The sequence below is a fragment of the Trichosurus vulpecula genome, chromosome 3, assembly GCF_011100635.1.
Source record: "Trichosurus vulpecula isolate mTriVul1 chromosome 3, mTriVul1.pri, whole genome shotgun sequence".
In the NCBI taxonomy this organism is placed as follows: Eukaryota; Metazoa; Chordata; class Mammalia; order Diprotodontia; family Phalangeridae; genus Trichosurus; species Trichosurus vulpecula.
In genome coordinates this window covers 343,682,676-343,826,854 of record NC_050575.1, presented here as the reverse complement: position 1 = coordinate 343,826,854, position 144,179 = coordinate 343,682,676, and the positions used below count along the sequence as shown (strand labels likewise).

General features: G+C 37.6%; 1 protein-coding gene across 2 annotated transcripts; it reads left to right on the top strand.

Moving 5' to 3' along the window:
• The first annotated feature begins 72,083 nt into the window (after window positions 1-72,083).
• Window positions 72,084-140,886, top strand: FOXN2 (forkhead box N2). 2 transcript variants are annotated; one of them, XM_036750682.1, is made up of 6 exons: window positions 72,084-72,313; window positions 100,427-100,974; window positions 114,905-115,029; window positions 118,339-118,403; window positions 136,185-136,253; window positions 136,807-140,886. In XM_036750682.1, the coding sequence occupies exons 2-6, from the start codon at window positions 100,441-100,443 to the stop codon at window positions 137,322-137,324; spliced, it is 1,311 nt and encodes a 436-aa protein (XP_036606577.1). In that variant the 5' UTR covers window positions 72,084-72,313; window positions 100,427-100,440; the 3' UTR covers window positions 137,325-140,886. The 2 variants fall into 2 exon arrangements, with proteins under 2 accessions (XP_036606577.1, XP_036606578.1); XM_036750683.1 differs by lacking the exon at window positions 72,084-72,313 and adding an exon at window positions 87,528-87,553.
• The last annotated feature ends 3,293 nt before the right edge of the window (window positions 140,887-144,179 follow it).

Genomic DNA, 144,179 nt, shown 5'->3' with positions numbered 1-144,179 from the left:
CAGGTCCACTAAATCTCTCTACTCTCTCACCCTTGTGATCACATCCCCAAATCTATTATCCAGTAGGTAAAGCTATCTTTCCTATCTTTCTATTATCTATAAATCTGATGAGCATGTAAGATGACTCCCAAACCCACATTGTATCTCTCTTCTGAGCCCCCACATCACTAACTGCCTGACAGATATCTCCACTTATGTATTCCTGTCATCACAATTTCAACATGTTCAAAACAAGAACTCATTGTTTCTATAACCCTTCCCCTCCTCCTAACTTCCTTAATTTTTTCAGCCACAAATTTTCTAGTTACTTGAGTTTGCTGACCTTGGAGTCATTCTCCATGTTTGACTTTCACTCACTTCTCCACATCCTGTCTTGTTTGGTTCTCCTTTCATGACATCTTTCTCTTAAGTCTTCTTCTTACTACTCAAACCATGGCAACCATAGTTCAGACCCAGTGCAGCCTTCAGCACCTCCTATTGCAATTCCCCCCCTTAGTTTCTCTGACTCCAGTCTTTCCCCTCTCCAATCCATCTTCTATATAACTGCCAAACTACTATTCTTTTTTGGGGGGGGGGAGGGGATAAAGTTAAGTGACTTTCCCAGGGTCATACAGCAAGCGTCTAAAGTAGCATTTGAACTCAGGTCCTCCTGACTTCAGGACCAGTACTTTATCCACTGCATCACCTATCTGCCCCCCAAACTGCTATTCCTAAAGCACATACATGACCACGTCACTTTCCTCCTGTTGTAAAGAAAAATACAAACATCTTTCTTTGATATTTGAAGACCTTTACAGTATGGTTCCAACTTATCTTTGCAGGCTGGTTGTACATTGCTCTCCCTCATGCCCTCTGCTTTCCCAACTGACCCTACTTGCTCTCCCCCATAGAGAACATTCCCTTACCCACCTCTGCCATAACACAGTCTGTCCTCCATGCCTCTCTTTTCACTCAAAAATCCTAGCTCTCTTCATCTTGAGCGGCATCTCCTACAAAGTAATTCATCCAATGTGCCAACTCCTACAACTAAGAGTCCTACAAAAACCTCTCCAGATTCCCTTACTAACTGTTAGTATCACCTCCCAGCCCCTTGATGACTTGGTGTTTTGTAAGATTTCTACTTATGTACATAATATTTTCTCCCAGTAGAATGTAATCCCTTTAAAGGCTGGAACTGTCTCTTTTTTGTCTTTGAATCTCCAGTGCCCAGCATGGTACCTTTCACTTAGTAGTGATGGATGCTTAATAAATGCTTATTAAATTGAACTAAATTTAGAACCAGTGGAGTCATCCCTTGCTTTTGTCTTCTTTAGGGGCATTCACAGGTTGAGCTACCAAAATGAGTTGCCTTCATACAATTGCAGAAACTGATGAGAAATGAGTCTACAACTTTGCACTCTGGCATATTAATTAATAACACTTGGTACTGGAAATATGACTTAACCTAAGTTTCGATATTCATGTGAAACATGGAAGAGGTGCCTTCACAGGGGTGTCATAAAAATTGATTTGTTTTGCTTTTCAAGAAAATTTGGTGAAAAATGAGCTTGGGCTAGCAGGCATCAAGATAAAAGTAACTTGCTTTGTCTTCTGAAAGACTTGATGGTATCATTTAAAATGTGTCAAAAGCATGAGTTATTTCATGTTTAGCTCTCCTTGACATAATATCCTTAAATGGCTTTCAACCTGCTGGGAAAGCCATTAAACCTAGCCAGGGTCTGCAGGAATAGCTACTTCATCAGTTTTTAACCACAGAGATGTTGTCAGAGATGGTGACAGCTTTGTGTTTGGCTCTTCTTATATTATTTGCATTGTGGATCTGACAGTGAAGGAGAAACAATGCTACATGGGAAATGAGAGCTTTTGTCTACAACCAGGCACATGCTGGACATGCTGTGTTAGATCTGGAGATGGCTTTTATTCAACATGTTCCTATAATTTGAGGACATTTGCTATGGGTGCTTTTCAAAGAGAGAAGCTGATAAACTGCTAGGTTGCATTGCACCCTGGAAATTTAAAATCACAAGATTTTAACATTTTCTAAGCACCTTGAAAAACAAAACAAAACAGCCCACTCTAAAACAGGCAGAAGAGCATCTTAATAACAGTCTTTAAGGACGTACTGTATGAAAAGTGGTGACTAGGTGTTCTCTGCCTCCACTGAGGAAAGAATAAGACAGAATGGCTTTAAATTGTAGGATTATCCACTTAGTAGATTATATATTGTGACTGTCTAACATTGTACCAACCTCCCCAACCTAGCCAGACCATCACACAAACTCCTTTTCATGTTGGTCTCTCCAGGGAGTATGTTCAGAGGAAATTAACTCACATGAACATCAACACAATTAAAACATAATTTTTCATGTTTTATGTCCCAAATGTGTCTGTGAAAGAGGGTAGGGGAACAAAAATAGATATGCAATTTTAAAAACTAAGACAAATGTGAACTGTTTTTGTTGTTGTTGTTATCTGTTATTTTATAGGTTTTCCAGTGTTTGGTGATTATTTGCACCATGTAGAACTGTGACTAGAAATTTTGGTGCCTAGAAAAAACTTTGAGAAACATTTTATTTAGACTTTTATTAAGGCTATTTATTATTATTAAGGCTTTTTAAAAACAAAAGTCACTGTTTAGACAAATTGTGGTATAGAAATGTAATGGAGTTTATTGAACCGTAATAAATGACTAACATGAAGAATTCAGAGAAACTTTGGAAGAGCTGGACGAACAGATGTGAAATAATCAGAATGATGAGAATGGCATATACAATGACCAAAATAACGTAAAGAACAGAATTAAAAGCCATCAGAACTCAGAACACTCAATGACTTATGTTGGCTCCGGAGGCCTGATGATGGAATACATATCCTTTCTCTTGGTAGAAAGGTAATGGAATACGGGTACTGGATTCAACTCAATTCCACAAATGCTTAGTTGTGCCTACCCTTTGTAAGGTACCCATGCAAGGGTAGGAGATAAAAAGGTGGTGGTTGTTGTTCATCTTTTGTTCTCAAAGAGGACCATTGGTCCTGGGAAATAGGATAAAGGAACAGTATATGGGAGGAGGAAGAGACTGTGTGGATGTGGGGGCTAGGGGGATAGTGTTGTGAGGCAAGATAAGGTATCTTCAGAATTTTGCTGAGAGCTGACCTAAGAAACATTAAGTGGCAGAGCTGAAAGAGAATTCAAGGATAATATCAACCAGCTCCTTCATTTTACAGATAAGGAAATTGAAGATCAGAGAAGTTAAGGGACTTATCCAAGGTCAGACACCAAGTTAATGGTGCAGCCACCGCTAGAAACAAAATCTTTTGAATTCTAGCTGAGTTCTTTTTTCAGCGCACCTGTACTTAAATAGGACACTAATGTTAATGACTTAGCCTTTCTGAGTCTTCCCTCCATTGTCTTATAGGAGATAGGGCATTTTAGAGGGAAGATGGATGTATCAAGAGACCTGGAGAAGAGTCCGTGTGGCAGGGTCAGCAGGAAAATGGGTTGTTCCCCAAAGAAATAAGGGAGTCACTTTCACAGTGTGCAATCAATGTGGCAAAGGAGCTGGACACCATGAGTTGGGTGAATTTCAACAATGGATTGATCATTGATGGTTTTGCAAAGGCAAGGGCTATAAGAAGGGACTTAAGAGAAAATATATTAATTCTTTAGTGTAGAAGCACACCAAACATGTGCATCCTAGTATTTTTTGTTATTTGGCCAAACTGTATACTAATTTACCTTGATTTTTCACACACACACACACACACACACACACACTGTGTGTTCTTAAAATGTATGCAAATTGAATCATTTCAAAGTATTAGGAGAGTTTGTTAACTATCAAAAGGAACCCTATGAAACAGGACTTTTTAACCTGTATGGGACCATGAACTCCTTTGGCAGTCTCGTGAAACCTAGGGACCCCTTCTCAGAATACAATGTTTTTAAATGCAAGATTAGAAAGGAAACCAATTACTGTATATCATGATACAATGATCAAAATATCATGAAAAGTGAATTCATAGGCCCCAGCTTACAAATCCCTGCTATAGAAAGTTCTTTTGTAAAATAAAAGAAAATTATTTGATTGATCTTTTGGGCAAATCTGAATTGTCATAATCGTACTTTACACCCATATATTCTTTTTAGCATCTTTTTTTTTTTGGAGGGGGAAGATAGAGCAATTGGGGTTAAGCGACTTGCCCAAGGCCACACAGCTAGTAAGTGTGTCAAGTGTCTGAGGCCACATTTGAACTCAGGTCCTCCTGACTCCAGGTCCGGTGCGCTACTCACTGCACCACCTAGCTGCCTTAAAAACTACAAATATGTATATCATAGAAATATGGTTTAAAAGAAGCACTTTATAAAGTACATTGTCTCATCTGATCCTCAAAACAATTCTGTGGGGGGCAGCTAGATGGCGCAGTGAGTAGAACACCGGCCCTGAAGTCAAGAGGACCTGAGTTCAAATGTGGTCTCAGACACTTGACACACTTACTAGCTATGTGACCTTGGGCAAGTCGCTTAACCCCAATTGCCCTGCCCTCCCCCCTACAAAAAAAAAAGAAAAAACCAATTCTGTGGGGTAGGTACACAGTGATAGATTATAGATTTAGAGTAATGTAGTCCGACACATTCATTTGACAAATGAATGAACAGAGGCAGCAGGAATTTAGAATTAGAGGTTTAACAACTTGCCGTAGTCGCACAAGTGGAAAGTGGCAGAATCAGAATTTGGATTCAGGTTCTCCTATTGCAAATCCAGATTTCCATTGCACCTCCTAGCTTCCATTATTGTCTTCCTGTGGCAGATGAGCTCCAGAGAGGTTAAAGAACTTGTTCAACCTCACATTGATAGTACACGGCAGATCTGGGATTTAAACTAAAGTCTCTTGACTACTAATCCGTGTTCTAGAATTAAAAGATAATATTTCTGTGATTAAAGCCCAATCATAAAATTAAAATTGCATTTTGTATAACAGAAACCTATTTTATAAGGTCCAATAAAATCATCCTCCTAATATTATATAATATTCCTATACGTTGTTAGCTCTCTGCCCCTTGACAACAACAAAATTCCCTCTTTCCCTTCATGAAATTAGCTTTAAATCTTAGGTAGTAGACCTGTATCCAAGGACATACTTCTTTTTCCTATGGGTAACTTTTCCAAGAAGGCTTTGGGGTTAACAAGTAAGTGAATTCTGAAAGTGATTTCCCAGGGACCCATGCAGGAGGAGCCATGCACATTGTTAGATGCAGACTTTTCAGGGCAAAGGTCAGATATATGGAGACAGAAGTATGACGGCAGCAGGAAGAGTCTTTCTCAATACCCTAGATTGCCCTTCTATTAAGCTAGGCAGCTTCTTGCTTTCCTAGAACTAGCAAAGGTGAGCAATGTTGGCCACTGGGTGAGTTACTATCCAACTAAGACTATATGTGGACTGTGGGAAAAACAAGGAGGGGTGGGACTGAATTTCCTGTAGTCATTCATGCTATGAACATAAAGTCCAGCTTCTAAGGATGAATTATTATGAGTGGCTAAAAGAACTCCCTTCCCTTTGCCCAGCAAGGGTTAAACTAAGCACAAACTTTTATATTCTCTTACTTTACAGAAAAGCTAGTGAGAGCAAGGTACCATCCTGAGGGAATGGGGGAAGGGGGAATTAAAATGATTGCCATTTGTAAGATAAACAAATCTGTTGCTTGTATTTCATTACCATTTTATTTTCCAACTAAAATGCTTACTAAGATAATTATATTTGCTTAGATACTTGGTTGACAGAGCAAGCTGGAAAAGGAAAGAAAGGCACAATACTATGTATGTGGGGGAAGTGTCAGTTTAACATAATAAAGGTCCTGGGGAAGGGGTCACAAAGCAGCAGTGGGCACAGTACTGGGTTAACTGGCAGCCCCAACCACCTATGGTCTCACTGCTCGTACAGTCCCCTAGAAATATTACCACACTCCCCTTCTCATAGTTGAATCTTCAATGGATCAACTAGCATTATTAAGCCAGGGATTTTCACAGAATTACAGGACATAATGGGACCCTCAGAGATCATCTAGTCCAACCTATGCCTGAACAGATGGGCCTGATTAGAACAAACAATGAATCCTGGGATGTAATCACATTACTCAAATTTGCACTGCATATTTCTATTGGGCTGGAACCACTTACCATATTTTACTTAATTATATATTCAAATAGTACAGATTCAAATACATGTGACCATTTCACCAGATTCGTTATTCACACTAATAAGGACCTCAGTGCAAGAAAACTTAAAAGTGCTCATCAGCCTATGCTAGAAGACCTCCACTGAAGAGGAACTCACTAGCTTCAGAGACAGCCCTTTAGCTCTAATTGTTAGGAAGTTTTTTCCTGATATTAAGCCAAAATTTGTCTCTTTCATACTTCCACCCATTGCTCCTTTCCCTTCCTCATTCCTTCCTTCCTTCCTTCTTTCCTTCATCTCTCTCTCTCTCTCTCTCTCTCTCTCTCTCTCTCTCTCTCTCTCTCTCCCCCGCCTCTTTCTCTCTCTCTTTCTTCTCTCTCTTCTCTCTCTCTCTTCTCTCTTTCTTCTCTCTCTCTCTCTTTCTTCTCTCTCTCTCTCTTTCTTCTCTCTCTCTCTCTCTCTCTCTCTCCCTCTCTCCCTCTCTTCCTCTCCTCCCTCTCTTCCTCTCCTCCCTCTCCTCCCTCTCCTCCCTCTCCTCCCTCTCCTCCCTCTCTCTCCTCTCTCTTCCTTCTCTCTTCCTTCTCTCTTCCTTGTTCTCTTCCTTGTTCTCTTCCTTGTTCTCTTCCTTCTCTCTTCCTTCTCTCCCTCTCTCTCTCTTTCTCTCCTCTCTCTCTTCTCTCTCTTCCCTCTCTCTCTTCCAATTCACTTGCATGTCATGGCATCATCTTCTTGATGTCATGGTCCTCTTCAAGAACGAAGGAAAAACAATAACAAACATTGCTCCTAGTTTGGGTCTCTGGCAGCAAGCAGGACAAGCCTAGCTCTTTGTCCTTGGGACAGCCCTTCAAATACTTGAACTACTTCAAGTATCTGCTCTTTCTTCTCTTTTGCTATTAGCATTTTTATTACTAAAAACTTGCCATAGAGCTATTTTAAAAGTCCAAGAATTGCCAATATGATTTTGTTAACTGTCTCCCTTTGTTAAAGGAGAAGGAAAAATACTCTGATTTAATTTGACCATGCATTCAACATATCACTTTGTTTTCTCGAAGACTATTCATTAGTGAGATAGCTTAGAAACACGCTGGAAAGGTTTACTGTATTGTCCCAGGGACAAACTCTTTTCCATGGGCCAGCCTAGCTTGCTAGAGAGAGGATCATCATCAGTAGGCTGACCGCCAGCTGATGAGTTCTTTGGCTAAGATAACAAAGGAAGCAAATACAAATGCAAAATGTCCTTGAGTCTCTATTCTTCAATACAGTGACAGGCTGCTATCAGAAAAGAGGGAAAAGAGCGCTAAAAAAATAAACTCTAACTATTGGTATACTAAATGTAAGATCCTTGTCCAGTGATGAAGGGGGCATTACAATGGAAGAAATGAAATATATCAATACTAACATTCTTTTTAAAAATAAATTTGTTTATACCTTTTGTTTTTAAATCAGTCATTTCTGGATAGAATCTTATAGGCCAAAATTGAATCTCCTCTTGTAATAAAGAAAAACAACTAATAACATCACTGTATCTAATTTATATATAAAAACACATTCTATCCTCATAGTCCTCTATTGATATTCTTGTTATAAAATCAATGATGTTGATATTCTTGCTCTGAAATCAAAAGATTTTGTCAGAAGTTACAGCTAAATTAAAGAACATTTGACAGGTCCTCATTAGAGTGGTAAATGAAGAGGTTGGTGGAGTTTTGTTTTTATTGTGCATAGGTGTAATATTAATTAAGTTGGAACTTTTTTTTTACTGTTTTAGAATGCTAAATTAATTAAGTGTCTGTGACTGAGTCTTACTAGGTTCTAAACCCCAGGCCCACACCTTTTTACTACTAGGCCCAAAGCGCCAGGCTGGTTAGCAAACTAGTTCTCTAGTTTGAGAGAGGCAGGAAGCCCTCAGGGCCCTGAGGGGAGTTGCTAAAACCAGAGCCAATAGAAGGCTCTGGTAGCTCAGATGATGGTTTGATGACGTCCAAAAACTGTATAAAAAAGAGAGAACAGAACTGTTTTATTGAGGCTCTCACTCCTGGAGGAGTGTTGGCATGAGACTCTGGGCAGCCCCTCTAAGAGCCTCCCAGCTTGTCAACCCAGATGTTGATGGTTTCTTGGTAACTATGAATTGTGATCTGGTCTGTTTATATTGTGTATGTTTGTAACTTGTTTATATTTGCTCTGAAGTTCAGGTTGCTGGCTTTTCCTCCTGAACTAAGTGAGTTAATATATATATATATATATATATATATTGGATTAAAGTACAATTGTTAACCCCTTAATGTTGCTTTCCTTAGTAAAGCAGATCAAAAGGACTTGTGCTAGCAGCATTCCTGTTGTTGGGCTTGTGTTGGTCTTTAACCCCCACAGTAGCTGCTAGCCTAATTGTTGCAACAATAGGACATCATATTATGGGACTTTCAGTCATCTAGCAGGCCATGAGCAAAAAAGACCACTTTGAGGATGATTGCAGTTTGTGTACCAATACCCATTGCAGAGGATAAGAAAGTACAGTACTTCTCTGAAGAATTTGATAAGATATTCCAAATTAAGTGGACATATATTTTGTTCTTTTTTCTAGCTTATGTTCTTAAATTAGTCACATTTACTTTAAATATTTGGTGATTTCAATGACAAAGATAGTTATAGGAAAGAATGTGCCATGAGGGTCTGGATAGCATGATAGATATAGATCGAATAAGGAGAGAATCAGAAATTGGTGGTTAGAACCATGAAGTATCCTTTTCCTTATCCAATGTGGATGTGTGGGATTGATGTATAAGTGAATCTGATGGTCCTGGCTAAGGTGGCCAGGGATACAGTCTTTTCTGCTAGAGGCCAGGTTGCTAGAATTAAAAGAAGATAGAAAAAGTTCCAATATGAAAACCAGTTTGTTAACAATAGAATGAGAATTCCAGAGGGTATAATAGATGGGAAGGAAGAGCACTATAGGTATCATACATGGAGAAGTAGGGCTGAGGTGATTGGGAAATAAGAGTACAAGAAGTGGTAGCAGGGGAAGTGAATTTTCGTTTAGGAATCTTCTGAATTTAAACCCTTTTGAATCACAGGAATTCAGAGGAGGGGAGAGTTTACTATAGAACGACTACAGACTATTACCAGTAGCGACGGAAATTTTAAAGTATGAGCATTGTATTATGCAATAAACACTCAACTGAACAGCCATCTAGGTAGCATTGGGGATGGATTATCAAGCCTGGAGTCAAGAAGAATTGAGTTTAAATCTGGTCTCAGACATTTACTAGCTCTGTGACCCTGGGCAAGTCACTTAACCCTATTTGCCTTTTTCCTCATCTGTAATATGTGCTGATGAAGGAGATGGCAAATCTCTCTAATATCTTTACCAAGAAAACTCCAAACGGAGTCATGAAGAATCAGACACTACTGAAATGACTGAACAACTCAATACTCAGCTGTATAGTATAGATATTGTAAGAATGTATTTTTAAAAAGCCTATATTTGTACACAGCATGTGTCACTGCCACTTAAACTCCACATAACCACTGATTCTCTCCTACCCCTCTATTACTATAGAAAATTCTTTGAACTATATAAGATGTATGCCCAATGCAGCATAATGTCTATAATCTTTGTTGCAGGTACTATAGTGAAAGCCCATAGCTTTACTTTTTAATATAATTGTATAATCCTCCCTTTTAATACAACGCATCTTTTAAAATACGGGTCAGTTCATCATTAAGAAAAGGAGCAAACAATTATAATGAATGTGTTGATGGTAGTTTGAATACTTTGAACTCAATTAAGATCTTATATTAAGATAATTGTACCACCATTTCCAGGGGATGCAATAAACCGGGTAATGACCAACAGAAACAAACTTTGTCTTCTAACTCTCTTTAGTTAGCTCCTTTTCAAAGATATCAAAGGTCCACCTAAGGCACCAAGCTTTGATATTCCCAATGATAGATTAGAACACTGTTATCTATTATCTAGAATTCCTTATCAGCCTAGACTGCACATGTTTCCTAGAAGCAAAACACAGAGAATAAACAAAGATTTTTATTACAATTGGTATGAAAAATAAAGGTGGCTAGAATATAGCCCATCAAAGGATGTAATATTCTCCTTTAAATGCTACGTCTTTAATGATGTGTCCGGGGTCATGCTAATACAGAATTTATTAATAAGGGATGCAGAAACTGGGATAGAGCAAACAAATGTTTTTTAAACCACCAACTATCAAAATCTCACGTGTTGAGCTGATCTTTATGGTTAAATTTTGATGAAAGAAACCCTATTTATGTATTGTTGAATGAGGGTGAGCTGGCTTATCGGTCAAAACAAGAAAAAGAGAATCATAACTGAAAGTGCCATAGAGCAAATGATTGATACTGTTTTGTGTTCTGCAAAAGGTGTGATATCACACTGGAGAAGCTGACAGCTTTGAAAAAAGTTTATTTCTAAATCTAATCAATATACTCAAAAATAATACAGTCCTGTCATACCAATTCCAACGGGCCTGGACAGTTGAGGGACCCTCCCCCACTATACAGCCTCATATAAGACTTACAAAGACCACATTTAGTCTTAGAGGGAGATTGGTCTATAAAGAGAACATCAGGCTTTTTTCTTCCTATTTCTAGCTTATTATGCCCACCATCTTTTAGCATAAGCACTTCTCTTAATGTTATCTGAACACTCACATTCTGAAATCAAACTATATGTTGATATAAAAATTATAAGAATTGAAATCCACAATATTGATACACCTGATCACTGGTTACCATTGGAAATATCTGACAAATCTTTTAAACCAAACTTAGGGGGACAACCTTTTAAACCAAACTTAGGTTTGGCTTATGTCTAGGTTCTCCTTAAAAAGGGTTAATATGATCCTTCTAGAAAGGCACTGAATGTAACAAAATAGATTGGGTATAGGGCAATTATTTATTTCCTCTACCATAAAAGAAATGCTTACAATGATAAAGATTCATAAGTATATACTGACAAATACTTAAAACATAAAAGAGTAAAGTATGTAGCACTTCCTCTGTTCTATCCCTCCCTCCCTACCCCCACTACTTCCACGTTCTGGCTATGCAACCTAAGGGATTTGTTTCTTATTCTAAAATATATATTAAATAAGTCTATATTATTGAGGAAGAAAGAAGGGCTATTCAGTTTATTGGTATCATATTTAGTAATGTCTATACTTTTCTCAGGATAACTTCAGCCCTTCTCCTTCCTCTCTCTTTGACTAAGGTCATTACGGACCCATAAATCACCCAGAAAAGTGACTTGCATATAGTAAACATTCAATAAACATTTGCTAAATTGAATTGTAGGTGTTGCAGAAACATTGGTTGATTGATTGTACTACACACCTCAGCAGCTTGCTGTAAGGAAAGCCCTTTCTAAACTGTAAAGCACAGTATGAATGTGAGTTATTGTGGTTTTTAAGGTGACTACAATGCCAGCACCTTTAAAAAAAAACACCTAATATATAAGACACTGCATCTCCAGACTCCGAGTATTATTTTTTCTGTTGTCCCTCATGCCTGGAACACTGTCCTTCCTCCTCATCTCCACCTTCTGCCTTCCCTGGCTTCTTTCAAGTTCCAGCTAAAAGACTTTCCTGAACCTGCCCTCTGTGCCTGCCCTCTGTCAATTACTTCCTGTTTATCCTGTAAATATCTTGTTTGTACATAGTTGTTTGCACAATGTCTCCCCTTTTGACTGTGAGCTCCTTAAAAGCAGGGACTGTCTTTTGCCTTTTTTTGTATCCCCAGCACCGAGCGCAGTGCCTGGCACATAGTAGGTGCTTAATAAATACTTATTAACTGATTGACTATACATGTGAGGAAAACAAAGGAGAGTCATGTAACAAGAAAGCATTCATGGATGGGTTGCAACCTTTGCAGTTGAAGGGAATATCCACATAGCTGCAACCACATATCCATCCAAATGCTGAAGAAATATATCTGGAAAGCATTTCATAAACCTGAAAGTGCAATATGAATGTAAGTTATTACTGGCATCAAAAATAGTAGTACTAACAAAAAACAAGGTTGAAATGTATATCTGGATCATGGTAAGGCAGCTGAAGTGATTGGGAAACCATTGGCAACTCCCTCCACTAGAGATGGAAAGTCATTCTGCTAGATCTGCATACAGATGGGTACTTGGTGTCATTTTAGTTGAAACCTGTTCAATGGCATAAGGAACTATACACAAAATGGCCATGTGTTTCCCTAGAAAATGTTAGTGAAGTAAATATCTGTCAACTCATAACTAGGGCTATTGCTTTGTCTTTATAACAAGTACATTTTGAATGATTTGGGTTTTAGTTTGTATCTGCAGAATGTGCCATGGAATAAGTCATATGCTCTCCTGTACCTCAACAAATTGCCCTCCATCTCTTTTGGTCCATGTAGAATTTCATTTCACTTTTCAAAGATGGTTCTATTTCTCAGTGTTTTAAGTCGGAACATGTTTGTCCTCACTGAAGCTTTAAACTGTTTCCCCCCAGAATAAAAATCGCTTACCTTTCACTTTGGATTTAAAGTGGGTCACCGGCAATTCTGTCTTGGATGTACCACCTCTAAACACACACACACACACACACACACACACACAAACACATATATATGTATACAGATATACATAAATACATACATATGTGTTTATATACACATAGATGTAAAATATATTTTATGTGTAGTGCATATATGTATAAGAATGTGTGTATGTATATGCATGTATGTATGTATACACATATGTAGAACCTTGAATAGAATCTGAGGATCTCCTTTCCCAACTCTACTGTTCTAGGAAGCATACAGCAAAATATTTTAACAACATGGGCGCAACTTATGTGACTGCTTATGTGACACCAAGAAAGACTTGGTGATAAACTGATCTGGTGTGCAACTTGAACCCCAGGTGGCCTCATTCAGGTGGAAGTCAAAAGATCAAAGGAGTGAATGGGTCAGATTGCTGTTCCATTTGCTTGATCATTGTGTGGTAAGCCTATGGGCTTGAAGACACAAAGAAAGATTTGCAAGCTTCACAGAAAACAAGGCTTCTTACCTTTTTGTGTTTTATGGACCTCTTTGTCAATCTGGTGAAGCCTATGGAATCCATCTCAGAATAATGGTTTTTAAATATATAAAGTGATAGATAGACAGACAGATAGATGGATATAAAAGATCACAAAGGAAACCAATTATATTGAAATGCAGTTATCAAAATAATTTTTAAAACAAATTCATAGAATAGATTAAGACCTACTGACATAGTTTAAGGGTTTATGAGGCCTTTGGCCACTTTACTCTCTTTTACTGGTTCTCTCTTTCTCTCGCTGGATAGTAACTTGTTTGCAATTTAGCTAGAATCTGTTTGAGAGGTAAGATATGTTTTCTTCTGTTTCTGTCTACCTCTGTGTCTCTGTCTCTTTGTCTCTATCTCTGTCTCTATGTCTCTGTCTGCTCTCTGTCTCAGTCTCTGTCTCTGTTTCTATCTCCTATTCTTTCTCTCTCCCCTCCCCAGAAGCAGATGGAAAGAGGTTTTTGTCTGCTCAAATTGCTCTGCCAAGGACTGCCTCTGCCATACTGAGTGGTAAAGCAGGGTCACATGAGGACTTCCCAAAGAACACAAGCATTCAGAAATTATAGCTGCATATAAAAATATTTAAAATGATAATACCTGCCATTTACATGGTACCTACTATGTGTCAGCCACTGTACTAAGTACATTAAACATGTTTTCTCATTTGATCCTCACAACACTCTGGAACATAGGAGTTATTATTTAGATAATGGAACTGAGGCAGACAGAAGTTAAGTTACTTGCCCAGCATCACACAATTAGTATTTGAGGTTAGATTTGAACTCCGGACCCAGCACTGTATTGGCTTCACCACCTAGCTGCCTCCAATAGAGCCAACACTTTCTCTAGTCTCTTATTAATGTCTTTTTAAAAATTGCTGATGTTGTCCTAATTGTGGCTCCCAAGAATAAAGTCAGGAAGTTCTTTCTCCCTACTGAAGCTCCTAATACTTTGGACCTCCTTTAACAGTAACGCTAGGGGGTGGAGCCAAAATGGCAGCTGGAAATCAGGGACTTGCCTAGGGCTTTCCCCCAGGACCCTCCAAACACCCATAAAAATGGCTCTGAACAAATTCTAGAACTGCAAAACGGAATAGCAGAGGGACGCAGGGCTCCAGCCCAGGTTTATCACACAGAGCTTGGAGTGGAGCAGGGAAGAGCCCAGGGTAGGCTGCGCCCAGACAAACCAGACTGGGAGCCAGGTGTAACAGGCCCTAGCACCCTGAATCAGTGAGCTGTGGCAGTTACCAGACTTCTTAACCCACAAACACCAAAGACAACAGAGAAGGTTAGTGGGAAAAACTGCAGGAACAGAGTGAAAGGAGTTCATGGTTTGGCCACCGCCCCAGGGCCACCTGGTAGGAGGAAATAAGTGGTGGATCAGAGCAGAAGTGCAGAGTCTGCTCAGATCTGAGTTGCAGTCTGGTTTGGTGGTTCTTGGGGGAGGAGTAGCACTGGTGTGGCAGAGCTTGCTGTGAGAAATAGCTCTGAAAACAACAGCCCAGCCCCTCAACCTTGGGACAAAGTACTCTATACTCTTCAAGCAGTCATACCCCTACGAAAAACTCAAGGGTCAAATATTTGGCTGGGAACATGGCCAGGCAGCAAAAACGTACTCAGATTCAGACTTAGACTTTGGAATCTTTCTTTGGTAACAAAGAAGACCAAAACATACAGCCAGAAGAAGTCAACAAAGTCAAAGAGCCTACATCAAAAGCCTCCAAGAAAAACATGAACTGGTCTCAGGCCATGGAAGAGCTCAAAAAGGATTTGGAAAAGCAAGTTAGAGAAGTAGAGGAAAAATTGGGAAGAGAAATGAGAGAGATGTGGGAAAACCACAAAAAACAAGTCAATGACTTGCTAAAGGAGACCCAAAAGAATACTGAAGAAAGTAACACCTTAAAAAATAGACTAACTCAAATGGCAAAGGAGCTCCAAAAAGCCAATGAGGAGAAGAATGTCTTGAAAGGCAGAAGTAGCCAAATGGAAAGGAAAGTCCAAAAGACCACTGAAGAAAATACTACCTTAAAAATTAGATTGGAGCAAGTGGAAGCTAGTGACTTTATGAGAAATCAAGATATTATAAAACAAAACCAAAGGAATGAAAAAATGAAAGACAATGTGAAATATCTCATTGGAAAAACCACCGACCTGGAAAATAGATCCAGGAGAGATAATTTAAAAATTATTGGGCTACCTGAAAGCCATGATCAAAAAAAGAGCCTAGACATCATCTTTCAAGAAATTATTAACTGCCCTGATAGTCTAGAGCCAGAGGGTAAAATAGAAATTAAAAGAATCCACCGATCATCTCCTGAAAAAGATCCCAAAAAGAAAACTCCTAGGAATATTGTTGCCAAATTCCAGAGCTCCCAGATCAAGGATAAAATACTGCAAGCAGCCAGAAAGAGACAATTTGAGTATCATGGAAACACAATCAGTATAATACAAGATCTAGCAGCTTCTACATTAAGGAATCAAAGGGCTTGGAATATGATATTCCGGAGTTCAACGGAGCTAGGATTAAAACCAAGAATCACCTACCCGGCAAAACTGAGTGTAATGCTCCAAGGCAAAATATGGATTTTCAATAAAATAGAGGACTTTCAAGCTTTCTCAGTGAAAAGACCAGAGCTGAATAGAAAATTTGACTTTCAGACACAAGAATCAAGAGAAGCATGAAAAGGTAAACAAGAAAGAGAAATCACAAGGGACTTACTAAAGTTGAACTGTTTTGTTTACATTCCTATGTGGAAAGATGATGTGCATAATTCATGTTACCTCAGTATCAGGGTAGCTGAAGGAAATACACATACATACATACATACATACATACATACATACATAGATGGCACAAGGTGAGTTGAATATGAAGGGATGATACCTAAAAAAACAAAATTAAATTAAGGGATGAGAGAGGAATATATTGAGAGAGGGAGAAAGGGAGAGATAGAATGGGGTCAATTACCTTGCATAAAAGTGGCAAGAAAAAGCAGTTCTGTTAGGAGGGAAGAGGGGGCAGGTGAGGGGGAATGAGTGAGTCTTGCTTTCATCAGATTTGACCTGAGGAGGGAATAGCATACACACTCAATTGGGTATTTTACCCCACAGAAAAGGAGGAAGGAGATAAAAAGGGGGGGGGGATAATAGAAGGGAGGGAAAATAGGGGGAGGAGGTAATCAAAAGCAAACACTTTTGAAAAGGGACAGGGTCAAGCGAGAAAACTGAATAAAGGGGGATAGGATAGGAAGGAGCAAAATATAGCTAGTCTTTCACAACATGAGTATTGTGGAAGGGTTTTACATAATGATACACATGTGGCCTACATTGAATTGCTTGCCTTTTTAGGGAGGGTGGGTGGGGAGGGATGAGAGGAAGGAATTTGGAACTCAAAGTTCTAAAAGCAGATGTTAAAAAAAAGTTTTTGAATGCAACAGGGAAATAAGATATACAGGCAATGGGGCATAGAAATCTATCTTGCCCTACAAGAAAGGAAGGGAAAGGGAGATGGAGGGGTATTGGGTGACAGAAGGGAGGGCAGAATGGGGAACGGGGCAATCAGAATATATGCCATCTTGGAGTGGAGGGGAGGGTAGAAATGGGGAGATAATTTGTAATTCAAACTCTTGTGAAAATCAATGCTGAAAACTAAAAATATTAAATAAAGTGCTTTTAGAACTTTAAAAAGTAAAAATAAAAAATGAGTCAATGTAATAAAAAAAGAGTAAGGCTACCACTTCTCTTAAGGCAGAGCTTAACTGATTTGTTGTTTGTCATTTGTTATCTCCTGTTGCAACAGCCTCAGGAGGGAAGAGGAAAGGCAACCACAGATGTCATTTCCAACCTCCTACTATACCTCACTCCTGGACTATTGCAATAGCCTGATGGTGGGTTCACCTGCCATAAGTCTCTCCCCACTTCAGTACATCTTCCCTTCAAATGCCAAAGTGATTTTGTCTAGAGTGCCAATCTGATCATGTTGTTCCCTTACTCAGTAAACTCTATGGGCTCCCTATCACCTCCATGATTAAACATAAAATCCCATTTGGCATTTGAAGTCCTTCATAACCTGCTCCTCCAACCTTTCCAGTCTTTCTATACCCTACACCCCACCCCCACGTACTCTTTAATCCAATTACATTGGCCTCCTGGTAGTTCCCAGAACAACATACTCCATCTTCACTGACTATTTCTCATTCCTGGGATTCTCTCCCTCCTTATCTCCACCTCTTGGCTTCTCTGAATTCTTTCAAGTCCAAGCTAAAATTTCACCTTCTGCAAGAAGTCTTTCCTAATCCCTCTTAATTCTAGTGCCTTCCCTCTATTGATTATTTCCTATTTATCTGGTATATAGTTTGTTTATACATTGTTGTTTGCATGTTGTTTTTCCCTTTAGGTTATGAGCTCCTTAAGGTAGGAACTGATTTTTGCTTTCTTTGTATCTCTGGGTGCTTAGTACAATGCCTGTCATATATTAGTCACTTAATAAATGCTTGATGACTGATTTGTATACCTGTCTTTTATCCCTGTTATATTGTAAGTGCCTTGAGTGAACAGGAACTATGTCTTTCTCATCTTTATATTCTCAGTAATATCAAACATATCTCCCTTCTCAAGGCAGAGAGATGGTAAACAACCAGGACAAAATGTTGTGTTCATTACCAGACCAAGTCACTAAATCAGTTGTTTTTGCTTAATTGCTTTTCTTAGTGGAATGAAGATCCAGTGCATCAGATGTGGAGTATTCTAGGGAAAAGATGGAATCTCTGCATGTGGAAGATTCTAGGAAGCTGCTTCCAAGAGTATCATGTAAGGAAGTGCCTTGGAGAACCAGACTGTGGATCATGTATATAGTCTATAAGTGGTTCTGCTTCAGCTAACCATGGGTTGAAGGGGAGACTGTTCAATTGACTACAAAGCCATTCAAAAAGTCCTTTCAGCTTCAACTATGGTCTCTTGGCCTCATTTGCTTCTGGGGGAGCAAGGTTTGATGACTAGCTCATGGCATCTGTTGAAGGGAGTGGATTCTCCAGTCTAGGAGAGGAAGCCCCAGAAATCAGAGTCAGATTTCAACTAGAGTGACATTGATGGGGGGGGGGGAGCAGGGAGGGACAGGGAGAAGGAAGGGATTGAGGAAGAAGAGCAAGGAAGGAACAGTCTTTGGGAATGACCTGAAAGTCTCCAGCCCAGCAGAAGGCTTTATCTGGCAGTCATGACAAATAAGATGTGAACTTGGTGGGACCAAGGCTAGGAACTGAGCTAAGTTACGATCCTAATTTCCTCCCCTCACCCTCAAGATAGAAGTGGTATAGGGGAAATTATGTCCCTAACGTGTTTGGGAAATGTGTGCGTGTTCTTCCTATATCCGTGAATTAAATATAAGATAATTGATGTTAAGTAAATGGAACTGGGGTGCTAGTCATTGGCCCCATAACAAACGAAGGAACATAGCCAGAGTCAACCATGTTACATTAGTAACAGAGGAGGGTACAATCAAAGGGGGGTAGGAGTATATTTCCAGAATGACTGTAAAAACAAAAATTAAAGACACTGATGAAAGCTTATTTAGGTAACTAGGCGGCACAGTAGAGAGCTGGTCTTAGAATCAGGAAGACCAGAGTTTGAATCCAGGCTCAGATATTTACTAGCTGTGCGACCCTGGGCAAGTCACTTAACTTGTGTTAAGTGCCTCAGTGTTCTCATGCCTCAGTTTCTCCTGTGTAAATTGGGAGTAATAATAGCAATTACCTTAGAGGGTTGTTGAAAGGATGAAACGAGATAACAGGTATAGAACCCTTTGCAAACCTTTAAGCACCATATAAATACTAGCTAGTTATTATTATTATAATAAAACTAATATTTATTAAAAACTAATTTAACTTTTAATGAATGATAGAATTTTAAAGCTGTTGAGGACTTTAGAAAACTTCTAATTCAGGGATTCTTATCCTTTTCATGTCTTGGATCTCTTTGGCAGTCGAAATAAAATATGTAGTATTACCAAGGAAACCAATTACATTCAAATATGGTAATCCCAATGTTATAGTAATTTATTATTTATTTACTTTTGAAAAATTAAATTTTGAGTTCCTAATTATGTCCTTCCCTTCCATCCCTCCCCTGTCCATTGAAAAGGCAAAAAATATATCAATTTTGCATGCAAATCATGCAAAACATATTTTCATATTAACCATGTTGTAAAAAAAAGAAAAGCAAGAAAAATAAAGTGAAGAAAGTATGCTTTAATCTGCATTCAAATTCCATCAGTTCTTTCTCTGGATGCGGATAGCATTTTACATGATAAGTCCTTTGGAATTGTCTTAGATCACTGTATGGCTGAGAATAGCTAAGTCATTCACAGTTGATTATTCAATATTGTTGTTACTGTGTACAGTGTTCTGGTTCTGCTCACTTTGCTTTGCATCAATTCATATAAGTCTTCCCAGGTTTTTCTGAAATCATCACATTCATCATTTCTTAGAGCACTTTAGCATTCCATCATAATTATATATCACAACTTATTTAGTCACTCCCCAATTGATGGGTATCCCCTCAATTTCTGATTCTTTGCCACCACACAAAAAAAGCTGTTATAAATATTTTTGTGTATATAGGTTTTTCCTTTTTTTAAAAATTTTTTGTCTCTTCAGGATACAGACCTAGTAGTGGTATTGCTGGGTCAAAGGGTATACCTGGTTTTATAGCCCTTTGGGCACAATTCCAAATTGCTCTCCACAATGGTTGGATCAGTTCATAACTCTACCAACACTACATTAGTATCCCAGTTTTCCCACATCCCCTCAAACATGTGTCTCCCTGTTTCGATTGTGTTTCTTGTAAACACAATGGATTCTGGTTTCTAATCCATTCTGCTAACTGCTTATGTTTTATGGAGTTCATCTCATTTACATTCAGTTATGATTAGTAATCGTGTATTTCCTTCCATCTTATTTTTACCATGTTTATCCTTCTCTCTCTTTTTACCCTGCCTGTCCTCAAAAATCTGTCTTGCTTCAGACCACTGCTCCACTTAATCTGTCCTTTCTTCTATCAGCCCCCCACCCCCTCTCTTATTCACTTTCCCTCCTACTTCCCTGTTGGGTAAGATGGATTTCCATATCCAAATAAGCATGTATGTTGTTCCCTCTTTGAACCAATTCTGATGAGAATGAGGCTCAAACATTGCCCATTACCCTTGCCATTTTTGTCTCCTCTATAAAAGCTCTTCCTTGCATACCTCTTTTGTGTGAGATCATTTTCCCCATTCTTCCTCTACCTTCCCCTTTCCCCCAGTGCATCTCTTTTTCTTACCCCTTCATTTTTTTGATCATCCCATCATAGTCACATAGTCACATCATAGTCACACCTGTAGCCTCTGATGTATAAATGCTCCTTCTAACTGCCCTAAGAATGATAAAATTCTTAAGTTATAAGTATAAGCTTCTCATATAAGACTGTTAACAGTTTAACCTTATTGAGTCCCTTATGATTTCTCTTTCATGTTACCTCTTTATACTTCTCTTGAATATTGTATTTGAGAGCCAATTTGAAAGTCAATTCAGCTCTGGTCTTCTCATCAAGATTGCTTGAAAGTCTTCTATTTCACTAAATATCAATTTTCCCGCTAAAAGATTATTCCCAGTTTTGCTGGGTAGGTTAATCTTTGTTGTAATCCTGGTTCTTTCGCCTTCTGGAATATCATATTCTAAGACCTCCATTCCTTTAATAAGGAAGCTTCTAAATCTTTTGTGAGCCTGATTGTAGCTCCATGATTTCTGGCTGTTTGCAATATTATCTCTTTGAACCAGTACCTCTGGAATTTGGCTATAATATTCCTGGGAGTTTTTATCTTGCAATCTCTTTCAGGAGATGATTGGCGGATTCTTTAAATTTATATTTTACTCTCTGGTTCTAGGATATTAGGGCAGTTTTCCTTGATAATTTCTTAAAATATGATGGTTAAGCTCTTTCTTTGATCATGGCTTTCAGATAGTCCAATAATTTTTAAATTATCTCTTCTTTATCTATTTTCCAGGTCAGTTGTTTTTCCAATGAGATATTTCACATTTTCTTCTATTTTTTCATTCTTTTGACTTTGTTTTATTGTTTCTTGATTCTCATGGAGTCATAGCTTCCACTTGCCCAATTCCAATTTTTGAGGAATTATTTTCTTCAGTGAGCTTTTGTACTTCTATTTAGTCAATTCTGCTTCTTACAGAGTTCTTCAGAAATAAAAAATAAAAAAAAGTTCTTCTCTTTAGTGAATTTTTCTTCCTTTTTTTTTTTAACCATTTGGCCAATTCTGTTTTTTAAAGTGTTATTTTCTTCAGTATTTTTTGTGCCTCCTCTACCAAGCTATTGATTCTTTTCATAATTTCCTTGCATCACTCTCATTTTTTTTCCTAATTTTTCCTCTGCCTCGCTTATTTGATTTTTAAAATCCTTTTAGAGTTCTTCCAGGAATTCTTGTTGGACTTGTGCTTAACTTACATTTTTTTTTTTAGGCTTTGCTTATAGCTGTTTTGATATTGTTGATTTCTTCTGAGTTTGTGTCTTTGTCTTCCTTGTCACCATAGTAGCTTTTTATGGTCATGGGTTTGTTGTTGTTGTTGTTGTTGTTGTTGTTAAGAGAGCATGGAATGGTTTATCTGTCAGATCCATGGATAAAGGGAGAATTTTGGAACAAAGAAAATATAGAGAGCATTATAAAATGTAAAATAGATAATTTTGATTATATAAAATTAAAAAGTTTTTACACAAACAAAACCAATACAACCAAAATCAGGAAACTGAGGAAAAAAAATTTGCAACACGCATCTCTATAAAGGTCTCATTTCTCCATTGTGTAGAGAAGTGAATCAAATTTATAAAAATACAAGTCATTCCCCAATTGATAAATTATCAAAGGATATGAACAGACAGTTTTTAGACAAAGAAATTAAAGTTGTCTATAGTCATATGAAAAAAATACTCTAAATCACTATTGATTAGAGAAATACAAATTAAAATAAGCAAATTAAATTAAAATTAAAACAATACCACCTAACACCTATCAGATTGGCTAATACGACAAAAAAGGAAAATGGTGGATGTTGGAGGGGATATGGGAAAACTGGGATTCTAATACACTGTTGGTGGAGTTATGAACTGATCCAACCATTCTGGAGAGCAATTTGGAACTGTGCCTAAAGGGCTATAAAACTGTACATATCAATCGATCCAGCAATACCACTGATAGGTCTATATCCCAAAGACATCAAAAACAAGGAGGGGTAAAGGACTTACATGTACAAAAATATTTAAAGTAGCTTTTTTTGTGGTGGCAAAGAATTGGAAATTAAGGGGATGCCCTTCAATTGGGGAATGGCTGAAAAAGTTGTGGTATATGAATGTAAAGTAATACTATTTTGCTATAACAAATGATGACCAGGTAGATTTCAGAAAAACCTGGAAAACTTACATGAACTGATGCAAAGTGAAGTGAGCAGTACCAGAACACTGTACACAGTAACAGCAACATTGTGTGATGATCAACTATGACTTCTCAGCAATACAACGTTCCAAGACAATTCCAAAAAACTCGTGATGGAGAATGCTATCCACATCCAAAGAAAGAACAACAGAGTCTGAATGCACATGGAAGCATGCTATTTTCACTTTTTTTTGTTTTTCTTCTTTCTCATGGTTTTTCTCTTTTGTTCTGATTCTTCTTTCACAACATGACTAATGAGGAAATATGTTTAACATGATTGCACATACACAACCTATATCAGATTGCTTGCCATCTTGGGAAAGGGGAAGGGAGGGAGGGAGAAAAATTTGGAACTCAAAATCTTATAAAATATGAATGTTGAAAACTATCTTTATATGTAATTGAAAAGAAATAAAATGCTATTTACAAGAAAAAAAATGACAAGCAGACTTACATGAACTGATGCAAAGTGAAGTGAGCAGAACCAGGAGAACACTGTTCACAGTAACAGCAATACTGTTAGATGAACTGGGAACAACTTGGCTATTCTCAGCAATACAATGATCCAAGATAATCCCAAAGGATTAATGATGAAGCATATTACCCACCTCCAGAGAAAGAACTGATATTGTTTAAATACAGACTGAAGCATGCTTTCACTTTCTTTCTTTCTTTTTCTTTTTAGTCTTCTTATATAAAATGACTAATGTAGAAATGTTTTACATGATTGCACATGTATAACCTGTATCTGATTGCTTACTGTCTCAGGGAGTGGTAACAGGAGGGAGAGACAGAATTTAGAACTCAAAACATTTAAAAAAATTTTTTAAATTGTTTTAACACATAATTGGGGGGAAACAAAATATATTTTAAAAAATGACAGTTTTAAGACAAATTCAGTTGCAGGATGGGAGGGTGTAATGGTAACGTAAATTTGAAGATCTTCCCATCCATGAATAGGTCCATGTGACCTGCTTAAGTCACATGGAAGCCTAAGTCACATGAAGCATGTGGTGGGAGGAGCTTGCTGAACAGGTGGAACAGGAAAGGGTATAGCAGGAAAGGTGGAGCACAACAGAGCAAGTTGGTCAGAGCAGTTAGAGGGGAGGGAGAGAGGAAGCAGGCAGGCAGCTGTGCTGTGAGTGTTTGTGGGAAGGCCCTAGCAGGGGGAAGGCTTGGGAATGGCGGTGCCCCCTGCATTGTTATTGTGTATAAATTTCTTTGTTACTGTGATGGATTTGGTTTTCTGGTGTTGGGATGTGGCTTTCTGGTATTTGAATAAATGTTTTGGTTCTGTCTTCCATATAGAGAGTCTGTTATATTTTGTGAGTCAGAACTATACCAGCATATTCATAGCCACAGCAGGCACTGTGAATATTGCATTGGCAATACAGAGGGTGGAGCAAGATGCTGGGACACAAGGAAGAGGTTACTATAGAGAGAGCACTGCTTGGGGAGAAAGGGGTTTGGAGAGCAGAAGAAAGTCTACCATCTGGTAACTTCCCATTTTTAACTAATTATTCTTGCTGACTCCATGCTAAACTCAGCTGTGTTTTTCTTCTATGTGCTGGGCTTCTAATGTCAGTACACTTTAAATGGTGGTAACCTGGGCCAAAGCCCTTTTACTCCCCCCTCAGTTACAGCTTTGCTTAAATTTCCCAACAAATAAAAACCTAGTATAAAAAAAAATAAGAATCCATTGTCATTTTGAAACAAATCATTTAAAGGAATAACATTTTAAAGATATGCTTGTGTATTTATATAAATACATGATTATTTATATGCATTCTCTTTTATTTTACTATGATATAAATTTTCCAATGTGTCCTTCTACCACCCTTTCCAGGGAAACTCCCCTAATATATTAAAAAAGGATAGGGAAAAACAGGCGAGTAAAACTAAGCAACACATCAAAAAATGACTGACATTACATGCAGAGTTCCATACCCATAGCCCTTCCACTTCTGCAAAGATGAAGGGTGTGGGGAGGGGTAGATTGTGGAGGTGAGATGTAAATATGTAATAAGTACAATGTACAAATTGAACATTTGTGCAAATGTACAACATTTGAAAGGCACCCCACCATGGATAAGTATCAAATAGCTTATTAGTCATAGAAACGAACTTGAAATATGAATTAAAAGCAGACAATATTTTTAACAAATCATAAATACAACAATAAGCAACATCCAAAGCTTTCAAATAGCTTTTTGAGAGCAATGGAGATTATCTTAAATACAAATTTATGAGAATTAACTGGGAAATGAGATCTCAAGTGCTGGCGAAATACTGAACTAACCAATGCTAAGAGGATTGCTTTTAAAAAAAAAAAAGTACTCTCTCTCCACAGCAACAAAAAGAAATCGCTATAATAGGAAGGGAAAATAACCCCAAAGCAAACAGAACATGTCATTAATAGAGTCCTTCATTATCTCGTATGGCCTCTAATGGGGGGAACTGCATGGGTTATGGCTGTTATCTTACCATAGACAGTATGAACACACTGTAAACTCAGTCTCTTCATTTTCTGGTTGAAAAGATCATTGTAAAAAAGGCCTGCCAGGGAGTGGAGGTCATGCTGATTTATTGGCAATTAAACCTGCAGGATTTCTGCACCCCCTTCAAAACAAAGTATCTCTGGCTATTCAGCCAGGATGATTACATAGCAGGCCATGTACTGCAACCCAGGAGCCTTTCTGTTTGTGCACAACAGATATGATTGACTTGGCTGTATTTAGGAAATTACTGCTATTTTCTGTTCAGATTCATGGTGGATCTTCCACAAATGGGCTAGGCCCAGAAAATTACCTCGTTAGTCAATTTAATAAAGCAAAATCTTACCAAGCAGTATATAAAAATGCTATTTTTACTTGTTGCATCCTTCTGGTTAGGAGAGAATTGTGCATGTGCTTTGTTAGTGCCCTCTAGGCCCAAATGCCGATGTCCTTGCTGATTTATGATTTATGGACTGTTTTTCTATGTAATCCCAGAATTTTGCATGTCAGCATGACTGTGGCTACTCAAAGCAAACAGTATGTGTTACCATAAGGCATGCTGACTCAGCGGTGCCATGTAATGTTGACATCCTCTGATTTTCCCTCCCCTTCATGCTTCTCTCATATGTGACCCTAACTCTCCCCCTATATGGTACCACCCAAGTCAAGACAGATCATTGCAATAGCCTCCTACCTGGATTCTTAGGTCCTGGTACCTGTGCTTCACAATCCATCCTCCACACAGCTACTGAAATGACTTTCCTAAAGCACATTTGACCATGTCACAGGCCTGTTCAAATGCTAAAGAATCCCTATTGCCTCTAGGATAAACTACAAACTCCTCAGCTTGACATTTAAAGCCTCTCATGGTCTAGTTCTAGGCTACTTCTACAGGGTCACTGCTCATTACCGCCATTTGCTCAATCTATATTATAGTCAAATGGACCTGCTTGCTATTTCTTGGGCTCTGCATTCCATTCCCCACTTCCATGTGCTTGTATAGGCTGTACTGATTGGGCCTGGAATGAACATCGATTCCCTCCTTACCTCCACCTTGGGCTCCTGGCCTCCTTCGGGCTCAGTTCCTGTGCCACCTCTTACAAAAGGTTTTCCTGATTCCCCTACTTGTTGGTGCTCTCTCAGTTCTCATCAAATTACCATGTATAAAATTACTTGGGTATCCATTATATCCCCCTGCTAGGATTAAGGCAGGGACCATTTTTCTCCTTCAATTTTGTCTTTAATACTGAGCACGGTGCCTTGCTTGTTGGGTGAGCTTAATAAATGCTGGTTAGACTGAATTGGTTTAGACTAGATGTCTTTTCTAGCTAATTGGAGTTTTTTGTTTGTTTGTTTTGTTTCTGCCAGACCTGTAGTTCCATATGTCTATGGAACTCCGGATAAGTGAACACATTCTACCAAAGCATATAGGCAATTGCTATGTGTCAAAGGTGGGGCCTAAACTCAGATCATCCTGACTCAGTCCACTATGCCACACCAGCTCTCAGTTGGAGAACAGGTCGGGTTAAAGTAGGTATTATAGAGGGCAGCATGTTGTCACAGAAGGAACACTGAGCTAGAAGTAAAGGGACATTTAGTGGCAATTTCCTCTCTGGATCTTGCTTTATTGAGCCACAAAATAAGGAGACTGGACCAGGTGGCCCTATGGCTCTTTCTAGCCCCATTATTATAGAATTCTAAGCTGAGATTTTAGATTTGCTTTTGGTGTTAATCAGTTTACTGTGATCTGTTCCATGACTCTTGCCTAGAAAAGCTCTCTTAAAATAATAATAACTAGGCTGTATAAAGGTTTTCAAAGAATTTTACACATATTATCTTATTTGATCTTCACAACAACCCTTTGAGGTAAGTGCTATTAATATCCCTATTTTACAGTAATCGAGACTGAGGTTAAGTGACTTGCCCAGGTTCACATAATTAATAAGTGTCTGAAGCAGCATTTGAACTCAGGTCTTCCTGACTCCCAAGTCCAACATTCTATACTATTTGACTCAGAAGCAGAATTTACTTCTAGGCGTATTCCCCAAGAAGGTCAAAAAGAGAAAAAAAAGCTATAACATATAACAAAGGATTTTAGCAGCACCTTTTGTAGAATCAAAGGACTTTAAATAAAAGACACTCATCAGCTGGGAGATGGCTAAACAAAATGTGACACATGAATATAATGGAATATTACTGTACTGGAAAAAACAGTAACTATGAAGAATACAAAGAAGCATGGGAAGCCATGTGCACTGAAACAAAGTGAAGCAAGCAGAACCAGGGAAACAACATGCAAGCACTACAATGGGAATAGGAAGAACACCAACAAAGCAATTATAATTGTGTAGATGGGGAAGGGAGGAGGAGGTGATTTACACAAATACATTCAATTGAGATAATCACAGAAAGTCACACACAATGAGTATGGGTGGGGGAGGGAAGAGAAGGTGATCTACACAAATACATTCAATTGATATAGTCATTGAAAGTCACACACGATGAAGTTTTAACATAATAAGTGCTTGATAAATGTTTATTGACTATTAACTAGATACAACATTCTGTGAGGCAGTGGATAGAGTACCTACTGAGTCCAGAGTCTTTCTCAGTTTCCTCAACTATAAAATGAGGATAGTAATCCCACCTACAGCCAAGGTTGTTGAAAGATTCCAATGAGGTAATATTTGCAAAGCACAGAGCCCAGCATACAGTAGGTACTTAATAAATAATTGCTTCCTTCTTTTCTTCTTTCCTTTTTCTTTTCCTTTCGGGAAGTACAAACCCTTCTCTGAGTCAAGAAGGGAATAACTCAATTGGGTAAGCAAACTAACCACACTCCTGAGAGCTTTAAATAATTAAGCTCTGGCGGAATTTCAGTCCTTAGAGAGCGGGAAAGATTGTAAGCCAGGAGCTTCCTATGGAAGAGATCCCTGCGTGGGAGAAGAGGGAATTTCTCTTTCTTCCCCATCAATCATATAGCTTTTAAGAGGAACTATTCAATCGGTAGGAGACACTGTATCCAGCAGGGAGCACAGATATTGATTCCAGAAAGGCATGGATACAGAAATGTAGTCACTTAAAGAAAGAAGTTTCAAGGAATGCGACCCTTGGCTACAGAAAAGAGAGTCAGACTATAGAGAGAAATAAACCATGGGAACCCAGCTGAGGAATCCAACCAGCAAAGATACTATATCCACATTTATCCTACATGTGTGCCTCACTACCATTGTACTCAGAATCTGAGCCCACGAAACCTGTATGTATTTGTAGGAAAATGAGTCCCATGTTTATGGGAGTAATATTTTGTAACTACTATCCTTGCCATGTCATTTGAGTGCATGTCTTTGCTGAGAGCTAATTAACTTTGCTGACTGACTACTGGTGGAACGCACTCCAGTAGGGGCTCACAAACTGTAGGAGTGCTGATTGCTGTGGCTAGTCAGAGAATCCAAGGTAGCATGTGCCCTTTGGCGGACCCAATCCATGAGTGTGAGTACAAGTATGGAGACTAGCACTCCCCAAGGACTGCCACCCATGCAATTAAATAACTAACCTTGGCTTAAAAAAAAAAAAAGAAATATATTAATGCACCTCCCTTCCTTCTTCACAGAGGTGGGGGACTATGGGCATGCAACACCACATATAACGTCAGAGTTAGTTGATGCAATGGTTAATTTTGCTGAACTGTTTTTTTCCTTCTTTTTATGCTATATTTTAAGGTAGAGAACTACATTCTCCAATAAAACAAAGCTTAGGGATGGTTCGTGTCTAGGTTCTCCCCTAAAAGCATGCTTCCTTTCTAGAAAATGTATGGGGGGTGGAGGAGAGAAGAAAAGAAAAAAAAGAGAAATTTACATTATAATTTTTGTTGCATATTTGAAAAGAATAACAGGTTGTGCATAGTAGATTTGCCGTTTCATATACAATCATCTTTTTTATTATACTATGTTATGGAAATGCTTGTTTTATTCCATAAATTTAAAATAACATAAAATTTTTGAAAAGAAAATGTGTAAAAATACCATCAATTCCACTGTCTATAAGATGGAGATATTGATGACACCTACTTCACAATGCTGTGAGAATCAAATAAGATAGTATGTGCAAAGTATTTTGCAAATCTTTAAAGTGCTATTCAAATGTTTATTACTATAGTTGTCACTGTTTACAATACGGACATTAGGTGTAGGACTCTAGGTTCTGGACCTCTGGGAGCTCTTCTGACCTTTTGAAGATCACAAACTCATAACGGTCTCCACTACCTCCAACACTCATTCACCTAAGAGCCGGAAAGAATAAAATACAAGAAGAGCTAGATAGCTGTGACGTGTACTCATGGCTTGGTGTCAGCCCAGGTAGAGGAAGGACGCTACCTGCATACTCTCTCTCTCTCCCTATACTTGAAGGTTTAGGATAGTCCTTGCCTAGATTGCCACCTGAAAAAGAGAGATTAAATTTGGCCAATTAGGGCCTTTTGAATGCTCACTCCATTCTTCCTTAGCATCCAATTAAAAAGCTTTCCATCATCACAGTAAGAGAATGATGGCGATGATGATAAAGGCATACAGAGGTTAAATGAATTGTCCAGAGACACATAGCTGGTTAAGTGTCTGAGGCAGGATTCAAACTCAGGTATTTTAGACTCCAAGTGCCCACTCTATCCAGTATGTCAATTAGCTGCTACCAGGTGACAGGAAACAGTCACAGAACACTTGTATATCCTCTCAAGTAGGGGCAAGGTTCTTCTATTCCATGTACTTTCAGAAACACATTCCTGAAGCATAGTGGTAGGTTAGTGTGAGGCAGGGTTACTTACACATTCTCCAAGGACTGGTTCCTCATTGGCCAATTCCCTTTACGTTCTTACTTCAGCTATGCCTCTATGCCTTCCTTCTTTAAAGGAAATATTATTTTGGGGATAAAGCCTATATTCGAACCAGTAGGATATGTATGTTAGGGATCAGTAATAATGCTTACTTACTTTTCTATAGAGTCCTAAGGTTTACAAAGCACTTGCTTCATAATAGCTCTGTGAGGTTCAGAGGTGTAAAACCCTGAATCCCCTGGCCTCCTCCCAGTGCAGGAGGAAGTAGATTAAAATGTAATTGGGAAACATTTAACATAATAAATAAAAATACAATACAACAGAGACAATGTTAATTTGTGGTTTCCTACATCAATAGCTACAGATAGGGATTGGTTTCTACTTGATTTTGACACCACCAAGGAGGTCACTCAAGTAACCTCATTTTACAAATAACGAAATTCAGAGAAGTTTTCTCAGTCAGTGTCCAAGCTGGGTTTTGTTTAGTTTTGGTTTTGGTTTTTTTGGTCTCCAACACGACTGCTCTTACAACTGCATCATGTTTTATGTCCCCAAACTTGAACTTGCTCACAACACTCCCTTAGTCTGAAATTTTCCCCCTTCCCTCCTGTTTTCTATCCAAATCCTCTCCACTCTTTAAGGCCCTGTTTCAGTTCTACCTAGACTTCTCTGACCATCCAATAATTTCCAGTGCCAATAACATTCTTCCTCCTCACTTGCAATCTCCTATAGAATTTATTGTCTTTTCCCCCTTAAATTGCTCTGTCCACTTAGTTACCTTTTGATATGCATGTGTGTGATTTCTCTTCAACTAAATGCTAGAACACAGGCAACTAGGTGGTATAGTGGACAGTGATAGGCCTGGAGTCAGGGAAACCTGAATTAAAATCTGTCCTCAGACACTTGTTAGCTATGTGACCCTGGGCAAATCACTTAACCCTGTTTACCTCAGTTTCCTCATCTGTAAAATGAGCTGGTCAAGGAAATGGCAAATGGCACTCCAGTATCTTTGCCAAGAAAACCCCAAATGGAGTCATGAAGAGTCAGGCACAACTGAAATGACTGAACAACAACAACAAAAAATGCTAGAACACTGTGCTGAATCTGACAAGATGTAGGGATAAATGTAAACTCTTGCTCTTGAGTACAAAAAAATCAATTGCACAAGGATGCAATGTAGGAAGAATGGATGAATGGTAACTTCTGAAAAAGATCTGGTGATTATAAAGCACCACAAGCTCAATTTGAACTGGTAGTGTAATGTGGCCATCAAAGTAGCTAATGAGATATTGGGTTCCAATATGAGGGACAGTTCCCAGAAATAGGAAGATGATAGTCCCACTGTGCTCTTCCTTCATCAGAGTGTACCAGGAGTACTATATTCAGTTCTGGACTGTATAATCCATTTTGATGGACTATACAGGCTGAAAAGTGTCCAGAAGAAGGTAACCAGGATATTAAAGGGCTTGAATCTATAGCCTAGTGAAGATTCCCTTGGTATATGGGCTGAGCTATGCCCACTGAAGTCCCTTCAAAAGCTGTGATAGATTGTAAGTTCCTCAAGATCAGAGATGGGGCCTTACACTTAGCTTCCAGCATGGTCTTGCCCAGGGCCTTGTAGATTAAGTAGATAGATTTGGGTTCTACTCTGTGACTGGCTACCTTTTAAGGAAAATATTCTTCCTCTAGTTTTAACCAAGGATCAAGGGAATATGCTTTTTCTTTACCTAAGAACCTGGGTTTAAATGAGACACTATTTGTAAAGTGCTTTTCAAACCGAAAGTGCTATAAAAATGCTAGCTATCATCATTGTTGTCCTCCTCTTCTTTGTCGTTGTCCTCATTCTCTTAGCCACAATTGGATTGTGACCTTAGGTATAACTAGATTAAGCAAATCCTTTATGTGGTATAATATGAAGGCCAGCAGGAAGGTTCTGTGATTCCTCCCACATTTTCCCAAGTGTAAAATTCCACCATTTGTAATTCAATGTCCTCTTTCTAGCAATCATTTTTTGAAAATTAAATGTTCTTGATAGTGGGGGAGGAAGTAGATTATATTAAGTTTTTAACACCACACTGTGAATTAATTTATAATGTCAGATATTGTGATATCTGAAGAAATGAAACTACTTGTGTCTGAAACCTGGTGATAAGAAAGAAAAATGTGAGAAGGTACTATTTCAACTCAAATCAAACCTTTAATATTGATTAAAAGTCTATGGACAAGACAACAGAAGTACAAAGATGGGACACATTTTCTGCCCTATAAGAATTTACAATTTAATGGGGGAGTGGAGGAAGCAACATAGTTTAAAGGAAAGAACACTGATTTGGAATCACAGGATAAGTGTTCAGATCTCTGCAATGCTACTTATTAGCTATCTGACCTTGAACAAGCAATTCTGAGCCTTGGTTTCCTCATCTATATATAGGAAAGAATTTTTATGTATATGAGCATTGTTGAAGGACTTTGAAAGGTTTGGGCGATGATCTCTATAGTGCCTTCCAACTCTGAATCCTATAATCCTCTTTTCAACATATTCACAAGTAATTATATCACGTATGCTCTAGCTCACTCTCCAAGAGCCATGCCATCTACAACTCCCTGTCAGAGTTCTAAGGTACCCTGAGTGGTTGGGGTAGACTTTTCTCTAATGCCATTGGCCAGAGCTACAACCTTAGTGTTCCTCTCCCATTTTAGACAACAGAGACTAGTGCCCCAGTCCCACTGAACCTTTTAACATCAATTAGCTTTTTGAAAGAGATATTTACTTCAAAGATATAGCAAGAATAAAAGAACAAATATTTTCCTCAGTACCTCTCTCCTCTATACCACCTCAGTCTCTGAGGGGAAAGCTCAAAACTTAGCTCAGTTCCTACATAGCCTTGGTCCCATCAAATTCATTTCCAGATGCAGCCTGATTCTCAAATCAGTCCTCGTCTTATTTACTACTGAGCTGGGGGTCCCACAGCTCACTCCTTGCTCCTCAAGACACTGATGCTGTACTGGTTCTGGAACCTGAGATGATGAATCAGCCTTCTAACCTTTTAAACTCACAAGGTTGGAATCTCCAATGTCCCCCACCTAAAGGGAAAAGAACAAATGTAGAGGTCAAGGACCAAGATCTGTTTCTTGGCACCACAAGGCCTCTCTCCTTCTGGCATGGTCTGTTACCATTACCTGTGAACTGAGTCACCAAATGAAGTGAAGAGAGGCAGCCAAAACTTATTCAGGTCTTTCTGAAAATGCTGTCAATTCTGACTGTGCAGCTAATTGAAAAAGGCTCCTCCCAACCAGACTGAAACCAGTTACAGAAAATCTACACGTATTCTACAAACTCTCCAAAGCCCTTCCCTAAAGTATTTCCACATCATCATCATAACTCCCTTGGGAAACTTTGTTTCAAGCTTCTCCATGTGGGCTAGTTCCATCAACAAAGTAAGCCAATGATTTCTGAACATGCTACACAACCCGATCACACAAAGAAGTGTCTGATAAATATAAAAATGAAGTTAGGTATAGCAGGGGTGTTTTGTAGGAAAAGATGGAACCTTAGTTGGAATTTAAAAGAAGAGAATACAACAGAAGTAGAAAGGAGGATTTTACTCAAGGAATAGGGCATGAGTGAAAGCATATGCCCTTTGGCACTAATGAAAAGAGAGAGTACAGCATGGGAATAGTCCAATTAGGCTGGAACTAATAGTATGAGATAAAACTTGAGATACAGTTTGGAAGCCACTGATTTTTTTTTTTTAAGAATCACATGATCAGAGTGGCATTAGGAAGCTTACTTAGGCAATAATGTTGAGAGGTAGATTGGAAAGGGAGAAAACTGGGTACATAAAAACAGGGGTGTGCTAGTGAATGTTTTATTGGCTATCCAGCAAATAAAATAATAATATGTGCTCAGGACACATTTTCAAGTTTAATTTGCATTATTAACATTCTTTCACTATTTTCTTTAGTCTAGACAATCAACAAAATAATAAATCAAGTCCACTAAACTAGGCTGCCTTTTTAAATGCAGAGTATTTTACTTGCCAAGGAGATAAGAAAGCTTCTACCTACTTTGCATGTCAAAGGAAGACTGCTCCACTTCTGAGGTTTCACCCAAACCATGCAAATTGGCAAGGAAGGCAAAAAAAAAAAGAAAAAAGAAAAAAGAGAGATTGAGAATAGTTAACGTTGGAAGAACTGTGAGAAGAGAGACTTGTTAATGTACTGTGGAACTGTGTATTGATCCAACTGTTCTGAATATCAAGTTGGAATTATGCAAGAAAAGTAACTAAATTCTCCATATCCTTTGACCAATCTATTTCACTATTGGGTGTTTTCCTCAAGGAAGTGAAAGACGGGCAAAAATCCAATACATATCAAAATATTCACAGTAGCACTCTTTGGGGGTGTCAAAGAACTAGAAACAAATGTGAGTGTCCCTTAATTTGAAACATGGATGAAAAAAATTGTGATGTAAATATAATAGAATATTATTATATAATAAGAAATGATTACTATGAAGAATTCAAAGAATCATGGAAAGATTTTTTTTTATCAACTCCAATTAAAGGGAAATCTGAAAGGCTAGATTTTAAAAAAAAAAAATTTTTTTTCCAATTACATATTAAAACAATTTTTAACCTTTTTTAAAAATTTGAATTCCAATTTCCCTCCCTTCCTTCCTACCTTCCTCCATCCTGAGACTGTAAGCAATTTGGTATAGGCTATATATATGCGATCATGCAACATATATTTCCATTTTAGTCATGTCATGAAAGAAAACACAGACCAAAAAAGACAGACAAATGGAAAAAAAAAGTTTTTTTTTAAAGAGTATGCTTCTAAATGTATTCAGACTCCATCAGTTCTTTCTCTGCAGGTGGGTAGCATTTTTCATCTTAAGTCCTTCAGAGTTGTCTTAGATCATTGTATGCTCAGAATAGCAAAGTCATTCACGGTGGATTATCATACAATATTGCTGTTATTGTATACAGTCTTTTCCTGGTTCTGCTCACTTCACTTTACATCAAATCATGTAAGTCTTTACAGGTTTTTCTGAAAGCTTCTTGCTTGTCATTTCTTATAGCACAACAGTATTCCATCATAATCATAAACCACAATTTGTTCAACCATTCCCTAATTGATGGGCATCCCCTCAATTTACAATTCTTTACTACCACAAAAAGAGCTGCTATAAATATTTAAATATTTTTGTACATATAGGTATTTTTCCTTTTTTTAAATCCCTTGGGGATAGAGACTTAGTAGTAGTATTGCTGGGTCAAGGGAAATGTACAGTTTTATAGCTCTTTGGGCAGAGTTCAAAATTTCTCTAAATCATAGTTGACTCAGTTCACAGCTCTATCAATTAGTGTCCCAATTTTCCCACATCCCCTCCAGTATTTGTCATTTTAACATGGGAAGATTTGTACTAATGATACAGAACAAAATTAGCTAAACCAAGAGAACAATATGCACAATGACTGCAATGTAAAAAAAAAAAATCACTAAAAGGAAGTTGAACTCTGAGTAATTAAAAACCAGTGTAGATTCTGGGAAAACATTGTCTATATAGGGAGATGCAGTCACTATATGGATGTCTTTGCTAAATACTTCTTCTTTTTCACAGGGCTCAACCTGGAGGTAGGGTTAAAATGATTATAATGTAAAGACAAGTCATCAAATAAAATGGTTTTTTTTTAATAGGAAGAAAAGATTATAACAGGAGATGCCCTAACTCACATTAGGACTTGAAGGCATTGCTCCATTTTGAAATACTGGGAAACCAGGTCCCAAATGAGGATATGTGCTAAAAATCTCCTGCCTTACCTGGAAAGACATATGATGCTGAGTAAAGTGAACAGAACCAGGAGAACGTCGTACACAGTAACAGCCACAGTGTTCGATGACTGACTTTGATAGACTTAGTTCTTCTCAGCAATGCAAGGACCGAAAACAACTCCGAAAGACTCATGATGGAAAATACCATCTACATCCAGAAAAAGAAATATGGAGTCTGAATGCAGATCGAAGCAGACGATTTTGTTTTTTTCTTTTGGTTTGGTTTATGTTTTTCTTTCTCATGGCTACTCCCATTTGTTCTAATTCTTCTATACAATATGACTAATGTGAAAATTTGTTTACTAGGAATGTATATGTAGAGCCTACATCAGATTACATGCTGTCTTAGGGAGGGGGAGGGGGAGGAGGGGGAGAAAATTTAAAACTTATGGAAGTGAATGTTGAAAACGAAAAATAAATAAACTTATTTTAAAAAATCTCCTGCCTTTTCCCTTCCCACACACATTCCCTCTGTCTCTCTATGCACTTATGAGGTGGTAGTACTATTTTTAAAAGTTCCATCCTACTTACTCTCCAGACATCTTACCACTCTGGAGAAACTTCTGCCCTTGGATCCCTCTTGGTAATAATCGATGATTGCTGCTTCGAGGACAAATATTTCAGTAAAGTCCCTGCTACCATGCCAGACTTTACTCTTAATCCACTCAAACCATCTTCTCACTAACAGCCTTGCTTGAATCCTTTCCTCCAACCTCCCTCTTCCTAACCAAAGTGCTATTTCTAGGCACTATCCCCTCCCCTTTCTGTGTTGTTGCAGTTATTAGAATATAAACTCCTTGAGGGCAGGAACTCTGCTTTTGGCTCAGTATGGTGCTTGGCAAATAGTACATGCTTAATAAATGCTTTTTTCATTCATTCATTCCCAAGTCAATCAATTTATTAAGTGTCTAATACATGCTAGGCATTATAGATACAAAGAAAAAAATGAAACATTCCCTGCCTTTACGGAGCTTACAATCTAGTTGGGGGAGACAACATTTACGTATATAATTATATTAATCAATCAAAAGCATTTATTAAGCACTTAATATGTGCCAGATTCTGGGGGCAGCTAGGTGCTCAGTGGATAGAGCCCTGGACTGGGAACCAGGAAGACTCATTTTCCTGAGTTTAAATCTTGCCTCAGGCACTTACCAGCTGTGTGACCCTAGGGAAGTCACTCAATCTGCTTGCCTCAGTTCATCATATGTAAAATGAGCTGGAGAAGAAAATAGCAAACAATTCTAATATCTTTACTAAGAAAACTCCAAATAGAGCCAGAAGAGTTGGACTAAACAACAACCACAGTCTGACTGTGGGAAAGGAATAATCAGTAATTGAGTACTGGAGTTGAGAGTGGTTGGGGTCTGGAAGCTTCTGTTTTGGATTCACTAGGACAATTCTTTAAATTTAATGCATTATTCCTATGTACATGCAGGTAATGTACTTCTAGGCAAAAGAAATCAGTCAATAGTCTTTTTAAGGAATTTCTAAAGGTAATATGTTTAACCGCCAAAATAAATTGGTCATTAGCATTTGAGAGACACGTGTAAATAGCAATACCTAAGGGACTAAACCAATAAGGATTGTTTGGAAGCAATTAATTCACTGCAAGCTACTAATATTAGCATTACTTTCATTTTCCCTAATGTAAGTAGACCACAATTTGTCTCACCTTTTCCTGAAAAATGAAGAGAAAACAGTGATTTTCAGACCAGCTGGATTACAGGAGTGGCAGAACAACTCCCTAGTCAAATGCAAATCTTGGTGACATTAGTATGCTAATAAGGTAAGTGATAAACTGTAGGTCAAATTTCCACTCTTTCAACCTGAATAGCCCTTGAAAAGAGGGCATGTGTCTGCCACTCTGAGTGCTTTCTGCCAAATATCTGGCAGTTGGGGAAATTTAGCTGTAGCAACAACAATTAAGATTTATTCCGGGTATATTATGTGCTTGACTACATGAAAATGGAATAGACAGAAGTAAATTAAAATGAGGCATCTACGTGCCTGGGAATTTACAGTTTATGATGAAAGATGACACAGATGGAACCAGCATGTTAGTTAGGTTCTTACGAAGTCAAACTGTGAGCTTTCAATTGTTTTTTTTTTTTTTCCTGAGTTCTCCTGTTTTGTCTTGTTTAATCAAAGGAAATTTGGGGAAGAAAAATGGCCCCAAGGAAGGATGGTAGAGGACACAAAGTTGATAGTTGATGTTTTGCCACTAGAAGCTCAAAAAATACTTAAGAGAAGTTCAAAATGTGGACAAGATGAGGATAGAGAAACCTCAAGTGATTTCCTTTTTTACTTCGTATCTCCTCTTGGTGTTTCTTGTTATGTTCACTATTAGCTGAAAGCTGAGGCATGGATTTTTTTTCCTTTTAAAGATTTGTTTTGTGTCGCTGTTACAGGCCCAATGACTTTATGAAAATGAAGTCCCTGCATTTAACTATTAATTGCCTTCTTTTTCTCCTTTAAAATGACATATGATAATGACATACCCACTTTCCATGCTCTACAATGACTTAAAGTCAGAGCTGAGCTAAACTGTCTCAAATTTAAGAGCCATTAGAGCCAGATTGTCATCATACACTTTTTCTTGAGAGTAAATTAAACTCTTTGCAAGCTACATTTATGTTTTAGGATGTTATAGTATCATTTTAAGCCCTAAAGTAGCTACTTAACTAAATACCAAGAAATTGCTTGTGCCCTGAGCGAAATAGGTTCAAATTATGTTTTTTATGCTCTGGTTTAGGTTCCAGGACTCACTCTCCTTTTGTCTTTGGAACTTTTTTCTCTCTGTTGATTTTTTCCAATTTATCCTGAGTATAGTTTGTTTGTATATAGTTGTTTACATATTGTCTTCCCCCATTAGACTGTGAACTCCTTGAAAGCTGGAACTGTCTTTTGCTTTCTTTGTATCCCCAGGATTTAGCACATTGCCTGTAGGTGCTTAATGAATTCTTATTGACTGACTTCTCCATTAAATGGATACACTCACCACTAGCTGGGGGACTAACCAGTGGAGCAGTGACCCTGAATCCTGGAAAGTTAAGCCAGAGAAGTTCACAACTGTAACAGTTTCTAAGGAGCTGAAAAGGCCCAGAAATGTATGAACTTCGGGTCTACGGCCAAAGAATTCTTTTTTTAGCCACAGCCGCTCAATGAAACTGTCTACAAACATGTGTTAACAGTTTCTGCATAAGGAGAAGTATATGCAGCAATACATTCTTGTGTCCTTGAAATATTTAAGTATTGATGCACACCAAGGGTGCTATGGTAGAATTAATTTTTTATTGTTTTGCATTCTTGTTAAATTTCTTGGCAGTCTGTGGAACCCAAATTATAAGACATAGTTAGTCCTTGGCTGATTCTATGCTTGCAGAATATTGCATATACTGTCAGACGTGATTTATATGTTAGTTGTTTTTTTTCTAAACTGATTTCTTTTCTCTCTTAAATTAAAAATAAAAATTCTGTTGTAAGAGATAGCTCACTGGGTGGGGAGGGGGGGAATATATTCACAAATGAAGATGATACAAAATCAAAAGATATTTATAAAAATAAGAGGGGTAGTTAATTTCACGCCAGTACCCAGCATCATCATTATTATAAAAATTTTACATTTATGCTGAATATTGTGGTTACAAAGTATCTTACATATATTCATCTTGACAGAAATCTATTAAGCATCTCATTTTTGGAGTTAGGAGATAGGACTGACACGTTTTATTTTATTTTTTGTCTTCTAATAATATTTTATTTTTTCCTAATTGAAAGTAAAAACAATTTTTAACATTTGTTTTTTTTTTAATTTTGAATTCCAAATTCTCTCCCTCCCTCCCTTCCTACCTTCCCTTTCTGAGACTGTAAGCAAGTTGATATAGATTATTCATGTGCAATCATGCAAAACATACTTCCATATTAGTCATGTTGTGAAAGAAAACAGAAAAAAATAAAGTGAAAAATATTGTGTTTGAAATGCATTCAGACTCCATTGGTTCTTTTTCTAGAGACAGACAGCATTTTTCACCATGAGTCCTTTTGCATTGTCTTAGCATCGTATGGCTAAGAATATCTGTCATTCACAGCTGATCTTTGTAAAATATTGCCGTTATTTTGTAAAATGTTTTCCTGTTCACTTCATTCTTCATCAGATCATGTAAGTCTTTACAGGTTTTTCTGAAATCCTCCTCATCATCATTTCTTATAACATAATAGTATTCCACTACAATCACATACCACAACTTGTTCTGGCACTCCCCAATTGATGAGTAACACCTCAATTTCCAATTTTTTGCCACAACAAAAAGAGCTGTTTTAAATATTTTTGTACAAATAGGTCTGCCTCCCCCTTTTTAAAATCTCTTTCAGATACAGACCTAGTAGTGGTTGCTGAATCAAGTGGTATGCACAGTTCTATAGCCCTGAGCAAAATTCCAAATTGCTCTCAAGAATAGTTGGATCAGTTCACAACTCTACCAATAGTGTGTGTGTGTGTGTGGTATGTGTGTGTGTGTGTGTTCCAGTTTTCCCACATCCCCTCCATTTATCATTTTCCTTTTCTGTCACATTAGTCAATCTGAAATGTATGAGATAATACCTCAGAGCTGTTTTAATTTGAATTTCTCTAATCAACAATAATTTATAGCATTTTTATATATGACTATAGATAGCTTTGATTTCTTTGTCTGAAAACAATCTGTTCATATCATCTGACAATTATCAATTGGGGAGTGACTTGTATTATTATAAATTTGACTACATATTTAAGAAATGACACTTGCTGTAAAGTTTTTCCCCTAGCTTTATGCTTTCCTTCTAATCTCAGCTGCATTGGTTTTGTTTGTGCAAAAACGTTTTAATTCTATATAATCAAAGTGATCCATATTACATTTCATATTGTTCTCTGTATCTTGTTTAGCCATAAATTCTTCCCTTTTCCATAGATCTGACAGGTAAATTATTCTATGTTCCCCCAACTTGCCCATAGTGTCACCTTTTATGTCTAAATCAAGTACCCATTTTGACTTTATCTTGGTATATAGTGTACTGACACATTTTCTGAAGCTGAAGCTTAAATACTTTGGCCACCTAACAAGAAGACATCACTCTTTGGAAAAGGCCCAGATGTTGGCAGAGATTGAAGGCAAAAGGAAAAGAAGATGACAGAGGATGATGTCATAGAAATAATGAACATGAACTTGAACAAACTTTGGAAGATGGTGGAGGAGAGAAGGGCATGGCATGTCCATGGGGTCAGGAAAGGTCAGACTGAACTCAAGGGCTGAAAAACAAGTGACACCTTTTACGTCCAACAAACATCCTAGCAAACACTCATGAAAGAACATTATTGGGGCAACTAGGTGGCACAGTGAGTAGAGCACTGGCCCTAGAGTCAGGAGGACCTGAGTTCAAATTCGGCCTCAGATACTTGACATACTTACTAGCTGTGTGACCTTGGGCAAGTTACTTAACCCCAATTGCCTTGCCTTCCCCCTTTTAAAAAAAAGAAAAAAGAAAGAACATTATCTCCCAAACAATTAAGCAAACCACTGCCAATTAGAGTAATTGCAACTGATAATATAGACATTTCCTATTTTTGTAGTTCACTGTTGATTAACAAGTCTACCAAGCACTCCTTATATGAAAGGCACTAGTTTAGGCTTTGGGAACACAAAGATTATCTCATTTGGTCTTCACCTCAGCCCTGTGAGGTAAGTAGGGCATGTATTATTTATCCCCATACTGCAGAAGAAGAAATTGAAGCCCAGGAAGGTTAAGTGATTTGCCCAAAGTCACACAGCTAGGTTGTTGTTCGTCCTTTGTTTTCAAAGAGGACCAAGGACATCATAAGGGTGATATCTTGATTCATTTGCGAATTGGATTTCAGTGAGGCAGTTGTGAACATGTCAGTTTCACTCTCTCTTCCAGAATCACTGAAGTCTGGAGACAAGACAAAAGTCAAGACACTGGCAATAGTCTAGGATGCAGTGGATGACCTTGGCATCTTGGATATCTGACCAAGCTCTAAGCACTCCACAGCACTTGATAGTTGCCTTCATGGCCACTGGAACAAGTTGTTCTCATCTTCCCATTTCACCAGCAGAAGTCTTCACATGCTTGGGGTAGAAATCCCCCTAACTCACCAACAGGTTTGAGACCCATCAGTTACCTTCAACCTGGTTTACCAGTCTGCTGAGATGCTTTTACCAGGGTGTGGCTGCTGTGCATGATATAGCTTCTTGGAGCCACAGGTGAGAGTTGAGTGATATGTGGACACCAAAGGTGGATGGGCAGCCCTGAAAAGGGCTTGGCAATCCATCACACAGAGGTGTTGGTCCTCCTTGAATACCCCATATCTCCCCACACACCCCATATACACCCACTGAACTAGACAGAACCAGTGAACATATTTTATATAATTACAGCTTTGAATAGTGTGAATTCAAAGATGTGTGACTTCTACCTCAGTTTCCTCATCTGTTCTTTCCATGGTTATTATAAGGATAAAATGAGATAGTATTTGGAAAGTGCCTGGTAAACATAGAAGCACTACATAAATGCTTGCTATTATTATTATTTGGCATGGGTAACAGAAAACATTCCCTCAGAGATCTTAAAGTAATTTAAAAATAATTTGTTCTATGGGTTTTGTTACTGAGAAAATTGAAGCCAATGAATGTTAAGGGACTAAGTCACTGACTGAACCAGGAAATACATTGCATTATCCCATCTCATCTCCAGGTTTTTTATTCAATCACTTCAGTGTAAAGCAATAAACAAAACTAGACATGCCTAACACCATCCTCAGAGGTACAGAAAGAAGCCGTAAATCAGCATTCATCCAAATAAATGAAATGTATCTGTCGAAGTGGCTGAAGGAAAGTGAGGGTCACTCCTAGTACAAACAGACACATGAATCATTTCAATCATTTCATCACATTTGCAAAGACCTCACCATTGAAAAATGCTTATAAAAACTATTATTCCAGGGGATCTTGCTGTCTCAGCACTGGAAATAAATAAATAAAAATTATGATGCAATTCACATCTCTGCATAGGCAGCACTTTATGCTACTACAGCTAAAAGGGATGTCCAGAAAAAAAATGAATACAAAATTCAAGGGAGATTTTACTTATAACCAGCCAACTTTTCCCTCTCTGCTGATTACCAACCTCAGATCCTATAATAAGATGAATGCAGTGAACCTTATGGGCATGAAAAGACCTCACTTTCTATTGAACCTATCCAGTGCCATTGTAGATTAGCAATGTTCTCGATAAGAAATGCTTTACTGGAGGGAAGATTTATTGTCATCTCTGATATTACAAAGCATTTTTTAGGAATGCGAAAGAGGAAAAACAATGGCAGAATTTGTCAAATCAGCAATAGACCAAATTGGACAATGCCATGGGATGGGAAAAGAGAGCAATGGAGACAAATCACCAATGGATATAAAATTCCAGTTTTCAAAGATGTGTTAACTAAGCAAAAAAATATAAAACCTTTTTATCATCTAAGAGCTACCATCAATGCTAGTATATACACTCACATATATCACATACAAGCATATACATACTCTTATACACACTGTTTCACACATTTGTATATTTGTAAACACATACTTCATAGCAAGCAGACGTTAGCTCACCCAGGGGAGTCCAAGCATCATGGCATTGTATGGGAGGGGATAAATTATTGAGTGCTCAGCAGCATCTATTTCTGGGGGGTTTATGCCTAGGTATACAACAGGATCTTGTTGAATAGATCAATGAGTTGTCCAGAGTTCAATAAAATAATGTACAAAAGAATCACCAAATTGATATCTTTCATAAAGATCATTTAGTCTAACTTAAACACAAAGCTAAGACTGGGATGTTTTGTTTACATGGAGCCAAAATTTAGAGGACATCTGACAGCATTTGTACTCCTTCACTAGGCGAAAACAACTGAGCTAACAACCTAGCTGGCAAGTGTTAAAATAGGAAGCTAACAGATGGAGACCTTCCTTCCCACACACCATCACACACACCTGATTATACCCAAGGTGAGCTCCCCCTGGGCTGGCCAACCCTGCCCTGCTTTCTTTCCTAGTGGCCATCTCTCTAGCAATTGCCTTATGTCCCAGGATCTCTGTCTTCCCATCATGAAGTGATGTCTCAGAGTATCTCCCGACATGGGGCTTTGTATCCACAGCTACAGGGTCTCTCTCTGAGGTCTTGTCATTCTCCACAAATTATGTGTCAGGCACTATACTAGGCATTAGAAATACAAAAGCAAAAATGAAACAGCATCTGCCCTTAAGGATCTTATGATCTAGTCCAAAGGTGACAACATGTATATGTGTGTGCATGTATGTATCTATGTATACGTGTATATATGTGTGAGATACAGACAGACACACACACACACACAAAATAAATACAAGGTTTTTTGGAGGAGAAGGTCCTAATAGCCAAGAGGGTCAGCAGAGGCTTTTTTGTAGAAGGTGGTTGGTACTTGAGCTTAAAATTGAAGAAAACTAGAGATTATAAACTGTAGAAGTGAGTTGAGTTTGTTCCAGGCATATGATATGGGAGATATCCAATACAAAGGCATGGAAATTGGAAATGTAATGTCAGTGAGGAAAAGCAACAAGTTCAGCTTGGCTGGGCTGTAGAGTATAATGAAATAAAGCTGAAAAAGTAGGATGGAGCGAGGTTGTAAAGGGCTTTAAATGATAAAATAGTTTATGTTTGATCGTAGGGGCAACAGAAAAATACTGGAGTTTATTGGGTATGGTCAGACTTATGCTTTAGGAAAACCATTTTGATAGTTGTATGGAGAATGGCTTGGAGTTGAGGAAAGACCATAAGCAGTGGGCCCAAGTAGGATGCTCTTACAATAGTTCAAGGGAAATGTGATAAGGATGTTAGCTGGGGTGGAAGCTGTGTGGAAGGAGAGAAGGGGACAACAAGAGATGCTATAGAGGTAGAAATGGTAAGATTTATTACCTGACTAGATATGTGGGACAAGCAAGAATTAAAAAGTAGAGGATGACACTGAGGGTATTAACCTGCTTGACTGGAAGGATGGTGGTACTCTGGAAAAAAACAGGGAAGTTAGGAAGAGGGGAAGGTTTGGGGGAAGAAAGATAATGAGGTCCATTTCAAAAATGTGGAATTTTTTAGTTGTGTGTGGCATTTCTAGTTCAATGTGGGGACAATGAGGTGCAGTAGATAGAGTGCCACACCTGGAGTCAGGAAGGCCTAAGTTCAAATCCAGTCTCAGATACTTACTAGCTGTGTGACCCTGGGCAAGTCCCCTAATCTTGGTTGGCTTCAGTTTCTTCATCTATAAAGTAGGGATAATAATAGCACCTACTTCCCAAGGCTGTTGTAAGGACCAAATGAGAAAATAATTGTAAAGCTCTTAGTACAGTGCCTGGCACATAGTAAGCACAATGTAAATGTTAGTTGGTATTGTTGTTTTTATTATTATTATTATTAGAGGGACCATGCCTCAAGAGAGAGATACTAGGGTGAGATATATAGATCTGGGAGTCCTTAACATAGAGATGATAATTAAACTCATACGAGCCGATGAGGTCACCAACACAGAAAGTTTATACAGAGAATGGGAACAAGTTCAGAGCTATGGAGTATACTTATAGTTAAGAGGGTAGTACATAGCTGCTGATCCAGCAAAGGAGACTGAGAAGGGGTAGTCAAACTGGGAGGAGAACCAAGAGAGAGCAGTCACAAAAGCTCAGAGTTCAAAGAGTGTCTGGAAGGAGAGGGTGGTCAGGAGCATCAAATGCTGTAAGAAGTTAAGAAGGAGTGAGAAAAGGCCATCAGAGAGAATAGTTTCAGTGGAGTGATAAGGTCTGAAGCCAGATTGCAAAGGGTTAAGGAACAAGGGGAGAGGAAGTTTACACAATGTGTGACTTTTTATTTGTGTCTGAGAAAGGGAAGAGAAATATAGCAAAGTAGTCTGAGAGTATGGTAGAGTCAAGTGAAGGAGGGTTTGTTGCTGTTTTGTTATGTTTTGTTCTTGTGTTTTGTGTTTTTTCACTTTTTAAGGATGGGGAGATGAGCATATTTGCAGGCAGCTGTAAAGGAGGAGGAGGATAGGAAGAAACTGGAGATCATAATGAAAGAGGTGATGATAGTGGGGGTAATCTGCTGGAGAAGGTGGGAACAGATAAAGGGATGGGATGAAGTTGTGAAGATTGTAGTGGGTTCAACATAAGCAAGACCCTCATTGCTCTAATAGAGTTAAAAGTGACCCATTTTCCCTGTAGCAATGATAAGAGTCAAAAGTATTATCTTTTTTTCCCACACCTCAATTACTGGTGTTGCCTTCAGTATTAACCCTTTGACCCTCTGTAATGTATACGTCTCAATCTGCACTTTGACTTTAGGATTCTTATGTGTCATAGGCAGATAAGAAGTAGACCCTCTGGTGTGCTATTGCTGGAGCACACATCATGGAGAGCTGAGTCTGGGCACTAGCAACTTCTAGGGAAACATGTGGCTTAATGCTTAGGGAATTGTCAGTTTGGGATTATATAGTAAACCTTGGGTCTTTCCTTGGTCATTCACCCTGTGACTGCTGGCCAGGAGAAGTTGCCAATTCATTGGATTTTAAAGGATGTGGTCCCACCCTCCAGATATCCCCTTTCTCCCACACTGTGGATATTGTCAGAATTCTTCAAACATTTCCCTAGAGGCAAAAGAGGAGGGGCACCTGAACTTTCCCCCATCACAGTATGGTAGCTGCTAACACAGAGCAGTAACAATACACGGCTAGGTGAGCCTGAATCTGGACTTTAAACCCCTGACTGCCTCTTCTATTTTGTTTGCCTTCTATGAGCATAGATGACCAAAAAGTGATCCTAAAATGAATTTGTTCAGCCTTGGAGGCAACTTTCTGACTTAGAAAGCACAGAGAATCCCTAGTCCCTCAGTCAGAGGTGTCAAGAGGAGGAGTGATCTTCAATTATACCCTTCTTGGAGAAATGGCACAAACAGGAAAATGAGCCCAAATTCTGACCTGGCTTGCCAAAAATTGACTCTTAAAGGAGACAGTACAGAGCTAAGTGTAAGGAAAAACGCATATTCAGCAGGCCTACAAACTGCTTTGTGTTTTGATAGTTTTAAGTCTCAACCTTGAGGGAAAGTGTAAGAACGGCTAGCTGTAAGTTACTACTGCTTGTTTAAGAATTTTGTCAATTTGAGGTGACTTCAGACAAACTGACACCTGAGAAAGACTTTAATTTAGAAAGGCCAGCATCACCTATAGCATCCTGGGCCATCATCAGTTGTCTTGACCTTTGTCTTACCATTGGACCCCAATGACTCTAAAGGAGAGAGTAAGGCTGATGACTTTGTGCAGCTCTGCCTCACTCAAATCCAATTCATGTGCGAGTCAAGGCATCACCCCCAAAATGTCTTTGGTCCTCTTCGAGAACAAAGGACAAACAACGATGCCAATTTGTGTTTGTGAGTCTTTTGTGTTCTGTAGCATCTGTTTAAGTAAATAGCTAGGCTACATCTGATCTATGGGAATCCTGAGTGCCTTTCTATTATCTCCCCCTTCTGGGGAGGCCCTAGACATGAGCCAAACCAATGATTGAAGCGATTCTCCCTCTAGAGCTGTGGGGTCTGGGCATAAAGAGTCAAAGAGGGAAAGAAAAATAAAAGTCTTACTTTCTGCAAAGACTGAACCCAATCAAAGTATGTGGACAGAGTCGAGAGGGGCCCCTTAGTAGAATAGAAAGCAAACACCCTAACCTCTTTGGGTCTAGCAGCAGCAGGTTCTATGTGTATTATTACATGTGTTTCTTACTCTCTTCAGTCCCAGCTCTGTTGGTTTCTTGTGGCCAGCCCAACCTCTTCTATTGCTCTAGCTTTCTGCCAGAAATCTCCCTCATACCTTTATTCTATTTTTTTAAAAATAAATTTATTTATTTTCTATTTTCAACATTCGTAAGTTTTAAATTTTCTCCACCTCGTTTCCTTCCCCCTTCCCCAAGACAGCAATACAATATAGGTTCTACATATACATTCTTATTAAACATATTTTCACATTAGTCATGTTGTATACAAGAATTAGAATGAATGGGAGGAACCATGGGAAAGAAAAAACAAAACAAAAAAAGAGAGCAAATAGTATGCTTCAATCTGCATTCAGACTCCATATTTTCTTCTCCGGATATGGATGGCATTTTCCATCATGAGTCTTTTGGAGTTGTTTTAAGTCTATCAAAGTCAGTCATTCTACAATGTGGCTGTTACTGTGTACAATGTTCTCCTGGTTCTGCTCACTTCACTCAGCATCAGCTCATGTATGTTTTTCTAGGCTTGTCTGAAGTCTGCCTGTTCATCATTTCTTATAGCACAATAGTGTTCCATTACATTCATATACCACAACTTGTTCAGCCATTCCCCAATTGATGGACATCCTCTCAATTTCCAGTTCTTGGCCACCTCAAAAAGAGCTGCTGTAAATACTTTTGTACCTGTTCATCCCTTTTTTCTTATCCTCATGTTTTCCAACCACCTGAGGATCAACATCAGTCTATAGCAACACCGTCTATAGTACAGCTACTTTTCCTTCATCTTTTTTAAGGTGGTCCTGTGTCCACTGGCTCTCTTCCCCTCACTCCTGATCCCCTCATCTTCTTTGTTACTCCCTTTTCCTTTGGGGTTTTGCTTACTAGTTCCTTTTTTTCTCCTGATTTTATCTGGTTATATCCGCCCCCCCACAGACTTATTTTCCTCAAAGTCAAGTAGAGTCCTCCTTCTTCTCCTCTCCTTCAGTTAGTTCTGCTAATTAGTTTTTTAAATTTCACTTTTGGTGTCCCTTTCCAAAAAGAATTTCTCTCACTCTTCATTATCCATTATCCATTCTCTTTCTTTTTAATCTAGATTAATTCCCTGATTCATGATCTCAATAATTATCTGTTCTTTCTCTCTCTCTCTTCTTTGTATTCCTCATGCAATCAAAGATTCCAAGGTATCCATTCTAGACTCTCCATTGTGCCTCAATCCCATAACAATGTCAATTATTGCAGGTATCAGAAAAAAAAACATGCCCATGGTTGGGTCCATCCTCCACCACATCCCTGATTATGCAGCCCACTATTAATCTATACCTTCCCTATTCCATGCTCTTACATTCCCCCAGGTTCCATTTGCCCTAAGAAAGTCCAATTATTCCTAGCCTCCCCCCCTTTTAAGTTAGGATAAGTAGACGTTTCAAGGATGAAATTCTCTAGGTCATATTCAGCACAAGGTTCCCATCTTTTGTCACAAACTATCTCTCTTCATCCACAGAAGCATTCATCGGTGGAATACCCTTTTTTGAATTTATTTTTATTTTTAGTTTAAAACACTCCATTCCACAAGTTTTTGAGTTCCAATTTTTCCCCCACCCTCTCCTCCCCCTCAAGACAGTATGCAATCTGATATAGGTTCTACATATACCTTCACATTAAACTTATTTACACAATAATCAAATTATAAAGAAGAATTATAACCATTGGAATGAACCATGAGAAAGAAGAAACAAAATCAAAAAAGAAGAAAAAAAAGAGAGCAAATAGTTTACCTCAATCTGCAATCAGACTCCATAATTTTTTCTCTGGATGTGCATAGCTTTTTCCATCATGAGACCTTTGGAGCTGTCTTAGAACCTTGCATTGCTGAGAAGAGCCAAGTCTACCAAAGTTAGTCATCAGAGACACCGTGTGTCTGTAACTGTTTATAATGTTCTCCTGATTCTGCTCCCCTCACTCGACGTCAGATCAAGTAAGTCTTTCCAGATTATTATAAAGTCTGTCTGCTCCTCATGTCTTATAGCACAATAGTATTCCATCACATTCATATACCACAACTTGTTTAGCCATTCCCCAGTTGATGGGCATCCCCTTGATTTCTAATTCTTTGCCACCACAAAAAGAACTGCTATAAATATTTTTGTACATATGGGTCCATTTCCCACTTGTATGATCTCTTTGGGATATAGACCTAGAAGTGGTATTGCTAGGTCTAAGGGTATGCACATTTTTATAGCCCTTTGGGCATAGTTCCTAATTGCTGTCCAGAATGGTTGGATCAGTTCACAACTCCACTAACAATGTAACAGTGATCCTATTTTCCCACATCTTCTCCAGCATTTATCATTTTCCTATTTTGAAACGTTAGCCAATCTGACAGGAGAGATGTGGTACCTAAGAGATGTTTTGATTTGCATTCTTCTAATCAGTAGCGATTTAGATGTAATACCCTTTCACCACCAAAGTAGACTTTCCTTCTTTTCCCCTTCTTTTCAATCCTTTTCCTTTTCCCCTCTTCCTCACCGACTCCCCTATAGGCTCTTCTCTTTCTGAGACTACGGGGGGGGGGGGAGGAGTGTCATCTTCCCCTTATTACCAGCCTTCAATTTGACTTAGGTATGTCACACATTCCTCTCTATTGCCCTTTCTCTCCTTTTTATATACCTTCCCATGTTGTGATGTAGTCCCAAAAAGAAATCATTTATTCCTCTATAGGCAGGATGTTGCCAATGTAAGAGTACCCCCGAGATTAATAGATCTGTTTTCTATGAGTTACTTTACCAGGCAGGTGCACTGGATGGACACACAGTAAGAAAGGAGCCAATCAGGATCCTGCAGTGAGCCAAAGTCTTGCTCGCTCCCAGATGCTTTTGCTGGTGTTCACTGGCTGACCTTGCTGAGCTGTGCACCATAATCCAGACTAAACCAACCTTGCAGTCAACTGTTCCTGCGAAATGTCCTGATTGGCTCCTTTCTTACTCTTTGTCCAGTGCACTTGCCTGGTAATGTAACTCATAGAAAACAGATATAGTAATCTCGGGGGTATTCTCACACCAGGTTCTGTCAATAATACCTCATGCCTACCTCTTCACTATTACCTCTACCAGATTTCTACCTTTACCCCTGTCTCCTTCTGTACATTTAGATATATGTTTCTTACTAATCTCTCTGCTGTTACTCTGTTGCTGTTTACTGCATTTATTTACTTCTGCATTTTTTTGTAGTTTAAGGTGTTTAAGAAGCAAAAATCTCTTCAGTCCTGGTTTTCTTTCTTAAAATGTTTCATCTTTTTTTCATGGATGTTTAAGTGTAGATTTGCCAGATAGGTCACCCTGGGCTATATCATGAGCTCTATTGCTCTTCAAAATACATTATTCCAAGGAGCAGCTTAGTGGCACAGTGGACAGAGCACTGGTCCTGGAGTTAAGAGGACCTGAGTTCAAATGTGACTTCAGACACTTGACACTTACTAGCTGTGTGACCCTTGGCAAGTCACTTAACCCCAATTGCCTCACCAAAAAAAATTATTCCATTTCATCCTACATTTTCTGGTGGGTGCAAAATAGTCTTATATTATTCATTCCTATTCATTCCTATGTATTTGAAGCTCTTTCTACTGATCATTTTCAGAATTTGCTGTTTCTGAATTGACTTGCTAAATTTAACCATGTGTCTTAGAGTTGTAGTCTTGGGTTCTTTTCTGGAGGTGATTCTGGAGCTGAATTCTTTGAATTGGTATTTCATCTTCTATGTTCAAAAGTTCCGCTTGTCTATTGTTTTCTACATTCTAGTGTTAAAGTTTTTTGTTCTATCATGTTCTTCTGGGACACCTATGATCCTCAGGTTAAACAAAACATACTAATCTTGGAAGTCAGGGTATATGTTTTACTTTCATAGTGAACATATTTTCATTTAAAGTTTTTGGTTTTTGCTTCTCTTCTAGATTGTCATTCGCTTCTGTTTATTTGCATTCACAATCTATTGCTCATGTGAGACTCTCTTTTGTTTCCTTGGTAAGACTTGCCACTGCAAATTCTATTTTTTCTATTCTGCCCCTTATTTTTGCTGTGCAGGCCATAAATTCTGCTCTAATAATTTCCATTTCTCTTCTGAACCACTCAGAAACAGAGTGTTGTAGATCCATGTCCTCCTCACATTCCACTGAATCTTCTATCTCATCAAGTGTTGGATTATTTTTCATTTTGCAGTATTTATTCATAGATGCCTGAACTCATTTACTAGATCTGGAGGCCATATTTCCTTCTATTGTTAATGTTTTTCCTGTTGATTTATCTGCTTATATTCAAAGTCTATTAGTTTTCTTCTTTCTGAGATCTTTGGTAATTTCAGTCTTTTTTTCTTCTTCCTGATTTTCCCCTATTCACTTTCTGACTCTGTCTCTGATGATGAGGTTTCTTTGAGGGCTGGATCTCAAAACATCTCAGCCTGCTCCCACATTAAGCAATTTATGGTTATCCAGCCTAGGTTTCTTCCCTAAATGACTTTTGGGGGGGGTCAGAAATGGCCCCAGTTGGATGTTATGTGCTTTCCCTCAGCCTTACTGAAGAACAGGACACATGGTGTCCTGTTGTTCTCCCTCAGTTCCTTAGTTCTCTGCACTGACAGTTCAGAGCTTTGTAGTGCTGTGGGGTCATGGCTGCTAGCAGGCTTTTGTTCCCGAAGGGTTGCAGCTACACTGGCTGTCTCATGTGAGCAAACTTCTGAAACCCAGAATTGGGGTCTTCACAGAATTGGATTGAGGGAAAGGGAAAAGGGTTTGAGGGTGGGTTTGGTTGTAAGTCTGCATTGGATCCTTGGTTCTGGCAGTGTAACTTCATGTCAGTAGTGCACAAGGTGGGGAGGGGTGTTGCATGAGCTCAGGGACAGTGAGGCCAATTCATGAGTTTTTACAGTGGATGATTTTTGTGGATGTTTCTTTTGGATTCTGAGTGTCCTAGAACATGGAGAGAGCCAAAATTGCTTCATCTTTGGCATATCATTTCTGTTTTAGAGCAATTTGAGAGGTTAGGGTGATCAGAGAAAATGACTAGTCTTCCATCTTGTTGCTCACACGACCCAGAAATCCTTTGTATACTGTTTGGTCCGGTCAAACTGGCCTATTAACTCTTCCTCATCTACAGCATTCAATATGCCATCTTGGTACCCCTCCATACTTGGAACATGTTCCCTTCTCTCCTCCACTTCTTAGAATCCCCATCTTCTTTTAAAACTTAACTCAAGCACTACCTTGTAGATGAAAGCTTACCTGATCCCAAGGTTTGGAGAAAGAGTATAGATCGAGATCTGGCCCAGAAGGCAATAAAATCTGGATTGAAGTCAAGCCCCCAACATACTCTGACTGAATGACCCTGAACAAATCACTTAACCTCTCAGTGTACTAGCCAACTGTCTTAAGACCTTAAATTTCAGAGAAAATGTTAACCTGCAATAGAAGAGATAGCTTTCTTACCTGGGAGTTCTCTATACCAATGTGTTACAACAATATTATTGGCAACTGTTGTGGAGGTGTAAGGCCAATAACACCAGCACACAGGAGGGCTGCTAGCACAGGTTCTTTGATCTGCTTTTCTAAGGAAAGTAACTTTAAGGGGCTTATAATCTCACTTTAATTAAACATACATATATCCTTCACTTAGTTCAGGGAAAAAGTTAGCACCCTGAACTTCAGAGAAAACATAAATAGAAATTACAAGCAGAAATGATATAAACAGAGCGAATAACACAAATCAGCAGACAGAACTTCTAAACATCTGTCCATAGCAATACTTTCATAGTTATCAGAGAGAGAAGCACCAACATCTGGATTTTCAAAGCCAGGGGCTCCTTAACCCAGTCTCATCTGGCAAAATCACAGGAATGCTCTTCCAATGAGTGAGCCCCCAAAGCAAAATGCTAACCTCAGAGTATACATACACTTCTTCAGGGTCAGCCCACAGGGGGGGCATCACAACCATATGACTAAAACTTATGTGACTTAGCCTTTCTTGTGACTTAAGCAGGTCTTGATTAATCAAAGACTCTTGATTCAAACAAAGGCAAGTCTCAATCAAAGGCACTTGATTACCTTAGTGCTGAGAAGAACTAGAATTCCAAAAGAAAAAAGAGCAAAAGAGGGTGGAGCCAAGATGGTGGCTGGAAAGCAGGGACTTGCTTGAGTTCTCCCCCAGGTCCCTCCAAACACCTGTAAAAAATGGCTCTGAACAAATTCTAGAGCTGCAGAACCCACAAAATAACAGAGGGAAGCAGGGCTCCAGCCCAGGAAAGCCTGGAGGGTTGCTGGGAAGGGTCTATTGCACAGAGCTGGGAGCAGAATGGAGTGCAGCCCAGCATGGGCCGCACCAGGACTAACCAGACTGGGAGCCAGGTGGAACTGGTGGTAGGGCCCTGACTCATTGAACTGTGGCAGTTACCAGACTTCTCAACCCACAAACACCAAAGACAACAGAGAAGGTTAGTGGAAAAACTGCTGGTTTGGAGTGAAAGGAGTGCATGGTTGGCCCCAGCACCAGGGGCACAGAAGTGGTGCAGGTCTGAGGCTGCTTCCAGAGCTCCAGCTGCAGTTGCTTCCAGCCCCAGGCCCACCTGGTGGGAGGAATTAAGCAGCAGATTAGAGCGGGAGTGCAAAGCCTGCTTAGATCTGGGTCTCAGTCCAGGTTGGTGGTTCTTGGGGGAGGAGAAGTGCTGGTGTGGCAGAACTTGCTGTGTAGAAGTACCTCTGAAAACAACAGTGCTCAGACCCTAAAGCTTGGGACAAAGTACTCTGTACTCTACAAGCAATCATACCCTGACAAAAAACTCAAGGGTCAAGTAGTTGGCTGGGAACATGAACAGGCAGTGAAAACAAACTCAGATTCAGACTCAGACTTTGGAATCTTTCTTTGGTGACAAAGAAGATCCAAACATACAGCCAGAAGAAATCAACAAAGTCAAAGAGCCTACATCAAAAACCTCCAATAAAAATATGAATTGATCTCAGGCCATGGATGAGCTCAAAAAGGATTTGGAAAAGCAAGTAAGAGAAGTAGAGGAAAAATTGGGAAGATAAATGAGAGTGATGCAAGAAAACCATGAAAAACAAGTCAATGACTGGCTAAAGGAGACCCAAAAAATACTGAAGAAAACAATACCTTAAAAACTAGACTAACTCAAATGGCAAAAGAGCTCCAAAAAGCCAATGAGAAGAATGCCTTGAAAGGTAGAATTAGCCAAATGGAAAAGGAGGTCCAAAAGACCACTGAAGAAAATACTACCTTAAAAATTAGATTAGAGCAAGTGGAAGCTAGTGACTTTATGAGAAATCAAGAAAACAGAAGCAAAGGAATGAAAAAACGGAAGACAATGTGAAATATCTCATTGGAAAAACCACTGACCTGGAAAATACATCCAGGAGAGATAATTTTAAAAATACTGAACTACCTGAAAGCCATGATCAAACCTAGACATCATCTTTCAAGAACTTATCAAGGAAAACTGCCTTGATATTCTAGAGCCAGAAGGTAAAATAGAAATTGAAAGAATCCACCAATCGCCTCTTGAAAAAGATCCCAAAAAGAAAACAACTAGGAATATTGTCGCCAAATTCCAGAATTCCCAGGTCAAGGAGAAAATACTGCAAGCAGCCAGAAAGAAATAATTTGAGTATTGTGGAAACACAATCAGGATAACACAAGATCTAGCAGCTTCCACATTAAGGATTGAAGGACTTGGAATATGAAATTCTGGAGGTCAAAGGAGTTAGGATTAAAACCAAGAATCACCTACCCAGCAAAACTGAGTATCATGCTCCAAGGCAAAATATGGATTTTCAATAAAATAGAGGATTTTCAAGCTTTCTCAGTGAAAAGACCAGAGCTGAATAGAAAATTTGACTTTCAAACACAAGAATCAAGAGAAGCATGAAAAGGCAAACAAGAAAGGGAAATCATAAGGGACTTACTAAAGTTGAACTGTTTTGCTTACATTCCTACATGGAAAGATGATGTGTGTAATACATGAGACCTTTCTCAGGATTAGGGTAGTTGAAGGGAATACACACGCACACGCACACACACACACACACACACACACACACACACATATATATGTAGACAGAGGTCACAGGGTGAGTTGAATATGAAGGGATGATATCTAAAAAAAATAAAATAAAATTAAGGGATGAGAGAGGAATATATTGAGAAAGGGAGAAAGGGAGAGATAGAATGGGGTAAATTATATCACATAAAAGTGGCAAGAAAAGCAGTTCATTGGAGGGGAAGAGGGGGCAGGTGAGAGGGAATGAGTGAATCTTGTTCTCATGGGATTCGACTTGAGGAGGGAATATTGGATATCTTACCCCATGTGAAAGTAGGGGAAAGGGGATAAAAAAGGAGGGACGATAGAAGGGAGGGCAGATGGGGGAAGAAGTAATCAAAAGCACACAATTTTGAAAAGGGACAGGGTCAAGGGAGAAAATTGAATAAAGGGGGACAAGATAGGATGGAGGGAAATAGAGTTAGTCTTTCATAACATGACTATTTATGGGAATATTTGGCATAATGATACATGTGTGGCCTATGTTGAATTGCTTGCCTTCTTAGGGAGAGTGGGTGGGGAGAGAATAGGGGAGAGAATTTGGAACTCAAAGTTTTAAAAGCAGATGCTCAAAAAAAAATTTTTGTTTTTGCATGCAAGTGGGCATACAGGCAATGGGGCATAGAAATCTATCCTGCCCTACAAGAAAGTAAGAAGAAAAGGAATGGGGGGAAGGGGAGTGGGGTGACAGAAGGGAGGGCAGAATGGGGAACAGGGCAATCAGAATATATGCCATCTTGGAGTTTGGGGAGGGTAGAAAAGGGGAGAAAATTTGTAACTCAAAATCTTGTGGAAATCAATGCTGAAAACTAAAAAAAAATAAATAATAAAGTATGGAATTCAAAATAAAGAAAGAAAAAAAAAAAGAAAAAAGAGCAAAACAAAAAGTCCCACTTTGCTTGCCATTACACAATGAAATCATAGGTCCAGTGCCTATCACTTATCTTCAACCCTAGCATAGTACTTAGTATATAGTAGGTGCTTATTAAGTGCTGATTAGTTGATTGATCAGTTACATCCACCCCGTCATCTTCATACATACTGTCTTCATCCTAGTTTAGATATTTTTTACTTCTGACCTAGCTTTTAAACCACATGGTCTCTCTGTTCCTCATCCACCAACTCCCAATTATGCTGTCTCCATTCCTGTACTCTACCCTTATCTTCTGTCCTCCTGAAACTTAGACCTGGAACCATGCTGCATTGTCATTGGTGGTTTTTTGCCTTACTTTGCATTTCTCAATTCCAACCCCAGCCGTCAAGCCCCTTTTCAGTTTCCTACTTATGTGCTGTCTTCTTTTATAAGAAGATAAGCTCATAGAGGTCAAGGACTGTCTTGCTTGCTTGTGTTTGTATTTGCTTAGCACAGTGCCTGGTACATAATAAGCAGTTAATAAATACTCTATTATCTATCCTCTTTCCAATCTACCCTTTACAATCTGGTAAAATAATCTTCCTAATTCGTGGGCATGACCATGTTGCTACCCTGCTTGAAAATTTCAATTGCTCTATATTACCTTTAGATAAAAGTACTAACCACTGTGGTAGGTTACATCATTAAGGCCTCAGTTATGTTATAAAATATTCAGAAATAATATTATGGTAGTGTCCTAGTCTGAAGTTGTTGGTCTCACTTGAATCAAAGATGTAATCAGTCTCCTCAGAATAGAAGACATAATCAGTTTCAGGAAGGGATCTAGATTCCCAGAAACTGGGATCTTTACTATTCCTCTCATTTATAGTAACACAAAGAAAATGAATGCCTCCTATTTATTTCAATTTAGAGAGGTTTCTCCTCATTCACCCTAGATCAGATTGAAAGGGGAATCCTTATTCTGTTTAAGTAAATAAAAAACCCTCAACTTAAACTACGCACCTTTGTTTTCCTTTGTGGTGGAATTTTATCTTTCCTTTCTCTATTACCATAAAACGTAAATTGGGATTTGCTTGAATATCTCAGTCATAGTAGATAGAGTGTTGAACCTGTAGTTTGGAAGACCTGAGTTCAAATGTTGTATGATTCTGAGCACCCTAGCCTCAGTTTGCTCACCTATAAAATGATCTATCTTCCCTATGTCCCAAAGTTGTCATGAGAATAAAATGAGATATTGTGTAAAGCATTTTGCAAACCTTAAAGCACTTTATAAATGTAGCTATTATTACTTTGTACACTAGTCAAATTGGCCTGGTAGCTAGCTAATCTCATCCTGACACCTACCTCTGTCCATTTTGGAAGGTCGTTCCCATGCTATACCTATTGCCTAGAATACACTTCCACTTTATCTTAAGCAGCTGAATGAAGTCCTCTTCTTTCATGGTGCAGCTCAGATGTCACCTTCTGCATGAAGAAATCAGCATCCTTCCTTCAGATGAAAGTGTATCTCTTCTTCAAATTTTCCTAGAGCACTTTGTATTTCTTCTTTGCCCCTTTCAGAGTCTTCCTCTAATCATACCTTTTTTGTACACACATACCTCACCTCATACATTATAAACTCTTTGAGGGTTTTTGTGCCTTAACCATTTGTCTGACATAGTACCTTGTATACAGAAGGTACTTAAACAATCCTCAATGAGTTGAATTATACATATTTTAAACATCTTATTCAGTCTTTATTATGGCTTTATATAAAGCCCTTTAAGGCAAAATCTGTGTCTTCCCAATATCAGGGTCTTTTCCAATGAGTCCTGTCTTCTCATTATGTGGCCAAAGTATTTAAGCTTCAGTTTCAGTGAATAGCCTGAATTAATTACTTTAAGTATTGAAAACTTAATTAGGTTATCTTTTTTTTTACATTTATTAAAAATTCACATTTGGTAGGTAAATGTGGGTTTTTTCACTGTTATTTTTTTTCAAAATTAACTATTCTTTCAGTTTTCCAGTTGCATCAGTGATCATTGTTATTTATTTTATTTCACTCTGCTTTTCATTATTAGGCGATATTAATGTTTAGTTAAAACAGTTTATCATCTCTGGCTTTCAGTTTTCTGATTTGTAAATTAAGGATTTAAAGGAAAGACGTTTACTGAATTGAACTATGATCCCCTTTATCTCCAGAATTCTGTGATATTCTTCACCCCCTACCTAATAACCCTTCATTTTTAAAAAGGATTTCACAATGATCTGAAGTTCACCAAAACAATAAATACTACTACATCTTTGGCCTTTGCGGGGAATAAGCCCTATCTATAGCTATAGCCTCTATGTAGTTAGATGGATGCATGGCTATTTTAGTAAGGTAGTTTAACCTTTTGGGCATAATTTTAAAAATCACTGTTTACACAGTAAATTCAGTGTCTCAGCTAGTTTAGTGTAGCTAGAGTTAAATCTAACCAGTGAGGTTCTGGGAAATTTGCCACAAGTGAGTTATTTAAAGGTACTTAAGATGACAACAACTCTTAATTTAGCATTTTAATGAACTCCCTCAGGCAAAGGAGTGACTTTCTTGCACTTTTTTTCACCTTCTTGCTAAAATGTAGCACTTACTTGAGAATAAACTATTTACTTTTTTTTCTATTTTAGTTCCGTTAAATGCTGTGTTTGTGAATTGATTACTTTAGGTAAAAGATCTAAGGACACTGAGAAGTAAATACAAGCAGACTAGTTTTTCCTGAACTACAGGGGGCTTGGTCAACATTTCAAGAGGTAGGGACCTCCTCTATGAATTTAGGGATAGCAATGCTTAGAAGCAGCCATAGCTATGACTTAGTGAATAAATCCCAGGAAGTTGCTCAAAGAACATAGAGATTCAAAGTGTGCTTTGCCCAAAGTCACCAAGCTTTTAAGAGTCAGAGGCAGGATTTGGAACCAGGTGTTCCCTCCAAGCTCTATATCCTATATACTACACCAGACTGTTTCTTATTAAAAATATAAATGGTGAAATGTATAGGTGATATCTAAATACCCTCTGGGTTAATGGTAAACATGAAAACATTTTAACAATGAATCTTAGAACTCTTCTTTCACATAGTACACTAAGGCATCTCAATGAATATGTCATCTCAATAAAAATATACAGATATTGGAGGGAAGAGAAATAATCGATCACAATATGCAGGGCAAATGACCCTCTATATAGCACTGGAAGAACAACAAAAGGAATTAAATAAATTATAAATATAATCACATAATATAAATATAACAATATAATAAATTATAAATAAAGCACAAACTCAGCTGTTCTGCTTAGTTTTGACTCCAGGAACATCATTCTTCCCCGAGGATAACCTCATCACCAGAAATTCCAACATCATGCAGATTGCTTCAGCTTTGGTGCCTCAACACATCCTCAGTTCCCTCAGTTGCTTTTCTCCTCTGAGTGAAGGAGTGGAGGGCAGAACAACAACAATAAATCTTCCCAAATTCTTCCTTTATAGAGGACTCAGAATTTCCAACTCTTTATTTCCCACCAACTGTTCTCCTTGGTTTTGACTTCACAAACAACATCCTGTCCCCTCACCTTCCACCCCTTTTTGGCTTTCTTTTGTATATTGTCTTCCCCCATTAGATTGTAAGCTCTTTGAGGGGCTATGGTTCTTTTACTTATTTGTATCCTCAGTGCTTAGCATTGCTGACACATATTAGGTGCAAAAGAAATGTTTATTGAGAAACTGACTGGTGTAAGACACTTTGCTAGACACTAACAACATAAAAATGAGACAGTCTCTACTCTCAAAGAGTGCATATGTAAAAGTACACAAGGGATAGTAAAGCAACTGCTAAGGAGAGGTTCAGGCTAAGTGCTAGGAGAAATAGCAGGATCCCTTTCACGTGAAAGGAGAATGGGTCAGTCAGGAAAACTTCGCATGGGACATGGCATGTGAGATCCTTCATGAAAGAAGAGAGGGGCATCAACATGAGAGGTGTAAGGGACATCTACTTTAGGAATGGAAAATCCATATACAAAGGCCTGGGAATAGAAAAGGCTGGAAGAAGGTAGGAGAGGGAAGGCAATAAACATTCATTAAGAACTTAACCATGTGAAAGGTACTGTGCTAAGTGCTCTACAAATATTACATTTAATCATTTAATCCTCACAACAACCCTGTGTGTGCTGTTAGCATCCTCATTTTACAGGTGAGGAAACTGTAGCAGATAGAGGTTAAATGACTTACTTGCCCAGTCATACAGCTAATAAGTGGCAAAGATGGTTTTTTAGTTTAACTGGAAGGCATGACTGAACAAAAATGTGTGGAATCAACTTAATTTAATCATTATTTATTGAGCACCCAAGCACTGTGTTAGGCACTGGGGATAAAAAGGTAAAAACAAAATAGTCCTTACCATAAAGATTAGACTTTACTGTGGGAAAATAGCATGTATATAGGTAAGTATCTATATCTATATCCACAAAGTATGACTTTAGCAACACAAAGTACTTGCTGTCTAATCCCTAAACACAGCCGTATTCATGCAAAGGAGTTTGGCCTGATCTTTCATACAAGAAAGACCTAATGGGTGAAGAATGTCTACTGCCCAGATGATAGCATGCATTTGAATAGACTGCCTATAGAGCTTGACTATTATTATGTATATCTACGATAGCCAGTACTGATCAACAAGTTGTGCCCAGAGTTTAACAAGAGGAAGAGAGTTTGCCTTCCAGAATTTGGAAAGTTATTCTATCTTTTTAGATCTATCTTTTTAATACCAACATTTTATCAGTGTTGTAGAATAGCAGTGAAATGTGGAATATAAGCCTCTGAAAAATGAAGAATGAATATTCGTATATTCTCCAAGGACAAAAGGAAGGTATATGATGGTGTGAGCAGGCTGCAACATCTATCACATGAAGAACTGCAAAGAACAGAAGTAAAAGATATCAACAAGAAATTGTATAAACGGAAGAAAAAGTGAGTTGATCATGTGGAGAGTATAAGGATGGATGGCCAAAATGTTTCACTAGTACACTCATGATAGCAGGAGAAAGTAAGAAAGGTTCCCAGCATATTGGGTGCCTCCCTAGAGCAAATTTATGGAAGGCTATGAACAAAAGTCCAACAGAATGGGCAGGCAGGACTAGGTTACAATCTACATCTTTGGAGAGAACTTCCAATTAATTGGATGAACTCATAGATTCATTTGAATAAACACAAGGTAATTTGAGGGGTGGGATAGGATGAGGGGAAGAAAGGTTTCCTTTTGGAGGTGGGTAGATGAGCTGTGTTTTGAAGGAAATGAGAGATTCTGTAGGGCAAAGTTGAGGAGGGAGAGCATTCCAAGTATGAGAGTTAACCTGTTCAAAGGCACAGGGGCAGAAGACAGAACAACCTGTATGGCTAGAACATAAAGTGCATGGGTGGGAATGAATATGTGATCAGTCTGGAAAGAGAGATTAGAGCCAGACTATGAAGAACTCCAAATGTGAGACAGAGGAGTTTGTACTGTATTTCAGAGACAATTGGGAACCTCTGAGGCATTTTATGTAGGGGAGTGACTTGATCAGATCTCCATTTTAGGAATATTTACTCTATAATCAAGATTCTTGTACTGATTATTATTTTTTTTGAATTTAGCAAAGGTAGATGGAGCTGAACTAGAGCAGTATAGGTGACTACATTTTCCTAATCAAAAATTGAGATACATAGTCTGACAAAGGATATTCCTTCTACAAAACCTTGTCAAAACTGTACTTCCTATTCTTAAAATCAGGACGGCCCAAGAAAATTCTGGAGGTATGGCTAGGTTCCAATTATTGCAAACAATGAATCTCCTGATGTGGTTGCATATATTTCCATTCATACTATTTGAAGTTATAATTATGCAAAATATGGTAATTGGTATCATCCCAAAGGAAATACTCAATGTAAATTCAAATGATGTGAACACTTAAGGGGAACTAATTATTTGCACTAATCGGTACCTAGTTGTACTGTCATTGTACCCAAGGGGTGAGGGTTGGCGGAGGGTGAGTAGAGATCTATGGAGCAACTGGATTTTCTTCTCCTTTCAATAATTTACAAAGTTATGGCAGAAAGAATGCTAAAGGGGTCTCCAGATAGGGGAGACATCTTGAATCAAATAGACTTAGAAATGATTATATATTTTGTAGAAGACAAGGATGAGAAGGAAATGAACTAAGTGGTTTCTTTACCAAAACCAGGAACTTAATGTTTTTTTTTGTTTAAAGGAATCAAATGTTGTTTCTGTTTATACTGTTCCCAGAATTCTAGCTCCTTTGGAAATCCTTTAAGAATAGTTTCTAACTTCAGATCTCAGATCTCTGATCTCCCAGATAGAAATATACACTTAAAATGATATTATGTAGGTTACCAAATCCTAACCTTTTCCTCCCAACTGGTCCCTTCACCAGTAAAAAAAAAAAAAATTAAAATGATTAAAATATATGTATAAACTTAATTCTACCTTATGAAATATATTGAATAGAATTAAAATATGACATCTGTAGAGACGTATAGGTTTGGGGTCTATGGACACTAGGCTATGGACAGTGCCCCTCAAGTTCACTCAAAGACAATCAGTTTCCATCACACATCATCACACTGCTAATAGCATGTCTCTTTATAAATTACCTTTTTCACTGGGTCCAATACCAACCTAGTAGCTGTGCTTTAGAATATTCCCCAAAACTACTTGTATCACAAAATCTTTCTATCTGATCAGCTCCAGAGTAAATACCGAGTAAACCAGATAAATGTCTCCTACCCAATAACAAACCACAAATGCTTAAGCTTAAACACATATCACTTTTAATGACCATGCAATTTATTAGCAGTATCAAGTAATAAATATGTGCAAATAAGCATTTAAACAAAGTATAGAAGCTGTGATAGGACTCCAAGTCAGTTACCTCTATATTCTAGGAAAGCAGATAAAAGGAGAGCTACTGACTAGATTCAGCCCTCCACCCATCACAAATGCTGGTTCTCCCTGGTCCTGGCACTAATACATTCCTCTGCCACAAATCTACCTTTTCTAACTCTAATTGTGAATCACTCTCACTTATCTGCCTTTCCACTTGGTACCCCCAAACTTAGGAGATAGTCCCTTCCTGAAGGCCACTGGAAACCCCAAACAACCTGGGCTCCCTAGCCCAAGGATTCTCCATCCTTCCAGGAAGGTCCTCCACCTATGATCCTCGGTCTCTGAAATCTGGATATATATATATATATATATATATATATATATATATATATATATATTCATACGTAGGCAGTACTTTAAGGTTTTCTAGGCAACTTCCCTCATCAGGGGCCCAATTTTATTGATTTAGAACTAGAAGGGACCTTAAAAATCATCTAGTCCAATCCCTTCATTTTACAGAGCGATGAGACATCGATCCAGTGAAGCCTAGTGAGAAATGAGATTTGAATGTGGTTCCCTAACTCCAAATCTAGGGCCCTTTTTGCTGTCCCATAAGTCTTCTTGACCAAGACAACCAGTCTTGCAAGTAAACTACATTCACTGAAACCCTTACCCTGAGGGCAATTCCTCTTACTATGAGTGACTAGAGCTTGCCATCTTAAAAAAAAAAAAATCTCTTATTGGGTCTGAAAGTGAAAGTGGAAGTTAAAGCCTGTGGGGAAAAAAGGCAAATAGGGTGTGGTTGGTGTGGAGAGTATGAGTTAGGGTACTTAGAGGATTTGTATACTGAGGGTGGAGGCTCTTCAAATAACTGGGTAACTTCAAGAGATCTATTAGAAAATAAGATTTACCATATGAAGGGCTTATATCTCTAAGAAATAAGGCATCTCTTTATTAATTTTTTACAAGGAAGTAGAAGATATAATAAAATTTTGGAATGTTTTTAAAGAACTGTGGTAGATTAGTCATTATATTTATTTTTGGCTTTTTACTGCTTTTTCTTATCACATTCATTCATACTCCTCTCTTTCCCCTCCTGCAACCAAAGCATCATCTCTTATAACAAAGAATTTCTTTTTTAAAAGGGGGGGGGCATGTGGGAATCAGCCAAACTAACCAACAAAGCAATTGAGTCTGATATTATATGCAGTTATTTCATTCATCATCACCCACTTCTGCAGCAGCAGTAGGACAACAGGGATTTATATTCTCACATCACTTTTTCTAGGCCAAGGTTGGGCGTTAAAAATAGTGTTCAGTTTCATTTTGTTGCTGCTTTTATTTACATTTATATTGTTTTAAATTTTCTGCTTATTTTTCTTGAGTCTGCTTAATTCACTTTTCATCAATTCATTTAAGTCTTCTCATGCTTCCCTTTTTTCTTCATATTCATTGTTTCTTACAGTGTGGTAAAATTCCATTACATTCATATGCCACAATTTGTTTAGCCATTCTTCATTCAATGGGCATCTATTTTGTTTTTAATTCTTTGCTACTACAAAAAGTGCTGCCAGAAATATTTTGTTATATACGGGACCTTTCTTTTTGTCTTTGACCTCCTTAACCTTAGAGGAGAGAGAGAGAGAGAGAGAGAGAGAGAGAGAGAGAGAGAGAGAGAGAGAGAGAGAGAGAGAGATTAAATATGGGCTAAGTACTAGGTATACAAATAAAAGCAAAGGAAACAGTCCCTACCCTCAAGGAACTTATATTCCAATAGGGAATAACTACACATTGAGGGGTGTTTGAAAATGACTAATGTGGAAATATGTTTAATATGATTGTACATGTATAGCCTAGATCAGATTGCATGCTGTCTTGGGTGGGGGGAATGTATAACTCAAAATCTTATAAAAGTGAATGTTGAAAACTAAAAATAAATAAATTTAATTTTTTTAAAAAAAGAAAATAGAGGTTAGAGAGGGTATGGATTGCACAGTATAGTGAAAAGGCTAGAAAGTGGCAAGAATGCCTGGTACGTAGTACTTTGTACTTAGAAATCATTGATAACAATTATTTGTATACACTGTACTTAGTAACTAGCAGTTATTGATTCAACAAAAGGCTTTTTGAGTCTACTATATGCTTAGCACTATCAATTGTTGGTAAGTTCCATAAGGGCAGGGACTGTCTTTTCCCGGTTTGTAACCTCAGTGCTTAGCACAGTGCCTGGCACATAGTAGGCACTTAATAAATGTTTATTGTCTTGGTTATTGTAAGTAAAGGGTACTTTTGAAACAAAGTATTGTGAAACCAGAGGACTCAGCCTTAAGGGTAATTTGGCCTGTTTGGAGACAATGTATTCTAGCTGAAAGAGGATTAAAGCAAGAAAAGGAAAATTAACTTCTAAGTCTCCACTTAGTAGTCATTGTCCTGTGACCTCGGGCAAGTCATTAACCTCTGTGGGTCTCAGCTTCCTTCCCTGTGAAATAAAGATTTTGGATGAGATGATTTCTAGCTTTGCTTCCAGCTTCCAAACATATGGTTGCAGAGCTTTTTGTTAGGATCCAACAACATACTGTATGAAAAAGCATTTTGAGAAAGTCAAAGTTTACCTCTTCTAGAGTCATCCTCTGGTGCCTCAGTGTGACACAGAGCTGACTCTGGGTTCATGAAGGCAAAGTAATTGGAGTAAAAATTTTAGGAAGTCCTATGGGAAAGTGTTTGAGCATTGCATAGTGAAGGACCATGTCATCAAAGAATTAGCCTAGCTAAGGTCATAGAGGCTTATCACCATGTTGGCCACTACAAAGCTCAAAGATTGCTTCTTAGGTTGTAGAAGAGGTGTGATCTTCGTTGGTAGAGTAAGTACCTATATTTTTAAATTCTTGGATCCTTGAATCATTGAAGTAAGTTGTTATGTATAAATATAAGGCATTATTATTGAGTCAATTGATGACCTGGGGTAGATTTTGTCTCAGAAAATAACTTGTGGTTTTGCCACACATTGGAGAGTACCGAGGCACAACCATAGGTAGCAAATGCCCTCAGGACTCTACAGGTAACCTGAGAGATTTGAGGTGTTTCTCTTTTCTACTGCCTTTGGCCCCTACTGGTTATATTTCCCTCACTATTAGCCACAAGTAGTTAGCGTGCCAATTCCACTTAACCTTCTGACATTAATTAGCTTTTGAAAAGGAATATTTACTTCAAAGACAGAGCAAGAACAAAAGTGCAAACTCCACCACCACCACTATCTCCTTGGTGGACACATTGTCCCTTCTCTCACCTCAATCTCTGGGAGAATAGGCTCAAGCATTGTTTAGTTCCTACATAACATTGGTCCCACCAGATTCATGTCCAGATACTGTATCCATGCCAGATGGGTATTTATCTCATCTAACTAGAGATAGATCGCAAGGTCACTCCAAAAGGTCATTCCTTGCTCCAAGTGACATTGATGCTGAGCTGGCTAGACAACTTGGACGCCAAGAAACTATTTCATAGGCCACTTGTCTCGTCTTTGTGGGAGGACCCTAAGCCTTTTCCCTTAAATCAGTGTCCTTCACCAGACATCATTAGGGATGGAGTCAAATCAAGAGAGAAAAACCAAAAAGAATGAAAATGATGGCTCACACTAAAGACTTTTGAAAACCCAGCAACTGAAAAATCAATTCCTAATTTTATGGTTAATAGGCCAAAACCAGTTACAGAATGTCTACACATGCTCATTGTCTCTCCAAGGCACTTCCATTACACATCATCACAATTGTCATCCCCCCCACCCCCCACTCCCGCCCCAGTCTCTTTCACATAGGGAGACACCATCAGTGGCTCTCTGTGCATGTGCTAGGCCCCCATCACACCTGTGTATTCAGAGTTTGTAAGTAGAAAGGTCAACTAGTAGTTGATAAACACTAGCTATGTGCAGAGGATTACTCTGGGTTTGTAGGGGAAATATGTGTATGTATACATGTATACATACATACACACATATACATACATACAAGTATGTATGTAAGTGTATATGTACATGCATACACACACACATAAAATTCAGGTCCCTCTCCTCTCCTCAAAAACTTTCCAATTCAATTGGAGTAAGATTAAACAAGTAAAAATTAACAAAGTATAAGGTAAGTACAAGAATATTGACAGAACCCTGAAAATCACCCAACTACAGAATCAGATCTGAAGGGGATCCTAGAGGTCATATGTCCAACCTATAACTAACCAAGAAATTTCTTTATTGTGTTCCAAACAAATGATCATCCAGACTTTACTTGAAGATACCACCCCACCCCCTTTTCCCCCAGTGAATAACAATCTGCCAGGAATAGCACATTTTACTTTGAAAATAGCTTTAATCATTAAGGAAGGGGAAGCTAGGTGGCCTAGCTAGTGGATAGAACACTGGCCCTGAAGTCAGGAGGACTTGAGTTCAAATCTAGCCTCAAACACTTGCCACTTACTACCTGTGTGACCCTGGACAAATCACTTAACCTCGATTGCCTCAGCAAAAAAAAAAAAAAAAAATCATTAAGGAGTAGGAGAGAGAAGAAAGAATAAGTCCAAATATGAGAACATTCTCCTTACAACACTACATGAATGATATCCTCTCAATGCCACACGTGTTCTGTTGGTCTTCTAATGTAGCCCCTTCTTACAGCAATGGTAGATTTCTAACACCACATGGGTAACCTACTGTATTGCCAACACAATATTCACATATGCTGGCATAGTTCTGAATCACAAAATATAACAGATTCTCTATATGGAAGTCGAACCAAAACATTTATTCAAATACCAGAAAGCTACATCCCAACACCAGAAAGCCAAATCCATCTTAGCAACAAAGAATGTAATACACATTATCACAGCAGGGAGCAACACCATCCCAAAGCTTTCCCCCTGATCCAGCTTTCCGACAAACAAACACTCAGGATCCTAGCTGTCTGCTTGCCTGCATCCTCTCTCTCCCACCACTCTAACTGCTCTGATCAACTTCCTGCCCCACCCTTCCAGCGAGCTCTTCCCACCACATGTGACTTAGGCTTCACATGATTTAAGCAGGTCACATGGGCCTATTAATGAATGGGAAGATTTTTAAATTAAGCAAAAATGCATTAACAATAACACCTACTTGTGTTTCTTCTAAGCCCATCCTCTTAATGCTGGTTACTCTCCAACAACATGTGAAATGTGAACAAACTCTACATGTACTTTTAGGACATCTTTGATGAAAATATGGGAAAGGAACAGGGAGGTTTTTGCAAACAATATTCTACTATAGACCACGTCTTTAGTCAAACAACTGGTGCTCAGAACAAAGACCTGCATTGCATTTTTTTTCTATGAAAATTTATTTATTAAAGTGACATGCAACCTTAAAGTGTTTCCCCCCAGCAAGGTGACCCCATGTGTAACAAGCATGACCAGGCCTTGGCACACACTTATAGGATGTGCTCCAGAGAGGAACATGAGATTTTCTTTTAAAAGTGAATAACAGGAAAGAAAATAGCTCCTTTTTAGGAGAGCCTGGCATCAATCTCTCTGGTTGTCTGAGCAAGATTGTAAGACCTTGGCCATTTATACCTTATAGAGGAAAATATTCTCTTATTCATACATATTGTAAGCTCGTACGAAGTTCTTAGAGAGATGCACCAATAGAGATAACAATTTGCCAATACTCTGATTGTTAATTCAGGCAAAGTATAAAACAGGAAGACAAATGTTTGTCAAAGGTGTGTGCTATTGTCACAGAGCATGAAAAGTCCAAGAGGAAGAGGAATCACCTGTAGATGGTGAGGTTCCTCAAGTGCTCCTGCTTGTGAATGTCATTGTACTAACAGAACCAAACTCTGGAACACTGCAGAATCTTCTAAAAGAGATCCATCACCACTAAAAATTGTTCAGCTTACCCATCCACACAGGTAAAATCATGTGGCTAAAGAATGCCTATTATCTAGGCTCTGATATGCAATTATATAGAGCTGGGCCCAGAATTGATTAGAAGAAAAAGACTAGGCTGGATTGCCTGTGGGAAATTGTGCAATGCTTTTAATGATCCCAAGTTTCTCTCTGGAATAAGGGAAAAATATGTGTGGATTTCTTTAAAAAAAAATAGCAATAGCCTTTCAGTGATGTTATATGGTTTAGAATCATGGAAAACACATTCTCTGAAGAATCAAAACTGTAGGTCAATCTAAGCACAATTAAAAACAATATGGTGAGCCAAATAGGCATATTACCAATGAAGAATTACATACAAGAAGTGGCATAAAAGGTATTATCAAAGAGATAAGGAAGTAGACTGGATCCGTAGAGAGTAAGGAAATGAGCACTCATTCTGCCTTAGTGTCTAAGCAATTTCAAGAGAGCTAGAGGATGGAATTCCTGTGGAGGCCTTAATGTAAAAATGGCACATGATAAGAAGGCATTGATGAGTTTCCATTTGTACCACTGGACAAAGATTCTGAATCAAAGAGATGACTCATCTAGTCAAACACTGAAGTACTATCAGTATTTTAAAAAATGTTTATGTCTCTCCAAGTTCAGTCACCTCTCCCAGCACAGAGGGGGACCTTGGATTTGTCTTTTTGTTTCCTCTACTTCAGTGCTTAGTGGTTGCTCAATGAATATTTATTGAGTCATTGACCATAGGATTATGGTACAACTATTATCAATATGAAATTGATTCTAGTTTATAGAATCATAAGATTTAAGGCTAAAAGTTACCTTAGAGCTCATGTATAAAAGAGGCGAGGGAGAGTAGTGGCCAATGTGGCTGGATTGGTACCTAGAAAGACCTGCATTCAAATACTGCTCCTGACTTACTAGCTATGTGACCATGTGGAGAGAAGAATAAGCATTTATACGGCACCTACTATATGCCAGGCACTGTGCTAAGAGCTTTTGCAAAGGCTTGGGCAAGTAACAACCTCTGTTAGCTTCAATTTCTTCACCTGTAAAAGGGGGATAATAATACCTGCTGTGAGGCTGAAATGAGATGATGTACATAAAGTACATGATAACCTTAAAGTTCTAGATAGATGTTAGTTCTTATTGTAAGCAACAGACAGGTTGAAGTGAAGGGAGTTCCCACACCAAGAAATAAGTCTAATTGGGAATGATGGCTATCTTTAAGTGTTTGAACCGACCTGTTCTGCTTGTCCTGAGGGCAGAACTAGGAGCAAAGGGTAAAAGGGCTGAAATTTCCAGAGATATTTAAATGTGGAAAGGGCTGCCTTAAGTGGACTCTTCTTCGTTGGATGTCTTGAAGCAGAAGCTGTTGAACACTAGCGGGCTATGTTATAGTAGGAATTTCTTTGGTTGAACTTTTAGTCCTTTCCAACTCAAATTCTGTGATATCTATATGGGACAAAATGAAGATACAGCGTTTAAATTCCTTTCCAGCTTAGAGCCTGATTAAATTATTTGCTCATGGTCACACAGCTAGCATGTGTCAGAGCAATACTTGAATCCAGGTCTTTCTGTCTAGTCATTTATAAAAAGTCCACTGGGTGCCAGGCTGTGCTAAGCGCCCAGGAGATATAAAGAAAGGCAAGACAGCCCCTGCCTTCTAGGAGCTCACCGTCTAAAGGTGGAGATAACATTTAAACAGCTACGAATAAACATGATATATAGACAGGATAAACTGGAGATGGTTTCAGAGAAGCACGGACTGGAAACTCCTAGAAACAAGAGTTCATTGACGTTGCGTTTACTGGCTTAGAAGGGTTCGAGATGAGCAACCTCCAACTAAAGAGGCGGCGCCCAGGTTGCCTCTAGGAATGAGCTGACTAAACCCCGCCCCTCAATCTTCGTAATGAGCGTCCGGCTGGGACGTCTCCTCTTTCCCCGCCCCACAGCTCCCAGTTTGGGCCACTCAGGGACGTCGCCCCGCCTCCACCACCCTCCCATTGGCCCAGTTCAGGCCCCTGCGCGGCCTTTCCATTTTCCCGCTTTATTCCATGCCCCCTTCTCCGCCCGGCCAACCCCTCAACGTCCACAAGGCCGCCCCCACCCCCAGCACCGCCCCCAGCTCTTTCGGTCCACAGTATTGTACGGAGCACAGTGCCACGCCCTAGGTCTCTCCTCCCCTCCGCCTACTTAGCGGTCTCGCCCTTTTGGGGAGGGCCAGCCGGGACTGAGGGGCGAGTTCGCTCCGTAGGAAGTGGGAGGAGCCCTGGAGGAAGGTGGGCGGAGCGCCTCTCCCTAGAGCCAAAGGGGCAGAGGGCGGGGCTAGGGACTTGGGCGCCTCGTTGCCATGGTAGCAGGGAGGGAGGGAAGACGAGGAGGAGGAGGAGGAGGAAGAGGAGGGAGGGGGATGTGGCAACGCCGCCGCCGCCGCCACCGCCGCCGCAGCTGCTCGAGCGCCGCTGTCTCTTTCCCGGCGGCGGCTGAAGGGAGCAGCTGCGGGTCTCTACCATATTGTGCGTCCCCCTCCCTCCTCCTCCCTCCCTCCCCCCACATCCACCCACCCACCCTCCAGAGGCACACGCCTGACGGTGAGTCCGGAGCGCCGCCACCGCCGTCGCGGCGCCCTCCCTCCTCTCCTCCTCCCGCGCGGCTGCTGCTCGGCGCTCGCTCACGGTTCGCGCCTTCTCTCCCCCGCCCCCTCCTCGCAAGTTCGGCCCGGGTCGCAGGGAGGAAGGGAGGGGGGCGGGGGGCTGCCGCCGCTGAGGGAGCGTGTGCCTCCCCGGACTGTGCTCGGGACCGACGCGAGCGGGAATGGAGGAGGTCCGTGCGGTCTGTGAGAGGGTGGCGTCTGGGAGCAGAGCCTGCCCTGTCGGGGGGCGGAGGGGGAGGCTTCTAGGGGGCTGGAGAAGGCGGGGGTCTTGTGTGGGAGAAGTTTTTTAAGGAGAGGCTTGACGCGCCTCCCCCCGCCGCCGGTGAGGTGTCAGTGCTGGCGGGGAATCCCCGCCGCGTGCCCCCTGCCGTGAGGCGTGCTCCGCCGTGCGGAGCTGGGGAAGGGGGACGAGGTTAGCCGGGGCAGGGACCGGCCGCGACTGGGGCAGGAAGGAAGTAACCGCGTAGGACGATCGCTCAGTACTCGCGGCTAAAAATAATTGGAGAAGTGGGAAACTGCAGTTTGGGGTGGGGGGAGGGGGTGCCGGGTGCTGTTGGATGGCTCCCGCCCCTCCCCCCCGCCCCCCGGGTCAGCAGCTGCCGGAGCGGTTAGTGGCGCTGGCCTGCTTTGGTCGGGCAGAGTGGGTGTTGGTGTTGTGCAACACGGACACTTTGGCCGCGCGCTTGTTCGCGTGTGCCGGTGGGGCCGCGGGGTCGCCTTTGCCCTTCAGGCCCTTTCCCTGGAAAATCCGGAGGCTTCTTGATGGGGTGAGGGGGAAGGAAGGAAGGTTTCTCTTTATAGGGGTCATAAGGCACATGCTAAGCTCTTCCGCCCTACGCGTCCTGCCCTGCCCGAAGTAGGAGGAACAGGGCGGGGGGAGGGGAAGGAAGAAAGTGACCCGAGTGTGGTCTCCAGCCCTTCGCGTGCCCCTTGCTCTTCCCAACTTGTTGGAAGTGTGTGTGTCCGCAGCAGCCCCGGGGGTTTGGGGAGGGAGGAGGACACCTAGGGCAGAGGAGCCTTAGCTCTGGCCCTTCCTGGTTGTAGCGGCAACCCCCCACGAGGAGGAGCATACGGGCGAATGTCCCTCCTTCCCTGTCCTCTGCAAAAAGCAACTTTTTACTGTGCAAAAGGTGACTCAGCCTTTCTCTTTCCCCACCCTATATCTATGAGCAAATGCCTATTGGGAAGAGCTGAAGCAGACCCCCTCCCCCGCCAAATGAGGCGACAACTTTTATCTTCGGGTTAGCTTTTGCCTTTTCCCCCATTGTAGTTCGGTTCGTGACAAACGTATGGCCAGCCCCGGCTTAAAGAGGGTGGGCAGCTTTGTGGGGTCAGAAGCTTTACTAGAGCTTGTATCTTTATAGCAAAGCTGCAGCTACCTTCTCGCAGTGTGTTGTCAGAAATAAGGTGTCATTTCAACTTTTTTTTGCACGTAGTCTTCCGGTAACTTCTTGCCTTCTCTGCCTTTTTGTTGACTCATCCTTAAGGTCTAGTGCTGGCTACTCTAAGTAATTTAAACAGGAGAAATCTAGTTGATGGAATTGTGGAGTTCCCAAGCTCAGGAAAATACCTCTAGGTATATATGTTAACCTGTTTCTTAGTTGTGTAGATCCGTCATTAGACATAAAAACTCTTGCTTTGATAAAAAATTTTAATTTGCTATTATTTTCTGTCAAAAGAGTTTTACTTGACCTCTCTAGTTTGTGTTTTTCTATTTTTAAAATGGAAACGATTACCAGAAAGGATCATAGATAAGTTTTCTACAACTAGCAGAGTGCCTTAATATTGGAGTTCAGCAACTGCTTGTTGATCGAATTTATGTTATGGAAATATTCTTTGATTTTGGAAGTGAGCAGTTGAGTTCTTTTGAACTACTTGGGAAGATGAAATGGATTTTCAGGGAATGGAATTTTAGTTTTGAGTAGAATGCATGACAGCTGCAGTGATGTATGTATAGATAAATCGAACATATGAAAGCATAATCTCGATTTGATATTGATGTGCTGAATTTCATAACTTTGTACTGCACATACTAAAAATATTACTTGGAAAACAAACTACCTAGCTACATAAAGTTTCATCCTATGAAATTTTTCTAAGTTCTCTTTTGTTTTGTTTAGCTGATCAGGTTTTTATATTAAAACTAACCTATGAAAAGCATTAAAAAGGGCACAATGTTCAAATAGAAAACTTTGGTTTTCTGTTATCTGTCTTCAGAATGATGGCAAGGTAACAACGGAATGCAGTAATTGGATGAATGACAGTCAATTGATAAAAACACGTGTAGGATGGTAATGGGGAAGCTAGGATAAAGCAGGAAGACTTCAGTGTGAATGAAGCCTCAGACACTAGCTGTGTGAACTGAGGCAGGTTTGCCTCAGTTTCCTCATCCGTAAAATGAGCCAGAGAAGGAGATGGCAAACCACTCTGGTATCTTTGCAAAGAAAACCCTAAATGAGATCAGGAAGAGTCATACACAATTGAAATGACTGAACAACAACAGGAGGCTAACACCAAGATACTATGCAGGAAAAGACATGTGAAAATAAATGTAAAAGGAATGTGAAATAATCACTATAGAACTGAATTGATTATCTTGTTATCTTTCCTCAAATAAGTATATACTGACAATATAATGTGCCTAATTACTTATATGATTAGAATGTCATAGGTACGTCAGTCAATATCCATGATTAATTTATCTGAAAAGGAAAACTTCAGCCACAACAGAACTGGGAAATGTACCAGTAAGTATAGAAGGAGTCATGGAAAGAAGTAGAATGTTTTTTGCTAACATATACGTTTTAAAAACAAATTATAAATAGTAGAATTTATGGTTTCATGTACAATCTTTAAAAAAGTTGTATTTTGGAATTTTTCTTTGGTTACTAAGTTCGGAGTTTTTAATATCAAACCTAGGAAAGTTTAGCTCAAAAAAAATTTAATCTTGGTCTGATTGATTGATTCATTCTACATTTGTTAAGTGCATTGATGTAAAGGGAGACAAATATAAGTAAAATCCACTCCCACCCCTCATGTTATAATCTGGTAGCTCTGTTACTTAAGTTTCTTATCTGTTCCTTTGTCATCTTTTCTGTCTTGTTCTTAATAAATTGAATATCTGCCTCGTTGTGGTTATATAAAAATTCATCAGTAAGTGATTAGGTACTATAAGGAAAACAATAAATTTTAAAAGATGTTTTTTGCACTCAAATTGGGGAGGCAAGACCTAACATTTCTGACATATTAGCAAGAGCTGCCAATTTAGTATAAGAGTGATTTCAAGCTTCTTAAAATTGGTACTGATAAATTTTGCTTTTTGTATCTTAATATGTCCTCTGTCGTTTCCCTGGCCAATGACCTGTGGGGGGCAGGGAGGGAGGATGGTAAGTAAATAAATGAACAAATGAATAAATAAATGAAAAGGAAAGAGGGGAAAAACAAATTAGTAGGACTAACCTATATTAGCTTAGTTTGATGGTATACACACAGTTCTATATCCACAGTTCTCCAAAGAAGGGAGATAATTTTCTTGTCTGGTCTCTGGGGCCAAGCTTGATTATTATAATCATGTATTAGTCTGGCATTTAAGGCTCTCCATGCTATGGCTCTTTCTTACCTCTCCATCCAGACTAATTTCACATTACTCCCATTCGTATATTCTGTGTCCCAGTCAAACTAACTTACTAGTGGTTTGTGGTTTTCTACATGTCATCTTCTTTCTATATTTCATTGTCCCTTCTTCCACTTTGAACCACTAGCTTCTTTCCAGGCCCTGGTATCCCACCTCATTTCCTGAGTCTCATGATCTCAAGCCTTCTGAAAGAACCTTAAGAACCATCTATTCTCGCTTTACAAATGAGAAGTTTAGTGACCTGCTCAAGGGCACACAGGTAGTAAACTTCGTAGTATATTTTAATCGAAATTCTTAGTCAGTGAGCTCATAATGCTTTATGCCTCCTGAAATTACTTAGTATTTTTCTGTGGATGTTTTGTATCCCTTTAGTAGGATGGAAGCTTCTTGAAGGCAAGGAATATTTTGTTTTTGTAATTGCAGTGATTTGCCACAGTGCCTTGGACACAGTAGTTGTTTAATAAATGTTTATTTGTTTAATTTGTTCAAAGTGAGTGAAAGAACAGTAACTAATACAAGACAATATGTAATCCTATAATTTAAATGTTAAATTGTGTGTCGCGAATTAAGTACTGTAGGGTAACCTTTGAGGACTTGAGTAGTGAGGGTAAAGCTTCATGGAGAAAATTGGACTTGAGCCTAGCAGTTGCTCTGTCTCCTGAACTTTTTCCTTTTCTGGTCCATCCTTCATACCACCAGGAGATTAATTTTCTTAAATAAAACATTGTTACCTCTCTGCTCAAAAACTGTTGGTATTGTTCCATTATTTATAAAGTTCAAATTACTTTTGACTAATGTTTAAGGCTTTCAACAGTGTTCATTTCTAGCCTCGTTCCTCTGTATTCTCCTACATGAAACTTTCAAGCCCATTATTTCTCACTATTTTCCTACATGACAGCCGGAATTGGGATACTCACTTTTCCTAAAATATACCTTGTACTTTCTGCTTTCCAAGTGGTTTACATCGGTTCTGCCAAATTGTAGTGCTCTCCCATTTCTTCATCTATGAAAATCCTATCCTTAAGGCCCAGCTCATCTGTTTCAAGGTCCAAGTTTTCCTTCATTACACAAACTGAAATTTTGTGTACCACCGACTTAGCACTTAGCTGCGAATTTACATTCTCATTTAGATCTATTCTCAGGATGAGAGGCAGCCAGTTTCATAGAGCATTAGACCAGGAATTGTCCTAGTTTTGCTATGTGTGATGTGTTACTTTGGGCAAGTCACTTAAACTCTATGCGTTCTGTAAAATAGATAATTTTACTACTTAACCTAATCAGGTAGTTAGGAAAGTGCCTTGTAAAACAGACTGCTCTGTTTAACTGATCTAACATCCCCCAAATATTAATATTGGTGCACCTGTTTTTACTATTTCCCATTTTTCTACCAAAAAACTTGAAGAGTTTTTGAAAATTGGTTTATTTCATTGACTCTTCACCAACCTGGTTAGCTATTTGACTATCCGTAGTCCTTAAAAATCTACAATCCATGTTGATATATACATTTGTTGTTCAGAACAAGTAATATGAAGATACAAATGTTTTACAATATGTCTCCCCAGTGAAATTATAAGCTTCTTATTAGCTTCCTGGTCTTTCCGTTCTATTTCCCAGAGGTATATGGTAGGCCTTCCATAAATAATTTGTTAGTTGAAAGATTGCTAATAACAGAGTGTAACAGGTAAGCATTAGAGCACTGAATTTGGAATTGGAAGCTTTGGGTTCTAATCTTAATCCTTTGTCATTTATAGTAGCCATGTGACCCTGGGCAAAAAACTGAACTTTTTAGAGCTTCAGATTCCTCTTCTGTAAAATGTGGCATAATAATTAGACCGCTTACTTCATGGAATTGTTTATTGTGAAGATTAAATGAAATAACAAGGTGCTCTTTAAAATAAAAGTATTATATAAATAAGAACAGTTTATTGTTCCAGATGAAGCTAATGAGCAAGTGTGGAGGGAGCAGAAGCCTTTTAGGTTGTAGTGGATGATAAGATAATAGGGTTCACATTTTAGAGGGCCTTGAAAACCTGGCAGAGTTTAGATTTGAATTGGTAGAGAACGGCCGTTTGAAGGTTGAACTGGAGTGACATGGTGAAAAGAGTTTTTAAGAAAGATTAATTGGCAGCAGAGTATAGGTTTTGGAAGTGTGCAGGGCAGCCAGTTTATGGTGAGAAGGGAGAGAAAAAAATATTTGAGTTGGAAGGGATCACACAGATTGTCTAATCTAACCCATGCCAGAACAATGATTCTCTTCACAAATAACATTGCCAGCTAGTGGTCATACAGCTTCTGCTTGAAGAACTCTGTGAAGGACAGCCACAACTTTCCACAGCAAGCTCTTTTACTTTGGAGCAGAGCTAATCCTTGAAAAGTTTTTCCTTAGGTAAATCCCAAATCTGCCTCTTTGCAACTTCCAGCTATTTGCTCCTGGCTCTGTCTTCTAGGACTGAATAGAACAAGTAAAATCACCCTGGTTAGAGCTCTTCAAAGACCAGTCTTTATATTGGCCCATCTAAGTTGTCTCCAGGCTACCTATCCCTCATTATTTCAACTAATCTCAGAATTAAGTATTTTATAGGACACTTCATCATACTAGTTGCTTTTCTCTAGGAACTCTTAAGCTTGCCAATGTCTTTACTAAAAAATGGGACTCAGATATGGTTTAACCAAGGCAGAATATGGTAGAACTAGAACTTCTTGCACACTCTGCTTTTCAGTACAGCCTTTTTGGCTGTGAAGGCACATTGTTGTTGACTCATTGAGCTTTCAATCTGCTAACATACTTGGATCTTTTTACACATATTGTTTTCTAGGCAAGCCTCCCACTTCTTGCACTTGTATAGCTGATTTTTTGGGTTAAATTTCATCTTGATTCAGCCTGATTTTTTTCCTGAAATTTTTTATATATTTTTTTTCAATTACCTGTAAAAACAGTTTTTAACATTCGTTTTTTTAAAATTTTGAGTTCCAGATTCTTTTCTCCTTCCCTCTCCATCCCCATCCTTGAGAAGGCAAGCAGTTTGATATGGATTAGATATGTTCATTCATTTAAAACATTTCCATATTAGCCATGTTGTAAAAGAAAACAGAGTGAAAAAAAACCCCAAGAGGAATAAAGTTTTTTTAAAAAAGTATGCTTCAGTCTGCATTCGGACGCCCATCGGTTCTTTTTCTGGAGGTGAATAGCATTTCTCATCTTAAGTCCTTTGGAACTGTCTTTCATCTTTGTATTTCAGCCTAATATTCTAGCCTATCATCTTTTTTGTAGTAACTGCTATCCAGTATGCTAACTCCTAATGTTTGTGTCATTTGCAGATTTGATAGGCATCATATTTACCCCTTCATCCAAATTACTTTCTCTTTATGGTTACCAAAATTATCTTAATTGCTAAATCCAGTGACTTCCTAGCCCTCGTCTTTCTTGACCTTTCTACAGCTTTGGACATTGTTTTCTCCTCTGGTTTCTGTGTTGCTGCTCAGGCTTTTTCTCCTGGATCATTATAATTTGCTAGTGACTTTGTCCTGGACCTTTTTAGTCAGTACTCTCCCTTGGTGATACCGTGGCTTTAACTTTTACTTCTATTCAAATGAATTTCCATATGTACATATCTAACCCATATCATCCCTTTCCTAAGTTTTTGGCCTATATCACTGCTTGTATGACATCTCTATGGATGTCTCATAGGCATCTTAAACTCATTATGTCCAAAATAGAACTCATCTTTCCGCCTAAACCTAGCCTTCTTACAAATGACCCTATTTCTGTGCAGGGCACCACTGTCCTTCTATTAATCCAGGTTCACATCCTTAGTGTCACCTGCTCTTATGTCTCTTCCTTCCCTGTTGTCCCACTGTTCCCAGTACCTAATCAGTTACTAGGTTTGATGAATTCTGCTTCCACGTATCTTGCCAAGATACCCGAGTTCTAACTTTGTCCTTGGGCATTATACTTGTGAAAAGTAAAAGAATATATAATTTTTTTAAGACACATACCTCATTTTGTTGCCAATATAGGTAATGTAAAATTACTGTTTTCAATCAACCAACAGACATTTATTCAACACATGTTTCGGGAACTGTGCTAAGAAGTGCAGGGAATACTAAGGAGAAGCAAAAACAATCTCTCTACCTTTAAGGAACTTAACATTCTAGTGGAGGGAAGTGGGGGGGGGGGGCACACTGGAATGAAAACATGTACATAAAAGGTATGTACAAGACATAGGTAAAAGGTAACCTTAGAGGGAAGGTACTTTTGATTCTCCCAAAGTGAATATTCTATTCCTGTGTCCCTTAAATTCATGGGATGGATAACTATTATTGTTCCTTAGGGAGTTTGCATGTAGGAGTTAAGGGAGCTAAGCTGGTTATTGGAAAAAAGATAAGACTTAACTCTTCTTTTTTGTCTTGATGGTATTTTCACAATATTTAGGTTAAAAAGTCACTTTCAGGCAATTCTGAAATCTTTTTCTCTTCACCCAGCTATATGATGGGGCATGCTTGTTTACACAGTGAAAAAAAAATTAGATTGAGGAACTAGAAAATCCATGGATCAAAGTTATTTGGAAGAGTGATAATATACTTTGTTTTCAGGTGTCTTTGTTTAATAATAGTGGTAGCATTCTTAATTATGACAACAATGGTTATTAATAGAACAATGCCATAGAAAGTCCATAGAAAAATTATTGTACAGTAAATAGCAATGCTTAGTGAATGAAAATTTTAATTAACTGATTGACTTGATAATCCAGAAAATCTCTTTAAATTTTTATCATTATTAAAACTCTAAAATTTATTTATGCTTATCATTTCTCATCTCATTTCTTGTAATTTCTGCTTAAATTGAGTAAACTGAAGTGCATAAATATAATTTCTGTTTAAATATAGCCAATTGAAAATAATATAATGTGATCTGGCTTTTCCTCAGGGTCATTGTTCTGAAAAATCTGTTCTTATCTATGTTGCTGTACATTGAGAAGAATGAGCTGAATTTGTACTGTGTGGGATATGTTTTCAAAGTAGGCTTTTTGAACAAATTCCTGATTCAGTTGTTTTCTTGTGATTTGATACTTAATTTGAGAGAGCAGCAAAACAGAATGGCTAGTTGAGAGTTTCAGTTTTAAGGTTTTTAACACACTTGGTTTAATGACAAAGTTATTCATCCTTGTCAATTTGATAGTGTACCTTTTATAGTAAGAGGTATTTACAAAAAAAAGATTTTAATTATTCAAAGGATCTTCTTACAGTGTCCTTTTAAAATAGATGGCAGTTATTTCTTTTATCATTTTACTTGTGAGAAACTGAGGTACACTACAGGCAATGAGGTGAAGATATCAATGAATTGTTTGGTTGCTGGTGCATATAATTGAGAATCAGGGATTGCTGCTAGAAAAAAACCTTAGCTTTTGCATTCCTTTATTATTTATGAAGCTCCAGAGAGCCCCTCCCAAAGACTTTTAAAGTTTTCCTTTATTCATTATATTTTTTAAAAGAAATCTCAATTTAATTCTAAGACAATTTAAAATTTTTTTAAAAGTTCTTTAATTTTCCAAAATTAAAATTTTGGAGAATGTTCTTGTCATATTTTTAATACCTACTAAAATTTTGGGAAGTATTAACCTTTTTATAAATTTACTGAATTCTTTGAAAATCATATTTAAGCCTGGCTAATTCTTTTAAAATCATACTTTATAGCTTTAATGTGCCTGTCACAGGTTATGTATACCCAAAAGCATTGAAATCTGTTCAGCGGCCTTGATTATTTCCCTCTAGTGAAAGAGCACTTAAGAATCAATTATTGCCTTTAGGGAGCATGTGGAGGGGTCATGGGATTATTTTTCTGTTGTTCATGCACTTAAGTGTTTGTGCTTTAAGGATATTGCCCCAGGTTTCTCTATTTTTAAAAAGCAAGACTTGAGTTTTAAATATACATAGGCTATCTAGAAATTCTATGGAGCAAGAATGCTATAAACACTTTACGTGATCCTGATAAATTTTTTGGTGTCGGATGATTTTTTTACTTTTAAAGGTATTAATCACAGAGGAACAAAATGTAAAGCTTCATTTGGAATTCTTTTTTGTATGTTGTAGAGATAAAGAAGGTTACCTGAATCACCAGCACCAGGTACAATGGGTATCATGAGCTAAGATTTCATTTTCATATATTTAGAGCTATGCTATCAGCACCTTTGAAAGATTCAGTATTGATTTATACGTGGAATTTTACATGGTACAATATCATTACTGTCTTGTGTGGTTGTATTTTAAAATGACAAAAATCTTATTAAAAAAAATTTTAGAGTGAAATATCTAATTTTGCTACTTTGGATTTATGATCTCAATGTGGGTATAGCTGCCGGTAATGTGGATCTCAACCCATCCATGCCCTCTCATCATTCTCTAGATCTTTTTGACATTGTGTGGATACCAATGGAATATGCAAGATACCATCAGCTACTGAAATAGATCTTGGTCAGTTACTATAAAATAGTTTATTTCCCTCTATGATGTGTGGTATAGTGGATTGAGGACTTGCCTTGGAGTCAAGAAGACTTGGGTTCGTGTCCTGTCACAGATACATACTAGGGAGAGCAAGATACAATCTCTCAGTGCCTTAGGTAGCTCCTTAAGTCAGAGATGAGTTGTTCTGCATTAGTGGAGGGAATTTTCACATCAGAAGTTCTGTGCCAGTGAAATCACATATCCAGCAACACCCCTCTCCCCCCAACCCAGATCCTTATATGTTGCGAGGGAAATAAGTTAACGTGTGAACATTGTTATCAAGTAGAGAACTGAGGCATCTGGGAAATAAGAAATGCTAAGTTCACAAAACTGACCTTGGGGAAAAAAATGTGCTTTGCTTTGATTTTAAGTGCATTCTAGATGTTTATAAGTGCAACTTTTCTTTTCATGGCGTATGGTGTTATATCTATATTTTTAATTATAAACAAAACTTAGGGATTTGAAATAATATTATTGAAAGTATTTTTAGGAGGCCAAATAGAACAGTGCTTTCAATGTGTAAATTACTTTGTTATCTATAGGATTTTTTCCATTCACAGGCTTGTAATATATTTGTAATAGGAGATTTATTTGTGCATATACTTCATCGGATTCATTTTTATTGCCATGTGTATTTTATCCAACGGTCTTGGCACCTGCATTCTTTGTCCATGTCTTTCTGTAAATTCTCTACAGAAGATATTTCTTAGAGGCCCTCATGAACATCAGCCCTCATAGATATCAAAAAGCTAGACTGTCCAAATCTTACTCTACCTTTACTATTGCTATTTAACCAATCCACTTCCTTTTCCAGTCTTTCACAAGTATGGTGATATCTTCTGGAGGTAATGTCACAGAATTCCAGAGACTCTCAACTAGTACAGTCCATACCTACTAAAGAATCTTTTCAACCACAAGCCCAATAAGTAGTTGTCTGAACTCTGTATGAAGATGGCCAGCCATTACCTCTGGAAGCAGCCCATTCTACTTTGGGATAGCTTTAATTGTTGGGACATTTTTCTTCATGGCAGCCCTAAATTTGTTTCTCTGAAACCTCTACCCATTGCACTTAGTTCTGCCCTCTGAAGTTAAGCAAAACAAATTCAGTTACTTCCCCATGAAGCTCATCAAGCAGTTATTTGAAGATAATTTATCATGACTCCTAATTCTTCTCTTGGTTAAATATCCCCAGTTTATATGCTGAAGTCTGTTTATACCTACTACATGTCTTTTCATTGATCTTTGCTTCACATGAAGTTATAATTGTTCATTTGTGTTTGGTATTGTTACTGCTGGGAGAATAATAGTGTTAACAAGGTGAGCTTTAACATTAATGACTGTTTAACATCATAGAAAATGCTATAAAAGCTCCTAAATACCATTTGAGCTGATCTCTTCCATAGTCCCCTGGGTTCAGCTTTTTGTCTATGTGCAATTCATTTCCCAGAAATGTATACTTTGTTTTTCCTATGTAGAGAGTTAAAGCAGTCTCTTTTGAGGGACAGTGGATCTTAATGAGAAGGTCCCTGCAGCATTCCAGGAATTGATATAATTAGCACAATGTCATCTGCCAGCATCCTCTCTGTGAATTGAGCTTCAGACTGTCATATGCATGGCACTGGTAAATAGTCTTCATGTTTAATGTTGATACTCCTTAGGCTGTGATAAGTTCATCTCTTTGGTCATGTCTATCATCCAATCTTATAGTATTTCAACATGTGTTAGCATAGCACATGACCTTTTTTTAGTAGTTTTAAAATAAATATTCATAGCATTAGTATGACTACTTCAATACAGTCTAATGAATGAATTACCAAGGATTTTCAACACAGACACTTTCCTAGGCAAATCTGCTGTCACTGAGAACAGGCCAATGAAAAGTTATCTTAATCTGTATTTCCTCTTCTCTTACTCCTATCGCTGTGTTTCTTTTTTGATGAGGAATTTCACAGTCTATCCTTATTTTTTTGCACATAGACTCAAAACGGGTTGGCTAGTAACTAATTTAGAACCCAGAAAATACTTTGTTATTAAAATGTACTTTCCCATGACATTCTGTTTAATAGTGAAGCTTGGATTTAATATGTTGCCAGAATGAAAATAATTATCTGAATTTTCATGTTGAGATGGAGCTTTTCTATAGTGAGTCATGTAACATCCAGCAGTCAACCATTCTGTGGTCTTCTGGAATACATTTCTCAATCTTGCTTCTTTGTTCAAAGTTTTTCTAAGAAAAATCTGCCTTGCTTCATATATATCTTTAGTAAGTACCAGCTCTGTGCAAGACACTGGATAGGTGCTGAAGATGCAAAAACAAAATAAAACTCAGACTTAAAACATCCTTAAGAAGCTTCCCAATCTGATGGGGAAATAGAGGGACAAGATATTTATGCAAATACCTGTGATGCAAGCCAGAATATAATCCCACGTGCAAAGGAGACAATACAGATAAAATGCTGTGAGAAAGATTGCTTTAAACTGGGAAGAGGATATAGATCATCCTAGAAGAAAGTCAGTATTATTTGAGTTTTATTTCTGATTAGCATTTGGATTATTGTAGAGCTGGAAAGAATCTTAGAGGTATTCTCATCCATTCCTGCATTTTTAGTTGAGGAAACTTGAGGCTCAGAAGGAATATAATTTTTTTCTCCTCTTTTTTTTTGTGTTTTACTTTTAGGCTTAATTTTACTTTAAATGTTTTATTGATCCCTTTTGTCTTTATATACATCATTTCCCACTCTTCCTTAAGCTTGAATCCTTCCCAAAGGGAAAAAAAAACAATTAAACCAAAACATTTAATACAGAACCTTGTCCGAAAATGTGTACAAGTTTCTGGACAAATACGTCTTGCTTCAGAGAAATTTTATTTTGTCAAGATCATCACAGACAGTTAATGGCAGAAGCAGGCCTAAAACCCAAATCTGACTCCAGGCTAATTTTCTCCTATACCATGTTGTTTTTCTGGTGACAATAATATTCAAATGGTTCTGTGATCTCATCAGTTCAGAAGTTCACTCCAGTGATGCAAATTGCAACCCATCTAGGCCTACCTATCCTGTGCAACTCTTGAACATGTTCTCCTATAACTTCAGTGTAAGAAGTATATCTAATATGCTGGAGATCTTCCTTTTTTTCCTTTTTTTTAAAAATTTTTATTTATTTTTAAAAGTAAGTTTATTGCTGTCTTTTTTCTACATCACCTAAATATCTCCCAGTATCCTCCGTCACCCCTCAAAGAGCCTTCCCATATAAAAACAAAATGGTTTTAATGAAAAAAAAATGAACTAAACCAATCTATACACTGAAGAGTCTGAATATTTCATACCTGTAAATCTTTCATATCTGCAAAGGAGTAGGAGGACGGGGGAAGGGGGGAGGAGAGAGGGTGGGGTGGCTTCTTTGGCATCATGTTTGTTCTTTGTAATTTTGTAATGTTCATATTCATTTGTTTTTGTGGTGGTTATTCTTTCCTTATAAATTATTGTGGGCTTTATGTATATTGTTTTCTTGGTTCTGCTTACTTTACTCTGTATTGGTTCATCTTTCCACGGTTCTCTGTATTCATCATATTTCTTATGGCACAGTAATATCCCATTACATTCATCTGTCATCATTTATTTATCTGTTCTCCAGTCGAATGACATCTACTTTGTTTCTAATCCATTGCCGTCACAAAAAAATTGCTGCTTTAAATATTTTGGTGTATTTGGGAACTTCTGTATCAGTGACGTCCTTGGATATATGCGTAGTGGTAGGATCTCTGGTTCAAAGGGTATTTGTGTAATTCTAGATTTCTTTTCAAAGTGATTATTTAGCTCCACCAAAAATGCACTAATGTGCCTGTCTTCCCATAAGTTCCCCAACATAGATCATTCTCGTCTTTTGTCATTTTTGCCCATTTGCTATGTGTGAGGTGAAACCTTAGATTTGTTCTGATATTCATTTCTCTTATTATTGTGAACTAAAACATTCTTTATTATGATATTAATAATTTGTAATTCTTCTTTCGAGAACTGTTCATATCCTTTGAAAGACTATCTGTTGGGAACTGGCTTTTGGTTACACAATATGTAATGTGTGTTTACATATATGTGTATGTACATATATGTACATATTTTCCCCCCACACACAAAATTGTAGAATAATAGGCCTAGAGTTGGAAAGGGTCTGAGGGACAATCTAGTCTATACACACTCCCATTTTGATTTGCCCCGAGTCATAATGAATATGGATGTTTTAACTTTAAAAAAAAAGTAGGCAGTGAGAAACCTGATCATGAGGTAGAACCAAACATACTAGTTATTCCAGCATTGTGGCTATCTGGAATATATATTTGGAATAGGATTTGGGGGAATTTTCAAAGTATTCAGTAAAATCTTAATGTTTTCAAACTTTACTCCATGCAATCCTGAATTAACTGAAATTTATTCTGCCTGATTATTATGTGTGTTATATACTAATTATTACATATACAAATGTTATTGCTAGTTGATGGTGTGGCTACATTGCATCTAGCTAGTCCATAAAGACAGCTATCATTTTTTATTTTAAAAATTCTAGATATTTCGTGCTTAGTATCACATCATTAGTATTTGGGAAATATAAGACTTTTATTTAGATAATTGTACTGGGTTAGAGTTAATTGCATTTTAAGTAGGATTGATTTAACTATCTCCTGTTAAATTAAACATGATGTTATAATGGAATTGCATCTAAATAGGCTTTTTTCCTTTACGGTGAGCTTAGGAAATAATAGATTGAATGCTGTCAAGTTGTAAAATTCAATAAAGTGATTTAGAATTTGTAGAACCAAATTCCTTTTGAGGTTTGTTTTATTTCCATTTAAAACTTTACAGAAAAAGATCAACACTATTAGTAAGATGAAGTGTCCTTTACCTTTATTAAATTTATTTCTGATCATTATTGTACTTTAAATAATTGCTTATTTTCTGACAGTAATATAGTGAAGTAATTGAGTAAAAAATGGTTGGAGAGTTTGACTGCATGACAGACTGTAATTATGGCAAAGATTCAAGGTCATTGAAACCATATTACGCATAAATTTTGATGACAAGAAACCCAGTGGCCACTGTCAAGTGCCAACAGAATTTACCCTTGTACTTTATAGTACCTTAAATTCATTGACTTATGCATTTCTGAAATGAACTTTGTTCAGTGTGTACACATTACTTTTTAAAAGTGCCATTGAAAGCTATCTGTCAGAGAACAAAGAGCTAGTTTTACCAGTGCCCATATCACTTGGAGAAGATAACAGGTGGGCAATCCTTCTAATTATAAGTGATGAGAATAATTAGCATTTTATCTCTTTAATTTTTCTCCACTGTTAACAAATAATTTTTTATTTGAGGCTTGTATGGATTGTTGTGACAGTTTAAAAATGTAGAGATTCGCGGGTTTGGATTTGCTTGCCAAGTATGATTTGTAATTTGCAGGTTAATCTTACTGTACTTTTATGAAATTTCTAGATAATAACAGAATTTTATAAGTTCAGTTTATATCAGCAATATGCTTAGCAAAATATAGTAGAAATAGCCATGTTTCTTAGTAGAGAATGTTTTCTTTTTTTAAATTTGGGTCTGCATTGTCTTTGGTAATGATGCTTTTTGAATTATCTGCGTCCCCACTGTGGGAGAGAAGGTATTCGCTGACAATATAGGAGCCATTTTATATAAAATTGTTTTCCTGAGACCACAAACTTTTGTCTTTGTGTCTCCAGCCCTTGTAGGATATTCTCTACCCTATCTTTTCCTTCACCATAATAAGTTCTAGAATCAGAGATTTTGGAGCTGGAAATGGATCTTAGAGTACAGTGAGTCCAAATTCTTCGCTTTATAGTTGTTGAAATTGGGGCTCAGAGAGATGAAGTGACTTGAACAGGGGTACACATGTAATTGGTATCTGAGAAGAGATTGTCTTCCAGATGTGCATTGCCTCATTTTCTTAAGATGTTTACTGATTATCAGCAACAAGTTTTACTCTGAACTCGTATAGCTGTTTCACTTCTCAAACTAGTGAATATGACAGATATATTGAAAACATGGAAAGGGGAACATAGTGCGTGATTTATAAATAACATAGAACGTCTAGTTTTAGTAAGTATTTGCCAGTAAATCAAATCTTCACAGAATTCAAGAATTTTGTTTTTTAAGTTGAAGCTGTTGTTTTCTACATTCAGACTATGTAATTCCAGGGTTTTGTTTTTTCTTACTTTCTAGTGGATGTTATTTTTGATTACACTTTGATTTTTTTAATCTCCTCTTAAAATTATTTTTCTTAAGATTTAGAGAAATTATTAGGTAGATCTGGATCTTAAACACTAAGAGTATTTAACCAAATTTGGGGAGCAGGAAGAGTCAATGTAATATATCAAAATAAAAAAATTTTAAATGTTATTGTATTCTGCCTTTGAAAGATTAAAATAATTTGTCAAATGACTATGGCTTGTTACCCATTTAAAAAATAGTTTTAAAAACTTTCCCTGTGAAAACAGCTCTTTGACCCCTTTGTGTTTTGTTCCTTTTTGTTGTTTTGCTTAAGACTGCAGCTGCACACATTTTTCAACAGATCACATGCCATGTCACCTAAATCTATGACCAAGAAGCAGTTTTATCCCTAGGAGACCATAATGCTTCAGTTGTCCTGGATACATGACATCATGTTGTATTGTAATCAAATAGAAGCCTTTTGCAGTGCATTTGGGATTTATATCTGATCTCCAGTCTGAGTAGCAAGTCATCATGAGACGGACAGTATCTTATAATGGAAAAAACTAAATGAAAATTGAGAATTGTTAAACTGATGAGAAAAATGATTCTCCTTTATGGATTTTTTTTTTTTGGTCAAAAGGCCTCTTAAATTCTAAGTTGTTTTGAAATCATGGTGCAACCTTGTAATTTTGCCCAACTTTAAATGTTGGGAATGAATGTTTAGTAAGAATTTGATTTTTCCCTTTTTTCCCAAACTAAGACATTCTTCTGTTTTAGAAACTTATGTTTATATCTTTGAGATATTAAAATGTTTTGTGTGTCCTGTTGTTGTAACTATTAGAGGGAAGGCAGCTTCTTTTCATAACTAACTGGTATTAATAATTTCTTTTTAAAAGAATGGGATTGTGAAGAGAAGGAACCCAGAGTTTTAATGGAAACTTCTGTTTCCTTCATAATAGATGCTAATCTAAGGCTAGGTTTACATAGGTAAAGTGAATTGTAGAACTGAGTCAGTTAAATAGGCTAATCATGCAAAAACTATTTCCGTTTAGCAAACATTTTTGACTTCTTCTACATTCCTACCACTGTATTTTGCGTGCTAGGGAAGGTCTGAATTAATTGGATAACTCAGCTCTCACTTTACAAGGGAATACCTGGCCTACGTAGTTAAATAAATGGCTTTCTGGAAAGAAACAAAATGGGAGAGTCAACACTGGCCCTTTTCTCCCATGACAGTCCTTTTACCTGGGAAAATTTTGAAATTTGTAGATGACACTGTTCTCTTCTGGAGTGTAAAATGTCTTGATAATGGAAAGAAAGCTAGCAAAGATATTAAGTGCCTAAAGGAAAAAGTTTGTAAAGATAATGAATTAACACACAGCAAACAATTTTGTAAAAATATAAGACTAGCATTTTTATTACAGTTTTGCTTTAATATAGTATAAAAACATAAACAGACAAACCAAGAACAACTCTCCAAATATATAAGCAAAAAAAAATACCCTACAGGAAGAATTGCTAAGGATAGTACATGACAACATATACTTTTGTAATTTTTTTGTTAAAAGAGAAGAAGGTTGTGTTTAATAGGGTAGTACTAAGAGATGTGTTGAATTTAGTCTGACTTTTGTTGCATTGTAATAGTATCTTGATTTACTCAGTTATATTGAGTATGTATACTGGGTATATATTCTTATGGATCTCCAAATGTTCATGAGGACTATTTGTGTCCAGTCTGTGGTAGTCTTCCAAGCTCCTATTCCAAGCTTCCTGGTCTGCTCAGCCACAGTTGGACTACACTGTACCTTAACTCCAACATCTTGATGTCATTTTGGTCTTCTTCAAGCATGAAGGACAACAACCATTCTTAGGATCTACTGTCTTTGCAGTTTAATTCAATATAAACTTTCCTATATGTCTTTGAAGTAAATGTAAATTCATTCTTCTTAAAATTACTTGCCTATATCACAGAATGAAAATTAGTTTGGATTCTGTCAATTCAGGATTTGTCATAATGCCATCATCCACCCTGAAGTTTCTTTGTAGGGATTCGAGGAGAAGGGAGAAAAGTTTGCTAAACAAAGTATAAACAAAGCTAAACTATTAATTAGTTTAGGTAAGGAAAATGTTTAGCCTACATAAGTGAATACTTCTCCATTAGTCTGAAAGCAGCCCTTTAACCACAGTTAAGGAAGACTATGATAATTATGTATGATTCGTAAAGCCCTTTAGATTTCTCTTAAAATAGACATTCTCTTGCATCTGATACAATGTAGGTTTTTGTTTAGCCTAACCAGTTTTGTGACTGGCTCTATAGTCCACAATAAAGTGTTGCTTTGATGTGGATACAACAGATTGTCCATAATGAATTACACGGTAACAAGGCTTAGAAATCACCTTAAGTTCTTAACTCCAGAAACAATATAGTCATACAATCCAAAATAAAAGTAAATGTGTTAACATTTTCATTCTCGAATCTTCATTATCCTTTTCTATTACTTGTATTAGTGTAGGAAAGCCTCTTATTCCAAATGAGGGAGGAAAGGCTATGCGCTGGGCTCATAATAGGTACTTAACAAAATGCTTGTTGATTGATTCTTTTAATAGACAAGAACTTCACATATAACAGTTTCAATTTACTTAAACTCTTCAAAAGATCCTTTTGGGCATACTTTCCACCTGTACAAATTATAGCTCCTTAAAAGGCTTCAGTTTGGAGGTTCTTTCAGTTGCTGTGTTCAGAGAAATTAGTTACTTGTTTTGCTTATTTCATGTTAACGCATGACTTGTAGATAATAACTACAAATGTGGTTTGCAATCCAAATTGGTCATAGTAGAAACTTTTCTGAATTGCTTGGGTCCCTCAAATTTAGCATCCAATGACTAATCAGGTGATAAGCCTTTGTACTTAGCTTGGTTAGTCCTCCCATGACAGTCTACTACAGAGTTGGTAGCACCTGCCAGAGTTTATGCTCTACTAGCATGACCTTGGATTATTTCTACACCATGGTAAGTAGGGCTTTGGTGGAGGAATAAGTAAAGTAAGTTAATGAATATTACAATTCACACAAGGCCTATGTTACATGATTTTACAGAATCAGAATTGGAAGGAACCTCAGATTATCTAATTGAACCTGCACTTAAACAAAAGTCCACTTCACTGTTGAAATGACTAGTCATTTAGTTTTCCCTTGATAAGATGCGAGAGAGGGAATTAGCTACTACCCAGGCAGTCCATTCCTGTTTTTGGAGGCACTTCTGATCCTTAAGAAAGAAGCATTTTCTGAAGTCCAACTAAAACTTCCTTCTCTGCAGCTTTTAAAGCTACTTTTAAATCTGTTTTCTACATGATTGCCTTTCAAATTCAGGAAGAAAGCTATCCTGTTCCACCTTCAATTCAGTTTTTCTCGTATGTGAAACCTTCACCATCCTGATCTGCTTTTTTTGGGCACGGTACAACTTGTCAGTGTTTTTAAAATATAAATGCCACAATCGAATTCAATAATCCAGATATAATTGTTCCAAGTCTGGTAACTTGAACTCATTGAAAATAGGTGCTACTTACTATGTGAGAAGTATTACTTCTCTTGGGGTTTAATTCCCTATAAACAGTTTTTGTTCTATTTTTCCCTGTCTCAAAGTGATTCTCTTTGATAGAGAAAATGGCCCTTTTCCCATTGCTTATTATTGCCATATGGTTATAAGATCATAGATTTAGAACTGGAAACGACCTTAGACACCATTGAGTACAACCTCTTCATTTTATAGGTGAGGAAGCTGAGGTTCAGAGAGGTTGTGACTTGCTCAGTGTCACACACTAAGTGACTGAGCTGAAAAAGTTACTAAACTGCATATTCTTTGATGCAGTGAAAAAGACCCGTATGTACAAAAATATTTATAGCAAATCTTTTGTACTGGCAACAAACTAAGAAAATACTTATCCCCTTAGAGGAAATGGCTGGACAAATTATGGTATATGAATGTAATTGTTATTATTGTGCCAAAAAGTGCCAATCAGTCTGTTTCAGAAAAACCTGCTGAAAGACTTGGTATGAACTGATACATAGTGAAGTGAGCAGAAGGAGAACGGTTATGCAATAAAAACGCTGTAACAGAAAACAACTTTGAAAGACTTAAGAACATTTAGCAATTTAATAACCAACCAATTCCAGAGGATCAATGGTCAAGAAGAACACTATCTACTTCCTGACAGAGATGGTAACACTCAAGATCCTGACAGAGACCCAAGTTTTAAAAATGATTAATGTGGGAATTTGCTTTGCTTGACTGTGCATATTTGTTCCAAAGGTTTTCTTTTTCTTCTTTCAATGTTGGGGAGAGAGGAATACAAGAGAAGGGAGACAGTAAATGCATCAAAAGAATAGTTTGTTGATTTCTTTTTTTAAAACAACTGTATAGATTTTTGGCTGGATTTAACTCCCACAAATAAGACCCACAACCTATGGAAATGTCATGGGAAGGAATTATTTGGAACGTTTTTAATTGATAAAGAGTTGTAACATCCCACTGTGGTGTTATTTTAAAAATTGATTTTATAGAGCATAACTTGGCCTTGATGACTTCAACAGGGTAGCTCCCGTGAATATGTTAAGATCATATGTTTACTTACCTGTTAAGTACAGAAGTCAAGATAAATTTCTTTGACAATCCTCTTAATATCAAATAAGGTACTCTTCTCGCTCCTTTGCAATTTGACTTCATTCCTACTATTCCTCAGAAACTGCTCTTTTCAAGGTCACTATCAATCTCTTTAAAGCTAAATCTCATAGCTTTTCTCAGTCCTTATCCTTCTTGACGTCTGCAGTCTTTGTCACTGTTGAGCTTTGAGTTTTTGTGACCTGCTCATGCCACTGAGGATAAAGCACTGGGCCTGAAGTCAGGAAGACCTGAGTTTTACTCCAGCCTCAGACAGTTAACCTTTTTTTGCCTCAGTTTCCTCAACTGTAAAATGGAAATAATAATGGCATCTACCTCACAAGGTTGTTGTGAGTACCAAATGAAATATATTTGTAAAAAGTGCTTAGCACAATGTCTGGCATATTGCAGGCACTATATCAGTGTTTATTCCCTTCACCAGGAGTTTTTCTTCTTAGGTAGGTTTATCATCTGTGTCCTGCCCCTTGTACTTAGTTATTCCTCAAGGCTCTTGTCTTGGGCCCTCTCCTTACTCTCTATCTCTTCTCTATTGGTGATCCCATCATCTTCCATGGATTCAGTTAAAATCAGTTTTGTTACACATGACATATGCATTACTAAAAATTACTGTACTGTGCAAAATTGTACATAAAAACCACAGTGCTAATGGGGAAAATGGAGTTAAGTGCATAACACTCAAAAACTTCAGTGACATTTTTTTTAAAAGACAAGGAACCTAATAAAAGTGGTAGCACAATTTTATGCATGTCAAGGGGTCAAGAAATACATAAATTGGGCTACTGCTTGGCCTTTGTTGTGATACTCACAGGGCAGGGTCTGACAAAGTTGAGTCTCTGCCAGTGAAGGGTTGGTCATGATGAGCTGCAGTTTGGGGGCTAGAGGCTTAGCCATAGTGAAAGGTAGGGTGGAGGAGGTAGGAATTAACCAGGCCTCTTCAGCCTACAGTTCCTACTTTGCAAGAAGGTAATACAATAAATTGGTTACTTGGCTTGGAAAGGACCTGAAGTTTGCTTGTGAAAGTAAGAGTTAGAAGGGTTACAGTTTGTGAATTTTGTGAAATGGTGCAGTTTTCTGTGTTCTAACTTTTTTTGAAGACAATCACGCATAAGCAAAATTTGAGTTATGCTCAAGTTATTCCCTAATATATCCAAACATATAATAGAACAGATTTGCATTTTCAAAATAAGTGGTTATAGCAGAACTATGCAAATGACTTCCAAGTCTGCATATGCAGCTCCCATTGCTATGTTGAGCTCTAGTCCTGCATTGTTAACTATCTTCATGACATCTCTACCTAGATATGCTGTAGTCATCTCAAACTCAACTTGTCCAAAATAAGGAAGGGCAAATCTTCCACAAACCCATCTTTCCTCCTAACTTCCCCATTTCTCTCAAGGCCAGCATCATTCTTTCAGGTACCCAGGTTTACAAATTAGGAGTCATCTGTGACTATTTACTCTGGCGGTATACCCCCCTTCCGTATCCAGTCAGTTTGCCAAATCTTGTAAATTCCACGTCTTCAACATCTTTGTGTGCATCTATCCCCTTCTGTCTAATTACATCTAGTGCCTTGCCATTTCTCACCCTGCCTATTTCAGTAGCCTCCTAATTGGTCTATCTGTGCTTTTTCTAATTCATCCTCCATACTTTGTTGTTGATTGATAATCCTTAAGCATAAGTTGGATCATATCTCTCCTCTGCTTGAGGAAGTTTAGTGGTTGCCCATAGTCTTTTAGGATAAAATAAAAATTTTATTTGCTATTTCAGCTTATCATTCTAGGCTGATTTTATAATTTTTTTCCTGTGTTTGAGTACTCTGTGTACTCTGTGTTTGAACCAAACAGGACTGTTTTTTCTTCCCCACACACCACATTGTATCTCCTGCCTTTCTGCTTTTGTCCAGGTTACCTACCCCTCATGAGCTGAATGTTTTCTGTTCTTACCTGTAGCTCTTGGAATCCCCTACCTACATTCAAGGCTCAGTTTGAGTATCACCTCTTTCAAGAGGCCTCTCTCCAGTTCTTAGTACCCATCTCCCTCAATAACTTTTTAAAAATTTGGTATTTATCTTGTACACATTTATCTATGACTTTGTGTCCCTATGCATGTTAGCCCCTTGAGAGCCAGAACTGTTTAATTTCAGTAGCACAGTGCATGGCACAAAGCATGTAGCTAGAAAATGTTTTTAGTTGCTTGATTTTGCTGTTTTCACAGATGATATCCACTACAGAGTTCATATTGGAGAGGCTATCTTTATGGATGGAAGTCTTCTAGATGCTCCTGTTGTTTGGTTGATGACATTGTGCTGATTGCATCAAACCCCAGAATAATGCAGAAAGATTCACAACCTATTACAAGAGATAAGATAGCAATCTCTACAGAAAAAATCCAGATTTGATATCCAACCTATTGACCTGCTTCCATGTATATGTCTATGTGTATATATATACATGTTATACACACACACACACACACACACACACACACACACACAGTCTTGGACAAGTAACTTGAGATTGTGGTGAAGATTGTAACAGGCAGGCTGAGCGTGGGTCATGCTGGCCATCTCAGCCAAAGAGCCAGGGACCTAAGCGTGGTCAGTTTATTAGTTAGGCTAGCAATAACAAGTAAATTGGGTCTATAGCCTCTTTCTGATCAGCCTATCAGTACATCATTTGGACCTACCCTGGCAAAGGTAAGATGATCCCAATTGGTAGACATTTAAATAAGGAGGTGGATTAAGAGTTGACTCAGCTCCTCCCTATTTGCTTCTTCCTTGGGGAACTGGGAGTAATCCTCAGGTGATAGGATTTGTCTGCAGCTGGGGAAAATGGGTTGGCCTTTAGGTGTGACTGATCATGCCCCCTCTGGCAATTTTTCTTATTCAGTTTTTTTTTTTCTCCAATCATGTCTGACTCTTCATGACACCATTGGGGCTTTCTGGACAAAGATACTGGAGGCGTTTCCTTCTCCACCTCATTTTAGATGAGGAAACTGAGGCAGACAGGGTTAAGTGACTTGCCCAGGATCATACAGCTCTAGTAAGTGTCAGACACTGGATTTGAACTCAGATCTTCCTGACTCTGGGGCCTGTGCTCTATCTACTGTCCCACCTAGCTTCCCAGTTGCTCTGGCAGTTAAGAAATATTCATTGCTTCTCAGTCTAGCTCAAAAGACATTCTCTAGTCTGAACTATGGCCATGGTAGAATTATAGCTAGCCATCATTCCTAGCCCTGGGGCATCTGATAAGGAATCTGGGACCCTGGCTTTTATTTACATATAAACAAAAACCTAGCTTGGCCTAGGCCCCTAGGTAGATGGGGGTTCTCTTGTCCTCTTTTCTTGTTAAAGTTAGGAATAATCTAGTCTTCAAGGGGAAACCAAAAGGGAATGGAGAAATCCTGATTGAGATGGTTCTGATTTTCTAGCCAAGATTACTAGAGGTAGTTGATGCCCATCAAGCAATGAATATTTCTCTAAATAATAGCAAGGAACCCTAAGGGGGAGAGGGAAAGCAGCATATGCCCAGCAAATCATACCACCTTCTCCACTCGGTCCTTGTAGAGACAGCCCAAGGTCCTGAACCCAAGGGCCTGGGGAATAACAATGCTTCTAGCCCATTCTAGAAATTCTTCTAACCCTCAGCCATCACTCTGAGAGGCAACCTCTGTAGAGATATTTATGCCTGGCAGCTGCTTTACATCCTACAGCCACAGCTACAGAAGTCTCAGCAAACAAAGTTCTTGCCACCAAAGTCTTTGGTGTTGTTGAATGGAAACTGATATGATGTTATCAGTCAAAATAAGGTTAAAGAAGAGTCATTAATACCTTCTTTGCTGTGCCCTAAGAATCATGGGACCTCTACATCTGACTTGTAGCTAAAACCTTTCATGTGTGTTTTCTTCCCCATTAGATTGTGAACTTCTTGAGAGCAGGAGCTGTCTCATTTTTCCATTTGTATCCCCAGCACTTAGCATAGTGCTTTGCACATGCTTCATTTGTGTGATATTTTTTGGTCTACATTTATAATGGAAGAAATGCTCATTTTCAGTTAGAAGTTAGTGAAAAATCCAAGTTCACTGAACCCTTGAAATCTAGGTAGGCTCCAAGTTAAGAACTCCTGGTCTAGAATGTTGGGTGTAACCACTGAGGAAGGTTTATGAGAGAGCAAAGATAAAAGCACAGGATGAGGAGACTAGGTAACTTGTGATCTGCATAGTTAGAAGTAGTACCCACATCAGTGATAACACAGATGCATTGAAGATAAGCTGTTCAGTTGTTTCAGTGTTGTCCAACTCTTCCTGACCCCATTTGGGGTTTTCTTGGCAAAGATACTGGAGTGGTTTGCCATTTCCTTGTCCAGATCATTTTACAGATGAGAAACTGAAGCAAACAGGGTAAGTGACTTCCCCAGTGTCATGCAACTAGTAAATTAAGTATCTGAGGTCACATTGAACTCAAGCCTTCCTGACTCTAGATCTCACACTATCTACTATACTACCTAGCTGCCCCATTGAAGATTAGAAATGTGAATGCTCCTTATACTAATAAAATTCGCATCTCTCCATACCTTAGTACACAGTTTATTAATTGCTGTGGCTAAAATAATTACCGTGTGGAAAACCCTCACATTTAGCTCATTTCTTCCTTTGGTCTCAAAGCTTTTCCAATTTGGGTAATACCTATCAGATTTTCATCTGTACCCTAGGATAAAGCATATCACGATCACTCTAAAGTAAGGATTCTTTTATTTATTTATTTTAAGTGACTTGCTCAAGGTCACATAGCTAGTAAGTGTATCAAGTGTATGAATTCGGTTTGAACTCAGGTCCTCCTGACTCCAGGGCTGGTGCTTTACTCCGTGCCACCTAGCTGCCCCAACAGACCTACTTTTAAGTGGTGAATTTTTATATTTTGAATGTAGTATTATACTGACTTGAAAAGACAAGTTAATTGATAATATAAATATTAAAGACTAACCAGGAACTTTTGAATTTGAGATTTAGTTATATACTTCAATTTTTGTATTTTTTTAAAAGACTATAAATATACATCACATCAGCCAAAGGGATATAAAGAGGGAGGATAGATAGTATCCTTAATGTTTTTATGTTTCCAAAACTTTTCAGTTTATTAAAGTTGAAAATTGTTAAGAATGGTTTGAGTCCATAGTATGATTGTATTTTAAGCCCACATTTCACTAATATGGGTGCAGTGAACCATATGTCTGTAAAGAACAAGGAAATGAAAGTCTATTATCAAAAATGTGAGTTCCCAATTGCAGCACTTTTTAGAGAACCAAAAGTTTTTAGTTTTATTCTTTTCCATGACCACAGACTGTACTTTAACTAGTCAGATGACTTTCAACAGGTGGCATTTGCCCATTGATTGTACCAGATTGTCCAAAAGTGTTCCACTAGTTGGTACAAATCCTGAAAATGACAATTCTTTTAATATATCACCTTTATATGTGAAGGATAGAATGGATAAAAGTGGAGCTAATTGTATTGGCAATAATCATTTAGATTTTGTGTTTTTTTTAAAATAGGCTTAAAGTTACAAATGGAAATTGCTATTTATTCATACCCAAGTAGTTTTTCCTGCAAGTAAAACTTTCTGTGATTGACACTTTTAAATAAAATATATTAATTCTCTCCTAGAAGAAGGCTTTTACCTGATGAAGACACTTTCCATGAGTGCTTTCTAGTGGGTCTGACCAGACAGACATGAAATGTGGGGGATAGGAGTACTAACCTGTTCAAGTTTGCTTATAGAGTCTGTGAGTGTGGTTCGTCTAGGTGAGATGACTTGGACTTATCCAGGGTGACTAGATGTTCTTTTACTTTCTCCTAAGTTATCTTGGGAATCAAACCCCAAGATTAACCATTTTTACGCTAGTCCACAGATCATTCTTCTTGACAGAAAACAGAAGCAAAATAAGGGCTAAGCAGCTCTGCCTTCTTTCTGAGATAAGTTATCATAGTTCTGTCTCTTCTTTGATCCTTCTCTTTTCTCAATTTTATTTTTTAAAAACCACACAAACCACTAACCCCTTTTTATCTTTAGCATTCCTCTCATCTGCTAAATGTTTTCTAAAGTCCCTTCCAGTTAGAGTAGTATCTATTGTCCTTCTTCCCTGGTACAGAAGGTCCTTTGATGACCAAATCTGGAACTCTATGTTTAGAATTTCTTTCTAGTACTATTTTTCAATCACTTATAAATTACTTTCCCCTCCCACAAATTTTTACAGTCTGAGAAGCCCAGAAGTTGCTCAAATGAGGGAGAAATCCTAATGTGCCTGGATTACAATTAACTTTGGACACTTGTAGACTAGCATTCAAATGCTTACTTGGACTTCCTACCCCCATCACTACCTTTTTGAAGTGAAAACATCAGGGGAGAAAGTGGGTGAATTATGTGGGTATATAACATGCTTAGCATAATTTGGTTTATTTCTTAGGTAGCCAACAAAGATTATAATTTTGATTATCTCCCGCACAGATATCCTAGCACTTCACTTGATTTTGTGTGAGAAAGTTGGAATTGTAGGTAATAGATTGTAGTTTTAAAAGTTTGAATTTAGAGAAGAAAACCATATTTGGAAATTCAGTGCATCAGGCTATTAATAAAGACTTTAAAATAGGCAGTAGCTATCTAATAAATATCTGTCTCTTTTTCTTTTTGGATTATTCTAAATGATGGGATTCTATGAGGAGTTTTCCTTGGTTTCTCAAGTAACATGGTCCCGCCCTCTCGTACCTCCCTTCCCAGAGGTCCATTCATATACTTTGTTTTACATCTTTACTGTGATGATTGGATTAATTATTTAGCCTTTGCTTTTAGAAAAGGATCTCAAGTAGTAGGATCTAGGGACCATTCTACATATTAGTTTTTGTTATTTCTTATTCTTTAGCTTTCTTTATTATAAATGGGATTAAAAACTTGGTTTCATGTCTATAATTAATAGAAAACTTTTTATATAGAATTTCTATTGATTATTCATGTGATGGACTACAACAGCATTCAATAAGTAATCTTTTGATTATAAATGTGGGATATTTTCCGTTTCCTTACTCTTACTCAAATTTATTTCATTATGTGACTGTTTTACATATAAATATACATGTATACATATACACAAACATATATGTAGGAGTGAGCATTTAAATTAGTACTTTGAGTCCACCAACAGGTTAAGAGTCTTAAGGATTACATTGATTTATAATTGTTTTCTTTGTTGCAGAGCCACAGGATTAAATGGGTCCGGTAACTGGAATGACTCCAGATAAGAGAGCTGAAACTCCCGGAGCAGAAAAGGTTGCTGGATTAAGCCAGATTTACAGAATGGGAAGCTTGCCTGAAGCAGTTGATGCTGCCAGGCCTAAAGCTACTTTAGTGGACAGTGAATCAGCAGATGATGAGCTCACAAACTTGAACTGGCTTCATGAAAGTACTAATCTTCTAACAAACTTCAGCCTTGGAAATGAGGGTCTTCCTATTGTTAGTCCAATATATGACATTGAAGGTGATAATGTGCCATCTTTTGCACCATCCTACCAGAACACAGAAAAAAAATCAGGGAATTCAAAACCCCCTTACTCCTTTAGTCTTCTCATTTACATGGCTATTGAACATTCTCCAAATAAATGTTTGCCAGTCAAAGAAATCTACAGTTGGATACTGGAACGATTTCCATATTTTGCTACAGCACCAACAGGTTGGAAGAATTCTGTCCGACACAACCTTTCTTTGAATAAATGTTTTCAGAAAGTGGAGCGAAGCCATGGCAAGGTGAGATTTTTTTAACCACTACTTTGGGTTTTTTTTTGGGGGGGGACGGAGTGTGGGGGGAATCCATCTAGCATTTTAAATGTGAAAGCAGTCAAGAAGGTTAAATATATTCCTTAAATCAAATTATTTGCCACAAGCTCATTTATTGACTTTAATTTTGGAGTATTAAACTCTTATTTTCTTGCTTCAGTACTGGATATATTTAATTATAGAAGATCTTCATAAATTCTGGTTTTATGTAGTCACTTTAATGTTTTTAATACTATATTTGCCTCAATAGCTTTAATTGTATCATTTTGTTCTTTGTAGGAAAGTTAAGGCAGAAGGGTAATATTTTTTTTTCTAGGTGAATGAGCCACAAGAAATGGAATAATTATTTTATTTCTTCAATTTTTTCACAAATTTCAATTTTTGAAAAAATTATGACTAAATTTTTTTTTATTTAAATGCCTATAATGTACAAGGCACTGAGATACAAAAGTTAAATAAAGACACAGTACCAGTACTCGAGAAGACAATGCAGACATTGCTTTCTTTTTATGTCATGAAAGGGATCATCTTTTCACTTTAAATTTTAGCCTAATAAGATCTAATCCTTAAGCTCTGTTAAGTAAGTTTGAACAAATTAATTTGATTTCTTTTCATCACTACTGTCATTTATAGCCACCACAATCAAGGGACTTGGAATTTTCAAGTTTATAAATTAGCTATTGATTTGCTATCTCACTTTGTAAAATTTCTGTGCTTCATTCCTGATGTATAAAATGAATATAAAACTATCTCCTTGAGGCCTGATAAAAAGACTGACTAAATGTTTTGTCAATTAAGAAAAGCTCTTAAATGTTGGACAATAAAAGAAAATACTATGGAGATAGTATATAGAATTCTATCATAGCAGTAGTGTTTGTCATATTCACTTACCCTCATCTGTCCATTATCACATAAGTTTTGTTAGTGAATGTAGCAAGCTTCTGTTTTCTGGAAGGTTAAAAAAAACTAAAACTTTTTTGAACTGAGTTTTTCCAGAAATATTTTTAAAATCATCATTGCCTTATATAAACAGAAGCAAGTGAACATAACTTAATCTTGATGACTCAGGTTCATTGATATGAATAGCTATTATTGTAATATACATTATTTTCTACTTTTTCTGTCAGTTTTTTAAGGGTTATTGATAGTTTAACAAACACTTATTAAGACCTCATAGGTGTCAAGATCTGGGTTATGTTAGAGATACAAAGACAGAATATTACATGTTAAATTGAAGAGTTTAAATCTGAGAGTTGAACAACATGTATGTAAATTCAAATTATTTCCAAGGGGAGGGCATGGGTTTACTATGAAGGACAGTTAGAGAATTCCAGAGTTCACAGTGAAAAAGATGAAATGGGGACACAAGGTGCCTCACCTACCATCTAGTTATCCTTTCAAAAAAAAAAAGATTAGACTGTCATGACATGCTTTTTTGATGAAGCTAAGTTGGCTTTCAGTGGTCACTTCTTCACTTTCTGAGCACTCTAAAAGCCCTAAATCTGGAAATTGGAGAACCTTGGTTTGAATCCCAACTGTTCCACTTAAGACCTGTATGTATGACCTTGGACGAGTCATCTGTCTGGCTGCTTTTTTATTCAGGCTCACTGGCATATAATTTGTTGATTCCATTCTCTTTTTTGAAAATGGGCTCAACATTAGTCTTCCATTGTGCAAAGACCATTCAGAGATCCTGGTAGCAGCAATCTTATCTACTAGTTTTTGCAGTTTTTTAGTATGAGTAGTTTAATGGTTGATTTTCTCATAAACATTTATATTTTGTCTTTCCCAATCCAGAGATCATTATTCTTGACTGAGAAAACAGAAGCCACAAATGAGTCTGAGCAGTTCAGCCTTCTTATCATTAACCCTAAACAGCTCCCTAACCTTTGATTTTTCCTTTTCTCCCAACATATCTAAAAAACAAACCACCCATCACCCAGCCTCTTTTTTTCTCTCTCAGTAATTGTCATCAGCCTCATTTCATTCTGGGCTTTTACCTTTCAGATGTTAATCTAATCTAATAGTCCTTTGATTGAAGAAAGTATTGCTTCCATTTTCTAAATTTTAAAATCTGAGTTTGTTGATGAGTCCTTTCTGTATTTGTACTGGTCTCTTTAGGCAGCTCCCTTTTTCTTCCTCTGACTGTTTATGCTTTAGGACATAAATTCAATTTGGCAAGCATTTGTGACACACCTAGTATTTCTAGGTGCTGGGGATACAAAGACAAAAATGAAGTAATCTCTGCTTACATTTTACTTTTACTCTTATCATGAACACAGCGATGTGGGGTGTCATACAGTACATTACGCCTAAGTTCCTGGAAGGTACTATGTTAAGCTCTACCAAGGTGAGTGGGGTGATCATAACTTCTTACTTTTGAGGTTTGTACCGTACTGTGATACCATACCCACTTTAGTTTGGAAATTGTATAACTTACATACTAATGTGTCCTTGCTTCCATTTTTGTTTAATGATACTCAAAAGGATACACAACCACTTGGTAAAGATGACATTTTCATAAGATAACAAAGACATATTGGCTTCTAAACAGATTTTGTTTCAAACCTCCCCCCTCCCGCCCCCCCCCCCCCCCCCCAAAAAAGTTGTGGACTGGTATATAAATAGAAAGATTCATTTCCCATTCCTTCTTCTTTTATAGATTGTAACTATTAGAATCATTCTCAGATTTATTTGAGAACCCACATCGTGTACATTTCACTAAGCTCTCTAAGGGCTTTACATGCTCTTGAGATGTAGGTGATAGACAAATTATCCATGTGTTGTTATAGGTAAACGGTAACAATTAGTCCCACTTTTCCAGACAAATTCCACTTCCAGAGTATTTACCCCACCTAGTATCACTCTATTAATTGTTCTGGGTAAAGTTATTTTTTTTACCCTCGCAAAAACAACCTGATGGTGTACCATTGAGTAAAAGTGGTATCTACCTATGTTTAAAGCAAACAAATATACTTTTGAATCAGCAAAGTGAGAGCTTTGAAACATAAATTGGATTGGGAGGAAGCAGTATGAAAATTATACTTTAAGTGAATTTTAAGGTACATTAGATTCTTTTTTTGTGGGTAGAGATAATTCATACCAGAAAAGTTCACTTAACATGAATCTAGTTCAGATGGGAACCAACAGTTCATAGTAAATAGTAGGAAAGGGTGTGATTGGGATATTATCTTGAAAAATGATACAAAGTTTAAAAAAATCAAGTTATTTCATATTATTTAACAAAATAATCAAAACTGCTCATTCTTAGGATGAACACATAAGTGTAGAATGAACAAATTGGAGGTTTAGAGCATTTTTATTTTTAGGGAAAAAAAGTATGATAAAGCAGTGAGATAACCTTTATTTCACTTTTGACATAGAAATGATAATTGTTGAAAAAATATTGTAGGACTTCTCAGTCTTCTTAGGGACTAATCCTTTAGGGATTAATCCGTTGATACTCAAATATCATTCCCTTTTGAAGACCCACCAAAAATCAGAGATTAACCAGGTATGACAGTGAGCCAGGATGGGCATATATTCTGTCCCTAAGGCAAGAGGGATGTTCACATGTTAAATTAAATAGTTTTATAAGTGATTCATTCACTAATGAATGTTTTTTCATGTTATGATTACTTTTGTTTCCCTTTGCAACCTTATAAGAATGTGGCTAGAGTCAGCCTTGATGTCAGAAAGGCCTAAGTTCAAATTCTGATACAACCTGGCTGTGTGACTCTTAAGTATACCACCTAACCTCTTGATGCCCCCAGACAACTCTCTCTCTTTTTTCTTTTTTTTTTAAATATTTATTTATTTTTAGTTTGCAGCCTTCAGTTCCACAAGCTTTTGAGTTCCAAATTTTCTTCACCTCCCTCCCCTTCCCACAGACTGTATGCAATCTGATAAAGGCTCTACATATACATTCACATTAAACATATTTTCATATTAGTCATTTTGCAAAGAATTATAAACAATAGAATGAACCATGAGAAAGAAGAAACAAAACCAAAAAGAGAGAGCAAATAGTCTGCTTCAATTTGCATTCAGACTCCGTAGTTTTTTCTCTGGATGTGGATAGCAAACTGTGTATGGTATTCTTCTTGGTTCTGCTCCCTTCACTCAGCATCAGTTCACATAAGTCTTCCCAGGTTTTTCTGAAGTCTGCCTGCTCATCATTTCTTATAGCACAATAGTATTCCATTACATTCATATACTACAACTTGTTCAGCCATTCCCCAATTGATGGGCATCCCCTCAATTTCCAGGTTTTTTTGCCACCACATAAAGAGCTGCTATAAATATTTTTGTACATGTAGGTTCTTTTCCCATTTGTATGATCTCTTTGGGATACAGCCCTAGAAGTGGTATTGCGGGGTCAAAGGGTATACACATTTTTATGGCCCTTTGGGTATAGACAACTCTCTTAATAAGTTGTAGAACAGTTATTGATCTTTATTTTTTGAGAGTGTTTCTTACTCCAGTGAAATCATGGATCTGAACCCAAACAAATTGCTACCTTGTCACTTAAAGGTACTCTAATTTTGAAGATGCTCATTTTTAAAGTTTTGAATGTATACTTTTTCTAAAAGAGAAAATTTAATAAAAGGAAATGCCTTAATAATAGTATTTGAGTAGAGCTTTAAATTTTGCAAAGTGCTTCGCATATATCATCTTATTTGATCCTTAGAACAATCCTGTGGAAACTGAGTCATAGAGAGGTTAAGTAATTGGACTAGTGTCACACAATATAGCTAGTGTCTGAGGAAGAATTTGAAATAGGATATTCCTGACTTCAGTCCATTTCTCTATCTACAATGCCCCCTTGTTGCATTTTAAATGGGCAGAAAGTGATTTTGTGTTGCTTAGAAGCTTTAAAAAAGGTCACATATGACAAGCTACTATATTGAAAACTTTGAAAGTAAAACTTCTGTAAAGTAATGTTTAATGCTGATTCCTTGTTTCTCTTTTTACCCATTCTTGTGTTTCTAGGGAATAATGCAACCAGGAACATTGTATTCCTTTTAGAAAGTAATGCTATTATTTGAATATTTGCTAGGTAGATGAGGGGCAGTTGTGGAGTATGGATCAATAACTTGGTCAGGATAACCTGGGCTGACGGCCTGCCTCTGACGTATAGTGATTATATAATTCTCAGAAAGTCATTTAACCCTTTAGCACTCTTGTACTATTGGTTGCAGAGAGTTGTGGTAGTCTACATTGATAGACTAAATTCTTCACTGACAGCTACATAAACTGATGAAGTATAACAACAGGTCCTATCTAAAAGAAAAAAGATTAGTAGGTTAGGTCATGAATTTCTCAAGCAGACATGGATATTTTTTAATCTTTGTAAGTTTTGTGGCAATTGTTTTGCAACAGTTGTATCTCTTGAATTTGACTCTTTAGTTCCTGTGCAAAGGTCCAGGTGTGTATGGAGTGTTCAGAAAGGACTAGCTCTCTGGTATGAGGGCTTGCTAACCCTTTTCAGGGGTACTCATCCACCTTAGGTGTTCACATGGCACTCAACTCTAACCTGTGGCTCCAAGTAGTTATAGCATGTGCAGCAGCCACACTGGAAAAACAGATGACTTAAACCAGGTTAAGGGTAGCCAGTGGGCTGTCAATGAGTTAGGGGGATGTCTACCTCAAGCATGTGAAAACTTACCCTGGAGTAATGGGCTGTTGAGAACAATTTATTACATCGGCCATGAAGACTTGGTCAGACATCCAAGATGCCAAGGTCATCCACTGCACCCTGGGTTGTCACCAGTCATCTTGACTTTTGTCTTGCCACTTGGACTTTGATGACTGTGGAAGAGAGAGTAAGTGATGGCTGTGGAACTCTGCCCCACTTAAATCCTGTCCATGCACAAGTCAAAACATCACTCTGCAGTGTCATTGGTTCTCATTGAAAATGAAGGACAAGCAACAACAACAAGCAAAGGTCCTAAGTAAAAGTTAGAAAACAAAGGCTTTAGTTCATTTTAGTTCACCTAATGGTTTGGAAAGCTCATAGTTCTAATTTCTGAATGGTATGTTGACTTCATTGCTCATCAAACTTTCATTTGTTCATCACTTTACCGCTATTTATAACTGTTTGCTGCACTGTCTACTCCCCTAATTGCCAAAATGGGGTGATTCAGGTCAAAAGAACAATAAATTTTGGCATGCTATTAAGTGAAGATAGTGGAACAATAGAAGAGCAAATAATGGACCTGACATCCCTAGTGAATAAAGATTGGGGAGTACTCTACTCCTTTCAGACCACAAAGATGTTGTTTGCTATACTGGAGAGTAATCATTTTAATGAAATAATACTTTTTCCCAAAGAATTATACTTAGTTGTGTGGAATAGTTAAATATAATTGCCTTCTGGTGGTTAGAAAAGACTAGGGAGTTAATAATACGAGGCAGTGTTGAAATACCAAAACATTCCATAAGTGCCAAAATAAAGTGGAAAAAAACTATTGGTATAGCAGGTCAGAGAGATCAGAGAACTAGAATTGATAGGAAAGGCCTCATACACCTTGACCTGTACTTTGAAGCATGAGTTTTATGCAGAGATAGAGAAGAAAGATATTTCAGGCAGGGAGTGAATTGAGGAGAGAGAAAAGAGATCTCCAACTTGGCTTTAGTAGTAAGGTAGAAGATTGACTTTTCCTACCACTATCTTGAACTTAACACTCTCCCTTCAGCCTCGTACTTCACCTACTGACTTAGAGACCTGTGATTTTGATTGGTGAGCTTTCACCGTTTTTGACCCTGGCCAGATCCCTGTGCTGCTGATTAAAGTGCCACCCTCTCCTCATCCTCTAGTCTTATGACTTCCCTGGCCTACACACCCCTTCCTGCCCACCATTCCTATCTTCTTTGTCTTTTCTAAGGAAAGCAACTTTAAGGGGTTAACAATCTCAGTTTAATCAAACATACATGTATCAATCACTTAGTTCAGGGGGAAAAGATCAGCCCCCTGAACTTTAAGGCAAATGCAAACAAATTACAAACATCAAGACAGACCTTGTCTGATTCAAATCACAATACATAGTTACCAGAGAGGAACCAATGGGTCTGGCTTACAAAGCTGGGGGGGGGGGGGGGGGCGCGGTGGTCAGTTACAGCTTGCCCAGAGTCTCAACACTCCTTCTATGAGTATGCCCCAAGAATCAAGAGCCAGCTTCCCCTCAATTATATCCTGTTCAGAGCCCTGAGGGCTCTGACCTCACCCAGGCTGGGTGTGTAAGTCCCCCATCCCTAGTATCACATCATGTACAATTCAGTGACTCCTGATTGTCTTAATGTTGAGAAATATTCCAAGACAAAGACAGCAAAGGGTTTCCCACCAATTCAAAGAAAGGGAAAAGACTGATTGCCTTAACAGGGTTTTCTTGGCAGAGATACTGAAGTGCTTTGCCATTTTCTTCTCCAGCTCATTTTACAGATGAAGAAACTGACTTTCCTGTGAGGAAGAAATCCTGATACATAGGAAGCATTTAATAAATGCTTTTTTATTCATTCATAGGGTAGGGCTAGATTATGAAGAGCTTTAAATGCTAGGCTGAGGAGTTGACAGTCTTTTGTAGGTAAATTATATTTCAAGTTTAGAGGCTCATTTATTCTAACCCCTTCATTTTACTGGTTAGGCCCAGAGAAGTTGTGAGTTGACCAAGAGTGAAAAAATTAGGAAGCAGCAAAGCCAAAATTTGAACCCAGGTTTTCTGAGTATATGATTAGCAGTCTTTCTATTCTAGCACTGTGGAGAAAGAGAAAAGTTTATACAAAGATTCCAAATAGAATTGACTTTGGATACTTGGTGTCAACTAACAATTTCAGTCAGTTCAACAAGCATTTATTATTATGTGTAAAAAATATTTATTACCGTTACTCTTACTGTGTGCCAGGCACTGTGCCAAGCACTGGAGATCAAGTAGTTCCTGCCATCAAGTAACTCACATTCTAAGTGAGGGGAGACAACATGTAAATAAATATGTACATACAAGGTAGTGAAAATGGAAGATGCCAGGAGGTGGAGGTGAGAAGGGAGAGCATTGCACAGCTAGCGAAGAGGCACCAATTGGGAGATGAGTGCTGTGTGCAAGGAACACCAAAGAGGCCAGTGTAGCTGGATCACAGAGTACCTGGAGGGAAGGAAATGTAAGAAGACTAGAAAGAGAGGAAGCAACCAAGTTGTGAAGACCATAAGTGCCGAACAGAGGGCTTATTTGTTCCTGGAAGTAATAAGGAGCTATTGGGATTTATTGAGTACACTTTGGAAAATCCCTTTGGTAGCCATGGGAAAGATGAATTAGAATGCAGAAACTTTTTAACTTCATTTTCTGTGATCCTTCTCTATTTTCCCTTATCCATAGGTTTGAAAGGTAATTTCTTCCTTGCTCCTCTAATTTGTTCTTGATGTGTCACTCTCTATGTCTAAGTTATGCATTTGGAGCTTATCTTGGTATACAGGAATATGGCTTTATACCTGCCAGATTGCTTTCTAGTTTTTCCAGCAGTTTTTTGTTATATAAATCCTTACTCCACTAGTGGGGGATCTTTGAGTTTATCAAACATGTGGCTACTGTGCGCAATTCTTTTGTATATTGTGAACCGAGCCTGTTTATGAGTCGTTGAACCCATAAGAACTAATTAATGCATTCACTAAGTGAGATAATATAAAGGAAAAAGAAAGGGGGTCTCAAGATAGAGCCTTGGGGGCACTCATAATGAGCATAACCTGAAGAACAAATGAGGAGCATATCATTAGGTGGGAGAACCAGGAGAGAGAAGGGTCACAAAAACCTAGGAAGGAGAAAGTATCCGGAAGGGGAGAAAATGGACAGTATCAAATACTACATAGGTCAAGGAACATCAGATTTGAGTAAAGGCCATTAGATTTGGCAAGTGGTCATTGATAACTGCTGAGAGCAGTTTCGGTTGAATAACGTTTGAAGCCAGAATTTAGAAGAAAGGGGATTCAGCGGAGGCATCCAGTGTAGAATATAGCCACAGAGGGAAAGAAGACAAAGAATGATAGCAAGTGGGAATGGCCAGATCAAATGAAGGTTTTTTGAGGATTGAGGAGAGATAGGGACTATGTGTAGGTAACAGATGGGGAGACATTGAAGAATATAGGGAGGTGATTGGATTAAAAAGTGAATGTAGGCGGGCCTAGGGCTATTCGACTGAGACAGGAATAAAATTTATAGTCTGAGTAAAATAAGGAAAAGGAGAGCTTTTAGCATATAGCTCAATTTTTTCAGTCAAAGTATGAGATAAGATTCTTAGCTGGGAGGGTCGAGGGAGCAGATGCTTTGTATGGGAAACAAGGGGAGATGAAGTTTGGAACAGCCACTCTGGGGTGGTATAGCAAATCAGTTAGGGAGAATAGAAGTTTTTCCTTTTAGTGGGGGCCCAGTTGAGATGAATTAACATAAATTTGTAGCAGGCCCACTAGATAGATGATCGCTTACGATTTCATCCTAGCTTTAGGTTCTATGATCTGACAAGAAGGAGGTCTGTTGGTGAAAGAAGAAGGTTGGAATATTAGCAAAATAGGAGAACAATTATTTTGTTGTTTGTATTGTGTGCTTGCTTTTTTTTTTTTTTAAGAATAGGGTACACTTTAGTGTTTGAGAGTGGAATGAGATCCTTAGAGGAAGGAAGAACTTATGAGATCATGTGCATAGGAGCCTCTCCTATTGAGACAGGGGAAAAAAAAAACAACAGTAAGAGCTGCAGATGAGGCTCCAAATAGGAACTTGAGTGGAGACAGAAATAGGGATGAGAGTAGGGACAGAGGTCAGGCTCAAGTGAAGGAAGTAGGGTGGGGGTGGGGGTGGGGAGAGGTAAGACTGGACCATCCCCCAACCAAGATCCTTGGCTCCTGTCATGACACTTCTGACCATCTATTCCATTACTGTGGAGACAGGAGTAATATCAATATCTGTCCCTTCTAGGAGAGAAAGGATATATATTCCATTATCAGCCATCTGGAATGAACATTGATCTCTGCATTTGATCTGAGTTCCGACTGTGTATTATTTTCCTGGTTCTACTTTATTAACTCTGCATTACTTTTCTCATGTTTCTCTTAATTCTATTCATTAACTGTTCTTTGTAGTAAAATAATCCATTACATTAATTTGCCATAATTTATTCATCTTTTAATTGATGAATATATACTGTTTTCAGTTTTTGCTACTTCTAAAAGTGCTATTAATATTTCAGTGTATACAGTATAGGACCTTCTTTGTGTCATTGACCTCCTTAGGGTGCATGCCTAGTAGTAAGATTGCAGGTTCAAAGGACATCCATATTTCAGTAACTTTTCTCTAAAGTTTATTTACAGTTTATAACTCTTCCAACAGGATTATTATTATTGTGTTGATCTTCCAGCAATGATTGTTTCTGTTTTTAATCATCTTTGCCAGTTTTGGTGTAGAGGTGAAACCTCAGTTCGCATTTCTATTATAGGTGATTTTTTAGCATTTTCCCCCCCTGTGTTGATAGCTCATGTTTCTTTTTGGAAAAAGAAAGTGCTCACATCATTTGGCTACTGATTTGTTAGGGAATAAACTTTGCCCCCTGAAATTAGTTTTATGTGAAAAACTATACATTGTTTCAAAACTTTAACAAATTGAGAGATATGTGCATGTTTCCTGTTTGCAATCACATAAATGTCTTCTCTTTGCATTTACTATTGACACCACTTTCTCAAAATCTCTTCATCTACTCATATCTCAACCTCATGAATCTATAATATATAGATAAGATTTTAGATGAATATTAGTAAGTTATTAGGTGCATTTTAGTTACATAATCTAAAACACAAAGCAGTAAGTACATATAGTCATCTCCTATTACCAATAGCAGAGCTAGGGAAAGGAGATGCTACCATGGAAACATAACCAGGATTACTTGAGACCACACTCAAGAAGCTTAACTGTTCTCTAGCAGTACATTTTCAATATTGATTTTCTTACTTTTATATTTTAAGAACTCACTTCATAGTGATCAAAACAACTATAATCTTCCCACAAAACAATGTGAAACGCAATTTTGAACTTCATTTCTGAGAGTCATAAGAGCTATGCCAAAATAGAACATTAGGCAGATTGTTTAAAAAAAACTTGATAATTTATTGGTGATTAAATTATTATGCTTTTTCTACCTAACAACCATGGTTCTTATGGGTTAGAATTTATCCTAATCTGAAACTGAGCAGATATCTAGTTAGTAAGCAATAGTAATAGTTTCTGTAATTTGATACTATGATTTCAGAAGCACCAAATTGTTTGTACTTTAATTTAAAATTTTATACTCCTGTCATCCACATTTCAATCACCCAAATACATAATTAGTCCTTACTGATGAGATTTTTTAAAGTGGTTGATATTTTTCCTTAAGTACAAAATATATCTCTTAAAAATTTACTGATATCTTTCCTTATATTTTCTACTCTATTCTCTCCACCCCCCCCCCCACTAGAGAGACATCCCTAATAATAAAGTATCAAGGAAGAAAGAAAAATTCCAAAAAACAAAACAACATATCCAAAAACTGATGTTATATGCAATATTCCACAACCAGTGTTTTCCCACTTCTGCAAAGGAGCCGGGCGGTATGTCCTCTCCTACCCTTTTTGAGGCCTAGCTTGGTTATTATAATCCTATGTCATTGTTTGGATTTTTTTTTGTTTTTCCTTTTTGTGTACATTGTTATAGTTGTATACATCCAGTCAATTACTAAGCGTTTGTTAAACATCTAGTAAGTGTCAGGCACTGTGCTAAATGTTTTACTATATTTGTCTTTGCGTGCTTTGTGTTCATTGATCACACATTCGTCGCGTTTGGCATTTCTTACAGTACAATAATATTCCTTTTTCTAAAACTCCATTTTTTTGCATGAATTCAACCTTTTTGTCATACTTTGTAAGGTGATAACTGCCTATTCTTTAATCATTGGATGATATGGACTCAGAGATTTAAACTAATTGAATCTTAAGGGATAGTAAGTGTGAGAGAAGGGAAGAGGTAGGGGAGGGTTGGGGAGAGAAGTACTACATGTAAAACAGTTTCCTTACATTCCTTAAGCAATGTCTGTCTCCTTTGTTTCCAGTGCTTTGCTCTCAGGAAAAGTGTGACTACAAATATTTTGGTATATACGGCATCTTTTTGTTATTGACTCTCTTGGATTTACAACTAGTAATGAAATTTCAGAGTCAAAGGGTCTAAATGTTTGAGGCACTTTTTTTACATAATTTCAGATTGTTTTCTAGAATGGTTGTGCCAATTTACTGATCCACCAACAATCTATTAGTGTTTCTATCTTGCCACAACCCCATGTTATTGCAATTTTAAGATATTGCCTCTTTAAGGTATTGCCTTTTCATGTGTATCACTTTGTTGCAGACTGAAATCTATTCAGAGTTCTAATGAAACAGTTAATCTAAATTCTGAGATAGGTTTTGCTTTATTTTGGTTGTGACAACCTATAGTATCCTGGAGCGATGTGGCACCAACCAGCACTGTTCTTTGATTATAGGACAAAGTTAATTTGTCTATGTACAGACCAAAATGAGAATTTGTTTACTCATCATAAGCTAAAGTGATGTTAGATCTGAGTACAGCTGGAATGACTTTGAGTACAAGACCAGACAATGTATAGACTGTAATCTTAGAATTAATCTAGCTAGTTTGAAGAGATTTATCTGCAGGTTGACTTTGGAGTGCTGAATTTTTTTAAACCAAAGCAATTTTCTACCATAGAAAAGAATGATTGTGATGTATCCTGGTGGAGAAAGTGCCCATCCCAATAAAATCCCAGATCCCTGAAGAACTGAAGTAATATAATAGATCATTTGAAAATAGAGTATGAAATAGTGTGTTGTTTCAGGTTTAGCTTTCTTATTTTTGATCATAATTGCTGTTTCTAAAAATTATAGCTAGGAAGATTTTTCCAATATGCAAATAAGATAATACTTTCTCCACCTACTCCCTTCATCCCCAAACAAACCCTTTGGTTAGTGATATTTTTATCTTGATTTTCTAATCTTATTAGTAATATATAATTTAACTTTATTTACCAGGTTTCTTTGTGTAAGTAATGTTCTTCTTGTAATGTTCTGACTCAGCAGTGTAAGGATTATAAATTGCTTTAACTCTCCATCTAATTGCTTTCTTATGCCTCCCCCGGGGCCCCCCCCCCCCCCCCCCCAGTTTCCTGCTATCTTGTGCTATAAATCCAATTTTATTAATCCTCTTTAAAGGGCATTTATTTTACTAAAATACTTGATCTGATTGCCATAACCTTCAGATATTTTGCAGAGTTTATGTATTTCACTTAGTAAGCTTTGGTAAAACTCGAGACTGAGCCTATGATCTGTCCTTGTCATTCTCTGTTAAAGACTGTCTTGTCTACTCAGGTTGCTGTAGCCAGCAGTGCTTTCTTGATACTTATTGTTGAGACTATTTGTTTAGCAATTAATTGTGTTTTGACATCCCTTGTCAAATGAAGCCAAGTTTTCCCTGACCCTAAGACTTGGCATGCTTATCCACCAAGTGTACAGAAACATTGCCATATGTCATCGGTATTTTTGATATACAGTTTCACCTTTAATATTTTGAGAGAAAGATACAACACTAACATTGCACAGAAAATGTCTTGCAAAATACTTGTGTAAGTTGTCTTCCTGGCTATTTTTTTCTGCTTCTTAAGGAAGCAGCAGGACATAGTTTTGTTAAACATTCTTTCCCCCATCCTTGTAGCCTTCCTTATTTCCTACCCTCTTCCTTCTCTGTAAGCTCATAAAGACTGGAATAAAAAATTTAAATTCTGGTTATCTGTGTACTCTAAAAACTTTTTAAAAAAAACATTAATCCTGTTGGTTCTTTACTGCTAGGTGAATGGAAAAGGTTCCTTATGGTGTGTTGATCCAGAATATAAACCCAATCTTATACAAGCACTGAAGAAGCAGCCTTTTTCCTCAGCACTTGCATTTTACACCCCTCCTGCATCACCACAAAAGTAAGGGTTTATTCAGTTACAAATAATTAGTGGTTTAAGTGTTTGGGATTTCTGAAATGGAGAAATGGCAAAGTTTTCATTTAAAGAAGAATTTAGGCTGAGAGAGTGATCTACACTTTGTGCTTTTGCTTTGGAATTATTTCATTCATGCCTGTGAGAAATAAGTAATCATTTTAAATTTTCTTTTAAACAAAAGTTTCTGAGGCCTAAGGATATGATAGGAACATGTGTTTTAAGTTTGTTAGGAAAAAAGCATTTTTTTGTCATTTTAAGCTTTATATTCAGCTTTGAATTAGTGAAATCTCACAATTTCTGTTTTCAGAGTTCCATTTCTCTATAAATAAATCACATTGATTCATAAAAGTAATCACTCAAGTGCTAAAGAAATTTGCTAAGTAAAATAAAAATTTACTGAGCTTTTAATTATTTACCAATAAGATGTTTGTGATTCTTCTAACTTTTGCCTTTGGGTACAACTTCTCCTATTGACCCCCTATATTTGTCAAGCTAATCCACACCTTAAATGTATTATATCTTTGAATTGGAGTTTGTTTCCTTTGTCCGAGGAAGCACCTTTTTTGGGTCTGTTGAGTTACGTGCAACCATTATTTTATTTGAGTCAGGTAGAAGTCTGTGCAGCTATTGTAACGAGCTTGCAAAAGTATGTAGTACGTTAATACAAAGGAGTATATTTTTAATATTTCTGTAGTCCATTAAAAATTTTATTCATTAAGAATTTAAAGCTTCAAGTAGGAGTTTTAAAAAAATTTATCCAACTACAATGGCGGGGGTTGGAGGGGAATATATATGGACAGATACTATAAAAAAAAGCCAAATTGACATGTCTACACCAAAACTACTAAATATTTTTAGCTTTCCATTGAATTGTTATTAGATTGGAAGAATGTATATCAATAAGATCTAGCTCTAGTTAGTACAATTTAAATAAAACCTGGTAGTTTTTACAGCTTTCCTAGAGTAAAGGAAAGGATCAGTTAATGATACTTATTAAAGCCTAAAGAATTGGTAGTACAATAAATTTTGAAACTGACCATGGTGGTTAGGGTTTTAAGTTTATTTAAATAATTTCCCCCCAAAACATGGATAATTAGAATTGGCAATGTTTCTAGAAACCCACATATAGCACATTTAAAGTACCATGTTTTTTATGTTTCTACTTCAATATTTATCATTCTATTAATGATTTTTTTTTTTGCCTTCTCATATGTTCAAGGATTTGTTCCTACTGGAATTTTGGAATTTTTGCCCTGTCTAAAACAAAAGCAAGTGATAACAATGTCACAATATAAAGGATACCTATTTTGAAATAACCTTATCCACTTTTTTGTTTATGCATTTTGCTTTTAATACTACTGTCATTTTCTAAGTACTGCTCATGCCCCCAATAAATAAAAGCAGTTAGGCAAATCTGACAAAATGACTGCATCTGGCAATGTAGACAATATTCTTCCTCCTTTCCCTTCCTAGATTAGGGAAGTAGGTTTTGTCTTGTGATCTTTGAGATTGGTCACAGCAATTGATCTAAGTCTGACTGCCTTTTAGAAAGGTTGTTTGATATTTTAGTCATTGTGTGTAAAGTTCTCTTAGTTCTACTTATTCCATTCCACATTAACAGCTTTATCTTGAGTTAAAATTTTCTTCATTTAGAATAATAAGATCTAGAAAAAAGCTTAGAGATATTCTTTTGTAATTTACTCTAGATGACAAAACTAAGTTGCAGAGAGTTGAAGTGACCAGCCTGCAGGCATACAACCTAGGTGTAGTGGCAGACTACTCTCTTGTTTTGATGACTTTATTTCAGAAATATTTTCAATAGAAATAAATTTTTTAACTCATTGATCTGCCTTTGACTCCTAAAATCTTATCACATTTATTTTTTTACCACCTTCATTATCATCACTATTGCTATATCACCACCAGAGGTTCCCAAATTTATTTGGCCTACCTCCCCCTTTTCGAAAAAAATTACTCAGTGCCCCCCAGTTGTACCCAAGGCTTCTACTGTCCTCTGGCACCCTCCCCCCTTATCGATCCAGTGCCCCATGCCTCATCCAGGAGGCAGTATAGCCCATTTGGGAACTTATACATTCTAGACCATTACCACTAACTTCACCATAACTGTAATCACCACAACATTTTGCCATTATCAGCACAGAATCATGGGACTAGGAACCCAGAAGCCATCAAGTCCAACTTAGAATTCCCCATATGAGATTTGGCACTGTGTCAAGAGCACTAGATTTGGAGTCAAAGGACCTAGGCTTGAATCCTGGCTCTCCTATTTACTTACTACTCCCTGTAAAACCTTGGGCAAGTCACTTCACCAGTCTGGGCCTTGATTTCCTCATCTGTAAAAGGAAAAGATTAGATTAGCTAATCTACAGCCCTTTCCTGCTCTGATGATGCATAGATCCTCTTGTGATGGAAAGTTCAAAAGTCTAAAGCAAAAGACTCAATGTATGTAAAACATGAGTAATAAACTAACAGCATTGTGATTATTAAAAAGCTGGAAAATTTGACAAAACACACATTCTAAGATAGATATCACAGTACAGAAGTAGTTATTTTTTGTCCAGTTTCTAGATTCTTGTGATTACTTTAAATTTTTAAACATTGGTGCTTAATTCCATCTACTAAATATAACTTTTAGTGAATACCAATGAGTATGAGAATAATATTTATAATCTATTAGTATAAATGTTTTTTAAAAGTGCTCACAATGTGTAGATAAGCTTATTTGGTTGTCAGCAGAAATGACTCTACATAAAGCAAATTTTTTTTAATCCTGTAGATTATTGAAACTTTTGTCCATATGGTAACGCTTACATTCATCATTTAAGCATTGAGTCTTTCCTACATTTCTCCAGTACTAAACTGAATGGAGTGTCATCTCAGGAAACAATAGAGATCATATGGAATTTTTTCTTATTGTTGTAATGGGGGGTGGGGTGGTGCTGTCAGGGGAAGATTCAGATAGCAAGGCCCAGACCTGTGATTTCATCTGTGTGGGGAACTCCTGTTAAGAAAACTCCCTCCACCAATTTAGATCAGCAGCTGTTCTGAATCTTATCTGAGAGAGTTGCCTGGAGTTCTGAGACATTGCCCAGGGTCACACAGCCAGTATGGGTCAGAAGTGGGCTTTGAACCTGGATGTACCTGACCAAGGCCAGCCCTCTATTACAATGCTCTACTCTCCAACAAATAAATATGCTAGCTAATAAAAAAAATGACTGTTAAAAATTAAATACAAAAAGGAACATAAATAAAACTTTTGTTATTTTTTTTTAGTGGATCATCACCACCTCATTATATAACCTCTGTACTAAAGCAGAGCCAAGTTCGAACTCTCAAAGGTATGTATAAAAATTTGATGTTATAAGTTATTTAAAAAGGGCATCTGAAAACATGTTACTAATTCCTATAGAATCTGATTTCTCAATAATACCATCATAGATTTTCTTTCAGTTTCTGTTGTTTAGATAAGCACATAGTTCAGTTTTTTGTCCCAGTTCCTCAACATGTTCTTACCAGGTTAATTCATAAGAAAGATGACTGAGCACCAACTGTGTGCAAGGAATGATGTCAAGGGTTTGACATTGGTGTATATGGCTTGTACCTCCAAGAGCTCTTCTTTCATCTCCCATTTCAGTAGATCCTGCCATTTAATTTGAGAAGTATCCTTTTTACAGATTTTTCCTTCTATCCTCAGGCACTACTCTTCAGTAGATTTGGTCATGTTTTCCTCTTTTGGGGGGGCTGTACATCAGTTTACCTCTTCTACCTTATCTATTCTCTTCCCTCCAAAAAAAACCCTAGTAGTACTATTGCGTTCTCTCTGCATACTGCCTTCTAGTACTCCCTTAGTAGAGCTAATGGGTAGGCTGTTTCATTTTATGCCTTTATGTTTACCAACTTTTCATGGAACTGTTTTCTATAGTAATAGCTATATTTTCCTCCACCAATAAGCATGAGAAAAATCTAGACCTAGGCTTAACAGAAAATATGATTATCTAGAAACCTGGAAAACCACTGAGTTTTTATACAAATTGAATCTCTTCCCCCCCCCTCCCCCCACCCTCAACGTTGATAATTACTTTGGGGCAGCTAGGTGGTACAGTGGGCAAAAGCACCAGGCCTGGAGTCAGGTATACTTGAGGTCAAATCCAGACTCAGACACTTACTAGATGTGCAACCCTGAAAAATCACTTCACCTCTGTTCGCCTCAGTTTTCTTAACTGTAAAATGAGGATAATAATAGCACCTCCCAGGGATCTTGTGAGATAATAATTGTAAAGTGCTTAGAGCATTAGTAAGCACTCTATGTTAGCATTATTATTATTATTTTGGATATTTCCCATAGTATACCAGTTCATAAGACTCAGAGGAATTATATTTTGAGCAAGCAAGAGAAAAAATGGATTGTGTATATTTTTTATTGGATTTTTGTCTTGTTTAATGAGTTTGGAGAGCAGTATTAGCATCATAGATCTACAGTCTGAGGACTTAGGTTCAAATCCTTGCTCTGATGCTTACTACCTGAGGGACCTTGGGCAAATCACTTTAACCTACCTGGGCCTTAGATTCCTCATCTATAAAAGGAAGGGATTGGGTTAAATGGCTCCTAAGGGCTCTTCCAGTTCTAAATGTATGATCTTATTATTTTTTTTTTTGGAGGGGGGGAAGGCAGGGCAATTGGGGTTAAGTGACTTGCTCAAGGTCACACAGCTAGTAAGTGTGTCAAGTGTCTGAGGCTGGATTTGAACTCAGGTCTTCCTGACTCCAGGGCTGGTGCTGCCCCTAAATGTATGATCTTACGAACATCTGTTTGTATATTTAATTTAAGATGAAGCCTAGGGGGCAGCTAGGTGGCGCAGTGAGTAGAGCACCGGCCCTGGAGTCAGGAGGACCTGAGTTCAAATCCAGCCTCAGACATTTGACACACTTACTAGCTGTGTGACCTTGGGCAAGTCACTTAGCCCCAACTGCCCTGCCTTCCCCCCTCCAAAAAAAAAAAAGATGAAGCCTAGTTCTGAGATATACCAACTGTGGCTAAGAATTTAGCAATTTATAGTGAAGTTAGAGACTACATTAATCAAACTATAAAAAAATCAAAGGCTAAAAAGTGCTAATAATTTTTTGAAATAATACTCATATCACTTTAAATTTTTCTGGGCAAATAATTCCAGTAGCAATATATCTTTTTCCATTAGGTTTCTCTAATATGTATGTTTTGAGAGACTATAGAGCCTTTTCTATTTAAAACTGAAAAATTACCCATTGGTACTTCAGCTCCCTTCTTTATATCATTCCTTAACCTGATTAAATAAGTTACTAGTCTGTCTTGTAAGTTTCACCATTATAGGACTAACAAAGGGTCTTTAAGGATTACTAGTCTTATTTTAAAATTGCCAACATTTTATCACTATTTAAGCTTTATACCAAATACAGACCAGATAGATCGTTTATAAAGCATTTGTCATGTGCCTAGCTCTTTGCTAAATGCTAGGGATGAAAAAAACAGAGCAGTGAGAGTTCTTGCCCTCAATGGAGCTAATAGGCAAAGACAGCACCAAAAGGGGAGCTGGGAAGCAGAGATCACAGGTAGACATTACCTACAGTGGAGCACAGCCGGTAGACTTTGGGAAGTTGCATGGAGGCCTGAGTCCTAAAAAGGTAAAATGCCTGCCTGTTTGAGTCAAGATGGCTAGGCATGGAATCCATGTTTCTGGGAAGGCAAAAAGGATCAGAGAGAAGGGTGATGTTAAGGATACTGCCCTCTTTAAGTCTTTCAGAGTAGATGTAGACCTAATTACATTCTGTTCTGCTTATAGTTCAGTTATTACCATTTTCAATTATCAAGCATTTATTTTCTCTTTTCCTTTCTACCTAAGAGCAGGGAGAGAAAAAAAAACTCATAACAAATATGCATAGTTGAACAAAACATTCCCAAATTGGCCACATGCAAAAATGTTTCTCATTTTACATATTTAGTCTATCGCCTCTTTGTCAGGAAGTGAATAGTTTTCTTCTTCATCCCTTCTCTGGAATCATGGTTGATTATTGTATTGCAATATCAGAGTCATGAAAAGCCATTTTTGACAAGGATGTAAAATCAACAGCAGAGACATTCTTTTTGTTTGTATCCCCATTTCGTTGTACCTACTTAGAACCTTTGGCAAATTGATACTTTAAAAATTCTTAATAGAGTGAGGAATCTTAAACATGAGCTACTTAAGCCCATTCATTTTTACAGATAGGGAAAATGAGACACAGCTATTAGCCTTCCATAATTAAATGATTCATTTTTAACAAATAATTCACTTACTGTATTCAGAGAACTGTTCTAGGGAGAGATGCAAAGTATTAGATGAGACTTTTCTGTGCAGTTGAGTATAGTAGAGCAATATTGCAGAATTTCAAGAGTTAGAAGGGCCCCAGAGGCCATCTAGTCCAATCTGTACTTGAGCAAGAATCCTATAGCATGCCAAACCAGTGAACATTCAGTCTTTCCCTGAAGAGGGAAAATCACACGATCACAGAAATTTATAGTTGGAAGGAACCTCAGCAGCCATTGCCTAAAAAGAAATCAGCGTTATAATCACTGTAACAAATGGTCATCTAGTCTTGGCTTGAAGACCTGAAATGAGGAACAACCCATTACTTTTGAAAATCTATGATTTCAGGAAGTTTTTCTCATATCAGACCAAACTTTCTCTGTAACTTTCACCCATTGCTCCTGGTTGTACCCTATATGATCAAACCAAAAAATCTATTCCTTTTTCTACATAACAGTCCCTTCCAATGCTTAGAGGACAGATAGAAGTCCTTCCAACCTCTATGCTAAGTATTCTCTTTTCTTTGAGCTGATCCTTTCAGGTCATGAGCTTGAGGTTCTGCCCCATCCTGGTAACAGTCCTTTGAACACATTCACTCTTAGCTCTGCCATTCTTCTACTTCAGAAGCATTCAGACCAGAGTGAGGCTGTCACCACTATCGGTCTGGGCACAAGATTTCATTTAATGCAGACCAAAACTCTAGGATTGACTTAGTTTTTCATCGTTTTGTTATTTGGTCCCCAAACCACAACATGCTGTTGATTCTTATTGAGCTGACCCCATTTTTAGATGCATTGCCAGCTAGCCATTTTCCCTGATCCTGTAACTGGAGTTGATTTTTTTAAATGGAAATATAAGATTTTTCCATTTATTCTTACTAAATTTTATCTTATTAGATTCCTATTAATTTCATCCCTAAAACAAGGTTGGATTTGATGACCTCAGTGGTCACAAGCTCTCAATATTCTCTTTTTTGAATCTACAATTCCCGTTTTATGCTGCAGCATATCATCAATGAAAAACTGTGTAGAATTAGCGTAAAGATTTTTCTTATTAGAGCTATGTATGACCGGAAAAATTGGTACCTAGTAATGAGAGCAAGAGCTAATCAGTAAGCAGCCTGGTATCCATGAAATGTTAAGAGATCTGGAGGAAAGTCCTTAACATCTTGAATGAATCCACCTTGCGGGCTTTATAGGAAGAGATCAGGAATCATATTCATCAAAATATTTGGTCAGGTCCAGTTTGCTGTTCCTGACTTTGTTTTCTTGACCATTACTTCCAGTTCCTAAAGCTGTAGAAATGGTGGTAGATCTGTTCCACTTTATACCTATTTGTTGTCACCTAGTTTCAACTGTAAGTACCCTTGGTGTTCTCTAGTTTTGTTGAATCTCAGGTGATTATTTTCTACTGACTTGTTTTTCCTTTCACTGCTTTTCACTTTTTTGAAGTCATCTTCAACGTACTGCATCTTAGCCCACTGTGTTTGGGAAGGAGATTGAATGTTCACATCTGAGGTGGCTTCAGGGCTCTTGGCCTCCTTATATTGTGATCATTTTTTTTACAGCCAGATAATTTATTTAAAGAAATAACAGTAACCACAATCCTTTTCTTTCATCTAGTTTTCATTTTTCAAAGTCACCTTATTTAAAGGTCAGGTTGAATCTGCTTTAATTGCCAACATTGTTGCCACCTCACCTTTATCGTTCACACTTGTTTTTCGCCTTTGTCTTTCTTCTAACCAGTCAATGATTTGACTAAACAAAGTCAGCTTGTTATTTTCTATCCTGTTAGATATATAGCTCATTTCTCTTTTTGTGATGCTAAATGGTACTTACCATGTCCAGTGCCTTTCTGCTCCTTTCTTTTAAAAAGCATTAAGAGATTTCTGATTAACATATGGTCTTTTTGGCTTCTTTTTTCTTCCATTAATGCTATACCATCTTTTTCATCATCCTTCCTGTGTCTACTTTCACATTGTAGTCACTAAGTATCTAGGATTATGTTTATATAATTTGGAGGACATACTTTAAGTTCTTTGTAGAATTTTTTTCTGCCTTATCCACAGCATCATTAGCATATAAGCTACAACTATCTATGATAATCCTCTTGCTTGTGCTCATTAACACCATTAAGTGAGATGATCTAGTATCCCTTGTGATGCCTCTTGTTAACTTTAGGCACACAATGAAACCAACTCTTTATTGACAGGGAGAATCTGTAAGTAAATGATCCTTCCTTTTAGTTGTAGCTTCTTTTTATTATCTGTTTTGTCATAGTGCCAATATGTGTGATTTAGTTCTTACACTGGTATACTGATTCATTGGTTATTGGACAAAATCTCACATCCAAAGTATCAAGTTACATTAATATTTTTAGATTTTTTTAAAAAAACCAAAGCATGGGGGGCGGGGCGGAGCCAAGATGGCAGCTGGAAAGCAGGGACTTGCATGAGCTCCCCTCCAGGTCCTTCCAAAAACCTATAAAAAATGGCTCTGAACAAATTCTAGAACTGTAGAACCCACAAAATAGCAGAGGGAAGCAGGGATCCAGCCCAGGACAGCCTGGATGGTCACTGGATGAGGTCTATCATGCATGTAGCTGGGAGTGGAGCAGAGCCCAGCGTGGGCGGCGGCAGGACCAACCAGACCAGGAGCCAGGCGGAACAGGCCCTAGCACCCTGAATCAGTGAGCTGTGGCAGTTACCAGACTTCTCAACCCACAAACACCAAAGACAACAGAGAAGGTTAGTGGGAAAAGCTGCGGGGGACAGAGTTCGCAGTTTGGCCGCTGCCCCAGGGGCAACGGGGGTGGTGCAGCTACAGAACTACAGCTGCAGTTACTTCCAGCCCCAGGCCCACCTGGTGAGAGGAATTAAGTGGTGAATCAGAGCAGGAGTGCAGAGCGTGCTTAAGATCTGAGTCCAGTCTGGGTTGGCGGTTCTTGGGGAAGGAGGAGTGCTGGTGTGGCAGAGCTGGCTGTATAGAAATAGCTCTGAAATCAACGGCACATCCCCTCAAGCTTGGAACAAAGTACTCTTTGCTCTACAAGCAGTCATACCCTGACGAAAAACTCAAGGGTCAAGTAAGTTGGCTGGGAACATGGCCAGGCAGCGAAAACGCACTCAGATTCAGTCTCAGACTTTGGAATCTTTCTTTGGTGACAAAGAAGACCAAAACATATAGCCAGAAGAAGTGAACAAAGTCAAAGAGCCTACACCAAAAGCCTCCAAGAAAAACATGAACTGGTCTCAGGCCATGGAAGAGCTCAAAAAGGAATTGGAAAAGCAAGTTAGAGAAGTAGAGGAAAAATTGGGACTAGAAATGAGAAGGATGCAAGAAAACCATGAAAAACAAGTCAATGACTTGCTAAAGGAGACCCAAAAAAATACTGAAAAAAAAATTGAAGAAAACAACACCTTAAAAAATAGACTAACTCAAATGGCAAAAGAGCTCCAAAAAGCCAATGAGGAGAAGAATGCCTTGAAAGGCAGAATTAGCCAAATGGAAAAGGAGGTCCAAAAGACCACTGATGAAAATACCACCTTAAAAATTAGATTGGAGCAAGTGGAAGCTAGTGACTTTATGAGAAATCAAGATATTATAAAACAGAACCAAAGGAAAGACAAAGTGGAAGACAATGTGAAATATCTCATTGGAAAAACCACTGACCTGGAAAATAGATCCAGGAGAGATAATTTAAAAATTATTGGACTACCTGAAAGCCATGATCAAAAATAGAGCCTAGATATCATCTTTCAAGAAATTATCAAGGAGAACTGCCCTGATATTCTAGAGCCATAGGGTAAAATAGAAATTGAAAGAATCCACAGATCACCTCCTCAAAAAGATACCAAAAAGAAAAATTCCTAGGAACATTGTCGCCAAATTCCAGAGCTCCCAGGTCAAGGAGAAAATACTGCAAGCAGCCAGAAAGAAACAATTTGAGTATTGTGAAAAATAATCAGGATAACACAGGATCTAGCAGCTTCCACGTTAAGGGAGTGAAAGGCTTGGAATATGATATTCCGGAGTTCAATGGAGCTAGGATTAAAACCAAGAATTACCTACCCAGCAAAACTGAGTATCATGCTCCAAGGCAAAATATGGATTTTCAATAAAATAGAGGACTTTCAAGCTTTCTCAGTGAAAAGACCAGAGCTGAATAGAAAATTTGATTTTCAAACACAAGAATCAAGAGAAGCATGAAAAGGTAAACAAGAAAGAGAAATCACAAGGGACTTGTTGAACTGTTTTGTTTACATTCCTACATGGAAAGATGATATGTATGATTCATGAGACCTCAGTATCATAGTAGCTGAAAGGATTATGCATATGTATATGTATGCGTATATATACATATGTGTGTGTCTATATATATATATAGGTATGTGTGTGTGTGTGTGTATGGACAGAGGGCACAGGGTGAGTTGAATATAAAGGGATGATGTCTAAGAAAATAAAATCAAATTAAGGGATAAGAGGAATATATTGAGAGAGGGAGAAAGGGAGAGATAGAATGGGGTAAATTATCTCTCATAAAAGTGGCAAGAAAAAGCAGTTCTGTAGGAAGGGAAGAGGGGGCAGGTGAGGAGGAATGAGTAAATCTTGCTCTCATCAGATTTGACCTGAGGAGGGAATACCGTACACACTCAGTTGGGTATCTTACCCCACAGGAAAGAAGGAGGAAGAAGATAAAAAAGGGGGGACGATAGAAGGGAGAGCAGACGGGGGAAGAGATAAAAATAAACCCTTTTGAAAAGGGACAGGGTCAAGGGAGAAAATTCAGTAAAGGGGGATAGGTTAGGAAGGAGCAAAACATAGTTAATCTTTCACCACATGAGTATTGTGGAAGGGTTTTACATAATGAAACGCATGTGGTCTATGTTGAATTGCTTGCCTTCTTAGGGAGGGTGGGAGGGGAGGGAAGAGGGGAGAGTATTTGGAACTCAGAGTTTTAAAAACAGACGTTCAAAAACAACAACAAAAAAAAGTTTTTGCATGCAACTAGGAAATAAGATACACAGGCAGTGGGGCATAGAAATTTATCATGCCCTACAAGAGAAGAAGGGGAGGGGAGTGGGTTGACAGATGGGAGAGCTGACTGGGGAACGGGGCAACCAGAATATATACCATCTTGCAGTGGGCAGGAGGGTAGAAATGGGGAGAAAATTTGTAATTCAAACTCTTGTGAAAATCAATGCTGAAAACTAAATATATTAAATAAATAAAATATAAAACAAACAAACAAAAAAAAACCCAAAACATCCTCTGCCCCTTTTCCCTGTCACTTTGTTAAAAAAGGGGGAGGGGGGAAGCACCTGAAAGGACTGAGGGTTGTCTTATGTTGTTTTTCTGTTTTGTGCATGGTAGTGGTCAACTTACTGGTGATTAGCCTTTCCCAGCTTAGCTATATTGACCCTCTGGCATAGCCTGAAAAAGCTCAGGTTCACCTCTGTGGCACAATGAGACATGGGCATTGGACTTTTGTGGAAGCCATTAAAAAACAGGCTCCTCTAAAATGGATATAAGATGCTTCATCAATTAAAATGTAGCATTCTTAAGTGTTTTTAAGTGTAGCTAGCTGCAAAGATGTATTTTCAATTTAATTTTAAATACTAGAACAGATTGAATACTATAAATAGAAATTGGAAATAAATTTCACTTAGAGATTATCATCTTTTTTTTTAAGACTCCTAAGATCATACTTTGTCCAAACTGATGCAAACCAGAGGTCTTTGATTACAGTGATTTGAAGGGATTTTAGAAGGTGTCACACTTATAAATTTGTCTGAAATTTAGAAAGCTAGTATCAAAAGGGGAGTTACTATTGCAACGAGTCCACAGATTCATATTGCAACAAGCATTGGTATTTTGATCTAAGCCAACAAATCATGCATCAGGGCTTAGTATAAGCAAATATACTTAGCAGTTTTTTGTCATTTTGCTGATCAAGAGATTCTAATATTACAACTACTATTTGGGAATCTTAAAGCATTTCTATATTAAAAGGAGATATCATACTTTAAGTTAGGAATTGTAGATCCAGGGTACAATTCAGGAGTTTGGCATCTATGTCCCTCCTACACAACCTTATCTTCCTATAGCAAACCCAATATCCACTTCGATGTCTTCTCCCTTATTCTTCATCAGGTTAGATCAATTTGGGGAAGTACAAGAATACAGTAAAATTTTAAAGGAAATTCTATCCCATGGCAGATTTGTGCCATGTGTCTGGCTGTTGTTTTAAAGAAAGTCTCTTGGAAAACCTGAACTTTTATGTGAATGTGAAGTATTAATATTCATAATACGATGGCATAGTCTCAGGATCAGAATTAGTTCTCAGTAATATATCAGAGACTATTTGCATAATAACCATAATACTTCAGTTTCTAGTATTTGTGATTTAACTATGAAGTCCACATTTAATTTAATTTTTTTTTCTAGAATTCAAACTTAATGACAGACTCAATGATAGATCATTGAAACTCTGTTTTGGAGATTTTAGATTCAATACAGGAGAACATTGGAGAATAAGCAGTGTTGTAATAATCCCCAGTTTGGGTTAGTAGCTCTCAGCATCCACCTTCTCATTCTGATTATTATATGCCATTGAGTTGCTGTTTGTCCTTCGTTCTGGAAGAGGACCATGACATCAAGAAGATGATGCCATCACTTGCAAGTGAATTGGATTTAAGTAAGCAGGGTTGTTCAGTGTCACCAGCCTCACTTTCTCCTCCAGAGCCATCTGGGTCCAGTGGCAAGATGTAGATCAGGATGACTGGAGATGGCCCCCATATCATTAAGTCCTACCGAAGAAAGTCATGAAATTGTGTCAGTTAGGTCTACTATAAAATCATGTTATTTAACCTCTACTATGCCAAGATTCCTGCATAGTGGGGTCTTTTGTTATTCTTCTTGTATTACACTTCACTCAGCAATTATTTCAAAAGTTTTGTTACTTACCCAAGTCTTCTAAATATCCCCTTCATTCTCAGTGGTGTTCTTGATTCTTACTTTAGAAGATGAAGGACCTTGAACATCAATTTCATCATCTTCTCTCTTAATAAATTTCAAATCCTTTCTTTACTTGTGCTTTCCTCTTTTCCTTCTGTCTCAGAGGAAGTATTGGCTATTAATTTGTGTCCTTGAATCCTTCTCCATTTGGAGAGCCATCAGCCATCCTTACTTTCCTGAATATCTTCAATCTCTTCTCCTCCCCTCCCCCGGCCCTTTTCTCTATTTGCTTAGGTTTTCACAATTGTAAAAATAACCTTTGTTCCACCCTGCCCTCCTCATATTTTCATCTTGTCTTTGCCTTTCTCTTCATTGCCAATCATGTAGAAAGAGTAAACTCCATTAAATATCCACTCTAAAGTTCACAGTTTGGCTTCTATCTATACCTCTCTACTGAAACTGCTATCTAAGTTACCTTGTCACCCAATCCAATAGAATAGACTTTTCAACCTTTCGTTCCTTCTCTCTTTAGTATTTGACATTTGACTATCCTTTTATTCTTGGTCTTTCCCATGCCTTTTGAGATGTACTCTTATGTGTCTCCTCCTGTATACCTAATTGCTTTTGTTATCTCCTTTACCTCTTGCTCCTCCTTGTTAAATGGAAGCATCTCCCCAAATCTTCGATCTTTTGCCCTTTTTTCTTTTTGTATCTTTTGTTTAATATTTCAGTGTCTGTGGAAGGTACTATGCTAGGCACAGGAGAGATAAAGAATTCTTCTCAAAAAACTTCAGTTTTACTGCCTGCTAATTAAAGTTTGAATCTCTTAGCCTGTCATTTATGGTCTTCTACATTCTGGCTCTAACTAATGCTCTAAAAAAACATAACTCTAATCTAGTAGTCAGCAGTATATACCCTTGAGGCAGCTAGATAAATGAATAAAGTGAATAGTGTGATATATGTGGAGTCAAGAAGATCTGAGTTCAGATTCTGCCTTAGACGCTAGCTGTACGACCCTGGGCAAGTCATTTAACCTCTCTTACCATATGTTCCCTTATCTGTAAATTGGGACAACAATATCACTTACCTTCCTGAGTTGTGATGATTAAATGAGATAATATTTGTAAAGGACTTTACAGACCTTAAAGTTCTATATAAATGCTGCTGGTAGTAGTGGTTGGAGTAGAAGCAGTAGGAGGAGTAGTAATAGTATACCCAAATTGCTCACCATAGCTTAAGTTATTCATAACTGTTCTTTATCATAGCTCTAAATGTATACTTTGCTCAAGCCATTTCCTATATGTAGAATGCACTCCCAACTCATGCACTGTCCCAACCCCAATCGTTCTTTTCTTTTCAGTGTTCAATTTAGATGCCACCCACCTCTTCTATAAAACTAGTTGGGAATCATAAGTTAGAAAGGAACTCAGGGCATGTAGTCAAACAACTCACACAGCACTTTTATCTGTTTTTCCAATTTAACTTTTTCTTGTCTTTATGTACTAGTTACTTGTAGTTATTTGTTATCCCTTGCTTGAATGTATACTTCTTGAGGGCAGGGAATCTTGTCTTATTTGGCTTTGTACCTCCCACAGAGCCTTCCCCATAGTATGTGTTTGAATGAATGAATAGATAGTATTAAAAAACCAATTTTTCAAGAAAGTGAAAGATTATGAAGTTTTGAGTAAGAAGCTGTGTCTTAGGGACACAGTTGTTGTTTTCATCACTGGTGTCCATTTAAGAAAAGGGGTTCAGAAGAAAAAGACAATTTGAGAAGTGAGGCAACTGCTTAAGAAGATGATGTTTAAGAATAGGATTTGGATTCATGTATCGTGGCTTAAAATACAGGAATGACAGGCTTCCAGCCAGGGGTAGAGTACTGGTAAAGAGGTATTTGCTTCGAATATTACAAATCTAATCAAAAAAGTTTTAAAATGAAAAGGAAGTAGGAGGGGAAAATACTACCTATGTATATTCACCAAGCTAGAAGCCAAAAAAGAATAGCTAAGTAGAAAAAGAAAAATATGAAGTATTACCCCACATCCCCTTCACCAGACATCCACAGGAGACAAAATTGAGAAAGGACCCTTAAAAACCTTGACCTCTGATGTCCGTACAGAAATATACAAAATAGCAAGAAAGATGCACTAGAAATCCTAGAATAAGGAGGCAAATTTGACCTCAGTGATTATATCATTGAGACTTGGTGGGATGAGATCTAGGACTAGACTATGGCTCTGGAAGAACATACCATGCTGAAAATAATTAGCGTAGGTAAAGTTTGAGTCTGGTGTTTGGTGGTAACACTGTGCTTTAAGAAGATACATTCATGAGCAAATCCAGGAAACATTTACAGTAGGGGGCAGGATGAAAATCTTCATTAGGTAAAAATCAGCACTGGCAGAAATAGAAGGAATATTGCCATTGGAGTATATTGTACCTCTCTTTGACTGGACCAAAAGAGGAAGTAGATATTTTTTGAGAAGCAGATCATAGTTCTGTTCCTGAAGCATTTATATAGTATGATGTGAGACTCCATTACTCAGATTCCTATGGGAGCTAATTATATCTTTCTGCCCAAAGAAGGGGGGCTAATAATTTCTTGTCTTACCTCAGTGATGATTTTACCCTTTAAAAGGTACAAGAATAAACAAGGAAGAAGTTACTGTTGTGGAAATGATGTGAACCTTGTGGGACTAGATGGACAAGATCTCAGTCACTAGCTAGTCTAAACCATACCTAAAGAAGAATCTCTTCTGCAACATACCAAACATCCTACCTCAAGGCATTGGGTCAGGCTGAACTTTCTTCTAATAGCCTATGCCAGGAGGTGGAGAAACTGAGGCGTCAAGGCCTCATGTGGCCCTCTAGGTCTTCAAGTGAGGCCCTTTGACTGAATCCAACTTCACAGAACAAATCTCCTTAATAAAAGGATTTGTTCTGTAAAACTTAGACTCAGTCAAAAAGCCACATCCAAGGACCTAGTAATGCCTCAGGTTCCCTACCCCTGGCCTATACCAACCTATGGTACCTTAAATTGTCAGTGAGTTTTTTCTTAAAGCCCAGATTAGCATCCTTGCAACTTCCTTCCATTGCTTCTATTCTGTTTTCTGGAGCCAAGCAAGACAAGTCTATTCCCTCTTCCATGAATCACAACTTGATGTACTTGAAAACAGCTCTCTAGTTTTCCTTACCTGAAGTCTTTTTCTCCAGGCTCAAGATGCCATGTCCAGTTATTTCAACCAGTTCTTATGACATGAGCATGAAACCCTTCATCATCCTGGTTGTTTCTCTGTACACTCAAGTTTATCAGTACTCTTCCTAAAATATGTTACCCAGAATTGAAGAATGTGTTCTGACCATGGCAGACTACATTGAGACTATCACTTTCTTATCTTTCTTGGCTACCAAAACACTATATTCAGCTGGCTAACTAACCATTGCATCTTAGAATTGTGATTGAAGAGATGAAATGTAGGTATATTTGAAAAACTCCCTAAGTTTTGGGACAGCAATTGCAAAGGCTTCAGAAATAAGCTAGATAGGTTTTTACAGACTAAAAATTCTATGGGTGGGTGGGGTGGGATGGGGCGAGGGGGCAGCATGGGACCAGAGTGGGGTGGAGTCAATTCTGAAGATACTTCAACAAATATTTTTTTAAGTGTTTACTATGTACTAAGCACTGTAAAAACAGAGAAACAATTCCATTGAGAAGGGGATTGAAAAAACGTACCAATCAACTTAAATTTTTGTTTTTCTTTTTTTAAATTTATTTTAAGTTTTCAACATTCACTTTTATAACATTTTAAGTTCAGTCATATTAAACATATTTCTACGTTAGTCATGTTTTGAAAGAAGAATCAGAACAAAAGAGAAAAACCATGAGAAAGAAGAAACAAAAATAAGAGAGAGAAAATAGTACGCTTTGATCTGCATTCAGACCCCATAGTTCTTTCTCTAGATGTGGATAGCCTTTTGGAATTGTCTTAGATCATTGTATTGCTGCGAAGAGCTAAGTCTATCAAAGTTGATCATCACATAGTGTTGGCTGTTACTGTGTACAGCGTTCTCCTAGTTCTGCTCATTTCACTCAGCATCAGTTCATGTAAGGCTTTCCAGGTTTTTCTGAAATCCACCTGCTCCTCATTTCTTATGGAACAGTAGTATTCCATGACCTTCACATACCACAACTTGTTCAGCCATTCCCCAATTGATGGGCATTCCCTCAATTTCCAGTTCTTTGCCACCACAAAAAGAGCTGCTATAAATATTTTTGTGCATGTGGGTCCTTTTTCCTATGATCTCTTTGAGATACAGACCTAGTAGTGGTATTGCTGGGTTAAAGAATAGGCACAGTTTTATAGCCCTTTGGGCATAGTTCCAAATTGCTCTCCAGAATAGTTGGTGATAGTGTTCCTATTTTTCCACATCTTCTCCAACATTTGTCATTTTCCTGTTTTGTCATGTTAGCCAATCTGATAGATGTGATGTGGTTACCTTAGTGTTATTTTAATTTGCATTTCTCTAATCAATAGTGATTTAGAGCATTTTTCGTCTGACTATAGATAAGCTTTTGTTTCTTCATCTGAAAACTGCCTGTTCATGTCCTTTGACCATTTATCAATTGGGGAATGACTTGTATTCTTATAATAAATTTGACTCAGTTCTCTATATATTTTGGAAATGAGGTCTTTATCAGAGACATTGGCTGTAAAAATTGTTTCCCAGCTTTCTGCTTTCCTTCTTGTCTTGGTTGCATTGGCTTTTTTTTATGCAAAAACTTTTTAATTTAATGTAATCAAAATGATCTGTTTTGCATTTCATAATGTTCCCCATCACTTGTTTGGTCATAAATTCTTCTGTTATCCATAGATCTGACAGGCAAACTGTTCCTTGCTCTCCTAATTTGCTTAGAGTATCATCCTTTATGTCTAAATTGTGTACCCATTTTGACTTTATTTTGGTATAGGGTATAAGATGTTGGTCTGTGCCTGGTTTCTGCCATATTATTTTCCAGTTGTATTGGGGGAATTAGATGGGAAGAAAAAAGAAAAGGAAGGTCACTTCTTAGGGTGGATGGGGAAGATGATGACAGAAGACAGTTTAATGCTTTTTTTTCCTTCATTTTTCTCTTCATAGAAGAATAGTTTTTGGGTTTTTTGAAAGGACAGAGTAAAAATGACTCATTGGGAGTTGATACCCAACATATGTAATGAAATAAAGTAAGAGAAAACCTAGTCAACCTTGACGAATTTAAGTTTCCTGACTCAAATGAACAGACTCGTGGTCTGTCACTCATTTGTTTTGGGGGGGATTCATTATTCACCCTAATCAGGACCTAGCTATATGCATGCACTCATGCATACATACATACATGCATATACACACATACATATCTATAAATAATCTCTTATGGTATGGAAAAGATGGGGAATTTTTGGCTAGACTGTTACTTGTTTGGTGAACTGATTGAATGACCAGATCCACCAAATAGTTATTAATGTTTCCATCAGCTTGGAAGGCGGTCTCTAGTATTGTGTCCATGGATGACTTTATGCTTTGTAACTTTTTTGTCAATTTGCATAAAGGGGTAGATGACACAAAGCTGGGAGAAATAGCTAACACTGTTAAAGAATTAGAATTTAAAACTCCTTTGACAGGCTATAAACATTGGGACAAATCTAGTATGGTGAAATTTAGTAGAGATAAATGCAAAGGCCTACAGTTTGTTAACAAAATCAACTTCCTAAATATAAAAAAAGTTTGTCTGAAAAAGATTTAGAGGATTTAATGGACTACCGTCTTCGGCTGTATTGAATAGACACATAGGACCCAGGAATAGGGAAGCAGTAGTCCTGTTATATTGTGTCTTGTTCAGGCCGCATTTGGAGTACTGTGTTCTGACATTTTAGGAAGAAGTGACCAGAGTGACCAGAGAAGAGCAACTGGATGATGAAAGGTTTCATATATGTATTGGTTGAACAAATTGGGTCTTTTAAGGTTAAGGAACAGACACTTTCATGCCCTGCTTGCAGTTTGCTGAGGCTGGACTTCGTGATGCCTATGTTACACAACACTTCCACAGTGCCCTTGAACCTTCTTATCTCATGCTTTTATTAGTGGAGTCCCTCCTGTCCACTGATACTCTACCTGGGCTCTTTCCTCAACTGCTGGCATACTTCCACTACCTCTTAGTCTTCCTATCCTTTTAGAATTCCCATTTGGGAACTCTTCCCAATTTATGACCAAATAAGAGATAGAGAACTTCATGAAATGCAAAATGGATCATTTTGATTACATTCCAGCAAAACAGTTTTACCTTATAATTTCGTTATTTATGTTTTCCATAGGTATTCAATGAATTGTTGTGTTTCATCATCATCTTGTCTCCTTTGTTCTTTGCTAATTTTGTTTTTCTCTTCATTGCATTTATCCAAGTTGATGTGGTTTGTAATGCTTTTTGTTTCTGTTGTTTTTTGGTATTCATTATTTTCCTTTTCCCATCTTTCGTTTAGTTCATTTTATTTATTTTTTCCTTTAGTTCATTTTAATCCGTAATATTTGTTCATCAGGGTGTAAGTTTAATTTAAATTTTAGTCTAATTTTACTTGATAGATAAAACTTTTAGGAAGAGAATTGTTTGTTGTCTAATGATAATTACTGTTGAATTGTTCAATCCCGTCATCTTTATCAAATTCGTAAGGCTGGCTATTACAATTTAAGATTTAATTTCTCTACAAGAACTTTGGAATAGATAAAGTGATCATAATTTTTTTTAATTACCCTTTAAGTTTCTTCTTACCACATTGAAAAAGAGTAGAGGAGTAGAAGTTCTACTGTACTTGAACCTTGTTTCAAATTTAAATCATATAATATGAGACAATTGTTTTGCCTTGTCTAGTCCTTTATAGATTCCTTCACTTCACTTTGTAAGGTGCACAATCAATTATCTCGAGTAGGCTGATTACTGATGTGAATGGTTGAAGCCTAGTTTGACTGATCCCTAGTCCTTAGAATGCTTGTTTGCTAACATTGAACTGCCTCAGAGACCAGACATCTCCTCATCCCAGCTGATTTTATGTTCTGGCACAATTAGAATTAGGTTTCTTAGATCCCTACTCCTTATTCCTCATTTCATATTAAGCAGTCCATGGAATGCTCTCATTTCAGTGATCCGGACTCCCCTCACTGCCATGCCTCACTAACAATGGGGCAGTCCCTTCTTAGTGCCGCAGCAGCTCTTTGGCACTAATGTGCTAGCACATAAAGCATAGATTGCCAATTGTATTTCCCATGTATTTGCCCCCCTTTTTTTTTCCTTCTTTTTTGGTTTCGTTTCTTCCTTCTCATAATTCATTCCATTGGTTATAATTCTTCTTTACAACTGGACTATTTTCTAAATAAGTTCAACATGAAGCTGTATATAGAACCTACATTAGATTATGTGCTGTCTTGAGGCGGGGGGGAGGAGAGGGAGGGAGAGAAAATGTGGAACCCAAAAGCTTGTGGAACTGAGTGTTGTAAACTAAAAATAAAAAATAAGTTTATAATTTTAAAAAAAAGACCATCATGGACAAATTCATTCGTTTTACACACTTGGCTGTTTGAGCAGTGAAGTTTGCGAAAATTGATTATTGAACTTATGTCCTTGGCTTTCCCCAAAACTAGAAACTTGAAAGCTGGTACTTTGTATTTTGTCGTAGCTGTGATCAGAGAGCAGTATTAAAGTTTAAACACAGACTTAAGTAGTTTGAAATTTATAAATGCAAGTATCATATTTTAAAAAGATATTCTTTGAACAAAATTTGTAAAATGTTATTAATATTAACTTTTCTCATTACAGAATCTGATATTGATGCAGCCACTGCAATGATGCTTTTAAATACATCTATTGAACAAGGAATTTTAGAATGTAAGAAATTTTTTTTTTTCTGTAGAACATTTTGGACTTTTGAATGTTGTTTATTAGAATGTAGAGTATTTAATGGTTTTATGACCTTAGATTTCTATTGCTCTCTGTTCATGGTTAAAGCAAGCTGTGTTTGCTTGCAACTTTAATTTTATAATAGATCAGAGTATTTAGAACTAGAAATCACCTTAGCCCCACACCTTCATTTTTCATTTGAGAAAACTAAAACCCAGAAAGTTGGGCCCATGACTCACCCATGCAAAAAAGTTTCCTGTAGTGGAGCCAGGCTAACAAACCCAGATTCTTTGACTCCAAAATCTAGTGCCTTTTGTACTATACTGTGCTGAAATTTTCAGATGTACTAATAAACGGTGAAATGACCAGCATTTTGAGAAAATTAAGTACAATTTTAGATGATCTGTGGCTCTGCTGAGGAAAGATGCTGTGTAAATCCAAAGTAGTAGTATAGTTGTCTCAACAAGAAAATCCTATATATAAACAACTCTTCATGTTGAGGTAAATGTTTTATTCATTGATTAAACTTCATTTTATGCAGGTGAGAAGCCCCTGCCACTCAAAACAGCTTTACAAAAGAAAAGGAGTTTTGTTAGCGCATTTAGCCATTCCAGTGCCATAAATTTACAAGAGAGTGATCCTGCAGTCAACAATATTGATCCAAAGGAGGATCACAATTACAGCGCGAGCAGCATAGCAACCCAGCGTTGTGCATCCAGATCCAGCGTGTCTTCCTTATCTTCTGTTGATGAGGCATATGAATTTATCCCAAAGAATAACCTTGTAGGAAGTGATGGCAGTGAAGGGTTTCACAGTGAAGAAGATACAGACATAGAGTATGAAGATGACCCTCTTGGAGACAGTGGCTACGTATCACAGCCTTGTGCAAATACCTCTGACAAAGACCAGCCCATGAAGAAGCCTAAGAGAGAGTCATGTCAGGAAATTGATGAGGAGCTTAAAGAGGCTGCTGGATCTCTGCTGCACCTTGCTGGAATCCGCACATGTCTGGGTTCCCTAATAAGTACTGCAAAGATCCAAAAGCAAAGGAAAAAATAGTAATACCAGATAGTGTGATTTTTTTTTTTTAACGTGGCAATACTCTTATACTTTCTCTTCACAAGGGAGATCAAAGCCATAATGGACTTCTTTAGCTGGGAGGTAGGGGTGGGGGTGGGGGGGTGCTAATTACCTTTTTTCCTTTACATTTTTTTTTTTGATCACTGCAATTAGGGTCATGCTTACCTAAGATTGGGTCAATCAATGCATGATTGAAGTGCTAATAGCATACTTTTTCGAATCATTGATTCAGAGATTTGGAGAACTTCCACAGAGAAATCCTCAGGCTCCCTCTTAAGATTGTAGACAAAATCTTTCCCACATAAATATCTTTTGTTGACATAGCAAAAAGGGATAACTTGCCACTCAATATAGCAATTTTTCCATTCTTTTTAAACCACTGGATACAGTGGATGAATCGGCTAAAAATGATATTTCCCCTTTTACCCTACTTATTTTATTCACCAATGTAGAATATATTTTTAGTTAATGCTGGTTGAGACATGAACCAAGTGGGGAAAAAAATTAAATGTGAAAAGATCTTAGATAGCTAAACTGGAATGATTGCTGGAAAGTTCCATTTATACAAGTAGAAAATGGGAAAAATTGATTTTTAATGTAATTTCTAAGTCTACTCCATGTCTCTTATAACATCATCTTTTGAAATTCTTTGGCTTATCTATTGTTATATAGACTTTATTGGGGGCACTTTTGCTCTTATTCGAAGTGCTTTAAGTCTGTAATTAGTTGGTCAGTTCTCTGTTAATCATTAAGTTCTCTTTGTATAGCAGATAGCCAGTAAGATGATAGCATGTAATAATCTTCATTTTTGGCAGACCTTTGCAATGAGAGATTCTCTTCCTTATATTTTCTTGTCTCTACAGGAACAGTTATAATTACAAATTATAATCATTATAATTTGAATGGAGTATGATCTAGAATTTGGTTCAGTTCAGCAATTAAATGCCTACTGTGTGCCAGGCACTAGAGATATAAAGACAAAAAAAGGAAGCAATACTTGCTCTTTAGGAACACGTAGTCTATATGAATAAAAGTTTTGAATGTTTACAGTTAAGTAATGATAGGTAATTTTGGAAAATCTATCCAAACCCAGGGTAAAATTAGGATAGTCTTTTTTTTTTTTTAGGATAGTCTTAATATTTCAGAGTTGGAAAAATTAAACTCCTTTGGAAAAAGCAGTATAATACCCAAATGTGCCATTAATCTCTAGCTAATAGATATTACTGCTTCTGATAATGAATCCTTTGGCTGAGGTGATTAAGTATTGTTTGAACAATTATACCTATATAAGAAGCATTTCCAGGTTTGAAGTTATAGTTCTTTAGAAAAATCTAGGGATTTGAGGTAAACTCAGTATTTATTTAATGAAATTTCCCCCCACTCTGGGCTTTTGGAAGGAAATCTTTTAAAAGTTTATCCTTGTCCTCCGTCATCTCGTTTTTATTTAAGATTGTCCCTGTAGGAATTTCCTGCCATCCCCCCTCCCCCAAAAACTTCCTTCCCCTTCCTGCCTTGTCAGGATGATATTGCCTTGATGCTTTCAAATAATTTCAAGCTCTTAGGATTATTAAAAGGGATAAAACAATCCTCTTATTTAATTTTTAAAATTTGTTTGGGCATAATTTTCAAATAAGATGCATGTTAATAATAGATGTCTTTCTTTCACAGAAATCTTAAGCAGGGATATGTAATGTTAAATGTTCTCTGTTCTGTGTTGATGTCACCTATTTTAGTAATAAATGGGCCTACTCAGCCTTGTTAGTAGAATTAGTGGGAGTGTGGAGGTAGTCATTTTATTTATTGTTCATGAAAAATAGCTCTTAAGCACAACTAGGTTATATTTCTTAGACTTTTTTTTTTAAATTTTATCATATATGATGCAGTTTTCAGAGGACATTAGTATCCCTAGTTAGTAACTGTTAGGTAGTAAATATAAACAAATGCTTATTATCACAATTTTTACAATTTACTCTTTCTCCTACTAGGTTCAAGATAGGGCTTTTTACTTGGCAAAACTGGAAGTTAGCTCAGTTTCATGGCTAGGCCCAACAGACTGAGTACATGATGTCTAGCAATTTATTTATGACAAAGTTCCACTATAACAGCCACTTAAATGTCCCAGGGAGCTTGTCACAATGGAATTTTGCCATTGTGGCTAAAACCTATGATTTCAGTTCAAAAATAATTTGCCATGTGTCAAAGTAATAGAAATAGTATTGAAATTGGTACTGATCCATATAATGTTCCCCTATTCAATTTTTTTACTTGCCATAGTTACTATTCATTTTTCTTATCCCAAATAGAAATCAGTGTCTTCTAAATATATACATATATATGCTCATATGTATATGTATATATACACACACATATTAATTTGCATGTGCAATGTCTTACCAAAAGTTACATTTTCATTTTATTTTTCACACACAGAGAAAGAACATAGCCTTTCCGTATATATAGGAGGTATTTCTTTTAGTGAATCATCTCCTTTTTTCCAGCTTTGTAACATTAAGCATTTCCTGTCCCTCCCATATCCAGCATGGCTTCTCTTAAGTTAAAGAATTTTTTTTTTTTGTATATAATATAAACCTAATGTAATCGGAATGGGGGGGGTAATTTTTTCCTTTGCTTACTTTTTTTTTTTTTCTTTTTCCTTTCTCTTTTTGGTCTACTTTTCATGACATTATGTAAAGGGTTCATACCAAATGGTCAACTAAATTGTATTTTAGCAGGAATTCAAAGGTAGGAGGAAGTGTTTCTGGAGGAATGTGTGAGACTTGTTGGACCAGAAAGTCTTTCCTGCCAGTTTAAGCAACAAACGTGGATATTTCACAGAGCTCTAAAGACTATTATTGTCTTGAATTCCACAGCAACTTCTTTTTGACATTTCGTGGAGACCGTAGAATTTGTTGAAATTTTGAGGCTTTCTGGTTTGCAATTTCTCTAGAGTTCTTTGTTAGGCTGGAAAGGGAAAGCTTTGGTTAAAGCAAAGCTTACTCAAATTTGCTAGTAATGATGTAGTCAAAATATTTATTGACAGGAAAAGTAGAATATTTTAAGCATTGTACCTGCCATTATTTTTAAAGCACACTCTTTGTATCTAACTGCCAGTGCCATTATCAAAACTTTTTTTAAAAATATAAATGTATGTTTCTATTCAGCTAAAGTACTTAATTTTAAAGTATTATGTTGCCATCATATAGTGATATGAAACAATTTACAGTTGCCAAGTCATTTTAATTATTATTTATTTAAAGTAAAAATGTAGAAAAACAATTTGAGTTACACTATCCCTTAATCCTGTTTTCTAATGTAGCATAAGGAATGTCCTGGACTGTAGAATAACTCTGCCAGTGGATGACCAGTTATGAGTGAACCTATTTTCAGTTCCAAGTCTTCTGCTCATTTTAAAAACAATTTACAAAATGTTTAGTTTTTGTATCTAATCTCTGTTAATTAAAATGTTTATAAAGTTTATTTTTACCAAAGAGATGCAATTCATTATGATAAAGTATTGCAGAATAAACTTTGTTTTATAACATTTGTGCTTGCTTTTTTCATTGGGAGTAGAGGTGGTACATCGTTGCAATATCTTTTTCTGATAGATAACAATATTGGAATTACATCTTGAAAATAATGCTATGACCCTAAAAATGAAATGTGAAAAGACTTTCCTTTCCCCATCCCCTCCCAGCTTTTATAGAGGCAGGAGAACCCTGGTTGTAGAACAGTACATATACTTTCAGGGGTTTGGAGGAATATCTTGATTAATTTTGCTGATTTTTTTCCCCCTCTTTTTGTCTTTTAAAAAATTGTTACACAAGATGGCTCTCTGGAGGCATACAGGGAGGAATTTAACTGACATAGGAACAAAAGATTTTAAATATGGTGTTTTGCTTTTTAAGAATAAATTTTTCAAAGATAGAGACTATCTTATTTGCATCACCAGCACTTAGCATAATGACTGACACATAGAAAGGGCTTAATAAATGCATCAGTTATCTCTTTTGCTTTGAAAAACAAATAATACTGTTCAAATTTCATTATAAAGTGATTTCAGTTCTTTTATTTATAGAAAAAATGTTCTTGTTCCTGTTTTATTTTTCATAGGCCATTGATGATGGAAGTAATGTTACCTAATCAAAATCAATTCTATTCTACAAGATGAGCTATGTTTCTTTTATAATACTCATTTTCTAAGAAAAAAATAAACAGTTCCAAAAACACTAGCTACACGCAGAGACTTCTGGAAACTTAATGAATGCAATGGAATTACTTGTAAGTATACAGATGTTATTAATTTAAAAATTACCCATTTCATTACATCTTGGCTATGGGATCTTTCTGTGTATAATATAAAAAATGCCATGATATCCCAAACTAGATTCCACATACACTACCATCTTATGAACCTAAATTAGAAAATTGTGAATGGCCATTTCAGAATATGATTCTACTATTATTATTTTCAACTAAGCCTTTGTTACTTTAAAGTGAACTTCATAGCAAGGTCCTGATTAGTCTAAGTAATTATCACCAATTTGAGGTTATAATTATGTAAAACACAATAATAACTTCCAGCCCAATGAAAATATGTAGTAGGAACTCAGATAGTCTACAGTGTTTGTAAACAACATTAACCTTATGTCATGGTATCCTTATGATGTATAATACTAAATTACTTTAAATTTGGGAATAATGCACCTATCCTTTAAGAAAAAAAGCTATCATCACTCTCTCCCAGTATTGTTTCCTAAAGATTATCTATCCTGAGAGAGGATAGGTTGGGGATATTTTGTGCAAAATCTCTAGGAAATAAATTTTTAGTTTTGTTCAAATGCATGTTAATTATGAATTCAAATTTTCCCAAGATTTCCAGGAAATCCTAATCTGACATTTTATTGAACAGCTAGTAATAAAGCTAACACAGAGCCATTAGTATACACAGGGACAAATTGTCCTGTTGTACAAAGACTGGATAAAACCATTAGGAATAGAAAATTATTTTCTTGTTCACTTTTTTTTTTTATAAATTTATTTATTTATTTTTAGTTTACCACACACGGTTCTACATAGTTTTGAGTTCCAGTTTTTCTCCCCTCCCTCCCCCCTCCCTCCCCAAGACGGCATGGAATCTTGTATAACTGTCATGTATAACTTCGCATTGAATTAATTTATGTACTAGTCAAGTCGTGGAGAAGAATTTTGACCAATGGAATGAATCATGAGAAAGAAGAAACAGAACCAAAAAAAAAAAAAACCACAAAAACAAAAGAGAAAAACAAAAGAGAAGCAGAAAAGGCGAGCATATGTAGTGTGCCTCAGTCTGTATTCAAACTTCGCAGTTCTTTGTCTCGATGAAGATAGCATTCTCCATCGTGAGTCCCCTGGAGTTGTCCTTGCCCCTTAGGTTGCTGAGAAAAGCGCAGTATGTCAGGGTTGGTCCTCACGGAATCCATATATCTGTGGCTGTGCACAACGTTCTCCTGGCTCTGCTCCGCTCACTCAGCATTATGTCGTGCAGGTTTTTCCAAGTTGTTATGAAGTCTGCATCATCCCCATTTCTTATGGCACAATAGTATTCCATCACCTTCATATACCACAGCTTGTTCAGCCATTCCCCAATTGATGGGCATCCCTTTGATTTCCAATTCTTGGCTACCACAAAGAGAGCTGCTATAAATATTCTTGTACATGTGGGTCCTTTTCCCGCTTGCGTGATTTCTTTGGGATACAACCCTAGAAGTGGTATTGCTGGGTCAAAGGGTATGAACATTTCTATAGCCCTTTGGGCATAGTTCCAAACCGCCCTCCAAAATGGCTGGATCAGCTCACAACTCCACCAGCAATGCAACAATGTTCCAATTTCCCCACATCCTTTCCAGCATTTATCATTCTCCTGATTTGTTATTTTAGCCAATCTGACAGGAGAGATGTGGTATCTAAGAGTTGTTTTGATTTGCATTTCTCTAATCAGCAGCGATCCAGAGCATTTTTCCATATGCCTGTAGATAGCTTTAATTTCTTCCTCTGAAAAGTGCCTGTTCATATCCTTTGACCATTTCTCAATTGGGGAATGGCTTGTATTCCTATATATTTGGCTCAGCTCCCTGTATATTTTAGAGATGAAGCCTTTATCGGAGATACTAGTTGCAAAGATTTTCTCCCAATTTTCTGCTTCCCTCCTAATTCTTGTTGCATTGGCTTTTTTTGTACAAAAACATTTCAATTTGACATAATCAAAATTATCCATTTTGCATTTTGTAATGCTCTCTATCTCTTGTTGGGTCATGAATTCTTTTCTTTTCCATAAAACTAATAGGTAAAAAACTATTCCTTGATCTCCCAAATTGCTTATAGTATCAGCCTTTATTACTAAATCATGAACCCATTTTGACTTTATTTTGGTATATGGTGTAAGATATTGGTCTATGCCCAGTTTTTGCCCTACCATTTTCCAATTTTCCCAACAGTTTTTGTGAAATAGTGAATTATTAGCCCAGAAGCTGGCCTCTTTGGGTTTATCAAAGAGTAGATTGCTAAACTTGTTGATTTCACCTACTTGTGTACCTATCCTATTCCACTGATCCACACCCCTGTTTCTTAACCAGTACCAGGCAGTTTTGATGACTGCTGCTGTGTAGTACAGTTTAATATCTGGTGTGGCTAAGCCACCATCTCTAGCATGTCTTTTCATTAATATCCTAGATACTCTAGACCTCTTGTTTTTCCAAATGAATTTTGTTATTACTTTGTTCAGTTCAGTAAAAAAAATTTTTTGGTAGTTCTATCGGTATGGCACTGAATAGATAGATTAATTTAGGTAGAATTGTC

What these genes read in the sequence shown, in the direction of transcription:
- FOXN2 (XM_036750682.1), top strand. Translation starts at nt 100,441, where the DNA reads ATGGGTCCGGTAACTGGAATGACTCCAGATAAGAGAGCTGAAACTCCC. An exon ending in CCTCCTGCATCACCACAAAA is followed by an intron (nt 115,030 to 118,338) that starts GTAAGGGTTTAT and finishes ATTTTTTTTTAG; the next exon opens with TGGATCATCACCACCTCATT. An exon ending in CCAAGTTCGAACTCTCAAAG is followed by an intron (nt 118,404 to 136,184) that starts GTATGTATAAAA and finishes TTCTCATTACAG; the next exon opens with AATCTGATATTGATGCAGCC.